A 112,030-nucleotide genomic window follows, 5' to 3' on the forward strand; every position below is an offset into this window, starting at 1 on the left:
AACAATAACAGTGCTGCACTGAGAAGCAAGGCTACTAGTACAACAGGAACAGGGAAACTGTTACAAATCAATGTTTTAAAGTGACTACAACAAAGGAACACAAATGTGTAACTCCATAGATTTTTATAATTCTGTCTCTTCAGTTGAAATGCCAAGTGCATGAAAGCATGTCTGGTCAGGATTTTCCACGCAGACACATTTTGAAGTGAAACACTAGCAGTTATTGTTATTATATTTAGACAAGGTTTTTTTTGTTTAGTTTTTTTGTACAAAGATGTGGTGGACACATTTTTATACCCAAATCAGGCTGAGAAAATAGCTGCTCCACCTTTTCTATACATGTTGTGTGGATAGACATGCATACTTGTTTAATAGAGGCCAGCTGGTAAGAGCTGTGCGAAGCAGTTTTACAAACAGATGATTCAGTTATTAAATAAGTGTTAAAAAAAAATATCTACCACAAACGATACATGTATGAATAAAACATCCAGAACATTCTTACATGGAAATATTCTTGCCCCACTTTTCGTTTTCCAAGAAGTTTTAAGGTTTCTGGCTGCATGACATATTTGTGATCATGTCTATTGGGGGATTCAGAAGGATCTGGGTGTATAAATGTACTCTGCAGTCCAAATCACTAACAAAATATCCATATGTTCATAATGAGAGTAATCCAAAACAGGGGTCCGTTATTTGTACGTCGCTAACTCGGTTAGCTGGATTTGATTGTTGACGATTTGTCATTATCTTGGATTGTCTGGTTCTTAGAAGCTCGACTCCTCGCTGTCCGTAAACTCAACCCTTCTGAGAAGCAGGCTTATTTCATGTAAACAAGAATAGATTGCATCTTGAGGTGATACTTAAAATCTGTCCCAGCCAATGCTACTTTATTCATTCATTACTGTTACAGGGGCAATCATAATTTTAAATAATAATAATATAAACATTTATTTGAAAATAATATTATAATGTTGTGTATATTACTAGTGACCGCCATTTGAATGATATATTTATTTGTAATGTAATAATTATTATATATTTTTTCTTTTTTAAGTTTCACACACGTTTTACAGTTAATTTGAGTCATGATGGATATTATGGGATGGCTTCATGCAGTGCAGAAGAAGCAGATCACTTCATCTTGACCCTTAAGAAACTTTAATAGTCACATAACAAATCTGCTTTAAATTGAATTAAACATTAAATGAATACCTAATTACATCATTGAAATAAAAAAAATCGGAGTATACTAAATTGGTAATATAAATAATTGGGAATCATGTTTAAAAAAATAAAATAATCTTTTTCCACTTAACATCTGGTACCATTTTTGGGATTTCTGCCTGGATTTGGCCTACCAAAATTGAAAAGCTTCCCACACACACAGGTCTAAGTTCAAAATGTTGGTGTCATTTTACAGGAAACCCTTTGAAGTTACATAAAACTGCTAAAAGTCATAAACATGTAAGTATATGTTGTCTAAGCTGTAATAACCCCTCCAAAAATTAGGGGGGCTATATATATATATATATATATATATATATATATATATATATATATATATATATATATATATATATATATATATATATATATATATATATATATATATATATATATATATATATATATATATATAGTACAGGCCAAAAGTTTGGACACATTACTAATTGTAATGTTTTTGAAAGAAGTTTCTTCTGCTCATCAAGACTGCATTTATTTGAGCAAAAATACAGTTTTTTTTATATATATATATTGTGATATATTATTACAATTTTAAATATTTGGTTTTCAATTTATTATACTTTAAATGATAATTTATTCCTGTGATGCAAAGCTAAACTTTCAGGATCAGTGTCACATGATCCTTCAGAGATCATTCTAATATTCTGATTTATTATGAGTGTTGGAAACAGTTCTGCTGCCTAAAACGTTTGATGAATAAAATGTTCAAAAGAACTGCATTTATTCAAAATAAAAACATATTTACTTCTACTATCGATTTTTTTAAAATCAATTTAACAAATCCTCGCTGAATAAAATTATTATCAAAAAAAGAAAAGAAAGAAAAAACATTTTCTGACCCCAAATGACTGACCAGTAGTGTGTATTGTTGTTAGAAAAGATTTCTATTTTTTAAAACATTTGCTTTTTTTATTTATTTATTTTTTTACTTTTTATTCATCAAAGTATTATAAAAAAGTATCACGGGTTATGATAAAATATTAAGCAGAAGAACTGTTTCCAACTTTGAAAATGAATCCTCATATTAGAATGATTTCTGAAGGATCATGTGACACTGAAGACTGGAGGAATGATCCTGAAAATTCAGCTTTGATCACAGAAATAAATGATCATTCAAAGTATAATAAATTGAAAACCAATTTACAATATTTATAAAAAAAATCTGTATTTTTGCTCAAATAAATGCAGGCTTGATGAGCAGAAGAAACTTCTTTCAAAAACATTACAAATAGTAATGTGTCCAAACTTTTGGCCTGTACTGTATGTATATATATGTATTATATATATATATATATATATATATATATATATATATATATATATATATATATATATATATATATATATATATATATATATATATATATATATATATGGTGGACGTTTCACCCAAAAAGTCCAGGTAAAACGTACCTGGAGGTAAATATTTCAGGTGTTGCAAAAATGTAGGCCGAGTCTTTTCCCATCGTATTTATAATCGTATTCCAACGTATTTCCAATGAGGTTGGTTTGGTTTCCACTAAATTCCAGAACATAGTGGAAAAATGAATTTTGTCTGTGTCATGTTGTATGCAATATTTACTCAAATGGATCTGAAGGGATGACCCCCCCCCCCCCCTTCGACCACCATATACAGTGGTATAAATGCAATATTCCAGTGTCATTCAATTAATTGAATATGCTGGAAACAGCCCAAACTGTCTGCAGGATGCTAGAGCACACAGGGCCTGAGTTACACACTTTCAAAAAATCCTATATTTACATGCTTATCACTTTTAGCAGTGCTTTACATAACTTCAAAGGGTTTCCTGTAAAATGACACCAAAACTGGATGTGTGTATAGAAAGCTTTTTAATTTGGGTAGGCCAAATCTAGGTGGAAATATACCAGAGTAAATTAGTGTTAATACATTACATACCAAAGTGATGCATATCTCCAGAAAGTAGAGACTCTAAGATTTCAAATGGTATGAGCTATACATATGAGGTCACAGCTCCTCCACAGACATTTAAAATTGAAAGTATATATATGACAATGTCTTTCTGGACCCTCTACAGGGTCCGTGGATTTTGAGTGGTTGAGTTGGTTTGGTCATTTTGCTGTTTCCTTTTAAAGGTACAAATGATTATTATTATTATTATTTATTTGTTCTCAAGTTTTATGCCAGGCGTCTATTTAATTATATGATGTCACTACGTTGCTGTCTTGCCGCCAGCCATTCGCTGATTATTGATCGTGGTTTCGAGTATTGATACATCTGCCCTCTTTATTTAACTTAAACCAGATATTTTAATCCAATCCGTAAATTTGTTTGAAGAACCAAATTAGTCAGAATTCAGTTATTAGAAGATCTGGGATCTGTCAAATTGTCTCCGATGTATTAAGCAACTTAAGGACCCTGGAGTCAAATATCTGGGTAATGTAGAACATGTATGTAAACAAGATTGTGACATTGCATCATTGGCTACTATAGTCTAGTGTGAGTTTGACACATGTGTTCTATAAAAACTCTATTAAACAAATATTTCATATCAAAAAAACATATTTCAGTCGAGTCATTAAAAGTGTTTGTACTCCAAATCATTTTCTGGCTCCAAGCAGTTTGGATTAATCCAAAATAAACACAACAGGTCTTCTGTTCTTATTACTGACTAAGAACAAACAGACATTTTGAAGAAAGTGCCCGGTATTTGCTGTTGTTTTCCTGGCTTTCTTTTAATTTATTTAAAGGGTTACTTCAGCGGTTTAGCATTAATGGAGTTCTTGGCATGGTCCTCCAGAACTGTGCTTTTCGGGACTGTCAGTTGCTGATCCACTCCAACACGCTCCATGACTCCTCATGAACCCCAATTCAGAACTGAAGAGCGATACAAACAGTTTAATAGGACAAAATGTTCCCCTATTCTTCCAAGACACGTCTTTTTTCTCAGTAAGATTATGGAATGTTTATAATAATCCACAACTAGGCTTTGTTCCAAAGGGAGTAAGAGGCAAATGCATCAGTTATTTGGTACCTTGGTCTCCTGAGTATGTCTCTTTCCACTTCATTATATTCCTGTTCTGTTAAAAAGTCTCCCGTCTCTTTGTTTGGCTCCTTTTGGATTCTATGCATGCCACTGTGTGGGGTTAAACAGGAAAAAGTCAAAAAAACAAAAAAAATAGTCTTCATTTAGCTATAATCTTAAAGGGTTGGTTCACTCAAAAATTACAATATTTTTTATGAAATCTGAGAGCTGTCTGACACTCACATAGATAGCAAGACAAGGAACACTTTCAAGGCCAAGAAAGATAAAGACCAAACACACCATGTGATTCCAGTGGTTCAACCTGGAAACATGATTTCTGCAAGTCTAGCTCGATTCTTTTCCACCGGCTGTAAGGTGAAGACCACATGTCCAAAGATTCTGAGCTCAAACCTGGCGTCATCAAACTACACTTGTTTTGAATAGGCGTCCTCTAGTCTAGTGAATGGAAAAATTACATATAGTGCAGGTTTAAGTATAATTGGGTCCCTGGTGCATCTACCAACCCAGAAAACGTAAAAAAGGACAAGCCACTAACTTTGTTTTGGTAAGCGTTTTCCTTCTTATCTTAACTCATCTTGTTAACCTCACCCCAGTGTTTCAGTTGTTGGTTGTCGGTTGTTGTTCATGCATGTGTGTTCCTGTCATTTGTTCAAGCCTGCCTGCTGCAGATACTCTGACTTCTGGATTATCTATTTTTATGCTTTTAATAAGTGTTTGTGCTGCATTTGGATTCTCACTGCAATATACCCCTGCTCACATCACAGCTGTAGTCAGAAGTTGGTATTTACAACATGGATTTATAAATGATATGTGAGGTATTTTTATGTTGAAACTTCAGACACATTTTGGGGACACCTGAGACTTCAATTACATCTTTTAAAAAGGGCGTAATAGTTCCCCTTTAATGTTATGAAGCGACGGGAATATTTTTTGTGTGCAAAAAACTAAAATAACGACTTAATTCAACAATCTCTTCTCTTTCTGTTCTTCATTTAGCATCTCTTTCTAAAGTTGAACCCCGAAGTACTGCAGTTTTTAATATTTGAGTAGCACAGGAGAATGACGTTGAACAGAAGAGACTGTTGAATAAAGTCATTATTTTTATTTTTATTTATTTTTTCACTAAATATCCCCGCAAAATATAACCACTGTAGTCACATGGACTATTTTAACAATGTCTTTACCACCTTTATGGGCCTTGAAAGTTGCAATGATGTTGCTGCCTATGGCTGGTTCAGAAACCTCTGATTTTATCAAAAATATCTGAATTTGTGTTCTGAAGATGAATGAAGGTCTTGTGTGTTTGGAACGACATGAGAGTGAGACATCATTTTAATTTTTGGTGAACTAACCCTTTAAAAACCTGGGTTTAAATTCTGAATATACAGTCTTGTTCAAAATAATAGCAGTACAATGTGCCTAACCAGAATATTCAAGGTTTTTAGTATATTTTTTATTGCTACGTGGCAAACAAGTTACCAGTAGGTTCAGTAGATTCTCAGAAAACAAATGAGACCCAGCATTCATGATATGCACGCTCTTAAGGCTGTGCAATTGGGCAATTAGTTGAATTAGTTGAAAGGGGTGTGTTCAAAAAAATAGCAGTGTGGCATTCAATCACTGAGGTCATCAATTTTGTGAAGAAACAGGTGTGAATCAGGTGGCCCCTATTTAAGGATGAAGCCAACACTTGTTGAACATGCATTTGAAAGCTGAGGAAAATGGGTCGTTCAAGACATTGTTCAGAAGAACAGCGTACTTTGATTAAAAAGTTGATTAGAGAGGGGAAAACCTATAAAGAGGTGCAAAAAATGATAGGCTGTTCAGCTAAAATGATCTCCAATGCCTTAAAATGGAGAGCAAAACCAGAGAGACGTGGAAGAAAACGGAAGACAACCATCAAAATGGATAGAAGAATAACCAGAATGGCAAAGGCTCAGCCAATGATCACCTCCAGGATGATCAAAGACAGTCTGGAGTTACCTGTAAGTACTGTGACAGTTAGAAGACGTCTGTGTGAAGCTAATGTATTTTCAAGAATCCCCCGCAAAGTCCCTCTGTTAAAAAAAAGGCATGTGCAGAAGAGGTTACAATTTGCCAAAGAACACATCAACTGGCCTAAAGAGAAATGGAGGAACATTTTGTGGACTGATGAGAGTAAAATTGTTCTTTTTGGGTCCAAGGGCCACAGGCAGTTTGTGAGACGACCCCCAAACTCTGAATTCAAGCCACAGTACACAGTGAAGACAGTGAAGCATGAAGGTGCAAGCATCATGATATGGGCATGTTTCTCCTACTATGGTGTTGGGCCTATTTATCGCATACCAGGGATCATGGATCAGTTTGCATATGTTAAAATACTTGAAGAGGTCATGTTGCCCTATGCTGAAGAGGACATGCCCTTGAAACGGTTGTTTCAACAAGACAATGACCCAAAACACACTAGTAAACGGGCAAAGTCTTGGTTCCAAACCAACAAAATTAATGTTATGGAGTGGCCAGCCCAATCTCCAGACCTTAATCCAATTGAGAACTTGTGGGGTGATATCAAAAATGCTGTTTCTGAAGCAAAACCAAGAAATGTGAATGAATTGTGGAATGTTGTTAAAGAATCATGGAGTGGAATAACAGCTGAGAGGTGCCACAAGTTGGTTGACTCCATGCCACACAGATGTCAAGCAGTTTTAAAAAACTGTGGTCATACAACTAAATATTAGTTTAGTGATTCACAGGATTGCTAAATCCCAGAAGAAAAAAAAATGTTTGTACAAAATAGTTTTGAGTTTGTACAGTCAAAGGTAGACACTGCTATTTTTTGAACACACCCCTTTCAACTAATTGCCCAATTGCACAGCCTTAAGAGCGTGCATATCATGAATGCTGGGTCTTGTTTGTTTTCTGACAATCTACTGAACCTACTGGTAATTTGTTTGCCACGTAGCAATAAAAAATATACTAAAAACCTTGATTATTCTGGTTAGTCACATTGTACTGCTATTATTTTGAACAAGACTGTATATGATCGCCAAGCTTTTACATAGACTGGAGTGGCATAAAAGTGCATTTCACCTAATCATACAACTCATTTAATCCTATAAATCCTACTGTATCATATTTTATATGCAAATCTAAAGCCTCTAAAATATTCACATGAGCAAACCTACATAAAACTTATTGTACAGAATCTGCTATGTCTTCTGCCATCTGATTGGTAGTTTTGTTTTTGGTCAGATTATTATTTCATGTCAGGCTTTAAAGGGTAAAAAAAAAAAATACCATTCTGAACTTGGTATTAAAGATCTAATGCAAATAAAATGTAATGAGCATGACATCTTCTGGTCACCATGATTATGACAAGTACGACATGTGCTTGGATCGAAAATGTATTGATCCTGGAACAACATTTGTCTGAAAATTTGGTCCTGACCCTATCCCTACCCCTAAACCTAACTCTACCCATAAGTTATCCCTAAATGGGAGGAATAAAAGTTGAATAAAACTGATTTAGAAGAACCTTACCCTGGTTGTTAGCCTAAACTTGACATAAACGGGTTACTTTTCCCTTAAACCTTAATTGAAATGTTGTTTCAGGATCAACAAAGATTTTGATCCAGGAACATGTACTTGGTGAAATCATGTGCATGACACTTCTGTATTGCTAAAAGCAATTCGTGTTACTGATACAGGCTGTGGGCTCAGAGGATTTAGTATTGCACTTAATCAAATTAGATTTAATTTCCTTGAGCATAATAATCTTTTTTTTTTTTGTCATTCAGCCAGAAGACAAAATCAACCTGCTTGTCCCTGTTTCCTAAGCAACCTCAAAATAGATCATGTTGCGACATTACTTTTTTCTTCTCTCAGGCTGGCTAATTTGGAGTTCTTTGTGCAGCAGAACATTTCTCAGGGACTCAGTCTCTCTCCCGTTGTCCATTAAATCTCTCTGAAGGCAACAGTTGGTCTCTTCCAGTGTCTCACAGAAGGCCTTCAGTTGGAACAGTGGGAGAAATTGATTCGTTAATTTTGTCTTTTGATTATTGTACGTGCTCAGGGATGTGTCCAGATAGCTGGTGTCTGGATGCATCAAATTTGGCTGAATGCAAAAGTATTACATTACAATAACTGAGCGGGCTTACCCATTTCTCTCTGATATCGCCAAAAGCATCAGGTGGGTCATCCAGACATAAGAATTCTCTGACAGGCTCGCTTTAGAGAGAAAAAAAACAATACCACATGATTTTCTCAAAGTGTTACATTGTGACAGCAAATCATCGCTTTATAGTGTTTGTCAAGCTTTTTGTCATTTTAATACATATATCTATGTAGACCCTAAGCAAGACATGGGGATGGAAAAAAATAACATGGGAGGAAAAAATATACTTCAATAATCTTGCGAAACTGTTACAATAATTTTATTTTCTATAGCGCCTTGAAAAAGGCCTCTCAAAGTGCTTTACATAAAAGTTGAATCACACAATATATGTGAACAACATACAAATTTATTAATGTTCATAAAAAGCCATCCTAAAGAAATATTTCAATGTATGATGTAAAAGAGTGTAAAGGAATAGTTCACCCCAAAAATGAAAATGATCATATAATTTACTCACCCTCAAGCGTATATATCACCCTCTAGGTGTATATGACTTTCTTATTTCAGCTAAACCAGATTGGAATTATTTAGTGTGTAATGTTGAATACACACACACACACACACACACACACACACACACACACACACACACACACACACACACACACACACACACACACACACACACACACACACACACACACACACACACACACACACACACACACACACACACACACACACACACACACACACACACACACAGGTCCTCTAAAAAAATTAGCATATTGTGATAAAGTTCACTATTTTCCATAATCTAATGATAAAAATTAAACTTTCATATATTTTTGATTCATTGCACACCATCTGAAATATTTCAGGTCTTTCTATTGTCTTTTTATTCATCCGACCAATAAAAGAAAAGTGTTTTTAATACAAAAAAGTCAACCTTCAAATAATTATGTTCAGTTATGCATGGCTACATTTATTTTAAACACTGTTCCTGAACATTATAACCCCAATTCTTATCTGTGTGCTGCACATTTTACAAATTACAGCAACTACCGTACAACACAGGCTACGCACAAAAGCTTCTTCTGAAATGGAGCAGTTCCCACTTTGTTGGGACAATCTGTTGTTTGTGGATCACAACTTGTGTCTTATTATTTCTAGTTACAAGTTGTATGTTGTTGCTATGATGTAAACAAAGGACAAAGATTTGCCTCCGATTGCCTCATAGCAAACAGTGTAAATATGCTGTTTACTGTAGCTTTTGTAAGCTCTTTTGAAAGGCTGTTCACCGCCTCTTAGGAAAATGAACCATGGTTTCCTTTTCAGTCGATCAAGTTTGACATACGTCAAATTGTGTACTGACAATTTGGGATATTGCATAATAGTGTGTACTAAACGAGTCAATGAACATTGGTCTGCAAGATGTGCATGTCACACTCCGCCCCGCAGCACAGGTATAAATTAGGAAGTGCAGACAAGCGCACCTTTGTCTTTTGTTTCGGAGCCAAGCAGTGTTAAAGGGTCATGAAACCCCAAAACACTTTTTTTGAGATGTAAACAGATATGTATAGGCTGCACATCATTGAAAACACTAAAGGTACTCATTAATGGTATTCATATGTGAAAATAGTTATTTTTGCATTTTTCAGAGCGATTTCTGTCTTCCGGTTTGAAAAGCTTAGTCGGAGCAACGTCACAAATGCTGACGTCGGAGCGGCCTTTTCGGCCCAAGTATGGGCTGCTGGGCACATGCTGACGTCGACCGCTCCGAGCGATTCTCGATATATATTCATGACATAAAGCTCATTCAGTCCAATCCCTGCGCTGTAGTATGCATACAAGATAATTTTGTTAATATGCATGAGACAGTCACTTCTGTCAGGGTCGTCTTCCATCATTATTGTAGAGATATGGTGGGGAAGTTTTGGAAGCAGCGTGCGGAAAAGTCACGGAGGAAAGCTAGGCGTTGTGCTGATACGAAATAACGTAAAGGGCGCCGAGCGAGCTGTAACCGGCGCCGTCTTTGGAAACATGTGCTACTAAGGCTCGGTAAAGTAAAATTCACCTGAGGAATCGCACGCCGAACCTGCAAGCGTTGACTATCTATGTCAGGAGTGCAAAATAACCAATCTGTAATCTGTAGGCTAATGAACAAAAGCCACGTCCTATCCGTTTTATTTGTCGTCACAGCCATGCACTAAACCGCATGTGTTCGGGCTCTTAGTGAAACAGTGTGCATATTTGGACAAATATAGATTTAGCTGCCGAGTGATAGACAGCGCGGATCATCACGGCAACCCAGCGCGCGTCGCTCTGCTTCAGATGCGCGGTCGAGACTAGCCTCAAACCCCTTCGCTTTTACCCCGATCTAGAATTACACATCTCTATCACATCGCATGTTGGGTGGTTCACGTTCTCTTATCACGTCGGCGCGTTGTTCATCTTGCCAAACAGCGTACATATTTGGACAAATATAGTTTTATCACGTTTGCAAAATATTTCGTCATGCAGAATAACATTTATTTTCATTTCTCACTGAATTATGCTGGTTTGAATATGAAGAGCTGAATGATTTGCGATCTCTGCTGCACGCCACATAGCTCTCTTATTCGCTGTACTCATCCCTCATTTAATCCTACTGTGGTAAACAATGCCAACGTGAACCAAGAACATGTCTCAGAACCGCTGTAACTGCTGCTATTGGTATCGCTAATCTTAATGTACCTAATGACACTCCCCTATTTATGCAAACATTCCCTCTTTCCACACAATACCATCCCACCTTTTCACAGTCGACCACTCTCCTTTTAACAAGCTTTTTCAAATCGAAGGTGTGAAAAAACACCGCTGCAGCAGGGGGGTTTCATGACCCTTTAACTGGTTTTCTCTGGAGAGTGTGACAATATAAAGAGCAGAAGAGGTCCTTGACATAGTGTTGGAGAGAAGGCACTTCAGCGGCGGCTGCGGGCTCAAGTGATCTATGTTCTGATTCATCAGCTGGTTGCATCGCCGAGCGACTAAGGGGATGGAATGCTCGGTTGGTCAGGCGATGGCCACACTTGTGATCCACCTATGGCTCCACCTGGCCGACATGACGGTCACAAACAAGTATCGGTTACCTATTCCTCCGGGTCCCACGCGGGCACGTCTGGCTGTGTGCAACACTATGCCTTGCCACCCTCAGCCTCCTCTCATAAAACACGCCATCTAAACATGCCGTCTCACACACCACCTGCCTCACTGTGGAAACGCTGCTCCCAGCACGCAGACCTCACTTCGGGGTGTTGGAGTAAGATCCCTGTGTTACACCTCATTGACCCCCTACGGGTGCATCTGTTGTGCCGTTGGTCCCGCTGAGGTGGAGTCTGGGAGCCTGGCTAGCACTTCCCAGCCCGTTTTGTTGGCCCATCTGCACTATCGGACTCTGCTACACGATTCAGTTCGTCCGACGTCCCCCAGTCTTCAGGGGCATTCTGTCCACCCACGTGCTGACGGAGAATGCTCCTGTGCTTTAGGAGGAGCTCGAAGTCGTACTGGCAAAGGATGCGATCGAACCAGTCCCTCCAGCCGAGATGAGGTTGGGCTTTTACAGCCCTTACTTCATCGTACCCAAGAAAAAAAGTGGGTTACAGCCAATCTTGGACCTGCAAGTCTTGAGACCTACAGTCATTCAAGATGTTGTTGCAGTAATTGATTTTCAAATTCAAGAGGCGGGCATATCTGTACAAGGTCCTACCCTTGGGCTATCCCCATCAGCCCTCGTCTTCATGAAAGATGAAGATGCGGCAATTGCTCCCATGAGAGAGTGTGGTCATGGTGCTCAGTCACCTCAACTAGTTGGGTCTTCGAGCACTGGCTTCATGGCCGGGTCCCGAGATGGGCATGGCAACGCGGCACGTTCCGTGTGGCTGTCACGCTGAGCTGCAGTCGTACCCTCACTTGGTGGTCGGACCCATCATTCCTGAGGGTGGGTGTTCCCATAGAAAAAGTGTCCAGGTATATTGTGGTCTCCAAGGATGCCTCCACCACTGGGTGAGGGGTTCATGTACAACGGCATGCATTTTCGGGTCTGTGGACAGGGCCTCAACTGCAGTGGCACATTAACTGCCTCAAGCTTGCAGTATGTCTTGCACTCAGAGGGCTGTCAAGAGGCAAGTACGTACAGGTCTGTATGAACAGCACTGATGTCAACCATCAGGATGGTCTACGCTCCTGTCTCATGTCGCAACTCGGCCGCCATGTCCTTCTTATGGAATCAGAAGCATCTACGGTCACTTTGTGCCATTCATATACCAGTTATGCTCAACCATGCAGCCGACGAGCTCTCACGGCCGCCTCAACTCAACCCATTGCCAGTGGTTTTACTCCCTGACTTTGGGCACCCTCGGCACGGATGCACTGGCTTACATCTGGCCCCAGGGCCTACGTAAGTATGCGTTTCCCCCAGTGAGCCTTCTTGCACAAACATGGTCTTGTTGGTTGCACCATATTGGCCCAACTGGACCTAGTTTCCGGAACTGATGCTCCTCGCGACAGCTCCTCCTTGGCCCATTCCCCTAAGGAAGGGCCTTCTGACTCAGAGACGGGGGACCCTCTGGCACCCACTTCAGGGCATGGTAGACACCATCACTTCCGCTAGAGCTCCCTCTACGAGGCACCTCTATGCATTGAAGTGGAACCTATTTGTAGACTGGTGCTCTTCTTGACAAGAGAACCCACAAACTTGCTCGATTAAGTCAGTGCTTTGCTTCCTGCAAGAAGGGTTGGAGAGAAGGCTGTCCCCCTCCACCCTTAAAGTATATGTTGCCTCTATCGCTGCACATCACGATGCAGTTGATGGTCCTTGGGGAAGCATGATCTAGTCATCAGGTTCCTGAGGGAAAGACTAGAACCCTAAATCTGCCTTGTCCTCACTCTATACCCTCTTGGGATTTGCCTCTGGTACAAAAAAAATCTGTTTTGCTGAAGAAAGAAGGGTTTGGAACGGCATGAGGGTGAGTAAATGATGGCAATTATTTTGGAGGCTGTTTCTAAACAGAGAAATGTCACGTAAGTACCTATTTATCATGTCTTTTTGAGCAACCAGGTGCTGTAGAAAGTCTTGTAGGCCCAGTTGTCTCTCTTCTAGAAATTCAGCATTGAAGTTTTTGAACCAACGCTTGGGTGGTAAGACGACGTTAAACACAGGAAATGTCTCCTTCAGCTGAAGACGCATACATAAAAACATAAAGGTACTCACATCTAAAAGAAGGAAATACAGAGGAACAAGTGAACCAGTCTCTGTTACTGCACTGTCAGCTGACATGAGTCACCTGAGCCTGACCTTATCATGTAGTCGAGAGAAGTCTGTGTATCGTCTAAAAATGTGCCAGCTCTCGTCAGGTGCTCGCCTCACTAAGATCTTGTAGACCTAAAATGTGCAGGAAGAGAACAACATGTCCTCTTTATCACTGCATTTGAATCATAACAGATACAGTGACATTTTTAAACTGTTTCCATATAAGATTCAATGTATCATATTCAACCTTACATGACTATAATTAAAGGGATAGTTCACCTAGAAAATGAAAATTCTGTCTTTATTTACCCTCGTGTCGTTTCACTCTCATTAGACTTCTTTCCTCTTCAGTAACACTTAAATGCATTTCAGATATCTGTACCTCAATTCAAAGTCCATGAAACCAAAATCATGTCAATCAATGACTTGATTCATAAGGATTATGTTTACAATGTTTAAAAAAAATTTTTTTATTGTTATTGTTTGGATTATTCAGTGAAGTTTCAATGGAGCGACAGAAATGAGGTTTCATAATAAAAAATATATATATCTTCATCAAAATATCTTTATGGGTTTGTAACAACTTGTGAGTAAACGATGCCAGGATTCTGTCTGTTTTCACATAAAGGCACTGTGTGGATTTAGGAAAAAAACTTTGTCTTTTGTCCGTCTTTTGTAGATGTCTGTACATCTCCAGTCAACATTCTTTTAAAATGCATGCAAAAAATAGCACATTATTCATAATTTCTAATTTTGTGTTCCAAGAAAGAAACAAAGTCATACACTGTTTGGAACAACATGACGGTGAGTAATAGATAACAGAATGTTCATTTTGAGGTATCCCTTTAAAAGTTAGCAGACTATCTGTTAAACAGACTATCTAATATAAATTGAACAGAGTGAAAAGAGCATGCATAAGCAACTCCTTACGGTGAACTTTGTCTTTTCCTCCATAACCTTATAGCCAAGCAGGGTGACCTTGAGCGTCTTCTCTTCACTTCTCCCTCTACAAAATCCATCACTGTAATACTCCATCCCATTTCCTCTTCTTATAACTTCTGGACTGTGGTTCTGGTAAAACATGCTGCAATATTGGATCCAATGTTCTTAGAAAAGAATGAGGACTGAAATGAAGGATTGTTTAAAAAAACAGCAATTTCTTAAATGATTGTTTAAATCAATGGTTATAAGAAACCATTCAAAGTATTATTTCACTAGTTAATCTAAAAGATTAAGTCACAGCATTAGTAGACTTATTTCAAGTATGACCACAAGCATCTAACAGCACATGATAAATAAGTTGTTCGATATGATAAAGAAGTTGTTTTCTCTCTTACCCAAAGTAGCTTGATAATCTGTTTGAGTGTTTTACTGGTTTGGGAGCTGGTACAAAAAAGAAAAAAAAGAAAAACCTAAATCTAATGTTAGCAGAAGTTAAATAAATGTCATCTTCTCTATTCATCACTATTAAGAGAAGTGAATCAGTATGTTAGTCATAAATGAGAACAACCAAACCACACCTTCTTCTTCTATGATCAAATTTCAGGTCATTTTTGTTTGTATGGTATGGTCTTCCATAAAAAAAATTAAATTACCTTGGCACAAATAATGAAATCATAAACCTATAAAAGAGGTTTTTCGTGAACCTTTGTTTATTTGAACGGCCATTTTACATAGATGTTTTGAGATGCATTCTCTTTCTTTTACACTGCAAAAAAAGAAAGAAAAAAGTAGTATATAAATAGTAATAATGACAACTTGTAATGAAATATGTTAAACCAAAAAACTAAGCTGAGTTATAGGAACTTAATTATTTAAAGCATAAACATTTTAACACATTTTTACATTGATTTCTCAAAATGTTGTTCCTAATAACCATCCACACACAATAGTAACCTGCAAAATGTAACAGAAACATAACAACATAGCAGAAACTCCTTTAAATGTCAAATACAGCATAATACAAATACAATTTAATTTAATTCATTAATTTAATTTATTCACTTAATTTTAACATGTTCTCTTTATCCGTTCCACTGTAAAATCCAATAGTTCTTCTTACTTAGACTTTTTAATTAACTTTACTTAAAAGTGGGGTAAGTGATATCTGGTAACCCGTTGTTGATATTTCAAATCACCAAAACAAACACGCCCCTACCCCCAAAATAATGAAAGAATGAAAAAGTCTTCCCTTCCATCACAAAAACACACAAACTGTTCTCATGAACAACTCGATAGAACACGAGCTCGACAGTCCAACTAACGAACATATTACAATTATGACAAGATTATAGTTATAGCGATCACAAAACACAAACTGTTCTCATGAACAACTCGATAGTACACAAGCACACAGTCCAGCTAACGACATATTACAATTATGAGAAGATTAGAGTTATAACCATCACAAAAACACAAATCGTTCTCATGAACAACTCGAGAGTTCAACAAAAAAAATATTACAATTATGACTGTATTAGGATTACTGTAGATCATGAAAAGAGGAAACAAACGTATATTAGGAGTATAGGATCTTACTTGTCGGAGACATTGTGTGAGCTGATGCTTGAAGCACACAGTGATGAGATTTAGATGCTGCATACGGTGTGGAAATTAACGGGTCTTTATTAGCGCTGAAGTGAAAGACGATACGATCGTGACTCGTGTGTTTTGAATAGTGCACTGAGCCTCTCTTCTCACCATCAATAGTAGACACGCCCCTTACCTGCTGAAGTCCTTTTTCTAAAACGGTTTTGAAATAACACTTTAATGTCCAATAATTTGTTGAACTTACTTTAAAAAAAAATGAATCTGAACTATTTGCATGCTAATGCATTTGTTACTCAGAAACCCCAAGTAAACATTACTTGACTGGTTTGAGTACCATTTTGCCAAAACCCCCCCCACAAAAACACAAAAAAAAAAAAAAAAAAAAAAAACAGGTGGTCGGGCAAAAGGTTGAGGTGGGGCCAGTCTTAATAGACTTTTCACAAATTTCCTCCATTTCTGCTGTCATCGTTCTTCTTAGTTGCATTCACTCCTTTTCCAGTCATGAATGTTATTGAAAATAAAACTAAATACTTTGGGAGAGCATCACTGACTTCATAAATTTATGTTGATTTCCTAAAATTTCTCACCATTATGGTGATCAGTGTTCACTTTGGTTGCGCGCGCACACGTATATAAATACATCTACACACACACACACACACACGCGCACACACACACACACACACACACACACACACACACACATATATATATATATATATATATATATATATATATATATATATAATATATAAATGTATATATATAATATATAAATGTAATGCCATTAATTATATTTTAATATTTTATTAACACTTATGACAAACTTTTAATTGTGTTGATATAATGCCTCTATATTTGTGACAATATCCAACAATTGACTATGCTTGAGTCACACACAGACTTCAACATTGAGCATACAAAACACAACAATGGTAAAAAAAAAAAAAAAAAAAAAGTTTTACACTTAATAAGACCTTTACACGTTCATTTGCTGTCATTATTGGGGTTATACTGACAAAAGACAGCTAATAAAAAGCTAAAACAAAGCCAAAAATAATAAAACAGAGTTACGATTGCCCTGTGATTAGTTTATTTGTGCTGCAATGCATTCTGGGAGTACACTTCATGAAATTCCTCAGCTCAGATAGAATTATGTCGACACAACTTGAATGATTTAAGAAAGAACAACTTGATGCAATTAAGCTTACTTAATTGAGTGTTAAGTGCATTCATTGGTGAACTACGTTCACTTTACTTGAAGAAAATGGGGAAACCAATTAAGTAATAACTAAGTGTTGAATTGAGTTCAGTTGTTGCTTTTTGTCTTCACTTATTTTTTTAAGTTCAGTTCAGTTCTTACTTGAGAATTTTACGGCAATCTGTGTCCTAATATTTTCCTAGTAATGTGAGCACTAATAACAAGTTAACACAACTAATAATTTTGAGTTTTCAGTTTTCTGTACAGTAAGTGTTGTTTGGTTTAACTTAAAAAAGTAAGTAACCTGGTTGCCTTAATTTTGAGTTTATTGAAATTAAAAATTTGATTTGATACAATGAAGGAAATTGTTTAATAAATAGAAACTCAAAATATTATTGTATCTGAACCACATAATTTTTTTTTGATAAATCATGAAAATAGCATTATTTGGCATGTTTCACTGCGTCATCAGAAATAAAACACACAATTACCCAATATGCTTACAAAATATTTTAATAATATTTTAATAAAGGTTGTCAAATCTCAAAAAAATTTCATTGTATTAACTCAATTTTTATTTCAATGAACTCAAAATTTTAAGGCAGAAAAATACATTTTAAAATAAATAAATTTTACAGTGTATGCAGGGCATTGTGGATACCAGAAATCTACTTTTTTCTAAGTTTAATTTAAATTTCATTAAGAAATTATACTATCAATTTAGAGTTCAGAGCTTTCATATTTAATGATATGCTAAAGCCCCTCCGCATGTTGACATGATTGCTTACAAGGTAGTTGAGTACAAGTTACATTTTTGAGACTGTCTTTAGATCACTGGAGTTTTAAAGAGAAAATACAGCAGTGGTGTTGACTTATGAATTTGCACATGGTTTTTCTTAAAGCATATTAAAAACACCACATAGACAAATAAACAATATAAAAAACGTTATTTTTAAGCACAGTTGCACAGTTTCCTTTTTCTTTTTGAATATTGGTCTAAGAAAAACATTAACATAAACTATCAAATGTATGCTTTGCGACAGTTAGTCTTTTAATAAATGTTGAATAAAACCCATATTTTTCCTCCCAGCGGTGTAATGATGTTTGCACTAATTTCACAACAACTGGAAAGTCAAGTTTTTCCCAAATGGCCGTGTTTTTAATTTGCATTTTGCTGATGGATGTTTTAGGGGTGGAAAAAACAGACAATCATACTCTAACGCTGCTGTTATCATTAGAGGGTGCCATTAGAACTTGAGGTGGTTATTAAATTCACCAGCAGATGGCAGTGTTCTTTTTTTAATGTACAGGTGAAGGTCATATAATTAGAATAGCATCAAAAAGTGAATTTATTTCACTAATTCCATTCAAAAAGTGAAATGTGTACATTATATTCATTCATTACACACAGACTGATATGTTTAAAATGTTCATTTCTTTTAATTTTGATTATTATAACTGACAACTAACAAAAACAAATGTAGTATCTCAGAAAATTAGAATATTACTTAAGACCAATACAAAGAAAAGATTTTTAGAAATGTTGGCCAACTGAAAAGTACGAAAATGAAAAGTATGAGCATGTACTGCACTCAATACTTAGTTGGGGTTCCTTTTGCCTGAATAACTGCAGCAATGCGCCGTGGCATGAAGTCGATTAGTCTGTGGCACTGCTCAGGTGTTATGAGAGAAGAGATAAGCTGCAAGAGGGAGGGCAAGTTATTTAAATACATAAATAATGATGTGCACGGGGGGAGGGGCATTTATAATAAATCGATTAAATAGAATAAATACAGCAACATTTTTACAGAATGAGAATGTTCTTCAGGACACTTCCAGTGCCAAGAGGAAAACACTTCAAGTTACCAAGGCAACCAGCTCCATCCTCCGCATGACAATTTATTTTCATTACTAAAACCCAGAACCACAGGCAAATATGTAAATGTATTGCATGTCAGCATGCATTTCTTTAAGGTTTCGTTTTTGTTTAATAGACTGGATGCAGCAGCAGGGCAATACTGGTTGTAAGAAAAACTCCCTTGTTGGGAATCCCCTCCTTTCCTTACATCATAATGAAATCACCCTGGAAGCGCTTGTGAATCAAAACATACACTACACGACGTTTTTGGCCCTTCGTTAAGGTTTAAAAAGTGGACCCCATACCATTATTGTTTATTATTTTAATTATTACATTTAATGATTAATTGTTTATTATAATTACTAATAAATAAATAAATAAATAAATAAATACAAAAGCAAGTGCCAGGAGAAAATGTGCACAACATTTTTAGCATTCTGAAAAGTTATGTTAAAAAGTTAATATACGCTTAAAATTTATACAAAAAATACTAATTCACTGCTCACACTGTTCAGGTCTAGTAAATGTGCCAAAAAAAATAATAAAATCAGAATGAACGTGAATCCCCCTAACACCCGGAAGCTGAAGTCACAGTCGTGTGATCGACTGTGATCGGCGTTGATTTTTTCCTTTTTTCCCCCACCTGTATTCCGAGAAGCCCCGCCCTCTGTAACAGGATTGGCTGTAAGCATTTATACGATGTCTGCGATTGGACAGTTAACATGTCATTCATGAATCAGCAGCAAACAGTGATCAGGTCAAGGGCGGGACTAGACGGGTGGTTACAAAAAAAAAAAAAAAAAAAAAAACATAACGTCGCGGTTTTACTTCAGCCCAATCATTCACACATACACATCTGCGAAACATTTGAGGAGCGCATACTCACCACTATAACCACGTTTCGTCATAGTGAAATATTAAACTCTACTGATTTAATTTTGTTTGCAGTTTGTTTTTATGGCGTGGTGTAAAATGCGTTGTTCGGACCGGGGGCGTGTCTCCAAGCGCGAGCTGTAGTACTCAATTCTTTCCATCTTATTCAGTGACATTATTGACAAGGACATTTTTGCCTACACAATTTAGTCAAACACCAATTTCTGGGTAATATAGTCCGCGTTCAGAACATGTAGTTTCATGCGCGATCTGAGGGTTTTCAGCAGTAGCTGTGCGTTTTCGGTTCCCCTTTCTGCTGAAACTGAACGGGCCCGTTTCATCTTAATAATATCCTGAAACATGGAGCACACCGGCTGCGTCAACATCTGCAGTCTCACCAGCACCTTACCGGTGATCCCGTATCGGAAACTAACAGACCTGCACTATATCAGTAAAGGAGGCTTCGGGACGGTGTTCAGGGCGCAACACAGCGACTGGCGCACCACCGTGGCGATCAAGTGCTTGAAACTGGATTCTCCGGTTGGTGAGAGGTGAGTTTACTTAGTAACGTTACACTTGTGATCTCTGCTTCCTTGCTACCTCAAATGCACTGTCCCTAAAGAACCGTCAAAGTCTAATTTGCTACTGATAATTGATTTTTGGGGCTTGTTCTGTGTGCCTGGATGGATTCAGTTTGCTATAACCATCAATGTTGATTGTTGTAGGTGTTTGGAAAAGAATACTGTGCACATCAGGTCACTGATCTATCTAATTATCCAGCACTTGCGTGCATAGGTTAAGCATGTAGTCAGACAGCATTGTTCTGCAGGACTACATGTTTATGAATTTTATTCTGGTGTCAGCATTCATTGTCCCATGCATTTGGGATACAAGCACCAAGTCCAAGCCTAAATATGTAGTATTTTAACCAGCAGTATTATACTTTTTTTTTAATTATTATTATTATTATTTTTTTTACCATAGAGTATGTCTTGGAGCGGTGGTTCTCAAACCTGTCTTGGAGTACCACCAGCCCTGCGCTTTTTGTATGTCTCCCTCATCTATCACACCTGATTCAACTCATGAGCTCATTAGTAGAGACTGCAAGACCTAAAATGGGTGTGTCAGATTATATAGCGAGACATACAAAATGTGCAGGGCTGGTGGTACTCCAGGACAAGTTTGAGAACCACTGTCTTGGAGTATCTCAATAATATCATATTGTGAGTTCAGTACAGTGATATGTATTGAATCGTAACATGAGGGCATCATAACACCCCTTATTCTAAATCATAAACATCTTAAATATGTTTTCTAAATGTCTGTTTTAAATTTGACAGGAAATGTCATAGGAGACGTGTTGCATGAGCAAACATTCTTTAAAAAAATGTGCAGAAGAAAACATGCACATCAGACATCGCCGAGATGCACGTGCTATCTGGGGCTCTTTTGGGACAAACACTGACTGATTGTTTTGGGCTAATAAGCACTGAGTTACAGCTTGAATGTCTTTGTCCATAGTTCAATGTTTATACGATCATTTGTCATGGAATGTAATTTCCTGGCCTGGACTAGAAAAAAAGGAGGAATGAAAGAAATGGAAACACTTAGCATAAAAAAAGGAATAGTCCACATAGAATTAAAGTTCTGCAATTTACTCACCGTCATGTTTTTCCTTCTTTTGAACACAATCTGAACAATTTGCTGGTCTGTTCTTGGGATGCAAGATATCTGTTTTATATTGTTTTATCAATTTATTTTAGAGATTTTTTTTTTTTATCAGTGTCAGCCAATATTGGTATTAATAATTAATTGTAAAAAAATAAAAAGTTGTCATCATTTACTCATCCTTATGTTTTTCCAAGCCCATAAGATATTAAATTAATCTTCAAAACACAAATGAAGACATATTTGAATGAAACCTGACTTCATTTAAAGCGTTTATGTCTCTTCAGAATACTTGGATTTAACAGCTCAATACTTATTGATTACTTTTACGACCTTAAAAGATCGAAAATGAAATTTGGGACTACATGATGGTGAGTAATTGATGAAAGAACTAACTGCGGTTCCCACAAGGGAAATGGATTAATAAACATACTAAATTATTAATATATTTTTTTACATTTTTTTTAGAAGGTTTGGGTTAGACATTAAAGCACACTACTATGATAAACCGTTTTATTTTAATATTTTATTGAATATGAACAAAATGATCCACAAATACTGCTTTTTTTCATTGATGTACATAAACTCAGATCAAAGAGTCCCAAAAAAGAAATACAAAACCAGTCCCAATTGAAAGCAAAAACAAGTTGACAAAAAGACTGAATCCAATATTTAGTGATACTATAGCATGTAAGATTTAGCCAATAAGCAATTGTTTGTAGGATGCTCATTTTTGACCGGGAACTGCAACAAGGTGGGGAAAGAATCCCCAAAAAGTACAAAAGAAATGAAACCCTGTTTGAGCAATGTCAGTACGGTTTAGTCCAATGCGATTTAAAAGAAATGGAAAAAAGAAAATCGTCTCCAGATTTATATATATATATATATATATATATATATATATATATATATATATATATATATATATATATATATATATATATATATATATATATATATATATATATATATATATATATGGACAAAAAATGATAATCTACATTTTTTTTTAGCTGGGGACCTCTGGATTAGTTGAGTTGACTTGGAATGACCCTTTAGGAAATTTGAGTCATCATTCACATCCATTTGTTAAAGTGCCTTTTCTTTTCATTGCAACTGGAAAATGGAAAAAGAAATTCCAGTATAATTTATTTTTTCCCCCACAAAACAAAATGAATGTAGTGCTATGACTCATTTTTAAAGTTGCACCCATACCAAAAAGCCAAGATGGTCATGGTTTTCATTGAATAATGTCCATGGAAGAATGAAAGTTAGCTATACAAGTTTAGAACAAATCATAAATAATGGTCAAAATCTGTGGGAACCCTCACAGTCACTATCTTGACACAATATTGTCTAATGGTAGAGAAACCCTATTACCCCTTGCATAATCATTACGTTTTTTCTTTCTTTCTTTCTCTCGCTCTAGGGAAAGGAATTGTTTATTGAAGGAAGCTGAGGTTCTTCACAAAGCTCGCTTTAACCACATCATCCAGATCTTCGGGGTGTGTAATGAGCCTGAGTTCTTCTGCATTGTGACGGAGTACATGACCAACGGTTCACTGGATGAGATCCTACATGAGGTACAACTGTACAAACAATATTCCTTCACATAACATGCTTCCCGTTTAGTCTTGAATATTAGCGTAATGCTTTCGGGTTTGCGTAATGCATAGTTTCACTTTCCACTTTGTGACACACAGGTTCTTGAATGTTCTTGTCTGTATTTTCTTATTGCGTTACAGAAGGATATGTACCCAGTGGTGGCCTGGCCATTGAGGCTTCGTATTCTTTATGAGATTGCACTAGGGGTCAACTTCCTCCACAATATGACTCCACCCCTTCTACATCATGATCTCAAAACTCAGAACATCTTGATGGATGGCGAGTACCACGCTAAGGTTTGTGCGATTGGATAATAAGATTAGATCGAGGATGTTTCCACACACATTTTTCCGTCTGTGCATTCCGATGCATGTATAGATTTTTGTCCTGGGACTTGGATTTCATGAAATTCATAGCTGAGCTATTTGAACGTCAAAGTGCTCAGCTGTTGATCTTTTTGCATGTAATCCTTGTTGGAATGCGAGTCATTGTTATAATGTGCTAAAAATCCATATTTGTCTGAATATTATCAGTGTCAGTATCTTGTAACTTCGCCCTTCTTTCACATCTATCTTTTAAAAAAATGCTTTTTCATATGCTATTTCTTCCCCAGCTTGAAAGTCTTACTACTACTCTTTTGAAGATCATAAGTGAATATTTACCTTTGAAATCATAACTTATTAACATATCTTGTTATTTATGTGGATTTGAAAAATACTGTAAAGTAACACAAACTTTTATACTACTTTATAAAGAGACAGTGCAACCAAAAATTGTTCTCTCATAATTTACTCGCTCTTATATCATTTCAGACCTTTATGTATTTCTTTTTTCTGTGGAAGTTATAAGGAAATAATTTGAATAATGTGCTGCTCACTCTTTTATTTGTGTTTACGCCGACATGTCAAAAAGGACACAAAACACCATAAGAGTATCATGAGAGCGTAGCCTTTGTTTTTTTTGCACTTTATGTTAAGTCTTCTGAAGGCATATAATAGCTTTGCACAAGAGTCATTCTGTGTCAAATTGAGATTGGTAGGTCTATCAGTTAAATCTGTTGACTTTAGCAATCTTTTTTCCATTATATGCCAAGACTGAAAGTTCAAAAATGGGGAAAAGAACACTTCTTGTTGGAGGAATGTTGTATGCAATTATTTCGAGAGGGAAACGGGATACATTTCTAGTTTCAGTATTTGTTCTTCAGACAGTCTCCTTTTTAGACACAATGGCCCTCATTTATCAAAAGTGCGTACACCAAATTTCCAGCGTACACCTTGCGTACACCCAAACCCACGGTTACTTTGAGATTTATCAATATGGACGTTGGCGTACGGCACGCTCAAATCCTACGCCAGCTCAGGAGGTGGTGTACGCACGTTTGAGTTAGTGGGAAAATGCGCAGAAAAACACCACAAAACGCACTGGCAAGATATGCTATATGGCCCACTGTTAAAAACCACAACAACAACATTCAGTGTTTACTTTTGTGCAACATGAACGTCAATGTTTAATTTGTGTGACTTTACCAAAGCGTTTGATCTGTAGGCATATGTATTCCTCCAGTCGCGAGCCTGTGCGCTTTATCTGACGTTTCAGGCCCGTCTGGCCCGGCAGCTGCGCACGGACTGGGACTAAAATAATTCAGACTGACAAAATAATAAAAATGACCTTCTTCTTTTAAATAATAATAAAATCAATAAAAACGACATTCTTCTTCTAAATAACAAGCGTCATTAAGAATAATAATCATAATAATAAAAAGAAGAATCTTACAAATTGTCATGTAATTATTAATGTGAATGAATCTTACCCCACATCACATCATCATCATCACTGTCGTACACATGTGCCATGATACGAAATTAAATGCTAATTTTTTCAAAACGTGCTGTAAATTGTAAATTAATGCATTGTGATGGTAATTTATCATCCAAACAGCTATTTAAACTGCTGGAGTGCGCTTCTCAACCTCCACACTATTGACAGTACTCGTAATTTGTGTCCATATTTTGTTTTTGTAGGTGCCTTTAATTCCACTCTTTAAACTCCCAAATAAAACAATTTCGTTTTTTTTCCACTTCCCTGCATGGTGATGGTCTTGATGGGCGCGTGCGTCTCAATCATCTCACTAGTTCAGTAGTCAGAGCACTGATCAGGGAGTCAGCCCATTGACTTCTGTCCTAATCAGTGCCCTGACTAGTGGATTAGTGAGATGATTGAGCGCGCCCGATCTCCACGTCGGAGAAGTTTCGCTTCTTTGCCGTCTTCCGTGTGTCCATGGCGTAAAATGAGGGCGTGGAGGAGGCGGAGACTTGAATCTATAGGGGCGTGTTATTCTAATGACGATCGTTTTCAGCCGCCGCATTTATCAAGGGCAGGTATTGCGTACACCTGGATTGCAGAGGTGCGCACAGTTTCATAAATCAGGCGGTGAGAGGAGTGTAAGCATAATCTTACGCCAACATATACACCAGTTTCTACGCAAGATTGATAAATGAGGGCCAATAAGTATCAGTCGCTTGAAAAGTTAGCTACTTAAAGTTAGTTTTTTGGCCTTTTGAAAATGGGTAAATGCCAACCATTTAAAACATGTAGTCGTATTGGGATCTCCATATCTATGGGAGGGAACCATATAGGACATAAAAAAATTAAAATCTAGACTCTGGAAAAATAATATGTATTGCACTCAGACAGATATGATCTATTTAATGTGTTAATTGAGGGGGGGGGGGGGATCAGATGGCTTTCTAGTTTCAACATGATTTGCTCTTCAGATGTTCCTTTTTAAAGGGATAGTTCACACAAAAATGAATATTTGACATTTATCTGCTTGCCCCCAGGCCATCCAAGGTGTAGGAGTCTTTGTTTCTTCAGTAGAACACAAATGGAGATTTTTTTTTTAACTCCAGCCGTTGCTTTGTGTCAGTCATATAAACATGTCAATGGTGTCAATGATTATTATTATCTTTGATAATTATTTACAGGCATGCAAACTTTGGACAAAACATAGTCATTTTATGTTTTAAAAAACATTTTTCAAAACTAAAGTCATAAGAAAATATTGAATTTAAATATACATCCATGACATTTCATATTGTGGCTTTCTATTTTAATGCATTTTAATGCATCGTTCACTGGACAAAAAATGATCTGAATTAAAAAATTTAGCCGGAGACCTCTGGTTGAGTTGACATGGAATGACCCATTAGGAAATTCAAGTTATTATTCACATCCAGCCATTAAAGTCACAGTTTATTTTCATTGTAACTGGAAAATGAAAAGGAAATGCCAGTACATCATTCATTTTTCCCCCACAGAAGTTTGTAACAAAACAAGAACAAGCGCAATGACAGACACCATTCTTACACTGGTCTTTTGATATCTAGAGAGGCTGTTGAAAACCCCATATTGGTTATTTTAACTCAACCATTAATCAGTACGAATTGTTTAAGTATACAGTGTATTTTGTTGTAACTGCACATTTAAGTTATTGATATTAAGTGTGTCTTGTATGTCTGTGTTTGTGAATAGATAGCTGATTTTGGCTTGTCGAAATGGCGTCAGCTCTCTATCACTAAAGGATCCGGCTCCAAACCTGCCGAAATGGGAGGCACAGTCATCTATATGCCACCGGAGGAGTACGAACCTTCCAAGAACCGCAGAACAGATGTCAAATATGACATGTACAGGTCAGTTTCTGTAGATTCTATAAAGCTTCCAGTTTTGCCTGGATGAGTTAACTTCCTTCTGAGTTTCAACTGATTTCTACTACAGTATTTTTAACTACTGCTCTCCCAGTTCCCATATTTTTGGGGCAGCCCCTTAAAATGATCAACTGTTCTTAATGCACCATAGCACCAGTCTGTTGCTGATAAGGCAAAATTCCTGTCGGGTTAGGGACAGGTGTCACCCCCAATCCTGTGGTCAGCCTGGAAATATCAGGGAATTTTAAAATTGAACAACTTTTTTTTTTAAGCAGGTGTGCCAGGCATCAAAACAATAAATGTTTAATACATCTTTAAATTGAACTTTTCCCCTGTACATTAGAATGTTCTGTTCAATTTTATATTTTTCTTACATATAATATTTTTTTCATACATTTTATTTACCATGATTTACAGAAGACAAACCCACTAAAATGTCATAACACTATGTATGTATCAGAAAATCCTATTAAGCATATTTAAAACAGGAATCTATTGATGACATATTGCGAGAATCTATTTAAGGATCACAGTGCAGCCCTCAAATAATAATTCATTGTAATTTTTGAATCTTTATACTTTGCCACTAACCTTCAACCACTGGCTTTTACCCATTTGTATGCAAGTTTTTGTAAGGAAGTGAAAATCATTTAAAATATAATTAAAATGAATATGATTGCACATTCTTTATATATTTAAAATATATATATTTAAAATATATATATTTTAATAATTACAGAGCAGAATCTTCTTCTTTTTCTTTCCGCTGTTCTTTGCCTCCATCTAGTCCTAAATTACAGGGGAAAATAAGTTTTTTTTTTTTTTACATATCTGTTACACTGAATGACTACGGTTTGTTAATCTGGCATTTTGCCAAAAATGAGATAATATTGTCATTGTTCCAATACTTGTATTGTTTTTAGTATTAGTCTGTATCATTAAATTATTAAAGTTTTAAAGGGGTGTTGAATTGAGAAATCAACTTTCACTTGAGCTTTTGATATATAAAAGTTCATGGTAATATAAGAATATCCTGTAAGTTTCAGAGCTGAAAACTTCATTTGTTAGTCAAAGAAAAGCTTTTATAGACACCAGGCCCAGCAAACGATCGTGTGCGCATCTTGACAGGGTTTCCGCAGGGTCATAAAAAGTCATTAAAAAAGTCATAAATTTAACAATAAGAATTTAAGGCCATAAAAAGTCATTAAAAATGTCCGGAAAAGGTGAAAAAACATAAAAACAAATGTAAGACCAAAAAAGTCTTAAATTCGCTGAAGCATTGCGTTCTAGGTCTTAAATAATGTTAAACAGGTCTTAATTTCCCTACATCCATGTAATGCTACCTCATTTGCTCCCGCCTCCCGCAGCGCGCGTGTGTTTATTCCGTGGTGTTGTATTTCTTTCTTTTGCTAGTCCAACTATTGTTCGCTGTATTACAACTACAAATTAGACCAGTATACATCTTGTATTGCAGCCAATCAGCTTTCGTGTTATTGGCACGAGTCTCTTTCAGGTTGTACCCCACAGACGCATTAAACAGATTTTATTCTTCAGCTGACGATTCGTTCAGTTCTGCGATCGTGAACGCGAATGCGAATCTTTCTCACCATCTTGCATAATGACCAAATAAAAGTATTATATACCCGATTGCACTAAAAAGAGTTAATAACTGTGATGTCAGACATGTGTGTTTGCTGCCTGTCAGCGCTCGTGCGAGTGTATTGAATGTGTTATTTCTAGGCTCATTAGCCTACACTTGAACGATCAAATATACACATTATGCATATGTCCATATCCTGACTTGAGAAAAAAAAGTTTGGGACGTGTCAATAAGTACTGGATCTGCACATTAGTAAGTTCTCAAATTTAAAGCAAACTAATATAGCTTAAAGGAGTCGGGAAGATGAATCTGTATTTAAACTGGGTCATTAATGTAGTAGAAATGTAAAATTATTTTTTAATTTGGTGCTTTCTAGAATGAGAAAAGACAGAAAATGTATTTTTGTCTCATGGGGATGAAAGACAACAATTCCCAGAATGCTTCGCTGCCCTACGAGGCCATTCCAAAAGCCACCACTACAAGATTACTGGATCACTGATCATTTTCCCACCGCGACCGTGATCATCATCATAAAATCAGTTCAGTTAGAGAACAGACACTACAATTAAAAACTGAAAGTGTCTGTTCAATATGTGATTTAGCCGCTGAAGGAGTGTCACAGCCCAAAACATCAGGAGTCACATTGACAGTCATGGATGAGCTCGTGATGAGAGCTGAGGTAAATGCGACAGCACTCGCGGCATAGATTCACAGCGCATGTTCAGTCTGGCGCGTTTTCAGTTCATGCCTTTGAAAGCTTAACTTTCATAGGAATTAGTTTGAGAAGTTGAAAGACTTACTTTGTTCTGCTGGCCGCACCGTTTTCATGAATGCCTGAGGCTGCAGCTGCGAGCTGAGTGCTGTGAGTGTGATCTCCCATCCCCCACGCACAAGTTGAAAACATGCAGAAATTACTCCCTCTGCTGGCAGTAGTCTTTAGCCTCTGGACAACAATTCCTCCGATGGCGCAAATTGACGATATTTGCTTGTAAGATTTTAGTCATATTTCCCACCCCAAAGTGATCGTGTTAATAAAGATAGATAGCACACCACTGGACCAGCGTTTTTTTTTCATTCATGCATTTTGTTTGTTTTATTGCCATGTGTGACTATTGTTATCGCTAACGTGGCATCCTAATTATGAAAAAAATAAAAATGGTAGCAAATTTATGGAAGTGACTACCATAAAATAAAATAAAAATTTGATCAAATTTTTTTTAATATATATGAATAATAAGATTACTAATACTTTGTTCAATTTAAATAAATTAGTTCGCTTTGCAAGTAATTTAGTGATTCTGCATTTCCTTTGCATGTTTTTTTTATTGCGCATTCTTAAATTTAATTCATAATGGTCTTAAAAAGTCTGACTTGGTGAAACCTGCAGATACCCTGCTTGAAGTTACCAAGTGGCGAAACACCCACTCTACAGAATAATAAACACATCTAATTTAGTAGCCCTGCCCGCCGACTCATGCTGTTCGGATCACGCTAGTCAGCAGCAAGATATTGCGCTTTTCCTGGTTGTGGATGAACACAGTCGCTGCATAAGCTTCCTTCGGCTCATAATATTAGGAATGTGTGATACTTCATTTATTTTTAATGAAGTTCCAGCTCACGTGAATAAGACAAGTACGTTGGTTCGCTACATTTAACTGCGGAATCGTTTGTAAACAAGTCTCAGGTTGAGCTGGATTTGCAGACATATTGAGATTAAAACATAAAAATGTGCCTTCTATATTGGATCCGACAGGAATGGTGCAACACACTTATGTGAGTAAAATGTATTTTTTATGTAATAGTAGTCCCAGGGATATGTGTTTTCCAGACAGGCTACCAAAATGAAAATCGAGAGAATCATTCCAGTTGCAGCTTTCAAAACAATCCCTCCTTCATGTGAACTGAACTGACAGGGGAGATGAAACTCATTAAATATGCAAATCTTATCCAATCCTAGCCATGGGCTTTTACTTCCAAGCCTCCAGTGCAGCACACCCATTAAAACCCAGCGTTCAAGAGAGAGCCTCAAAACCAGTGTAGAAAATAGCCTATTACTTATTAGTTATGCTGTTTTTGAATGTAAAAACCTCACAAACGTCGTTAGTTGACCTCAGTTAGTTGACCAACAGTATAAAAAATAAAAACACAAGTTCATGATAACTTTTGGTAAATGGCAGCAGAAGCAGATAATAATTTTATGATGTTTAAACGTTATTTGAAATATTAAAATAAACTCGTTACTTGCCTTTAACATGTTTTTTATGTATATAAAATTACTGTAAAATGACTGTAAATGTAAATTGATGTGGACATCTTTGACCCTAAAACATCTTAAACTAAAGGGTCATGAACCCCATAATTTTTTTTAGACATTAACAGAAATGTACTGGTGGCACATATCTGAAAATAATCATAGCACTCATGTTTCTTATTAATGGGGAAGGTTATTTTTTTTCCAAATTATTTTCAGAGCTACTTCTGCTTTAAAAAACAAAGATGAACCAACACATTGGGCCCTATTTTAAGGATCTGAGCACATGGTCTGAAGCACATGGCGCAGGTGCACTTAGAGCGTGTCAGAATCCACTTTTGCTAGTTTAACGGTGGAAAAAACAGTCGGCATGCCCGGCGCGTGGTCCAAAAAGGTTGTACCTAATCTCTTAATGAGCCATGGGTGTGTCTTGGGCATAACATGCAATAAACCAATCAAAAGTCTCATCTCCCATTCCCTTTAAATACCAGTTGAATGACAGATTCGCTATTTACATGGTGGAATATAGACACCCTCAACCTGACGAGATGTGTATTTGGCCTTTTTGTGTGCTGCTGCTCCTGTGTGTGTAATAAGCAGAGTGCCTCAAAATGGCAGCACGCCAACCATGCGCCTGAACACAGACCAGCACAGCCATGGGCAAACAGATGGCTGTGAATGCATTTGCTCTTTAGCGTGGGTGCTGGATGTGAGAATGATAACTGCGTCGGGCTGAAACTAGCTTAAAATGCAACGTGGCAGGTTTCGCATTGCACTGGGTGTATGACAGGGCCGCGAAATGTGTAGGGCCGTAATAAACAAAAGAAATACTTGGTCGACTGACTGGTCCTGAAATTTTTGACTAAATATTGAATAAAAAGAATGTTTGGGGAATAAAAAGTTAAATGAATTTGCTGCGCACTATGCACAGTACATGCCTTGTTGTCTGCCTAAATGAATTATAAGTAAACATAAAAAACTAGTAGGTTATTTGCAGTATATTAAATCGTTTTTGACCTGATTATTTTGCACTGAGATTAGTCTGACACACGAGTCTGTCTGCTTTGATAGCGTTGCAATATGTGCACCTGCACAATATCATAGCCTATCTATGATTTCCGAAAATATAGTTCTATGTTGTCAACTAGTGATATCATCACAAGAACTTTTGAGGAATATACAACATAATTTAGACGATTGTTTTTGTCATATGTATTATAATAACGTGACAGACACTATTATTTCAGCTGCGCTGTGCAGCTCGAACATATGAGCTCAGCTCAGCTTTAAGGCGACACGAATAGATAACTTAAAGTTTTTACTCTTAAACACAAAAGAGTATGTATTTTTTTTTAATATAACTCATTCGTTTACATTATATAAAGCCTTAATGTTCTGCATGATTAAGGGCGTGGTCACTTTGAGTGACAGGTGGATACTCATTTATCCGCTGTCTGTTTGTCATTGGGTCACCTAAGCTAAGCCCACATCCTGCCTCTTCAAAACTGATTTTTTTTTATCATATGGGTGATGTCACATAACCTATGTCCATATTTTTTTTACAGTCAATGTGCAAAACTGATGAAATTAACATGTATATGCGATTTTCTGAAGTGTATAGCCTACATGAACATTCTGTGTGTAACGGGCAGTTTGTGCAAACAGGAGTTCAGCTTTACTGGAGACACACAATCGGCAAACTTTAAACCCTTGATTTTAAACTATGCTGAACTATATTCCATTGCCCACTGTGTCGTATTCAAGCCATTTTTACTGTATGCTGCATGTAAAAGTTACATTTGTCTTTATTTTGAAAAAAAAAAATATGATTCCCAGTTTATTTTGATCTGAAATCAAAATAATGAGAACTAATAGATACTAGTATTTGTGGTATACAGCCGCTGATCAGCTGCGCTTGGAAAATGTATTATGTTTAAGTATATTGAGCCCATGCTGCAAATAGATCATGTGTAAAACAGGTGATATCTAGACTGGAGGCTTGTTTCAATTTCTATAGACATATTTCATATGCTCCAAACATGAACACTCAATCGTGTCTTCTTTGCCATTGATATAGTGGTATGTCTGATCATGAATGCAATGACACGATTGATTATTCAAATACAGAAGCCAACGATGTAAATTAGAAATTTAATGAAAAATCACTATGCCTTTTATTCTATTTGTGTTAAACTTACATGTCATTTGTTCTGAGACTCTAGTGCTTGTAAATGTAATGAAAATATTTTTTATATAGACCAGTAGCTCTGGAAAGTGTGTAGATATTTCTAAGAATGGTCAAAACGTATTTTATTTATTCATAAGTTGTTTGTAGTTTTACATAAGATTTTTTTTCTGTGTTGGCTTGCATGTTTAAAAAGCTATCAAAGTGCCCCCAATTATCTAATTTTAATCTTTTTTTCTACATTCATGTTTATTCCACAAAGGCTGTTTTTTTTATTGGTTTTCTCTCCTTTACACTCCCGTTTTTTTTCATGGTTCATGACACATTTTTTTCTAGTTATCTCTAAATAATTTAATAAGCTAGGAATCTTTATCCAAGTCGCAAGTAATAGAAAAAAAGAAACTTAATTGGTCATCATCATTGGGAGGGAAGCATGTAGAAGCCAGTATAGGATATTGGAAATGATGGGTGTATTTGTTTACAATTTCTCCAGTCCAAAACAAAGATAGATATTGGAAAATTAACCATAAACCAGTTTCTGGGGTTACTCATAGTTCACCAAAACTCCTTGCAAAAGAGGTCTTTATTTTATACATGTACTATGCTGGTCAAAAGAAGGAAGTGATTTAGGAGCTAAATGTCAACCAGCCAACAGGCCTGAGGTTTTGTGATTAGTCATAGGGCATGTTGAAATCACTGGGCTGATTGGACACTGTTTTATCTCCAAAGGGGATTGCCAGAAGTGGTTTTGAGGCTGCATAGCAACAGACAAACCATTCACTCATCTGTTCTATGATTCCTCTTTCAGTTACGCCATCATCATGTGGGAAGTGCTTTCAAGACGGATACCATTTGAAGGTAGGTTGTTGAGTGACCATGTGTGATAGTGTACCAGTGAATTCCACAACAGGTTTTTTTAGACTACATTTCCCACACACTTGAATGTGACTTTAATCCGGTTTGGTTTTTTGAACATCAAAAACCATTCATATTTACTAAACCATTCACGCATGTGACTAAATTGGTTTTAACGGTTCTTGGGTTATTACGCTCACACAAGGAGTCACACAACGAGTGTTTCTTTATAAAGCACACTGGAAACATCATTTTATTACATTTTTATCAAGTCAAATGAAAAAGAGTTTTTTAATAGCAATAATTTATTAACTTGTGCCAAGAGATGTGATTTAGATGTATTAATTCAAATTATATTTGAGTTTGACATGACATTATAATGAGCTGAATTGGTTAAGTTCTGAGTAGTTACAGTAATTTATTCTCTTTGTGTGTTTAAAGGGGTACTTCATTGGGAAGATGAATGTGTATTTAAATTGGGTCATTTATGTAGTAGAAATGTGAAATAATTTTAGAGAAAAGTGCAAAAAGACACTGAAGACAACTGTTCAGTATTGCACACTATTCGGTATGAGCGGCGGCTTTCTATGCGCTCATTTTGAATCAAAAAACTTCATGCTGTTCTTCTTGCACTTCAGTTAGTATTTAAGTTATATTAAACTGCACACAAAGGAATCAATAAAAGGAATTGAAATTTTAATTGTATTGCACATGTCCGATTTCAGATTTTTAATCTATTTTCAATTCCCAACCCTAGAAGCAACAAACAAATTAGTACTGGAACCCATTAGACTGCAGTAACCATCCTTATCATCTTTGAAGAAAAGGGCGAAATAAACAGCTGTGTGTGTGTGTGTGTGTGTGTGTGTGTGTGTGTGTGTGTGTGTGTGTGTGTGTGTGTGTGTGTGTGTGTGTGTGTGTGTGTGTGTGTGTGTGTGTGTGTGTGTGTGTGTGTGTGTGTGTGTGTGTGTGTGTGTGTGTGTGTGTGTGTGTGTGTTTTACATATGGTGTTATTCGACTGTTTGACACTGTTAATATAGTCTATATTATGCCATACTTTAACGAGTCAAAGAAACAGTATCTCTAATAATAAATGTCAATCAGACTGCTTAAAACCTGTCAGACTAGCAACGGTCATTGCTGGTAGGCCTATAGACTAATTTAAAGTAAACTCCTAAATTCACCGTTGCATTCATGCATAAAATGGGCACGTCTGTTGTAGGGCCATGTTCACACAGCAGCAGAATATTGTTATCAGTTCTGTATACGAGTCCTTAATATGGCTACGTTCACCCATAGTTCAGTTATTTATGGGAGTGACAACGGCATTCGATAACCGAATTCATACCTGAGAAATTCTCAAGAATCTCAAACCAGCCTGGACAAGTAGTTGTCTGTCATATCAAAGTGTGAGAGCCACCGGTTTCGCTTTCAAAATTACAGCGCTTTTGTAAATTAGAGTGACATGAACTGTTTCATCTGAAGGTTTTTGATCCGGTCACTGTTCTCCACCGGATAAGCTCCCGTTAGTCTTTTGTGTTCTACGCAAATTCAAAATATTGATAAATTATAATGGTATCAATCAAATTCTAATTTATTGTAAAGCCCTACGCAATACCAAGCGGGTTTTGCTGTGTCATGTTTGGGATGCAAAGAATATCATGACACAGATTTCCCCTCATGATTACTTCCTCCTCCATTTCATAAACTGCAGCAGTCATCAATCCTGATAACATTCAACCATCGTCTGACGTTGTCCTTTTCTTCTCTTTGTGAGCAGAGGCCACCAATCCCATGCAGATCATGTTCAGTGTCCTCAGAGGATCTCGACCCGACACAGGCCTGGACAGTCTGCCTGCAGACATTCCCAGTCGAGAGACCCTCATTAACCTCATGACCTGCGGCTGGACCGCCAACCCAGATGAACGGCCCTCCTTTCTCAGTGAGTGTCTGCCTGCGCCTCACCGTTGACCTTTCCTCTGCTTTTCACAATCCCTGTTTAACTCATGCTTTCACAATCCAGTAGGGTGACCTGTTCTTGTGGTTTGTTAAATATTTTAAATGTCTAACAACAATTCTGTCATGTGTCTTTACTGGCAATTTTGTCAGTTCATGATAAAATTTGGCATTACACACAAGTATAAGTTAAATATACAGTTAAGTTCTCTCTTTTGCAAACCCTGCTACAGATCAGAGGAATGAGGAAATGACTGTGACAGACGAAGAGAGCAGTGGGGTCATCTTCATGTGTCATTTATCCAAATAGAATTATCATTTGACTAGATACACCTTAAAAACACGGTAATTAAATCGAACAGTGTGAAGGTCTAACTCTAATATCTAGATTTAGGCATAGATGTTTTAGTTCTCAACATGCCCCTTTAACAACAGACATTTTGCTTCCTAGTAAACTCCAGGCAATGTTGAGTAGGAGCTTTCTAGCCATGAATATAACCAGGGAGCAGGCATGGTGTTAAACTATAAACAAACAAACAAACAAACAAACAAACAATATGTCCCTGACAACCTCTGTCATCATTTTTGCTTGTTAGCAACTAACCTTTTCAAGTCAAGTAAAAGCTTAAAAAAAATAAAATAAAAAAACACACAAAGACGTATTACTGATTTTATGTTGTAAATAAATTGTGAAAATATACTATATTGCCAAAAGGTTTGGGATGTCTGACATTACATGCACATGAACTTTAATGACATCCCATTCTTAATCCGTAGGGTTTTATATGGAGTTGGCCCACCCAACTTGCAGTTTGCAGGAAGGCTTTCCACAAGGCTTAGGAGTGTGTGTATGGGAATTTTTGACCATTCTTCTAGAAGCACATTTGTGAGGTCAGGCATTGATGTTGGGCGAGAAGGCCTGGCTCAGTCTCCGGTCTTATTCAGCCCAAATGTGTTCTATCAGGTTGAGGTCAGGACTCGTGCCGGACAGTCAAGTTTCTCCACACCAAACTCGCTCATCCATGTCTTTATGGACCTTGCTTTGCGTACTGGTGTGCATTTATGTCAGAACAGGAAGGGGCCATCTCCAAACTGTTCCTACAAAGTTGGGAGCATGGAATTGTTCAAAATGTCTTGGTATGCTGAAGCATTGAGTTCCTTTCACTGCAACTAAGGGGCCAAGCCCCCTGAAAAACAACCCTGCACCATAATCAACCCCAAGCATTACACTTGGCACAATGCAGTCAGGCAAGTACTGTTCTCCTGGAAACTGTCAAACCCAGACTCGTCCATCAGATTGCCAGACAGAGAAGTGTGATTCGTCACTCAAGCGGTGTGCTTTACACCACTGTATCTGCTTTGCATTGAACTTAGTGACGTAAGGCTTGGATGCAGCTGCTTGGCCATGGAAACTCATTCCATCAAGCTCTCTATGTGCTGTTCTTGAGCTAATCTGAAGGCCACACAAAGTTTGGAGGTCTGTAGCTATTTACTCTACAGAAAGTTGTTGTCGTCTTTGCACTGCACCTCAGCATGTGCTGACCCTGCTCTGTGATTTTAAGTGGCCTACCTCTTCGTGGCTGAGTTGCTGTTGTTTCCAATTGCTTTCACTTTGTTATAATACCACTAACAGTTGACCGTGGAATATTTAATAGTGAGGAAATTTCACAAATAAGTTGCACTTATTGCACAGGTGGCAAACTATCACAGTACGATGCTCCTGAGCGACCCATTCTTTTACAAATATTTGTCTATATTTCCTAGGTGCTTGATTTTATACACCTGTAGCCATGGAAGTGATTGGAACACCTTAATTCAACTATTTGGAGTGGTGTCCCAATACTTTTGTCAGTATAGTGTATCTTGAAACCCATTCAAAAAACCTTCATGATGATGGAATCGGTGTTGATAAAATGCAGACTCGTTTTTGGGTCTCTGGGTCACAAAACTCTACGGTTGTAAATGCAAGTGCAAGTGAACCACTGTTGATAGTCAGAGAACCATGAGCATAGTTATATTATAGAAAACTAAAATCTCCTTAAAATCTCAGTGGGTGAAAAATTTTGGTCAAATGAGGTTCAGCTAACAAAAATGTTTGGGAATGCTTGGTGTAAAAATTCACACTTATTAAAGTTTAATGAGACTCGCTATCTCCCATTTAAATTGCTTTCAGAGCAGCTCACATTTTTGTGCATATGTTGTAATTAATTGACAGCAGACAAATACATGTGGAGCTCCTTGCAGTTAAGTTTTGAGGGTACGCCCAAAGGGACAATTAAAACGGTGAAACTAGTGTCATTACCTAGCAATGGTGATAGCCAGATGCTGCTAGTACTAATGATTGTACTTGAGCTGATTTGAACTTTTTATTGTTCAAAATGTACATATATAATGAGCGCGTAGATTAGGAAAACATCTTCCAAACCATGTTTTTGTCTTATCCTAAATCACTGTGTTATGCTTATAATATGTGTCTTATATTTAGGCTATTTTAGACCGGGCTGGATGCCAACAGCTGTGGAGTAGTTCAGGTTATCTTTTTTTTCCCCCAAGAGCAAAAGTTGCAGCATACAATTATAAGACAAATGTATATTTAAATATAAACACACAATCTTCACACACAAAAAATGACCTAAAATTAAATCAATGTCTAAACTGATTTGTTTTGTTATTAAGAGATCTAAAACGAATGTCAGAGAGGTGAAACTTGGGGTGCAAGGTGTGGGAATCATCTAATAATATACTCTAGGCTTTTGATGCATCTGGGCCATACTCATCTTCTGATTCCCAGTTATTTTACTTCCCTGACTTACAATCAGCTCGAGGCAGTTCTTATTTTTCATGTTTATGGAATTAAACCAGCAGAACGATGAAAAAGATAAAAGCGACTCTATATAAGATCTGTAAAACATACACCTCAATGTTTTATTCACACTAAGTTACCTTGGTTTCCTCAAGCAGCAATCTCTGCAGCCCCATCTTACGCAGAGCTTATTTGGAGAAAAGACAATTTATTATATAAAATATTACCCAAAAACTTGAACTGTTCAACACTCTCAACACCCATCCATTGTTAGTGGTTTGTTTTCGCTTTATAGATTGCTTACTAGCGATAATCATCACTTTGATTTTAAGAACATTGGGTCTGATTCACTAACCATGCATACGCACAGATGTATAAAGACTGTATGTCTTTATAATTGTGTTAAGAAGTTATTTCATCCTAACATGACTACAATTGCGTTGAACTATAATTGCATTAATTATGTTATATAACCCACATATAAAATTATATAATGAAATTATTAATATAATTTAATTTCATCTTAAATACATTTGTTCATATACAGTTAAAGAGTAGGAAAAGCTGCGTTATAACTTCAGCTGCGAGGTTTCGCTGAATAACGCCGATATACGTATAGCTGACTAATGCAAGGTCTGTAATCTGGATCTTTGTAAAAGGTATTTATTGTGAGAGCTGGTGAGAATGGCACACTTGGCATTGCTCGAGAATCCAGGCGAAAGCGCATCTGCAAACAGCGGCAAGAGGAAGAGAGTGATGAAAGGCTGTAAGGAAAGCCCATATATGGAGATGTTTGGGCGTGTTTTATGCAAATTGCTAACCTCGTGCACGCTGCCACTTGTCACATTCACTAACATCAGAAGGAGGTTAAGAACATGTATGCATGTACAAACGTTTTGTGAATCGGGTGGAGATTCTCCTGTGCGTACAAATAATCCACAAAATTATTAGTGAATGACACCCAATCATTTTTTTAAAAGTCTTATTTTGTAGCTTAACACTAGCTTTTTTTTCTGTACCTTAAAGATTGTCTTATTGAACTGGAGCCCATGTTGAGAAGATTTGATGAGATTGATGTGTTGGAAGCGGTGTTGGAAGTCAAACGAACAAAGGTGAGCCTTTAACACTGACCATCCATGGATGTATTTTCCTGTCTGTATTCGTCTGGATTTAATTAGTGGAAGTAATTTGATTGGTAGCTTCAGGTTCATGGTAATTTTTATTTCCTTCCATCAGTATATGAGGCCATCAAGTGGTTTCTCATCAACTCACACAAATGGTAAAAGAATTGAGGAAAAGAGTATGAAGGAGCAAAATGTCCCTTGGCCAGTGAGTTTCTATTCTTTGTATTTATATGTACATGTATACAAGTCCTATTTAGTTGATTCAGAATTTAACCAGTGATTAGAGCAGTCTGGGAAGCATCTTAATTTTCTTCTTCGTGTTGTATGACAGGACTACATTTCCACATCTGGATCAGGCTCCTGCTCTTCCCAGGAAGCAGATATGTCCCACCCAGGCTTCCTTACCATATCAAATCCCTCTCAAGGCAAGACTCATTTCTTCTAAAAACAATTAAACTAATCTGCCATCAATTACTCTGCTATCAATTACACCCCATTTCTTCAATGGAATACAGAATTGTTTGAAATGTTAAATGGAAAAGTGTCACAATGGGGTTTTTCACACTTGAAATGGTTAAAGGAAGTGTATGTAAGATTGGCTGTTGGTTGCTAAGCCTAGCCGTAACATTCTAACACCATGTTGTTGAGCTCTACACACATTTGGCACCACAATAACCCAGCAAAAGTGGTGCTCTAACCCTGGGTAAACCTGCTAACCCTGCCTCACAAATTATAAGTGGTGTTTAGAACAGCGATAGCCCAGGGTTAAGCACAGTGTGAAAAACCCTAAGTAAATGATGACAAAATAATTAGGTGATGCTTTTTGTATTTTTTTTTTTAATTAGCTAATTTATTGTAACTTTACATCATCATCATCATCAGGTGTGTCAAGTGCTCAGGCTGGTCCACAGTCATCATTAATGTCCCTTCCACTTGATGCTCCAAAGCCACTTATGGACAACTGCTCTCGAAACAACCTCAGCACTGAAGTCCAGACGGCACAGCCCATGTCCGACCTCAACATACCTTTTAAACCACATGTGCCTCAGTGTGAAAGTGATCTGGTTAATGCTATACAACCTCTCACTCTGCAGTCACACCCACAAGGTAACAACACCTGTTAGCCACACCCTGAACAGGGCTGGACATCTGCATCTGCAGTTGTTACACTCTCAGCGGAAAAAAAAAATAGAACAGCTGTCACTGGGGCAGTGCACCCCAAACGGCACACCTTTGTAAATAGTGCATATTAGTACCTTAAAGGTACATAGGGATATCAAAAGTATACATATTAGTACCTAAAGAGTATATATTAGAACCTTTTTAAAGGGTATTGTCCCACTGACAACTTTTGTACCATTTTTTTTCTGAGAGTGTATTAACTTGGTTCAGAGTAGGGCTGGGTGATAAATGTGAGTTAACTGTTTTTAGGGTGTTCATTTTGTTGTTCAAATAAAAAAAAATAAAGCTGGGTTGTGTATAAATCTGGAATTGGAAGTGGAATTTCTCTCATCTTAAAGGGATAGTTCACCCAAAAATGATAAATGCCATTTAATTACTCCAAAAAGTAAATAGCTTGGGTATATTTATCATCATTATTATCATTATTTTTTCTTTTATGCCAAAAATCATTAGGATATTAAATAAAGATCATGTTCCATTAAGATATTTTTTAAATTTTCCTTCGTAAATATGTTTGTAAGTAAATATGCATTGCAAAGGACTGCTTGTGTGTCTCGCTTTAAGAGCCAATAGTAACTGAAACCAAGTGGTTGGCACAATAATTCTTTTTGCATAGAAAATCAGAGCCCTGATACATTCAGATCACGCCTCCAACATGCTTCTGTTGCGTTATTTTCACTCTCTAATGAGTCTGCACAAATTGAGTTTACAACAAATATGGTGCACATGCGATGACAACTGAAAACAAATGTAAATTTAACGTGACATTTTTTTGCTCATAACTTTGACAATTGCACAGATCATAGATCATGACACGTTATTATTTACAGCAGATTCTTATGATTAAAAAAAGTTACAAAATCCATTGTGTCCATCACAAGATATTACTTACGGAATGATGTAACACATTTGGCAAAAATATTCCTTTCGTCTTACTGGGACGCAATATGTTCCCTGAACTGTCCATGCCTGATTCCAACATGGAATAACACAAAATAGGTATCATTTTAAAGCTTAGAAACTCTGCTTTTAATCAATTTAACCATTTTGATCAACTCTTAAAGGGATAGTTCACTTTAAAATGAAAATTCTGTCATCTTTTACTCACCCTCAAGTTGTTTCAAACCTGTATGAATTTCTTTCTTCAGCTGAAAGGGAAGATATTTTGAAGAATGTCAGTAACCAAACAGTTAACTGGAGCCATTGACTTCCATAGTATTTTTTCCCTACTATGTAAGTCAATGGCTCCAGTTAACTGGTTACTGACATTCTTCAAAATATCTTTCCTTGTGTTCAGCTGAAGAAAGAAATTCATACAGGTTGAAGCAACTTGAGGGTGAATAAATAATGACAGAATTTTCATTTTAAAGCGAACTATCTCTTTAACGAACAACTCCGGTGAGAAATTAACCTAGGTAACTAACACATGGTTACCGAATAGATCGTTCTCTGATATGCGTTTTCATGAAAGTCGAATGTAAAGAGTTTTATCTCTAAACACAGATTAGCTTATAACGAATAAGTAAAATTATATCGCTAGTTAATACCACTAACAAGGTTCAAAATAGCCTCACACTACTAACACGGTAGCATAATGAAGGTCCCTACATGCAAACCGAAGCATTGAGAACTTTGTAAGTGTACAAACAGTTTAATAAAAATATACTTTATAAAGACAGTACATTATGTGTATACAGACAGGAGCCATCTTGGAAAACAGTCGCGCCACGAACGCTGTGCTAAGCTGATCAATAGGAATTAAAGCGATTAGCATATGGCTTTGCATCATTAGAAACCCTGGAGTATATTCGAATGATTGTGCCCCCCCTCATATCCCCCTTAGACAAGAGATTTATGCATTTTATTTCTGGAAAAATTCCTCCCATGACGCAAATATCGTCAATTTGCCTCATCGGAGGAATTGTTGTCCAAAGGCTAAAGACTACTACCAGCAGAGGGAGTAATTTCCGCATGTTTTCAACTCGCGCGTGGGGAATGGGAGATCGCACTCAGCTGCAGCCTCAGGCATTCATGAAAACGGTGCGGCCAGCAGAGCAAAGTAAGTCTTTCAACTTCTCAAACTAATTCCTATGAAAGTTAAGCTTCCAAAGGCATGAACTGAAAATGCGCCAGACTGAACATGCGCTGTGAATCTACGCCGCGAGCGTTACCTCAGCTCTCATCACGAGCTCATCCATGACTGTCAATATATCTGACTCCTGCAGTGTTTTGGGCTGTGAGACTCCTTCAGCAGCTAAATCACATATTGAACAGACACGTTCAGTTTTTAATTGTAGTGTCTGTTCTCTAACTGAACTGATTTCATGAAAACAATCGCGGTCGCGGTGGCAAAGTGATCAGTGATTCAGTAATCTAGTAGCGGTGACATTGGGAGTGGCTTTGTAGGGCAGCGAAGCATTCTGGGAATTGTTGTCTTTCATCCCCTTGAGACAAAAATACATTTTCTGTCTTTTCTCAGTCTAGAAAGCACCAAATTAAAAAATAATTTCACATATCTACTACATTAATGACCCAGTTTAAATACAGATTCATCTTCCCAGCGCTGAAGTACTCCTTTAAGTTTGTGAAATCTAATTACATGGAAATGCATGAATTATATCTGTTTATTAAAATATATGGTTGACTAACTACAATGGAAGAAGGTGTCCCATATGAGATTCCAAGTCACAGTTCATTACTAAAGCACAGCGTTCGTGGCTCGACTGGTCGAGACTGTTTTCCAGTCCGATTCCTTTATTTCAATCTGCAGTTTATTAAAAAAAAATTGTCATAGATAAATGGAATGGTACCCAATGCCTGCTGTTTATGAATATTTATTGATTTAAGCACCATCTGAGTTTCCACTGTTGGCAGCTCCGTTAAATAGCATGTTGGGAGCGTTGTACTTAACTAGACTAATACAATTTTAAAATGTCTTCTGTTTCTGAATCAATAAAGCAGTATTTTTATTTTGTTCTTACCAGTAACCTTTTGAAAGGAAACCCTCTGGAACAAGAATGAAAAAATAACTTACTGTTTTTGCTCCAAGCAAACCAAGTCATTTTTAATCCCTGAAATATCGTATATTGCAATATTTTTGTATGGTGATTTATTGATTAAATTTGTATGTATCGCCCAGCTCTACTACAGAGTACCAGTAATTTTGACATCCCTTGACTCGGGTTCTTCTTAATGTCCGCCTCCTGCTCCTGAATGTCTTTGCAGATCTTCTCCCAGCATTGGACTATCAGGGACCGGCGGCTCGCTGGATCGCTGCCCGAAGGGAGGAAGTCGTGCGGCAAATGACTGAGGCGTGCCTCAATCAGAGTTTAGATGCTCTGTTGTCTCGTGAGCTGCTGATGCGCGAGGACTACGAACTGGTCGTGAACCAACCCACACGTACCGCCAAAGTGCGAAAGCTTCTGGACACTTGTGAGCGTCACAGCGAGGAGTTCTGCCGTGTGGTGGTGCGGAAGCTCCAGGACAATAAACAGATGGGCCTACAGCCCTTTCCTGAATTCAGCACCACCAGCCCCCCTCCGCCACCGTATACCGCCCCCAGCGCCCCGTTCATCACCAACTCCTTCAACACCACACGAAACTTCTGACCTTCTCCCAACTCCTAATCGCTGCTCTTGAACTGCAGCTCTGTGAGTCTTTCTTTTGCTTAAGGATGGTTCCTGTTCAAACACTCTTGCATTTGTTTGTGCTGCTTGGCCGATAGTTTGTGTGCCTGGACAAGTGCTTTTGCCTCGGTGGTTAAGGTGTTGGTACTTATGACACACTTTGTTTGGTATCAGCTCAAACAGTTGTTTTACACACATTGTACAAGACTGACTTTGGTGAAATAACTACTTGGCTCATATTGACTATATTCTGACATAAAGTGGTTGTTGAATGACTGGTTCAATGCCTAAATTCTTGAAAAGGTTGTGAAGCGAAGCAGTACAGTGGTTTCACAATATCATTTATAAACTTATTCCAGCCATCAAAAGCAGTGTAACATCCAAGCAATCGGTCCTATCTTGTCATATGCACTTTCCATACCAGAAAATTTAGTTGAACAGGAGGTTTAAATGAAGTTGTAAAGAAAGACACACCCTCAACTCATGCTATGTTACGTCAATCTCGCTGCACAATTACACGTCCGAACTTGATAAAAAATTGTGAATCAGCAGTTTCGGTCTTCCTTTTTGTAAACCAATGCTTGTTTTTCCCACAGTGGCACTCAAAGTGAGGTCTGATGGTTGTTTCGCCATGCGCTTAATGCTGTGTCAGGGTTAGTCTGCCATGCGGTGGACATTTTGCGTATCTGGACTTTAGTCAGGGTAGGCGCAATATCACAGGGTTGAGGTTGCGGGGAATGGATGGTGCTGTATGTTCAAAGGGTTGTAGATTGAAATTGAATCTTGAGAATTAGATACGACCTTGAACCTTACGACAATACAACTTTTTCATCAGATCAGAAAAGTTCTGTCATCATTTACTCGTTAAACATGTTTTTTCCTTTTCGAGTAATGTTCAAAAACCATTTGTCCTTGCAGTGCAAGTCAATTGGGTCAAAAACAAAACCACTCATTGAAATTCATTGTATGAACAAAAAATTTGAGATTCTTTAAAATATCTTCTTTTAGAAGAAAAAAAGTCATAATGGTAGCCTATGAGGGCGAGTAAATAATGAATTTTCATTTTTGAGTGAACTGTTTTTTATAATGATACAGAGTGCCAATAAGTTAGCTTTTTTTTTTTTTTTTTTTTTATAGATTTTTTTTTTTTTTTTTTTTTTTTTTTTATAGATTTTTTTTTTTTTTTTTTTTTTTATAATTAAGTTCATATGCCAGTGACAGAACAAACAAACCAAGCTCCTTAAATGGATAGTTCCCATATAAATGAAAATTCTGTAATCATTTACTCACCCTCAAGTTGTTCCAACCCTGTAGGAGTTTCTTAATTCTGTTGACACAAAAGAAGATATTTTGAAGAATGTTTGTAACCAAGCAGAGAGAGCAAGCATTGACTACCATAGTAATCCCCCCCTACTATGGTAGTTAATTGGTTGCTCTATCTGCTTGGTTACAAACGTTCTTCAAAATATTTCCTTTTGTGTTCAGCAGAATAAAGAAACTCCTACAGTTTGGAACAACTTGAGGATGAGTAAATGATGACAGCATTTTCCTTTTTGGGTGAACTATCCCTTTAACAGACAGTGTTTTCCATTGATCCATGTTGTCCTTTCATTGCCTTTACTTTTGTATAGTGAGTATTTTAGCATCCTGTTCACAAGCAATATTAGACAAAGACAAATCAACCCAGGCAGAATAGTGTGGTACACTGGAGTCTATAATGATGGAGTTCATACAAACTGGCCATGGTCAACTTCTGTTACATTTTTTTTTCTTCTTGTTCACAAATGACATGTCAGTCAAGAGCATGAACTCAGTAATAAACAGTATAATCAGTGGCCTGACCTGATTGTGCTTCTCAAACGGCCCATAATATGTGGCCCAAAGTGTCAAGGATAAGTATGTAGCCTAGGTTGCAGTGGTTAGTATTTTCTCCAGATGTAGCAGGGAAAGCTACTGGTTACATGTTTTATCAAGTGACCATTTTCCACTGTTTTTACAAACATTGCCGGTTTAGATCTGCAGTTTTCCTGCATGTCAATTGAAAATTGTATTTCATTTGCAGTGTTATGTTTTACCGATAAGTTTGAAGTTATTTAGAAACTAAACCAAAGGGAAAGCCAAGAGTTAGCACTGTAAATATGGGCTCTACTGATCTTCAAGCAGAACACAAATAGAAATTCTTGATGCTGAATTAAATTTGTGGCAATGCTTTGATCATTTCTTTTTTGCGTGACCCATGAGCTTGATGATATATGAAGCATTTTATAAATGTTTTGTTATTCCACTCTTCTCTCTTTTTTTAGTTTAGTTTTAAGGCATTGATTTCCTGAGCTGTTGGGTTTTGCACGTGTCCTCGCTGTAGACTTCCCCTCTGAAAATAGACGTTGTTTTGGAGGCCTTGTCATTGCAGAGGGGATGTATTGATTACATCGTTTGTCCCCTGGAATGTTCTGAAATCGTTTTTTTTTTTTTTTTAATTCCCTTATGCGTTTAGTTTTGGACTTTTAATTGTTATTTAAAATTTTAAAAATTTAAAATTCCAGTCTTGATAAGTTGTTTGATGTTACTGACTCCTCTTTAGTGCAAGATTTCTTTCAAGAATCTTTTTTTTGTGTCACCTTTGAAATTGTATGTTGACTGTCCAGGGTCTGGGACCATTTAAAAATATAATGAGTATGTATGGCCTGCTATTGTTTTGTATTTATTTATAGTCACCTTTAGTCTTAAGTGATATTTTACATCATTTGTAATTGGTTGTTAGTTAGTTTTGAAAATAGTGTTGTGCCAATCCAGTGATGCTACAAGGCTGAATGCATCTTTAGATTATGCTGAATACTTTAGCACACATCTCAGCAATATGTCAGCCAAATACTGTACTGCCTAATGGCATGTTTTGGACATTATTGTTTTTGCATCTTCCTTCAAATTACATTTAAAATTGTTATTTAAACCACACAGGCCATGGATTTATTTGAAATTACTACTACTGATATCTGTCAATGTTCCTTTTTGCCTCGGAGACTAAAGAACCTAAATGTCTTGTCATCAAATGTAAAATGACAATAATGTATAGGCGTATGTAGCAGTGTACATGTAGCATACATCTGTGCTATAGTACTATAGGAGGAACTTCCATAAAAAGTGGGACATTATAAAGTATTATTAAAATGTGTAGAATTTCCTTAATGTGTGTTTTCTTGAATGTGTGTTTCCTGAAAGAACATTCTGAGACCCCTCTATGCCAGATCTGTGTGTACACAGAAGCTGGTACTAATCTGACCTCTCAACAACATTGTAAGACCATTCACATTCACAGACGGCTATATTACACACTGCGTGAAAAGGTAATATTTGAAAAAGCATAATTTCTCAGAACGATTACTAAGCCGTTGGTTTAGGATTTACTTTTAGCTTTGAAATGATCCATAAACTCCCCTTAAACAAAAATATGTTAGTCTTAAAATAAGCAGTGAAACTCTTTTTAAAGAATTGGTAGACGCCTTAATTTCACAGGTTCACAATTGATATTTCAACATTTTGTGAATGTAACCCCAGATATCATTTAAACCAGGTGTGCTTTTTAATGCAATAACATCCTAGAAAAAAATTAGATAACGTTTAAATAATGCAGATGCAGGAAACCCAGTGAGGAAGTGCTTTTGTAGGTAATATCTACTGGCATTTAATCCTGCTATCTAATATTTAGGTAATTGAGGTGAATCACAAACAAACAGTCAACCCATCACAATGAAGTTGATTTTCGCCATGTAAAAAACTACCTGATTACTTTTTGAGAGCGTGATATACAGCACGCGCCTTCAATACTGAAGAGTGTGCGCCACGCGCCGCTCACACCAGGCTTTTATGTTGACGACAGGAAAGAAAAATGTATTTCGTAAGAAGTTATGAAGATAATGTTGGAATAATGACAGACATAGCCTGGCTACACTCTCTCATCTTGACAGCGTTTGTCCAAGGCACTTTTTATTTCAACTCTGCCTGACAGATTAATTTATTTTTCTGAAATGATTATTACACTTTACAACAAATAAATAACTTTTATAAAACCTTATAAGTCCTGGTGGCTATTGAGAGTTGCTATGGCAACCGGTTACTCATTCCAGCTGCCGGGGAGGACAGCGTCAACATTTCTGATGCGCCAGACAAACTGTCACAACATGTCACAAAATGATTCAGACTGAAAGTCAGCGGTCTATGATCAGCACACGTAAACCCCAGATCGGTTTAGATAACATCTCATGTAAACAGTCCACTGAATCTTTCAATTGGAATGACAAAAAAACTGTGCGTTTAGGCGGTATTCGAGACTGGAAGAACTCCTACAGTAAACTAATTCTGCATTGCTCAAGGTGCAAACAACTTTAGTCTTGTCAAGGGGAAGCTTCTTAAAAATAAATTTTCCCTGATGCAAACACGGCAACTTCATAGCTGCATCCATGTTAGCACGTCATGTTTGATGTGCTAATTTGACAGTAGGCACTGGCAATGGTAACCCACTGTAATTTAAATTGTCTATAATAATTCCAACAAAATGTAATATTAAACACTATTAAACACAATCAAGTCTCCCCATTTCTCATCTTGCTCAAAAATACATCAGATAAAACTTTTACATATAAAATAACATTTATACTCTCTCTTGATATATGTAAAGCCAGTTTCCCATCCAGTTTCAAGTAACGCTACACAAATCATTCATGAAATCTCAACACAAATGGATTAAGTAAACTGGAATTTGACTTATACAGGTCCTTCTCAAAAAATTAGCATATATGATAAAAGTTTATTATTTTCCATAATGTAATGATAAATTAAACTTTCATATATTTTAGATTCATTGCACACCAACTGAAATATTTCAGGTCTTTTATTGTTTTAATACTGATGATTTCTCTGATTTGATATGTCAAAAAATTTGCATATTTCATCCGACCAATCAAATAAGTTTTTTTAATACAAAAAAGTCAACCTTCAAATAATTATGTTCAGTTATGCACTCAATACTTGGTCGGGAATCCTTTTGCAGAAATGACTGCTTCAATGCGGCGTGGCATGGAGGCAATCAGCCTGTGGCACTGCCGAGGGGTTATGGAGGCCCAGGATGCTTCCATAGCGGCCTTAAGCTCATCCAGAGTGTTGGGTCTTGCGTCTCTCAACTTTCTCTTCACAATATCCCACAGATTCTCTATGGGGTTCAGGTCAGGAGAGTTGGCAGGCCAATTGAGCACAGTAATACCATGGTCAGTAAACCATTTACCAGTGGTTTTGGCACTGTGAGCAGGTGCCAGGTCATGCCAAAAAAGGAAATCTTCATCTCCATAAAGCTTTTCAGCAGATGGAAGCATGAAGTGCTCCAAAATCTCCTGATAGCTAGCTGCATTGACCCTGCCCTTGATAAAACACAGTTGACCAACACCAGCAGCTGACATGGCACCCCAGACCATCACTGACTGGGTACTTGACACTGGACTTCAGGCATTTTGGCATTTCCTTCTCCCAAGTCTTCCTCCAGACTCTGGCACCTTGATTTCCGAATGACAGTCTAGTGCTGCTTCTCTGTAGCCCAAAAGTGGCTTGACCTGGGGAATGCGGCACCTGTAGCCCATTTCCTGCACACGCCTGTGCACGGTGGCTCTGGATGTTTCTACTCCAGACTCAGTCCACTGCTTCCGCAGGTCCCCCAATGTCTGGAATCGGTCCTTCTCCACAATCTTCCTCAGGGTCCGGTCACCTCTTCTCGTTGTGCAGCATTTTTTGCCACACTTTTTCCTTCCCACAGACTTCCCACTGAGGTGCCTTGATACAACACTCTGGGAACAGCCTATTTGTTAAGAAATTTGTTTCTGTGTCTTACCCTCTTGCTTGAGGGTGTCAATGATGGCCTTCTGGACAGGGTCGGGTCGGCAGTCTTACTCATGATTGCGGTTTTGAGTAATGAACCAGGCTGGGAGTTTTTAAAAGCCTCAGGAATCTTTTTCAGGTGTTTAGAGTTAATTAGTTCATTCAGATGATTAGGTTAATAGCTCGTTTAGAGAAACTTTTCATGATATGCTAATTTTTTGAGATAGGAATTTTGGGTTTTCATGAGCTGTATGCCAAAATCATCAGTATTAAAACAATAAAAGACCTGAAATATTTCAGTTGGTGTGCAATGAATCTAAAATATATGAAAGTAAAATTTGTATCATTACATTATGGAAAATAATGAACTTTTATCACAATATGCTAATTGAGAAGGAGAATTGTATTTAACCTGTATTTAAGTGGATTGAACACAATTAAATTAAGTTAGGACAAAATGTATAGCAATTGCATTGCTTTAACTCATTTTAATTAAGCATTTGAACATGCAGTAAAAAATAAATTAAAAAAAACCTGCCAGAACTAGATCAAGGCATAAGTGCGCTCCTGGACAGCTTGTGGTGTTACTTAGAGCATTGTTTCCCAAACCTGTCCTGGAGGACCCTTAGCACTGCACATTTTGCATGTTTCCTTCATCAGAACCACCTGATCCAACTCAGCTCATTAGTAGAGATGACAAGACCTAAAGTGGGTGTGTCTGATGAGGGAGACATACAAAATGTGCAGTCCTGGGATTTAGATCTGGGCCAGTCAATGGCATCATGCCAGCATCTATAACTGTCTACACTAGCGACATGAGCTCGGCATTATCATGCACTAGGATGAGCCCAGAGCCCAGAGCCCAGGGCTTGCTGCCCCAGCATAAGGTCTTACAATGGCTTTGAAGATTTCATTCCAGTCCCTAACAGCAGTAATGGCTCGCTTCCACTTAGCAGCACAGTTCAATACGGTATGCAATTTTTGCCATTTCCATTGTTAGAAGTGAATGGTCCCCTAATTCCAAACCATACCGCCCCACTTTTTGGGGTACCTACCACAGTCCGGTACTGAAGGGTGGGGCTACGTTCACTGCAGAACATTAGTTGATAGAGATTGTCACTTCCAACACAATTTCGGGACAACCCATAAGGTGCAGGCCTTCCTGGGTATCACACTGTACCATGGTCAACCCACAAGGTGCAGGCCTTCCTGGGTATCATCGGTGAAGAACGAGTGCAAAGGGAACTCTTGCATGGTGAGACATTTTTTCAACATGTTTCTGAGAGGATGGCTGCCGAGTTCCAGCGGACATCCAAGCAGTGCGACGTTAAATGCAAAAAGCCGTGGAGCTACTAATGTTAGGTGAAAGACCATAACAGCCGGGGTGGTGTAAACTGAAAGAATTAAAAGTTGTTCGATATGATGGACGCCATCTACGCACGGTGACCGGCGAGTTTGAGAAGAGAAGGAGGCATTGATGCGGACACCTCTCTGCTGGAGTCGATGATGGAGTCTTACAGTAAGTTCTTATAGTTGTACAAAATAAAGCTTACAAAGAGAACGGGAAAGCTCACTTTCCGTGTCCAAATTTAGAAAAATCCTGTTGTTTTGCTGGTTGTTTGCTAACTAGTGAAGTTGCACCCAATTATTTTTAAGCTGGCAAGAAGTTAGTTTATTAGCCTGTGGTGGACAAAGTACAAATCTAGTACTTGAGTAAAGTACAACTACCTAATGAAATTTTACTCCAGTAAAAATAGAAGCTTTGGCAAGCATGTGGAGGTCTGTACGACCCTCCAAGGATATTCCTCCCCACTGACACTCCACAAAACCGTTCATGCTAGAAGATGCTGCACACAGCATAATGTTCCCTAGGGCATCTCCAGACTCGTTCACGTCTGTCACATGTGCTCAGTGTGAACCTGCTCTCATCAATGAAGAGAATGGTGTGCCAATGGCAGACTCATTCTGGTGTTCTCTGGCAAATGCCAATCGAGTTGCACAATGCTGAGCTGTGAGCACAGGTCCCACAAGAGGACGTCAGGCCCTCATGCTACACTCTTGAAGTCTGTTTCTGATATTTTGGTCAGAAACATACAATCCAGTAGCTTGCTGGAGGTCTTTTTGTTGGGCTCTGGCAGTGCTCCTCCTGTTCCTTCTCACACAAAGGAGCAGATACCGATCCTGCTGTTGGGTTGTTGCCCTTCTACGGCCCTGTCAGTCAGGAAGAATAAGGAGAGAACAACTGTCTATGGCCACCACCTCCAAAATCATTCCCTTTTTGGGGGTTGTCTTGCTGTGGGTTTTTACTTTCTGCCTCCAATATCTTACAATATTCCCGTTTTCCTTAGTAAAACTTCAAGTAAAAATCAGCGTTGTGAACAGATTTTAAGTCCTCTTCTTAGAACTAATAATAATGAGGTTGATAAATCATTTTGAATACAGGCCCTTGTCACTTAAAGCTACACTGTGTAACTTTTTTAGTTTATTCTTAGCTAAAAACACTTAGTTATTTCAAAAATATATGTGCTCATTAATGTATATTTACTTTTTTGAAGTAGTAAAGTATTTTCGTAAGTTTATAATATGCAATTGAAAATACATACGGGTGAGGGGTTCGAATGCTGATCACCATGTTGCAAATCCATCTTGAAAGTACATTAGCCAAAGAGGGACATACCCGTAAATTCAAGCTTCGCTTTTCGCGTTATTACCCTCAAAGGCAAGCAATGAACGAGGTTGAACTGGAAGCCATGTTAATCTTTGACTAAATAGGCCACCGTATGAGTTAAAACTAAATCGGAATTGAGAGGAACAGAAACTTATATTCACTGGATTGTCATATACCTTTTCACCGCTAGATGGGGAAAAATATCACACAGTGTAGCTTTAATATGTCTCCTGCATTTTACATTTATGGGATTTTTATCATCAGTCAGAGAAAAATTTCCCTTGTGGGTTTGTTGAATAAATATGAATAAAAAAGATGCATAAGTTGAGGTGTCATTACATGAACCAAAGAACGAGTTGCGCAAGTTAAACACTCGAGGTCAGAGTGTTCAAAATGAGCAGTAGAAATAGTGCTGCTTGCCTTAGCAAACACCTAGTAAAGGGGAAGCAGACTGTCTTTAAACGGAATTCTAGAGCCAGAGCTCAAACGGATCCGATAACAAAGACATTTCTTTGGTTCAGCAGGGTTTTGCTGAGCTACTTTTACTATCAATAGGAGAGGACTGGCATTCTCTCTCTCTCTCTCTCTCTCTCTCTCTCTCTCTCTCTCTCTCTCTCTCTCTCTCTCTCTCTCTCTCTCTCTCTCTCTCTCTCTCTCTCTCTCTCTCTCTCTCAGTAAAGACCTCTTAAAATAGACAGGGCAACTCAAGAACCCATTTTGCCTCCGGTGGAAAAACACATCAGGGTCTCTCCCTCTCTCTCTCTCTCTTTTTCTCTGCGGTCTGGGATTGCGACAGCACTCATCCTGTTGACCCTGATAGACTAGTTTTCTTCATTCTGACCAGGATCACCACCACTCTGGAAACTTGCATAACTCATCTGTACGCTCTTCCTCTCCACAATCCAATTATATGATTTTTTCCCCCACCGCATTCCTTCAAACATGATTAAAGGTAAAGTACACCAGCTTGTTTTTGGCACTAGATTTAAAATGCTAAATAGGACCCCAAACTATTGGCCCCACGGTGGCTGTTTTGTTGATCATTTCCAAGGGTTAGTAAGGCCATTGCCTGTGAAATATTTCAATCTTTATTATGATTGTTAATATTATTGGCTCATTTGAACAAACTATTTACAAAATGGAATTTACTTCAAGCTGTCTACTACGAACTATCTTACGCAACTCATTTCTAATGCTGAATGCTCAGACAACAATAAGTCAAAACAGTGTAATTCAATCATTTTCTTTGTTAACTAACGTTAACAAAGAAAATGATTGAATTACACTGTTTTGACTTGAGATTTTAAGAGTATTTTTATTAACTAGCATTAACAAAGATAAATGAATACCACAACAAATGTATTTCTCTTTGTTAGATAATGCTAGTTCATGTTAAAACTAATGTTAACTAATGGAATCTTATTGTGAAGTGTCACCAGAATATTTTGCATGTGATATTATATTTTATACCAATCACAATTTACATGACAACAATGTGACACTTTACATAGACGGATATTTGCCATTGTGTATGAAATGTGCTATATAAATAAATAAAACTGTAGTTTGATAATTTCCTAGTCCTAGTACAATTGCAAGTCAGTCAAAACAAGATATCAAATGAACTGGCATGTTAAATCCAAATAAAACCACCACCACAATCATCATAATTGTGTTTTACTAGTGATTCCAGCTGTAATACTTGTTGAATTTGTTTCCTCCAGCATGAAGAAACTAATGGAACTCTGTCCGGGGTCTCGGGGAGACATGGACGTGAAGAAGCCAGCTGGAGCCTGCAATGGTCCAGACCTACAGGAGGAGAAGATGATCATGAGGAGGGAGATCTCTCTCACCAATGGCATCTGCTTAATTGTGGGCAACATGATTGGCTCGGGCATTTTCGTGTCACCGAAGGGTGTGTTGATGTACAGCGCCTCCTACGGCCTTTCGCTGGTCATCTGGGCTCTCGGTGGCATATTTTCCGTGTTTGGCGCACTGTGTTACGCAGAACTTGGAACCACTATCACCAAGTCTGGTGCTAGTTACGCGTACATCCTGGAGGCCTTTGGGGGTTTCCTTGCTTTCATCCGCCTGTGGACGTCCATCCTGCTGGTGGAGCCAGCCAGTCAGGCTATCATCTCGCTGACGTTTGCCAACTACCTGGTGGAAGCGCTCTACCCCACCTGTCAGCCTCCGTACGACTCTGTGAGACTGATAGCAGCGGCTTGTCTCTGTGAGTCCTCATTTCGATTGCTCTCAGCTTGTCAAGTCTTGTTTGCTTTCTCAATATTTGTAGTTGTTCTAAAGTAAAAAATATTGTTTTTGTAATCTGTAATTGAAATGTAATACCTTGTGCTACCTCTGAAACGGCATTCCTTTTCAGTTGATTCTAGTTAGCCCCTTGTTGGGAGAGATCCTGTGCCCTTTGAGATTTAAACTTATGTCTGAACGCCACTGGCCGAAAGATCCAGGCTCCTCTCTCACGGAGCATATAACATATTGTAACTTTCATATGTTATATCAAACGGAAATGTTTAATTTACAAACTTTTATTTTGAAATGTAAGTCAATTGGCTGAAGCCAGAGCCAATGGTCGCGTGGAGACCCAGCCCCCTTTTTAAGGTTCTGCCAACTTTTGGAGTTCACGCCCAATTATGGTGACCTCAGGTCTGTAGCTCGCTATGTACCCAATTCAGTGCCTGATTAGAATTTACATAAAATCAATTTATGGTTTATTTTTCCTTATTCATGAAAAAATGCATTTGTCATTTAAATGTACATTTAAAAAAAGCTTTTTTTTTGCTTATAACGCTAACTCTACAAAAAAAAAGCTCTTTTGAATAAGTGATCCAAATATGAAGTCTAGCATGTTGCTCTAAAATTATGTAAAACATGATGTTGGTTAGTTTCTAGCTTTCTCCAAAATATCTTCTATTATGTTCCACAGAAGAAAGAAAGTCATACAGGTTTGGAAGAACACGGGTAAATGATGACAGAACTTTCCCTTTAGTTAAAGGTGCACTGTGTACATTTTAGCGCAAATTACAACTGCCCACTGCTCACCCCTCCCTTTCGAAGCACATAGAGAAGGTATGGTGGCTGACACAGGACAAAGATGTTGTCATCTGAGACGGCAGAGAGTAGCTACCTCTCTGTAGAGCAGTTTGTCCATTTAGGGCTACTGTAGAAACATGGTGCCGCAAAATGGCGACTTTAGGCCCAATCCCATTTCTACCCCTTAGCCCTTTCCCAACCCCTTCGTTTTGTGCGTTCATGTGAATAGGGTATGGGTGTCTCGATTCTCTTTTGGCTGAATTGGTAGGGGTCAGGAGAAGGGCCAGATAGCCCTTCAAATTAAGATATTTCGGGTATGATGAATTTCCCTCAATAACACAAACTACCGGCTGCTAGAATGCGTGTATTGATGTTGCCACTCAGGTTCGATCACTAATGTGTTGCCTGGATGCTAGTTTCTCTGGAGACAACCATTTGGGTGATGTGATAATACATAAATATTTAATAAACAAATAATACACTGGTCATCCTTCATAACACAGTCAATATTTATCTAATGTATCTAAGTCTCCAAGGCAACAACTGACTCGTTTGTATTACATTGCAAAGAGCTCCATTATCACAGCAGAAAACGAAACCATATCCATACGGGCCGGCTCGGATCGGCACGAAATGGAACGGTTAACAAACAGGGAGAGCAGTTTGGCCTGATGGAAAAGCGGCTTCACCATATGTTCTGTATCATTCTGTATTGTCTTATGAAACTCAATAGCTAATATGTTTTTTTAGCTAAAAACAAGCGCAAAGTGCCATATATTTTAGATTCATTGCACACCAACTGAAATATTTCAGGTCTTTTATTGGTTTAATACTGATGATTTTGGCATACAGCTCATGAAAACCCAAAATTCCTTCCTCAAAAAATTATGGAGCTGAAATATGACAAAATGATCTGAATTTGAATTGTATAAATCTGAATTATTGACAAGTGTAATCTAACAAAATTGAACATTATGTTGCATTTTACACAGAACAGAACTGAATTTGATTTTTTTTTAAATGTTAAATATAGAACCTTTGAAATTGAACACATCTGAAATTTTTTCATGTCGAAATAGACATGTATTTTCAAACAGCAGATATTTTGTTCTGAATTAATAGACTGTAAATATTCAGTTTTTGAAAATACAGATTCAAGATTTCAGATGAAGAAATTCAGATCATCAAATTCAATGTTCTAAAATTCAGATCATCAAATTCAATGTTCTAAAATTCAGATAATCAAATTCAAAATTCTAAAATTCAGATCATCAAATTAAAAATTCTAAAATTCAGATCATCAAATTAAAAATTCTAAAATTCAGATCATCAAATTCAATGTTCTAAAATTCAGATCATCAAATTCTAAAATTCAGATCATCAAATTCAAAATTCTAAAATTCAGATCATCAAATTCAATGTTCTAAAATTCAGATGGCAGACATTCAGATCATACAGAAAGTAGGCCAGAGGTCATCATCAGGGAAGAGTAAAGGATGTCAGAAAAATCCAACAGAGCACCATCTGATCATTTCATTTCCTATTTGTAATGGAATAAAGAGACAAGATCAAACAGCCCTTTTATACTTTTTTGTTTATTTTAGATTAATGCACGGAAAAAGAGATTTTGACTAGATTTCTCATTTTTCGTGCATGATTTACAAATCGCTGATTAGTGAAGAAAATCTCAGCATTTGACGTCATCTGTCGTTCTCCAGGGTTGAATCCAACTTCGCTCCCTAAACCCTCACTATTCCCTACTTTAGTCCACTAATAAAGTTAACTTGAAGGAGTGAATGAATGTAGATCCGATGAGTTTTCTTTCGGGGGTGGGGGGTGAAGTTGTTAACAATAATAATGGGAAATGCTCTAATGTGGCATGACCTATTTTTAACAGTCTATGGTGTGACATTCACAGATCACTGTAGCCCTCAGTTCAAGCAAACGGCGGCGCTCACGACATGAACCAATCACCTCCGCTTTACAGCACGAGAGAAATCATGAATGAACACAGGGCTGTCTGTAAGGGCTCAACCCTATCCCGATCCCGAAACCTAACCTAAGTTATTGCTAAAATCAGAAGGAAAATGATGGTGAGTAACACTGATGTGGAACCACTATAACCCTGGTTCTAAGCATAAACTCTAAACCTGTCCCTCGAATCTGATTGGTTGATTGGAATATTGTTCCAGAATCAACAAATATGTTGTTCCAGGAACATTGTTACATTGAATTAAATCACGTTCACTATGTTTTTGTTCACGATAAAGGAGCAGTAAGTGATTTCTGAGAAACACTGTTGAAAGTGAATTGAACCGAGCATCACAACAAACTTCTAGCCTGTCAGAAGTAGAGGGTGTGTCCAATAATGATGGAGAGGAGAGAAAGTAAGCAAGAGGGAGATAAAAAAAAAAATACTGTGGAATAAGAGATGGCTGAGAGAATTAAGAGAAAAGCTTAGAGGAATATCACTAGGAAAAGAAGGGTTATGATCAGACAAGACCTTTTAGGACCTATGTTCACCCAAAAATGAAAATTAGTCCATGATTAACTCACCCTCAAGTCATCAATGCATTTGTGTAAGAAAAATATCCATATTTAAAACTTTATAAGTTAAAGTTTTGGCCAATTGCCTTCCGTATTCAATTTATGGAAAAAGTGTTGAAAGTGCCTCTGCAGTTCAAAAGGCTTACACTACCAGGTACACTTGTCAGATGTAGAGTAAGCATCTTGAACTGCGAGAAGGCACTTTCAAAACTTTTCCACAGAAGGCGATCGGCCAGAAGTTTACTTCATAAAGTTTTAAATATGGATATTTTCCCTACACAAAAGCATTGATTTGCTTCAGAAGGCCATTATAAACCCCCCAGAGCCGCGTGGAGCTCATTATTTGATGAACAGATGCATTTTTTATGGACTTCAAAAACAGAACACCAATTACTGCCATTATAAAGTTTGGACTTTTTTAATATAACGATTTTTTTTTTTCCGTCTGAAAGGAGAATGTCATTAGCCTGACAAGCCAGACCCACATCAAGATGTTTGGTCTGGAAACTCACCATTGACAGGGCTCAATCCGAGGGGCGGGATAAACGGTTGTCTTTCAAACTCCCTCTGCACGCGATAGGATAGCGCTACAACCAATTAGAGCAATGAAAAAGGTGAAGCTTTTTGACAGACGGAGCTAGTTGACAGATTAAACGTTCGCGGTATCCGGTCGGCAAAACTCAGAACACATCTTCCCTTTTTAAGAAAGACTTCAGTGTCGTTCTTTAAGCTTCTCTGAGAAACTAAAAAAATGCAGACTTAGAAACATTGATCCAGTCTTCCGTTGAGTGTGCAATTTGGAGCAGAGCAAATAAATGGAGGTGTTTGTTTGGGTTGATTCAAAATACCAACATTGTTCAATAACAATTCTCAGAAATCGCTTACTGCACCTTTAAGGAAGGGTGTCTCGGACAACACTGTTATTACATATTATATAAGTGTAATTATATATACATTACAAACATTTAGCTTATTGTAGACGTTTTGTCAGAATTGTTTATGCAGTGTGTGAACATTTTTTTTCCCTTTCTGCTGTCTTTCACATCACTACTCACAAAACCCTTCCTTTCTTTACTTCACTAAATTCTCCTGAGAAACATACAGCATGTCCTTCTGTTAGTCAACATAAAACAGCATTCGTAATCCATTGTACTTCCCAAATGTGATACGAAAAACAAAATCAGTTTGTGAAAAGGCTTCGTTCCATGCGAGAATGAACCAATAAACCTGTATTACCTCATATAGTATCATTCTCAAAAAAATAAAAATGTTCCCTAGGTGATTCAAACAAGTAAAAATTATGAAGAAATAAATGTGCACTCATGAATCGTCTACCACTATACTAATTCCGGTTGCACTTTTTTTTAACGTGTTCCTGTTAGTGTAATTATACTTTTAAGTATTGAGTAATATTGTTTAAGTACTTACTATAGGGTTAGGGTTAGTTATAGTAAATACATGTAATGAGTAACAGGTACATTAAAATATGATCTGCAACAACACAGGTGTTGCGTAATAACAACCTAAACGCAGCACATATTTGAGCAGATCCTAGTCTAGACTGTATCTGTATCTATTATTTTAATACTGGTGAATGCTGGCACTATTCTTATGGAGCATGTGAACCAGACCAAACTATATTAGTAGTCTATTTTGTGAATCAGCTGGCTTGACTGTTAGAGACACTGGTATGTGGGTGAAAGATCAACAACACGTCCCAGGGTACATCATACAAGTAATACAGTGGTATTCAATGATTACCATCTTCACACACCATTATATTTTACATGATATTCCAGTGTACTTCAAAGAATACCATGGTAATACCACTAAGACAAGTCCAAAAAGCCATGAGAGTACTTTTTTTCGTTGATGCTCATGTTATCTAAACCTGAGTGCACTCGGTATTTGTAATTGTGTTACATAGATAACAGTCGTCCAAAACAAATCTATAGACATGTGTCTTTTGGTTCTAGAATTCTAATCTAATCTAGTTTGAGCAAAGTGAAACCCGAAGCAGGGTTGAATGTGGCACTCTTCTCGGTTTTGCCCAGTTGTCACTGCTCTAACACGCGACAAACAGGAGATGTTTTTCTTTCTCTTTCCTTCTTAGCAGCTGTTGCCTTCACACAGTTTCCAGTCAGAGCTAAATGTGTTCTCAGAAAGCAGGGACACGACCCACTCAGTGCATGAGGACAGACTGTAACAACTCGCACAATTGATAGCTGAGATCAGGCCTGGCACTTTCCAAGAATAGGGTACAGAAAGAAAATAAAATCTACAGACACAAAGCCATTCGTTTGTTTATGGCAAATGTTTGATTATTACTCAACCTGCAGAATACAATATAAAAGGAAGGAGCTGGTTTTAAATGACTTTAGGGGAGAGCTGGGCACAAACGCTTTGTGACTTTCTCAGTTTGTGTAAATCCACTTGGAGTTCAGAGTATTTATTTGTTCCCATTAATTTCCCACATCTAGTACATTTATGTAATTTTGTTTAATTAATGCAGACAGTGTATACATTTTTCTTCTTTTACCCTGAAAGAATGAGAGAGAAATGTGACAACATGCCCCGTAAGTGAGGTGCATTGTAACATGTGAGGGGGCACAATGTAACATGACCATGACAGCTTAAAATGTTATCTGATATAATAAAAAATATCCAAAACAAACTGAAATATTTTGTCAATAAAATACAATTATTAACTTTTTGAAATAAAATAATGGCTTTTTTATCATTACAAATACAAATTTTGAGTTTGACAACAAACACATCACTAAATACAGCTATACAGCATAGTTAAAAACATAATAATAATAAATCATTTCTGAACTCTCAGTCATTATTCACCCTTTTCTCGTGGTTTCTCAAAATAAAGCATATATGAACTGAAGTATAGAATTTTAATAGCTTAGTTCTAATAGGGGCAGTACAACGCACCTTGCACCTTGTAATGCTGTTAGATCAGCATTAAAGAATGATCTGTTAAAGATCTGTTAGATCCCTAGATCTGTTGTTTGTTAAACAAATGATATAAGATTACAATAATATCAGATTTGTCTTATTTTAAATAAACACAAAAAACTGAGATGAAAAACAAACTTAAGAAAAACATTTTTTTGCTATGGTTAAATACATGTTCAGTAATATCTTCCAAAGCAACTAGTAAAAAAAACACCAAGTTTCGTCATCCTGGCATATGTGGAAAGTTTTAAACCATGTGTAACTGTGTAAGGTAGCACCCCCCCACCCCAAACACACACACACACACACACACACACACACACACACACACACACACGCACGCACACACACACACACACATTAAGATAAAGTTGCTGTATAAAATTAAGTATAAACTTGGATGTTAAACTGACTACAAAAAATATAGTTGAATATACCTTAATAAAGTTATATATTAAAAAGTTATATATAATAAGATATATCATTATATGAAAGTGTATGCATCTAAACTTATTTTAAGTTGAGTTAAAGCAATGTAAAAACATATGTTGTCATAACTTATTGATCATATATGTGTGTGATATGTATGTGTGTGTAATATTATTAATAACAAATGGTTTAGATTCATTAATGCAGATTAGGACAGGATTATATATATATATATATATATATATATATATATATATATATATATATATATATATATATATATATATATATATATATATATATATATATATATATATATATATATATATATATATATTACATTTCGGTTCATTGAAATTAAGCTGACATAAAATAAAATCTAAATATTATTTATAATAAATAGTAAAGTTTACATGCTGCCTTGGCAATAACTCAATGGTTCAATAATTCAGTAGTAAAATTCCATTAAGTTCAGTTTAGTTGAAGCACTAAAATTATTAACTGGAAATAAATAAACTAAAACTAATATAAACATATTTTAATCCTACAAAATAGAAACAGAAAAAATGAATAAAATTACAAAAGCACATGGCAAAATTACTAAAAGTTTAATTAAAATTAACACTAATTAAAATATTAATACAACTAAAATAAAATAATGCTATACTATGCAACAGGGTTACACAAAAAAATGTGTGACAGCTAAATATAAATTTTTAAATCTCAAAATGAAGTACTATTTTAGTAGTTGTATTTAGTTGTGGGACAGGCCAAAACCAACATTTGATATGACCAAATTTGATTTGTTTGGGGTGGCCTACATCTTATGTTTTATAAAAGTTTATTTATAGTTCTCATTTAAAAAGCATGAAACGGCAAGTTGATGGAAACTATTCAGACTGTATTCACGGAAAGTGTCTGCTGTGATTTCTGAGAAGTATAGACTAAAACAAAGAAACAGCCTCTTGTGTATTATCTTGTGAGTCCTTGATTTAAACATTAAATGTAAGTGTTCTGATTTCATCAATAATTTGTATTTCATAATTGCATTTTAATGTGTTGTTCCTCTTTCCTCAGGTATTCTGATCTTCATAAACTGTGCTTATGTCAAGTGGGGCACTTTGGTTCAAGATATTTTTACCTACACCAAGATCATGTCTCTGCTCCTTGTCATCACAATGGGCCTCATCAAGATAATTAATGGTAAAAATGCGTTTTGAGGGGATACTCATGTTTTTAGTTGGATTTGTCAGCATAAATAGGAGAAATTGAGATTGCATGAACATAGAAGCATGCAGCTCTTAATCAGCGATAGTCTTATTATTAGGAGATGAGAGAGTCCGTGGCTATTATCATTGGAAAAAGTGGAATAGCTAACTTGGCTAACTTCATGTGAGTTTTATGAGTCACCTAGAGTTTACGTTACACACAGTTTCTTGTGGATTAGTGCATTCGTCTTGAATAATGTTGTATATTTGGTGTTGTATTGTTAGTATAGCCTACAGTACAGCATTTAAGATTAGAGAGCCACATTTAAGATTAGATTTGAATCTGTTCATTAAAAAACAGATTTATTAGGCATAAATAGCAGTGATAGGCCTACTAATTGTTAAAATCTGTAAGCCAAGAATACATTTATATATTTACATTTTTATCAAATATCACAAAAATTGTTTATCAGCGTAGTGAAGCCTCTCCTCCATTGATATCCATTCCAACAAACGACCTCTTGTGTTAGCATTAGTGTTAGCCGCTATGCTTTTTTTGGCTAAAGATTGCTGGCTTGCCTTCCAGTAGCTTTTTCTTCAGGTTGCACCTATACACAGGTTTTGTTGCTTGACTCATGGTGTCTCATGTACTGCTCAATCTTATCATTTTCTTTTACTGTTCCTCATGCTTCACCACAGGAGAAACAAAGAACTTTGATCGTCCATTTGAGGGCTCCTCCACAGAGGCGGGCAGCATTGCTCTTGCTCTTTATTCAGCTCTGTTCTCCTACTCTGGCTGGGACACGCTTAACTTTGTTACTGAGGAGATCAAGAACCCCGAGAGGTGCAGCATTTCTCTTTTCATGTTTTTCATATGAAGTGCATTTATCTGGATATTGCGTAACATTAGGTCTTATCCATTAACTGTGCATTTGGGCCTATATACACTCACCGGCCACTTTATTAGGTACACCGCTGTAAAAATTGTTGCGTTGACTTAACTTGGAACAAATTTAGTTACGTAAGACAATTCCACATAACTTTTCAATTGCGTATAAAGTTTATTTAAAGCTGCAGTCCGTAAGTTTTTGTGCTCTAGCTATTAATAAAAAAAGAACATCATGCGTCTTGTGGAGGAACATTAGCCGGAGCTACTTCTGTCTAATGTACTTATGTCTATGGCAGGTCAGGCAGGGACTGTGCTCCCCCGCAGTAGTTCCTACCAGACCGGTCTGAAATTTTCCCAGTGTAAACACTTATTATAAGTGTACCATAACGGGTCAGGGCAAGCCAAAACACGGTATGGTATTTTCCATACCGTGTTTTGGCTTGCCCTGACCCGTTATGGTCCATGTTGTACTTTTTTTTTGTAACTCTTGAACACAAATAAAGTTGCGGACAGCAGCTTTAATTAATTTTAAGGCAACAGGTTTCCTCACTTTTTAAGTTGTAGTAAATTGTAATACCGGATTTGAACCCCTTTTGGCCTCAGAACTGCTTCAATTCTCCATAGCATAGATTCAACAAGGTGCTGGAAACATTCCTCTGAGATTTTGGTCCATATTGACATGATCGCATTACGCAGTTGCTGCAGACTTGTTGGCTGCGCATCCATGATGAGAATCTCCCGTTCCAGCACATCCCAAAAAGATCTGGTGACTGTGGAGGGCATTTGAGTTTAGTGAACTTGTCATGTTCAAGAAACCAGTTTGAGATGATTCAAAGCCCTTCTACGTTCAGAGATGCTCTTCTGCAGAGAGCATTGTAACAAGTTATAACGGTTATTTAAGTTATTGTTGCCTTTTTAGCAGCTTAACAACCTGACCTCTGACATTAACAAGGCATTTGAATATTTTTTATTTTCCAGACCATTCTCTATAAACCCTATTGATGGTTGTGTGTGAAAATCCCAGTCAATCTGCAGTTTTTGAAATACTCAGACCTGCCTGTCTGACACCAACAACCATGCCACATTCAAAGTCATTTAAATCGCTTTTCTACCCCATTCTGATGCTCAGTTTGAATTTCAGCAGATCATTTATACCATGTCTACATGTTGAGTTGATGTCATGTGATTGGCTGATTAGATATTTGCTTTAACCAGCAGTTGAATGTGTACCTAATAATGGGGCCAGTGACATTATTAATAGTGCTTTAGCTGGTTTTGACATTGGCATACTTCACACTAAAGATCTTTCAGCACATGCTCTCAGACGAGATGGTCCTTATATGGAATTGGTTTGGGTGTGTTTTATGCAAATTACAGCTGTGGGTATGTGAATAATTTGGATTCATGAACATCAAATGAAATGATAATAGGAACAATGTATCTGGTGGATATTCTGGTGGACATCAGAACTCTTTTGGTGCACATAAATACACAAATCTTACCAAATTTATGGTAATTTCACTTAAATTTAAAAGTTTTCCGTTAACCTGTTGGGATTAGATCATGAAAGGCAGCGGAGGACAGTTGTCCGATGAACAGGAATAATGGATGTATGTTTATAAATATTACATTTTAGAAGTAACACTGTTCTATACAGCTCTATTCAGGTATAACATGCTAACAACAAGCTAAAACATGTTAACAATGCACTTGAATGTGTTTACAACATTGTATTGACTTCTTTGAGTAAAATTGTTAAACTTCAAGCTTTTAAAAAGATTTTTCAAACTTTCAGAAAAGGCTGTGTCAAGCCAACATCAAATTTTGTCATCAAACTCTACAGTATGCGTCTCCATTATTTTGGCTAAAGTTTAGCTCTCAGGTTCTTTTAAAATATTTTACAAAATTTAAATCAGAATATTGTTGATGAGTTACTTCAGGACCAGTGAACTCATTATAAGATTAGACATTAGGTGTGTATCTTTCTACATTTTCATTATCATTTATTTATTTAGCAGACACAAATCTACATAAAAATGAATGCTCCTGTTCCTAATACATTCATCCTAAGTGTTTAATCTTCCTCCTTGATCATTTATAGGAACCTTCCCATCGCTATAGCCATCTCCATGCCAATAGTGACAATCATCTACTTGCTGACCAACGTGGCCTACTATGTAGTTCTGGACATGCCTTCTTTCATGGGTAGTGATGCAGTGGCTGTAGTAAGGATCTTTCAAAGTATAAAAGATATGCCCTTTATGAATTTATTGTATTAATAATACCATCATTTGATTAAACCGTCTAGTTTGTGTCCCCATCTGTAGACGTTTGGAAATCAGGTGCTAGGTCCCATGAGCTGGATCGTTCCCATCGCTGTGGCAATGTCTTGCTATGGCGGTCTCAATGCCTCCATCATTGCTGCCTCAAGGTAAAACGTTCTGGTTCCAGTTAAAACAAGGACTTTTAAGTCTTGCTATATGCATATAATACATGTCGTGTTCCTTGTTGATAGGTTGTTTTTTGTGGGGGCGAGAGAAGGCCACCTTCCTATCAGCTTAAGTCTGATCCACGCTGAGCGCTACACTCCTGTACCTGCACTCCTCTTTAATGTAAGTCTCTATCCTTTTTCTCTAAGTACCCGTATGTACATTATCTAGACCAGATTATCCATGATAATACGATACTACAATACAATCAGTTGGTAGAGTCAACATGAAATGGTGTTTATGACCCACTGTGTTTATGTATTTCTGAGACGGGAGCATGTTGTCTTTATCTATTGGAAATTGGTTCTTTGATCGTGGTCTCTATGTGACAGGTGCTTTGAAGGAAAGGGTGTAAGAATAAGAGGGTCTAGTGATTGGGAATGGGTGCTTTCAAAGCACTGCTTCATGAAACTTAGAAAACTTTGTTTTAAAAAATGTCAATGGTTTACCACTAGGGGGCCTTATTTTTGAACCCATGAAGCAGTGTTTGGATGGATTTTACCTGATGTTTTGTATCCACATCCATGGACAATCAGTAAGAATAGCTTTATCACTTAAAATTGTATCGTACTTTTTTATCTTTAAACAGCATTATGGCCAAAATGGAACACTATGGCAACAGCTTTCTTCAGAGGGTTGAGTAGAAGACGCTCCCCCTTCCTCTTCTTCCAAATATTATGCTATTTTAAAGGTTCCTACATTTGTTTTGGCCGTATCGTGGTTTGCATGCATCAAAGGTCAAAAAGCACTTTATTTTCTTATAATACATATTTTTTAATTATTCTCAAAAAAATCCCTCCTTTTCACAAGCTACTCTGCTCTGATTGGCCAGAAGACCCCGTTGTGATTAGTCTACTGCTTACATCGCATGTCGGAAGTCCATTACCATAACTGAACTTTAGCTCAGGAGGCTTCCTCAGTCCTCAATAATTGTACAATAACATAACAATAACAGTCACAATAACATTGATTTTACCATATCAATCCGAGCACGAGTCTGATGATAAAATGTTCGAAGAACTAGTTAAGCTCAACCTCCATCGAAAGGACAACTTCAGCAGGATAACTTAACATAACATGACGGCCGAGTTGTGCTTGCGTGTAACTAGTAAACACAGAAACTGGCGAACGGCGGCCTTTCGAATCGGCGGCCTTTCGAATCCTTAATCTTCACATGTTTACTAGCCTCAATTAGCTCCGCTTCACGTTGCTCTGGTTGGTTGTAGCGCTATCCTATCGCGTGCAGAGGGAGTTTGAAAGACAGCCGTTTATCCCGCCCCTCGGATTGAGCTGTCAATGGTGAGTTTCCAGACCAAACATCTTGATGTGGGTCTGGCTTGTCAGGCTATAACTCATCACCATCAGCATTAACAACTGTATGTCCATCAACAAACCGATGTGTATATTTAAAATGTATTGATGTGTTTTCCAGTTTGATCATCCAGTTTGAATTGTAGAAATAATGAGTTTTTTTCAGATTTTCTGTAGTGGTGTTCTCTCTTCCCCATATTTACGATTGCCTAAAACGCACTAGATCCTTCACTGGAAATTGTAAATAATTCACTACCGCTAAACGTTTACTCTTTGAATTCTTGCACCCGGAAAGTTGACACATTGTCATTGGATCTTTTTTTATTTTATCACACTTAAATCCACATAGACAATATCAAAAAAGTCATAATTAAGTTTCACATTACCTGTTTAATGTTTTTTATTTTGGATTGACCAATATGTCAGTCGTTTAGCTGAATAGTCACTGTTTTGGATTTGTGTGTGTTTGTAGGGTGTGATGGGGCTGATCTTCCTGTGTGTGGAGGATGTATTTCAACTCATCAACTACTTCAGCTTCAGTTACTGGCTGTACGTGGGTCTGTCTGTGGCCGGACTCATTTACCTGCGCATCACTCAGCCTGACAGACACAGACCTGTTAAGGTAGCTATACATGGTCCAGCATTCACATCTGCTTATTTGTTTGAATATAACCGATGTCTTGTTCTGCGTGTTTGTTGACTCAGCTGTCTTCTGACTTTTTCTTTATTAGCTCTCATTGTTCTTTCCTTTCATCTACTGCCTGTGCAGTGTGTTCCTTGTGATCGTGCCTCTGTACAGCGACACCATTAACTCCCTCATAGGAGTTTCCATCGCTCTGTCTGGAGTGCCTGTTTATTACTTGTGTATCTACTTGCCTAAAGAGAAAAGGCCAAAATGGATCGGTAAACTCAATGGTGAGGATAATCATATTACACATGAATTCACATGAGGGGATAAAAAAAATCATTTTTTTTTAAGGTGTCCTTGTTACAGTGTATTTATACAGTTAAGTACTGAGTAATACCATTTAACTTCATACCATAGGCTAAGAATTATGTTTAGAGTTAGTTGTATGTAATTATGCATAATTTACTATTATGAATACAGTGAATAAGTACATGTAACTTATTTAACTGTAAAATAAAATGTTAGCCAAAACATTTTATTAAAACTAAGCTGCAAAATTCCTAAAGTCAGACTGATGAATGCATTTAAATAATTTAAATGAATTACCTCACACATTTATAATAATAATAATAATAATTATTATTATTATAATACATTTGATTTTTTTATGCGCTTTTCTAGAACACAAAGCGATACAAATGTATTCAGAAATATTCACCAGTTTATTCTTGTCTGTGCCAGCGTCCTATGCAGTTTACGTTGTAAATACAGTACAGAGGTTTTAAAACGCTTCGGGGGAAGTAGTAAGTGCAGACAATTGGAACATGTATACTGTAGTAATAAGTTACCTGGTTGCCTTAAAATGTTGAGTTCACTGAAATAAAAAATTTGAGTTAATACAATAAACATTTTTGAGATTCAAAATCCTTTATTGGAATATTATTAAAATATTTTGTAAGCATATTGGGTAATTGGTTCTTATTTGTGATGACACAGTGAAACATGCCAAATTGTGCTATTTTCATGATTTATCACATTTTTTATGTGGTTCAGATACAATAATATTTTGAGTTTCTATTTATTAAATCAGTTTCCTTAATTGTATCAACTCACATTTTTTATTTCAATAAAATCAATATTTTACGGAACCAGGTTACTTTAAAAAGTTAAACCAACATTTGTTTTACAGTGTTAATATAAATATATATATATATATATATATATATATATATATATATATATATATATATATATATATATATATATATATATATATATATATATATATTAGTTTAGTTAATTGGAATATAAAGAAGCAGTGAAAGGAAACAAGTCAGCTCTTTTGACAGTGTTGTCCTGTTTTCCTGGTTTATTTAGTTCATATAGTCATGTGGTAAAATAATTACAACCATAGCAGCCACCACTTCACCATGACAAACATGTGACTATTGTTCATGCAAGTTCACAGTTCTGCTTTATTAATAAATTAATAATTAATTAAATGTATAAATTAAGCAGAACTGTGAACTTGCATTAATCAAGTGAAAGCCAAGGAGAGGTTAGATGATTTGTTTTGGACTGAAGATACGCCTCAAATACAGACACAGAAATGTTATGAGGTAGGACCATCACAAAATGTGACATGTTTACAGCTCTAGTCTCTCAAATACTCTTCTTATTTCAGCCTTACCCCATATTCTAACATAATTTAAATAAATAAGTCTTATGCTTATAAAAAGATATTTGCCATTGGGACAGGGCAGATAAAATATGATGAATTTTTATATTATTACTATTTTTTATCTTTTGTTTCAAAGTTTTTTTGGACATGTGTGTCCATAGATCTTTTATGCCCCCCTAACTTGCCCCCTCCCTTTCCTCCGTGACAGATTCTTTCACCAAATATGCTCAGATCATGTGCTACTGCTGCTTAACTGACTTGGATATGGACCCAGAGAAGTTGGCAGAACCAAAGACTCAATAACTATATCTCAAGAGGATGTGCCTGGAGCATGGATTCCATCTCAGCATCACAGGGGGAAAAAATATATTTGTCAAAAGCAAATACCTCATGGATTTATAAAACATCTCATAGAGATCAAATTCCATCGATATCTCAGAGATATCTCTTTTGCTCAGTGTAACTGAAAAGCACAATTCTGTGTGATTTATTCTATTGGACTGAAGGATCACTAATAACTGCGAATCAAACTGAATTATGTCTGCCGTTCTGTCAAGGTCTCAGTGAAGCTCTTTGTACGCCGCTGACTGAAGAGGATTGTAAAGATACTGGGACACATTGGAACTGAACAGAAAATAGGGCAGAGGAGACGGAATATACAGACAAAATGGACAACTGGAGAGTTTGAGACTATGATATAGACTTTCTTTTTTTTAAACTCACATTTCTTTGTGTACTGTTTGTCAGATGCAGTAAAGAATTTGCAAATGATTTTGTCCAGTTGATTTAAGTGTGATTGTTCCTGTATGAAAAAGACACTTATTTGTGTCTGTATTTGATGTCCCTTGACACTGAAAACAGGAAGTATCACTTAGACACGTCTGAACATTTCCGGAGGGTTTGCGTAAAAACTGCTTTTCTGCCTTGCAGGTCTTATTTGAAACCGAGAATGTTGTAATACGTAATGGCAGGATGATTTTAAAGACGCTGTGCTTGACGTGCCATGACTTGGTGATTTTTCCAGATGGCTAAAGCTAAAAATAGAGAAAACTATGGCAGTCTAGGAGCTCCAGTGTCAGATGTCCGAGTGATGATTGTGAGAGATGCGTTTAGCCTCTGACGCACAATGCAGAACTGCATGAGACAATCCAAAACTTTTTAGGAAATTGCCCCATTTCCATCTGTCTCACACCTCTGTCAGTGGATGTGCGACCTTTAACCATTTGACTTATCCATGCTTTTCAGTTATGCTTTATATATATCTCTGATTCTTGAGATAAGAGCCAAAACATGCCACAAACACAAAAGGTGCTCTATTTATGTTAAAGTAAGAATATACACACACACACACACACACACACACACACACACACACACACACACACACACACACACACACACACACACACACACACACACACACACACACACACACACACACACACACACACACACACACACACACACACACACACACACACAAATGCTTAAAAAGTTACATCTATGGGAAATTTGTTTACTCATGACATTTATTGCTTATACTTTTAATTTCTTTAGTATTATTTTAAAAGTACACTCTATTCTTGGAAAAACATGTAATCTAACCTGTCCTCAGCATTAGATCACAATGTAAAAGTGTTTAAAAATGCAACAAAATAAAAAATACACAGTTCCATTAAAAGGTGGCGAAAGTAAACATATAATTCTGAATAAATCAGGCAGTGTCAGAGCACTTACTATTTCCTCATTGTGGATCACAGAAAAGGTCTCACAAAGTCCTAGAAGTTATATATATTTTTAACAAACATTATTGAAGTCTGCGGTCAATAAATATACATTTTTCAAAAAAGAAAAGAAAATTAAGAATAAGCCTGTTCCCTTACATGGTTCATTATCTGAGACCTTTGTTCACCATTTTTTTTAATTCACTATATATATATATATATATATATATATATATATATATATATATATATATATATATATATATATATATATATATATATATATATATATATATATATATATATATATATATATATATATATACATACAGGTCCTTCTCAAAAAAATTCCTTGTGATAAAAGTTCATTATTTTCCATAATGTAATGATAAAAATTAAACTTTCACATATTTTAGATTCATTGCACACCAACTGAAATATTTCTAGCTGCAATGACCCTGCCCTTGATAAAACACATTGGACCAACACCAGCAGCTGACATGGCACCCCAGACCATCACTGACTGTGGGTACTTGACACTGGACTTCAGGCATTTTGGCATTTCCTTCTCCCCAGTCTTCCTCCAGACTCTGGCACCTTGATTTCCGAATGACATGCAAAATTTGCTTTCATCTGAAAAAAGTACTTTGGACCACTGAGCAACAGTCCAGTGCTGCTTCTCTGTAGCCCAAAAGTGGCTTGACCTGGGGAATGCGGCACCTGTAGCCCATTTCCTGCACACGCCTGTGCACGGTGGCTCTGGATGTTTCTACTCCAGACTCAGTCCACTGCTTCCGCAGGTCCCCCAAAGTCTGGAATCGGTCCTTCTCCACAGTCTTCCTCAGGGTCTGGTCACCTCTTCTCGTTGTGCAGCGTTTTTGCCACACTTTTGCCACAGACTTCCCACTGAGGTGCCTTGATACAGCACTCTGGGAACAGCCTATTCGTTCAGAAATTTCTTTCTGTGTCTTACCCTCTCGCTTGAGGGTGTCAATGATGGCCTTCTGGACAGGGTCGGGTCAGCAGTCTTACTCATGATTGCGGTTTTGAGTAATGAACCTGGCTGGATTTTTTAAAAGCCTCAGGAATCTTTTGCAGGTGTTTAGAGTTAATTAGTTGATTCAGATGATTAGGTTAATAGCTCGTTTAGAGAACCTTTTCATGATATGCTAATTTTTTGAGATAGGAATTTTGAGCTGTATGCCAAAATGATCAGTATTAAAACAATAAAAGACCAGAAATATTTCAGTTGGCGTGCAATGAATCTAAAATATATGAAAGTTTGATATTAAAGTTTAATTTGTATCATTACATTATGGAAAATAATGAACTTTTATCACATATGCTAATTCTTTGAGAAGTACCTGTATGTGTGTATATATATATATATATATATATATATATATATATAAAATATCTTGATTTTGTTTCTGTTTTAAAGCACAACTAACTGATTTGTATTGGACATTTAATTTGTATTCTAATTGTGACCTGTTTGTTTATGACCAGTTTTATTTTGTGGTCTTTGGTGGTTGAAATAAAGTTTCATACATTGATCAAGAATTAAAAGCAAACCAGAGGATGTTCATGGAAAGAAAAACAGGCTCACATAACCTCATGCTGCCCTGTGACTCATTTGATTAAAATGAAGTCCTCACCTCAAGATCATTTCAAACAATTTTGTCATTTTAATCACAGATGTGATAATGTATGAAATATCCCCCTCACAGTGACTGGGAAATAACATTTATTATATTGTTAAAGTAGCACCTGTCAAGGTGTGGGATATTTTAGGCAGCAAGTAAACAGTCGGTGCTTGAATTTCATGTTGCAAGCAGGAAAATGGGCAAGAAAAAAGATCTGAAGGACTATGACAAGGGCGAAATAGTGATGGCTAGACCAGTGGGTTCAATTTCTGGTCCTGGTGACCCACCTCTCTTCAAATTTTGTATGTTTTCTCTTCTTCAACACACTTGCTTATGTCATCATGAGAGCTCTATGTGTTCGTCGGATAAGGGCAAGCTCATTCTACAGAACTATGAGACTACATGCATCACCATGGTGTTCACACTACACAAAACATTTTCTTGTCACCTGTCGTCTTCTTGCCTTGGCAGCGCTTATACTACTCAACACAACACTGATATGGTTCACAAAGGTGGGTCCCCAGGACTGAAAACCATTAAGCTAGCGTAACAAGCCAGCTAGTAGTCACTGTGCTAGTAAACCTCACTCCTTTGACCTCAAGAGATGCTCTAGCGACTGACGCTAGAGGTTGTTCCCTTTAATGCTGCGTTCACACCGCACGCGAATGACGCGAATAAATCACGCTATTCGCGTGAAGTTGGACGCGTAAACAATTTGAATCCATTCGCTTCATGCGCGCGTGAAATTCGCTTCATTCGCGTGTGACATTCACTACACAACAGATGCGAATTTGCGTCATGGGAGGGGGTTCTGCCAGGCAGCGGCAGTCGGCAGAAAGACTATCCGAGTTAAGGCTGCTCTCACCGGGGTTGATGAGCGCTGAGCTCCGGTGATCGCCTGGGTCTCACACCTCCGAAAACACCAGATCAAATTTTCAAATAGGAGCTCTCTTAATAAATAAATCACATATTTGAGCTTTAAACAACTACATTCTCGCCTGAAAAACTATTAAAAGTACATTTTGTGACACAATACAGTAGTATTTTTAAATTACTCTGGCCTCGGGGTTCCCCTATGGGTTTCCCATCCGTCACTTCACCACGTGACAGCAGTAAGCAGGCTCCTCATTGGTTAACGCGGCGCGGATATCCGCCAAAGTTCAGATTTTTCAACTTGAGCGGTTCGCGCGAATCACGCGTTCAAAACGCTCAGTTCGCGTGATCATTGCCGCTTCATTCGCGCGAACCGCGCCGCAGAATGCCTATTCACGTCTCTGCATTGACTTAACATGTAAATCACTCGTGCGAATCGCGTCATTCGCGTGAGGTGTGAACGCAGCATAAGGCTACATCATACTCCACCAGAACAGAGAAAAATGTTCTCGCTCCCAGGGCTGCGAGAACAAAATTACGTCATTTTGTTCTCACAGCCCTGGTTTGGGAGTTCTCGCAGCTTGTTCTCGACACATCGCCTGAGCAGAACTTTTTTCTTGCGGGTGTTCGAGAGCTATTGTGTGATTGGTCATACATTTAAAGTGGGCGTGGTTAATGCGGAGAAACGCAGATGATCAGCACCTGCTTTTCTCGTGAAGTATGGAATGTACTGTCAGAACAAACTTTGTTCTTGCCACCTCAAGAAAATGAACATATTTCTTTGTTCTTGCAGAGTATGTTCCAAGCTTTAGCCTCCTTGTTAGAGCATCCCACTCTCATGCCGGTGGACCCGGGTTCGAGTCCCGCTTGGAGCGTGCGGTTCAAACAGGAGGGGTGACATTGGTGCCGTGACCCGGATGGGAGTGAAGTTTAGGGGAGTGAGTGTAACAGAGGCCAGCTAGTAGTCACTTTGTGAGTAACCCTCAGCCTTCTGACGTCAAAAGATGCAATAGCGACTGACGCTAGAGGTTGCAGCCTTAAGCCTCGTTCTTAGAGCATCCAACTCTCATGCCGGCAGACCCAGGTTTGAGTCCTGCTTGAAGCGGGCGGTTCAAACAGGAGGGGTTACACTAGACAACTGCAAAGCATCTCCAAAATAGCAGGTCTTGTGGGGTGTTCCCGGCACACTAAAAAGTTCTAGGTTGTTTGGGTCCAATATATGAAAAAACACAACTGTTGGGCTTAAATTTTAACCAACAGTTGGGTTGATCCATATTTGACCCAGACATGGTTTGAAAAAACCCAATATTTTTTAGACAGTATGTAGTGGTTAGTACTTACCAAAAGTGGTGCAAGGAAGAACAACCGCTGAAATGGTATCGTTAAACAGGGTCATGGGCGGCCGAGGCTCACTGATGCTCGTGGGGAGCGAAGGCTAGCCATCTGGTCTGATCACTCTAAAGAGCTACTCTAGCTTTGTCTGGCTATCATTAGACCAAGCTCAATCTTTTAAGATCTGGGGAGTCTGCTCTGTATTTTGTGAGGTGTGATCAACGGCCATAGTTCAAATGACTCTGTATGAAAATTGATCCAGGATCGCACGATCCAGGTGACGTACTTTGCAGAGCAGTCGGTAGAAAAGCAAACACATCCTTCTTTTGTAGGAATTGTTCCAGGGCAAGCTTCTGTTCTGTTTTCAGAGAAAACTTGCCTTTGAAATCTTTTAAAACAGCAGCGACAGCGGCATCAACGGGTTGCTGTGCTTCAATGGCCACCATGTTGAATGTAAACAAAAAGCTGCTTGCTGTCGCTTCTCTATTGTCATCGCCAATAAAGCTCCAGGTGGATAAGCCAGTTTGTGATTGGTCCCTGCAGATTTGCAACGGAAGATAGAAAAATGTTCAGGTTTCCAGCCTGAGCTGCAGGGCAAAATCAAATCGCCGGCTGCTTTTACCCAGTCTAACTCTAGTTTAGAATGCTAAAAAAAAAACAATGCTGCCCATGATAGAAAGGTGTCAGAACGAAAGCGCCTACATTGGACACGTGAGCGTCAGAACTGGACAATGGAGCAATGGAAGAAGGTCTGATCATGAATCACTTTTAGTCAATATAACTGCAACATGAAATCATTGCAACATGGCGCTAAACCTTAAAACTGCTTACCTCAAGCTCTAGCAGCAGTCAGTTCTCACCACAGTTTTGAAAAATAATATCAAAGTGGTCGTGGTTTAGCAACGGAGTGGAGGGGGTGAGGAGACTGACAGTTGACGGCACAGCAACGGCCTTTTCTGATTCAGACAGTTTTATTTAGCTCTCATTAAAATCATCAAAGCTTCCCACAAATGCACACTGCAAATGACACGGAACACAATACACACATGGATTTGTAAGCTCACCATTACACAAATCTCAAAAAGATCTGGTTTAGGGTTTCATGATCCTTTAAAATAACTCTAAAACGAGCATGCCTTCCTGTAGTGTAAAAACTGGAAAATGGTAATGCCGCAAAAGGTCAAATACATGACATTCAATCAAATTATCACATTTTTGCAGTCAAAATATCATCCACACAAGCTGCTGCCTTCTTGACAATGTAATTTGTATGTAACAATGTCATCCCCCCCCCCCCCCACCCAATTCAAAAGTTTGGGTTTGGTAAGATTGTTCAATAGTAAAAGTAGATTGTAGCAACACTTTTGCTGATATTGAGGTGGGATACGGATAGAGTTAGGGACAGGTGTGGTGATATGGGTCAGTTTAAGGGTAGGGTTAGGTGTAAGGGAAGTGCCAACTGTGTAATTACAAAAGTAACTACAGAAATTAATTACAGATGTAATTACATGCAGGTATTTTTAAAAATGTAAGTATAATGTAAAAACATGTATGTATACAATAAGTGCATTGTATCAAATTATTAATTAAAATGTTAGTACATAGTAGTTAAGACCACCTAATATAAAGTGGGTTTGTTATATTTGAAATATGTTTTCGTATATTAGTTTTATATTTGATATTGTACCGTAATTTATTCAATTTTCAGCATCATTACTCTTCTTCAGTGTCATGTGATCCTTCAGAAATGCTTCTATGATGATTTGCTGCTCAAGAAACATTCATATCAATGTTGCCATCAATTGTGCCGCTTAATGTAGACCATGATTTAAAAAATGTCAGCGTTGATTTGTGAACAGAAAATGAAAAAAGAACATAATTTACAAAGAAATCAAACATTATAAATGTGTTTACTGTCATTTTAGATCATTTTTGTGTTTTTTTTTATTTATCTTACCAACCACAAACTTTTGAACAGTACACTAAATACAGTTACAGCTCATATTTAATACAAATACATTTGTCCAGTTGTTGCTGTCTACACCAAACTTGTGAATCTTTTTGAAGTGACTATGAATATCTCACTGTTTTGTTTCAAATAGACACATTCATAGATATGAAAGGCTGTTTGTTTCTGTCTTTGTACAGCATAAATAACAGGCATATCATCCCTCAAAAGTTACACATATTACTAAACAGCCTTTTTCAAACAGCACACAAATCTGTTTCAAATACAGATCAGCTGACTTGCAACAAATTAACACATTTATCAGGCATTTCTAATTAGACAAAGGGGCACGCATTTAATGGCCAAACACTTCAGTTTCTAGAGCTCCCGTCACGTGATGTGGCCTTTGCTAATCGATGCTGTGGCTCCACTTCCCATCTGAGCACACATGACAGCTCTGATCAGACCCCACTATAAAACTCCATCTCTGTCGGTACATTGACAGGACGCACCGACCTCCAAGAGATCTTCACCATGCAAACAAGAACGTTGCTTCTGGCTCTCACCCTGACACTGGGGCTAAGTCTGATGGCAACTGGAGAACCGCTCCACGCTCAGTGCAGAGTCATATGGTAAGATGCTGTTTGAATTTTATTTCATTTATTTATTTATTGTGCACATATATTGGAAATATTGTTGCTTCTCAGTGTGTTTAAACTCATAGAGGTGGGTAACTTTTCAGTCACATGGTAAAGGTCCGTTCACACCAAGAGTGATAACTGTAACGATAACGATAACTGTAATAGCGTCCACACCAGCAGACAGTCACATTCTGTTTTATTCTAAGTGTGCACTTTTCTCTTCGTTTTCAAGTCGGGTGGATTCCTATTGGCTCTCAAAGTACGTATTTATTGTTCATGTGGAAAATATCTCTGAAAGTTTCTCTGTGCCATTTGCACTATAGTTATAGTGTGGACTCTGCTATTCTTTTATTTAGAACTATATTTTTATTGTTACAGGTAAATTCCTTGGTGTGAACAGGCCTTAATATTTTTATGTGTGGTTATCAGTATAAATATAGCCTAAAAGCCGGTCCACACTAAGGACATTAACAATAAAGATATAGTTCTCTCAATATTAAAGAGAGAGAGAGTTCACGCCACAGCTATAAAGATAACGACACAGAAAAGATGGAATTGCTTTCAGAGTGATTTTATCCAGCTGATGAATGATAAAAAGACTGAGAGCCAATCAGAATCCATCCTGCTGCAACGAGCACGAGGATTTAAAGTGGCAGACAAGTACACGCTTAGAATAAACAGATATCATCACTAAATTATAGATATCTTTATAGTTATCTTTCTTGGTGTGAACGGGCCTTAAGACTTAATAAATGTGACATCAGTATAACTTAATGCACAATATCATCACAATAGGCAAATCTATTAAGTAAAATATTTAATATAAATGTCTCAAACTAAAATTGAAACAAAAATAAATGTAAAATATATAGACATTTTTTAAAAGACAACAACACTAGGCCTATTTCAGTGTCCTTGCTACACGTTATAATAACACTAAATTATAACTAACCCTAAACCAAATCTCAATCCTAATAAGTAGGTCTACATGCTGTTGATTAATATTGGTCAACACTTAATTGTATATGTACACTGTAACAACGACATCTTCCAAAAAAAAAAAAAAACGAATACATATTACAACAAAATTACTAAGCCTTAAAATAAATAAATAAATAAATAAACAAACAAACAAATAAATAAAAGCTCATTCAAATTATTAATCGACATAATATATTAAAATATCACTGGATATTTTGTCCTTGCAGTTTTAAGACTGTGATTCACATCACACATATAATAGTAATCTCTTTCAAAAGGTGTGTTTTATGATAATTTCAGTCAACATAGTAAGAATTTTGCAGGGGAAAACACTTTCCAAAATGTTTTACAAAGAAAAGCACCTTTTACTCATGTTGTTTTGTTTTGAAAACTAACCCTGGGGTCTAATGGTACTTCATAATCTGATTTTTTATTTATTTTGACTAACAATAGCACACACACACTGCAGATGCAAGTTGGAATTTTTCAAAATAAATATTTTTTTTATATAAAAACAAGTTAAAAACAAGTTTCATTGCACTCTTACTAAGATAAATCAACACTCTTAAGATGATTGAGCTGCATGCATAAAAACCCAGACGAATCGTAAACGCATGACTAGCATCACAGGGCTTTGATCGTTTATCTCTATCATCCACCATGATAGACTGACTGACCCTGCACATACTGTACACTTTCATAAAACTCATTTGATATGCATGATGCAAATATGTCAATGTTCTGAATTCTGTCCTTTTAGTCTCACACCAGATCCACAATCCAATTTGCAAATATCACACAAACGATAATCACATGACATTACATTGAAAGTGCTCTTATATTTGTTAGGCTCTTTGGGATCCCGTGCCAGGATGTTTTTGTGAGTCTGGTGAACCAGATCAAGGCCTGGAAGGGCATGTCTGGCTGTATGACTGTCGGACAGAGATGCCTGTATGAGGTAAGAGCATGTTTGCTACCTTTAATCCTAAGTATTGACATGTGCAGGTACAGTACCATGCAAAAGTTTTAGGCACAAAAGTGTTTAGTGTTAGTGTTTTCACAAAAACATAAAGTTGTTTTTTGAACTTTTTTCCATTTATTGTAATAATCCAGCAAGGTTTATGTATGCACAAGGAGTCTGACAAGAGTATATTTGCCTAGAAATATAAAAAAAATTAGTGAACTGTTGTCTTCTTTAGCTGGTTTCTGCCACACCGTTCCACATTGTGGCCAAACACACCTCCAGACAGTGGACCAGCAAGCAGGACCTGACCTTTCACCTAGTGGCGACCGAAGAATCTGTCTGTAGAGTGACGGTAAAATGTTCTACTGCCAATATTTTTTTTCATAACATCAAGAATAATTACACTGTAAACATGGCCAGCACAAGTTCGACACACTCACAATCAAAGACGATCTTTGAGATGCATGTGCCAAAAATAAATCGGGGAAACATTTAACATCACAAATGCATTCAGATATGCTCAATGCAGCCTACGTCCAGTCAACTTTACTATTTTTTTTTTCTTTTTTGTAGGGTTACGATCATGGTGACGAGTGGAGCATGAGCTTAGTTTGAGAACATATGTTAAATGCCTATTATATTGCTGTCCTCATTTAGAAAGTGCTACCAAAGCATTATATAACCAAATAGCAAGGTGGCATTTATTAAAGGGGTGATGAATTGATAAATCAACTTTCCCTTGAGCTTTTGATACATAAAAGGTCATGGTAATATAAGAATATCCTCTAAGTTTCAAAGCTGAAAACTTCCTTGTTAGTCAAAGAAAAGCTTTTATAGACACCAGGCTCAGAAAACAATCGTGTGTCTCATTCTGAGGCAAAACACCGCCTCTACAGACTCATGGCGCTGTTCGAATCACGCTAGCCAGCAGCAATAAACATGCCGAAGAAGATAGCGAGATATTGTGGAAGAACATAGTTGCTGTATAAGCTTTCTTCGGATCCTAATATTATGAATGTGTGATACTTCATTTATTTTTAATGAAGTTCCAGCTCACGTGGGGAAGACATTGTACGCGAGTTTGCTGTGGAATTGTTTGTAAATAAGTCTCAGGTCGAGCTGGATTTGCAGACATAGTGAGATTAAAACACAATGCGGTACCTTCTATATTGAATCCGACAGGAATGGTGCAACACACTTATGTGAGTAAAATTAATTTTTTATAAGTAATAGTAATGATATTATTACCTGATAGATCGTTGGCAATATTTTCGGAAGATGAGCATGTCAGAGTTAAGAATAATTAATGCACGCCGAAGTGACGAGCGATGCGCTGTGTTTGCAGTGCATTAGAACATTGTTTTCAAGTCGCATCCGCGCTTCATTATAGAAATGTATTGTTTGCATACTGTGGTAAATACACACAGTGTAGTAGATTATGGCCAGGGACAAAACTATCTTGCGCAGTCGTCTCTTCATAGTGTTATTACAGTTTGCTGGCTTTACCTCTTCTGTTGGAATTTTCCCACACGTAAATTCTGACCAATCGAAAAGCAGTTTAGGAAATATGCCATGGCCAATGAGTGATGTGGATGTTGTCACGTGCCTGCGTTTTGGTTCGTGTCAACTGGTTCGGACCAGTGTGGTGTGAAAAGGAACCAAAAAAGTTGAAAAATGCAACTTGTTTGCCCTTGGTTCAGACCAAATGAACCGAACTAGAGATGTGAAAGCACCACATGTCGTTATTACTGCAAATAAGAGATTACAACAAGTGACACTGTCCTTGGAGCTGTTCAGGTCCTCAGATTTGGACTTTGTCAGCAGTGGTTTGCGGTCAAGTGGTCAAGTCAATGCTCTCAGTAAATTACAAGTCTAAAGTTGTAATTACGAGTTCTACAATCAGGTGAATGTTTTTAACAAGTCATAATAATTACGTGAAAAAGCATTTTCATAGAATTTAGAATCATATCAACCAGACAGATCCTCCGCACGGACCCTATGGACAGCTTCAAATCCGATCTTCAAGCAAAAGGAACTGGATGAATTTTGAAACCATCTATATTGTATAAAGTGCTATATAAATAAATACAGTGTTGCTGTAATTCCAAATCAGAGGATGCAAAGAGCTCAGATTAGAATGTCATCTATTGCCATCTCTTAATTACGGTAATTACCACATGTTGTAAATGCAGCAATGTAGATTTTTGCTGTAGTAAAGTTCCAAACGTTAGCGTAGTTAAAGAAATAATAGTGAAAAAATATAGAGATTTACATATAAAAAGATCTAAATAAGGGCTAAATTACCTAAAATCCCAAATTAAGACCATAATGTTAGGCCTACTACTTAAGGAAAATGTTTAAAAAAAGTTACATTTTTATTGTTCCCAGACCCTTATAAAAGGCTTGGGGTGAGGATAAAAAAAACTATCTTTTGAATATGTTTTTACCAACGCTATCTCACAACCAAATATGTGTAATTTACCAGGGGGCAGTGATGGGTAGGTTTAGGGGTGGGGTTAGGGGTATGTCATTCGAAAGAATTCATGCAAATTGGGCAACTCGTAAAATACGCATAAATTGCTGTGAGATCGGGTTGGTTTTTAAATGAAACTCCTGATTGTTTTCCTCACATTCAGCTAGAAATAGACACATTCTACTTATATAATCACATGACCAAAATACAGTTGCCTATAAAGGGTGTGTGTCATGTTCATCTCACCCCATGCTCCCCTACTGAATCTATATTCTATTTTACGTAAAATGTTGATGTCATCTCTTTTCTCTCTTTTGAAAACTGCTGAAGCACAAAGGAGTAGCTAACTACTCATTTTTAAGGATTTATTCACCCTTTTGCCACTGTCACAGGGATATGCCATCTCAAAAGCATGGGCCAAGCTGGAAGACAACGGCACAACTTACTGCACCCTCTACAACCTCGTCGAGGGTGAGACTGTTTAACATGTGCCATGTGACTCTGCAACATGCTATGATGACTTTGATAATATATAGCACTATCTTGTCCAGTCATGCAGAGAAACCATTGAATCGTCTTTTATGTGCATTTGCAGGCAGCGGGCTGGTGGATGCTGCAGGCTTTAAGCAGTACACAAATGAATGGATCTGTCTGGAGTACTCGACTGCCAACTGCACCATCTACTGATGAGATCTGTCGGTCTTTGATATGATTTAATACACTGACAAGACCACAAAACATTTATGAATTGCTTTTTATTCCCCAAGTGTGGCTTTTAGTATTTCTGCAATCTCTCATATACAGTTCTGTTACTAATGCTTGACAGTATCACAATGTTTGAGAGCAAAATGCATTATTGTTTTAAAGGCAAATAAAACATACAGAACAGTTGTGTTGAACTGCACCATTTTAAAGTATTGTTTTTGTTCAAAATGTTCAAAAACAGAGAACCAAGTGGAACAGTGAGGTTACAGGGAGAAGAGATAAAGAAGGTGCAGGATTTTAAGTACTTAGGGTCAGGGGATTGTGGAAAAGAGGTGAAGAAGCGTGTGCAGGCAGGTTAGAATGGGTGGAGAAAAGTGTCAGGTCTGCTGTGTGATAAAAGAGTACCAAGGTAGAATTTCCTTTCAAGAATGAAAGGAAAGGTGTAGAGGACAGTAGTGAGACCAGCGATGTTGTATGGTTTGGAGACAGTTGCACTGAGGAAAAGACTGGAGGAAGAGCTAGAGGTAGCAGAGCTGAAGATGTTGAGGTTCTCTTTGGGAGTGATGAGGATGGATACGATCAGGAATGAGTGCATCAGAGGGACAGGACATGTGGGATTTTTTGGAGACAAAGTTAGAGAGGCCAGGTTGAGATGGTTTGGACAGGTTCAGAGGAGGGAAAGTGAATATATCGGTAAAAGGATGCTGAGGAGAGAGCTGCCAGGCAGGAGGTCAAGAGGAAGACCAAAGAGGAGGTTTATGGATGTAGTGAAGGAGGACATGAAGGCAGTCAGTCTGAGAGAAGAGGATACAGAGGATAGGACTAGATGGAGGCAAATGATTCGCTGTGGCGACCAATGAAGGGATCAGCCGAAAGAAAAAGACGTTTTTGTTTAAAATGTCTTCATTGCAATTTAATTTTTATAAGAGTTTAAAAGAGTGTATATAGTTTATAATACACTTGCAGGTTGGCTTTTGATTTGGCCTGTGAACAACCCCCAAGCAACTCCCTAGTTACCACCCGCAACACCCTGGCCATCGAAATTTGCCTAGCAACCACAGAGCAACACTAAAATCCACAAAGGATGGCATTTTAATTTTTATTTCTGTAAAAGAAAAAAAAATCTTGTTGCTGATAGTAACTGAGAAATACATAGTCCAACATTTGATCAAATAAGACAGATCTAGTAAAGAAACACATACTTATAAAAAAAGACTGTTTATTTGCTATGCAGAGCTGAATGGCATTTGATTCACAACAGCATATCTTGGATTGAGATAAAAATAAAAAAAAAATGATTAGGCTGAAAATATATATATATATATATAAAAAAAAAAAAAAAAAAAACCTTGTCATCATTTACTTGACATTGCTAATAATAGGAATACTCGCTGACAATATTAATAGGATTTCTAGGACATTGTGGAGCCTCTCTGGATTTTTCTTAGTGTGATAGAGGTCGTTGCTCTGTATTCATAAGGAATGTAACTTTCGATCTGAAAGGAAAGAGAGCATTATACAATTTTATTTAGGCCTAATTTGATGTATACATAGGCTATTCATAACAGTGCACACATGTAAAACAATGAAACGTTACACAGTAAAATGATTTATACGCTATTTAATTTAAAGATCCATTCAAAAGTTACTTTTAATAACTGGTGCCAAAGTGTTAGTTATTGCTCCCAATGGAGGGTCACAAAACTCTCACATTTCATCAAAAAGTGTGTTCCAAAGATAAAAGACATGCATATGGGTTTAGAACGACGTGAGGGTGAGTAATTAATGGCATAATATTTAGTCACTATGAGACCAAAATTGACACAATGTAATATTGTAGTATCTATTAAAAATTATTTATCCTTGCACATACTTTTTTTTTTAAATACATGTGTTCTCATAATCTTTCATCTAAGTAACTTCCCCTCTCTCTTGCAGCTCACATCTTCTCTTCTCTAATGATGTGTTTACTTGCGCAAAAACATGAATGACAATAACAGAATCGCAGTTTAACTACAAAATAAATGTAACTGTAATCCGTTACTGAGAAACAAAATGTGTAATTAAATTGGTTACTTATGAAAATGTTAATGATTACAAAGGGGGTTACATTTGAATATAAGCTAGGATGTGTTGAATAATATTCATTTGTTGCTTGATGTGCACTATGACTATTTTCAGTTGAGTATAAAGACCTCACCGTTATGTTTTATTACTTTAAAATGAGCAATTTCAATCTACAACGCGGGTCCCCTTACAGTGAAATCGTCATTTTGTCCAGGTTCTACAGTAGCCCTAAAAGGACAAACGTTTCTACAGAACGCTGGTCACTCTCTGCTCTCTCTGACAATACGTTTAATACATTTTAAATAGTGTAACTTGAAATCTTTAACCTATTACATTTCCAAAAGTCCCCCCGCCCCACACACACACACACTGCATGTACATAATAGTGAATAAGTATTGCAACTGCTGACTTCATGTGTAGAAATAATTGTGGGACACTGGACTGTATGAACTATAAAAGTATATCTTATAGCAAATAAAAGGTGAAAAGACAAAACAAATTACCTTACGCAGAAGGAGCTCCATCTCTACTGAATTAGGGTTACTGGACAGATCCACCACAGACCTGACAGCTAACCTCAAGCCAGTAATTACTGAAGGGCCTATGAGAAAATTGACATCTTATATTAAAACTACTAATCTCCAAAAGTTTATCATCATTTACTCAATCTCATGTCATTCCAAATCTGTATGACTTTGTTTCAAATTCAGTCTACTATTGTTTAGGATCGCATTGACTTTCATTAAACGGTTATTCATTTTTATTAATTTCTTTTGTTTTCCACAGTCATACAGGACTGCAACAATATGTGGGTGAGTGAATGACAGAAATGTCAAGTTTGGTTGTTTGGAAATCCACAGCTAAGTTTGGAAATCCACAGCTAAGTCGACTGCCACAATGTAGGCTGATTAAAATTGATTTGTTTTGTTATACCAACTAGCAAAATATGTCATACCAGGCTGCTGTGTTGATGGCGCAGTCCAGATTTCTGATGTTGTTTCTGTTCTCATGTCTGTGGTTGTAGGACCATCTGTGAGTTACACAATAACCAACGTTAACCGAAAAGGTTTTTGAGTGAAATGAAAAGGTCAATATTTAATTTATCATAAAAACACTCTTTCATAAACTGAACAAGTAAGCCTGTTGAAAGGGTAAAGGCGTTGCCAGCTAAATGTTCATCCTTGACTTCAATGTATGATTACTTTTTCATTTTTTTTAGTCAATTTGATTAGCAGTAAGAGTTTGATTAATCACTCACCAGCAGTGCTCGTCTGTCCCACAGAAAAACCCAGAAATCCAACAAACAGGATGATGTGGAACATTTTCTCCTTGCTTTTGCAAATGATCCTTTTGGAGGAGTGCGTAGGGATACGGTCACTGACTCTTCAGGTTTTTAGGTTGTATGAGGGTGTGTCTCATGGGTTTCCATATATACAGAGACTGAACACACCCATCGCAGTACAAACAATGGGTTATAAACAGAAGTTACTCTCTTTTTTCACTTGATACTTTTGATTTATCATGGGCCAAAAAATTTGATGAACGTAGGGATTTTTAGGTTATTTTATTGTTATGCTGCCACATAACACAATTTTACTGAAATGAAATGAAGACCTGGGGTTGTAATTCTAAAGAAAGCTGTTCAGTGAAAAACGGTCTCGGTCAAATGTTTGTAATGATTTTTAATGTTTTTAAAAGTTATTCTTATGCTCACAAAGGCCACATTTAATAAAAATGACAGTACAAATAGTAATATGAATGCAATTTATTCCAGTGATGCAAAGCAGCATCACAGCTATAAATGTCATTTAGAAAACAGTTCTTTAAAATTTTAATTATATTTCATAATAATGCCGTTTTTACTGTATATTTTTTATAAGTTTCAAATAAATGCATCCTTGGTGAACATAACAGATTTCTTTTAAAAACATTAAAAAGTCTTAATCATTTCAAACCTTTGACAGGTAGTATATAATCAAACTATGTTTACAGTAAAGTCTTAAGTAATAACACATTTCTAGGAAATTAAAACACTCAATGGACACAATTAACACAATGGAAAGGGTTAAAATTAAACAACCAAAGTCATTTTAAAGATAATATTGAAATTAATAAATTAAACATTGAGATAAAACTGGAATAACAAGAACGGTGGTATAATAAAAACAATTGCTTCCTGGTTGGTAGGCACACACTGTTCCACAGATTGAGCTCTGGACCTGTCTATGGGCTCTTGCACTTGCTGCTCCTGCTGCTGCTGCAGGCGCTGGGCGGCAGAGATCCCTGCGGGGACGTGACCGAGAGACCCAATCCCAGATCCACCGTCTTCACTGGGGGGGACTGGACAGATTGGCTTCTAGCACTGCTGCTGGCCGATGGATTTGAGGATCTGCTGATGCGTATGTAGGGAACATAAGATAACAATCAGGACTTTCCACATGTCATGCATATTTGTCTGGTTTAAACAGTCACACTTGACTGGCATCAAAAAGCAGCAGACGTACTTTTGGGAATATAAATGGCAATAGCTCATGGTTGAAAGCATGATTATGTGAATACCGATGGAATGAAGCAGAACTGCGGGCTGAGTTGATCTTTGAGCTCAGACGGCTGGATGGAGTGGAAGCAGGAGAGGGCAGCGACAGACCAGCCTGCAATGAGGAACATAACCATTACAGTTCATTAGTAGCTTCATTTATATGCAACAAAGCAAGTGATGATGGCTAAAATAATCACACAAGAATTCCTCTGATAATTGACACGGTAAAAATGTGAAAATACACTACCGTTCCAATGTCTGGGGTTGGTAACATTTATTAAATGTTTCTGAAAGGCTGCCTTTATTTGATCAAATATACAGTAAAAACTTTAATATTTTGACAATTATTACAATTGCAATTATTACCATTACAATTACAATATTACAATTTAAAATACATGTTTTGTATTAATATATGGAAAAGGTTGTTTATTTAAAAAATCCATCAGAAATTATTAATATATTAATTTAAAGAAACATTTCTTATTATTATCGATGTTGAAAATAGTTGTGCAGCTTCGAAACCATTATCATTCTTTAAAAAAATGGCTGACTCCATTTGAACGGTAGTGTATTTGCTTTTAACTTATCACAATAATTTCAGAAATGTATATGTCAAATTATTTGACAAGTGCAATTAACCTATCCTTGCTTGAACTTACTGCCACTTTGAATCACTTTTTTCAATATTTTCAATGACTACATGTTTCTTAAAGATTATGGTGGATAATTTTTACAGTCAACCTGTACCTGCATAAAACGTATCTGTAATGTAGATGCCAGATCAGGATTCTCCTCCATGGCTTCCAGGAGCATCTTATTAAGGCTTTTATTTAAGTCTCTGAGTTCTCGTAGCTCAATGTCACGTTCCTCAAATGTCTTCTCTTTGGTGTTCTTTGCAGACCGAATTTCCCTGGTATATTTGGCACACTGTAAGACAAGAAAAGGACGAGATCAGGAGCTTTTTAGATGGAAAATCTGTCTTATATTGGATAATCACAATAATATGGGTATAATAGGTCATTACTAGCCATATTTACATAAATCTTATAGCATTTGACATGGTAGTGAATATGACAATGTTAATATGTTTGGTCAAATTACGTTAATATGTTAATAGATCTACTCTTCTTCTGCTGCAGAGCAAGTACGGTACTTGCTACTGAAAATACACACACAACACGCTGTTGTGAGCAAATAAGACATGCTGCTGCTGTACAATATAACATATAGGAATTTCTATACAGCTCTATGCAGGTGGAGCTGGGGAAGGTGGAGGGATTCTGAAAGTGTGCAGCAAACTGCTATAACAAACACCGATCAAGTATTTGAAAGTTGAATAGCGAGCTCATTGTGCTGCTGATGCAACAGGAACCAATCAGCTGTGCCCTACAGAAAAGATGTAGGCCTCATTTGTAAAATGTGACAAGAATTGCTTAGATTTTTTATACTAATACAAATAATTTCGTTCAGTTAAAGAACTGACACTACAATTAAAAGCTGAACATGTCTGCAAAATGCAGCGTGAGCTGAACGAGAGTCGAAGCACAGACCAGCAGCAGGAGTAGGATTTAATTTATCACAAGAGTGAGTAGCTGAATAACAAGATAATGGCAGAAGATTTGGTTTTAAAGTGAAATGTAAAAGAACCTATTTAAGTGACTTTGTCATTGTACTGTTTTGTTGTTGTGTTTTTCATTAAGAATAACACCTACTATTCAAGCAACTGCCGCCGCTGAACTAGTGCTAGTTCTAAAGCAAAAGTATAATATGCATGGCCATTCATAATGGTGCGTGTCCAGTGGCTTGAAGCAAAGCAAGAGATTTCAGCTCATTCCTATGGAAGCTCAACTTCCAAAGGAATTCTTTGAAAACACTTGTTTTGCTGCGCACCGTTATGAATGGCTGTACGCAATTCATTTTCTTTTAAAAGTGCCCTAGAATGAAATATTGAATTAACCTTGCCATAGTGAAATAATAAGAGTTCAGTACATGGGCATCGCATACTGTGAGTCTCAAACACCATTGCCTCCTACTTCTTATGTAAATCTTGTGCATGAAAAAAAAACACAGAAAAATAAGTGTTTCTCAACATAACGCCATCCGTGACGCAATCACTGGGGATCATTTATATGCACGCCCCCAACATTTGCATATGTCCAAACATGTTCATTGTCAGGCTGAACTGACGGAGGCAAATCATCTGGACTGCAGGTAAACATGTGTCACACCAGGATAGCGAAAACAGCAGCTCTCATGGACACACGTCATGCTCCCGGCTGTGCAGGAGACATGAGGATTTTTCTACCCTTCTCACAGATAAAAAATGTCAACAGTCATGGTTGATGTTTATAATCGGATACCACAATAATTTAATTCAAAATCCTTCGTTTGCTCAGCCCATTTCAAGCAAGCTTCGCTCAGCGTCTTAAACTGAAGAAAGTGGCAATTACCATAAAAACTGTATTCCTGCAAGCAGTTTCTGATTAAACTGAAAGTTTCTTAGAGAGACCGCATTGTCTAGATGACGCAAGATGCTAGTACAGTAACAATAGGAAACACCAAGTACCATACACAACTAAATAGTGTGTCTAATGACAATGGGTAATATTATTTTGTATTACAAAATACAACCGTAGATACGTTGCTTACAGATCGTTCACTCGATCCTTCTAACAAACATCACCTTTTCCACCATATAGGTTAAAACGATAGTCATTTGACAAGGCTATTCATTTTGTAAAAATATATATTTATATTTTTGAGAAATTAAGGAGGGGGGGGGGGGGGGGGGGGGGGTTGAGGTGAAATGCTGTTTCATGCATACTGAGCTTTTTACACTGTTAAAGACTTGGATTCCCTTCCTAAACACAGACAAAATTTCAAAAACTAAGTTGGACGTTTGATAGAGTATTTCTGTGTCAAAAATACTCCTTCCGGTTTCTCACAAGTTTCAGAGAGTTTTTTTCGAGTATGGGTCCGCTTGACGTCGACAGAGCGGAATGTCCTTGTATGGGCGGTACGGCCTCTTCTCTCGAAAGGGTGCGCGCGCGTGACTAGATGCACACTGCCCATAAACACTGCTCTCAGGTGCAGCAGATCCACTCGTTCGTGCAACAAGTCTGTCCCACCGCGCTCCACTTTATTCCTATGGGTGACATCAAGCGACTTCAACGCTTCAGCACAGCATTCCGGGAAGGCAGCGCTGCATTTGAACCGATTTGAGCGCAGAAATGACGGGAAGCGTCACAACATACGCTTCAGTCGTGTTGCAAAAGTGGATCTCCACGGTCACTGCTGTAACAGGACATCACGGAATCAACAGTTACCAAAGAAGTGTGTTTTTGACGGAGCGGTCCAAACGATAAAGGCTCGCGGTCGTGCTTTGGAAATAGGCGGTGAGTAAAACTGCTTCAAATATCTTTGTTGGCTATCGTCGCATAAGTAAACATAAGTAAACAACACGATCGTGTATAACGTTAGTTAATTTATCAATGGAGCATGCGATCTATGGTGTGTGTTTAAATACATTTGTTTAGCTGACAACTATAGGTGTCAGTTTGTTTATTGGAAAACCACCCAAACATAAACCTAGCGTTCTCACAAAGCATGCTTCATCATTCAAATGCGCTAACGGTTTTTATTGTCAGCTAATTGTTGTTCTATGTATAACGTTACACTAGTCTGACGTGCAAAACTGTTTTGCTTGTTACTGCTAAGGTTTAGTCGCATACATTAGTCCATAAACCGAATCATGTCCTCATAAACTGCGAGTAAACCCACACAAATGTTGACAGGCCACTAAATACAGTACATACCACAGAACGGACGTAATGCTGTTGTTGCTTCTCCTGTTCAATCTATAGGTACTCAAGATTGACATGAGGGAGTGTTTCACCCACCTTTAAGTATGATGTTTTTGCATGCTTGTATTTCAGAGTACATCACAGTCACTGCGTAGCCTACATTGTGACTAACGTTATATAAACATGCAATATTGTTGACGGAAAAAGACGCGTCTAAAATTACTGGTTTTGGTTTTGTCTGAGGGGAAGGAAGAGCGTTCTTGCTTGCGGTTGCCAAATTTCAGTAATTTAAAATCCCCCAATCAGAGCTTTTCTGTGAAAAGAACACATATACTATAAAGTGTTTTACCTAAACATGTATAATCTGGCAACCATATGCACGCAAGCTCTCTCTCGTGCGCGGATGATCTAAAAACACCAATAAAAAAAGTAGGCTGCATTTTAGCAATCTCCATTTGAGATGTTCTGCTTAAAGTGTCATTCAGTCAGTCTGTGTTCTGTCAGGACGGTCAGGACTCACAAGCCACTTTACTGAACAAATTAACTGCTGTGTGCTGTTTCCGCAAAAGTCTCCGCAACAGCAATCGATTGAAGCGCTTGTCTGTGCGTGAGCCACCAATACTGAAAACATTGGCCCGAGCACTCTGCATGACTTCAAAAACCCATTCCAGCGCCACATTGCCTTTTATTTAACTCTACCAAATCAACTAGAGATGCTTAATTTGTATGTGATACAACATTTCAAGCTGCAAGAAAAGTCACTATCTATTTCCCTCCATCACAGCTGCTGTTACTCCGACAATCTGCAAAACAAGCTACTACTTCTTCTGCTTTTGTCTTGATACTGTAGGTTACACCATCCACATGCCCGTGAACACAGCCTACTTGCGGTCTGCATGTGTAATTGCAAATTGACATGGACAACAAAAAGTACAACAAGTCTAAATAAAAACCGACACGTAACTTGCGGCGTAGAGGATACGACGTTAGTCCGACACAGAAGTATAAATCAGCCTTTAGTTGTCACACTGTATGGAGTAAATTTTTATAATGAAACCTTGCCTTTGAAGCTTCCATTGAAGCTGATCTGAAGCATTCTGTATTGTAAATGCTAAAGGTGACTTGACTATTATAAACTTAATTGCTAAAGAAAAGTCATTCTGTAATGTAAGATGAATCTCAAAAGATAAAGCTGGATAATTGTAGAGTAATGTGAGGGCGTATGCCGGACCTGTTTGACGGCTCTATTGAGTTTCTCCTCCTGAGAGAGGATGTCTTTGTTGAGAGAGATCACTTGAGCTTGGGTCCTCTCAATGCTCTCATTGTGAACGGCTTCCTCTTGAAGAAGACCCTCCAATGTCCCGGACATGCTCTGAAATGTAAAAAAATACACATTTTATTTAACATTACTGAATCAAGTTGACATAGCTAATTAATGTTTTCACTTTTTACAGAGCAGGTTAACAGAAACTTGGCCTGTTGTAAATTATGTTTTTCAAACATTGTTTATAACTCTTTGTTACCTAGTGACATAAATATTAAAGTGAATGTACACATTTGAATTATAGGATATACAAACACTCCGTATTTTCAGTTCTGGTAAAACTTCACAGAAACCCTTTTCACAAGGTTTGTGTTACACAATACACATATTATTACACATCACTGTGATTAATTACTATAACAAGAACTATGTGTAACTATAGCTTCAGTAAATAATGACACGCCAACCTGCAGGAAAATCTAACGTTGCTGGTCACCAGCATGCTGATATCAACATGGGATCATGGTTACTGGTGCTGGACCAGGACAGCAGCTCAGTTTTTGCTTGAGAACAGCATGACTATGCTGCTCCATAGCTAGACTAGGCAAGCACTAAACCAGTATTATTCAGCAGGGCAAGTACATGTAGTTAATAAGAATTAGTTTGTAATTATTTATGTAAGTACAGAGAACCATGAACAGTGTAAAAGAAAGTGTGAGTCACTACAATATACAGTTTAAATGTTAATATTAATTAATTAGGCATCATGAACTAACAATGAACCCAATTAACATATTTTATCAATCTATTTAATATTTATATTTTATTAATCTATTCAAATTATTAATTATTATTATTCTTCTGCCAGCATGTTGTTCTTTCCTAGCTAGTAATGGGCTTTGTAAACTTAATATGGCCACCCTGTTACACATTGCATTGCAAAAAATGACAAATGTCCTATACCACGTGAAATATTTGGTTAGGATTATTAGGTTTTATTAGGTTTTACTTGAGCTTGACCAGTTGATTTTCTAGACCTATTAAGATCAAAATCCACCAAAATAACAACAAGAATGACCCAATTATAATAAAAACAAAACAATATATTTTTTAAATAAAACATGTTCATTGTCAGTTCATGATAGCTAATAGAATAAAGACTAATGTTAGGAATAACATTTCTGTATCATGAGAGATTATATATTTATATTTATTATATATTTATATTCATTTAGTTTTTGTTTGCATTGTCTGGACAAATGTTTACGGCAGCACATTTATTTACTTCAACATCCTCCTGCAGTTCTCGGATTTGCCGTTTCTTAAATTTGTATTTGTCCTCGGCTGCTCGTCTCTGCTCCTCCAGCTTAAGTTTCTCCTGGTGTGCGGGACCTACAGCGAGATGGTGCACTACTCAGATCATAACAAAATCCTGTTCGATTACAATATAAACCCTGCAACATTCCAGATATTGTTTACATGCCAGATGAAATCTGTACAGTATCAAGGTATGTAGGTATGGCTCAAAATTAATATATTTAATCTGATAACATGTACATAAGTAACATACAATGGTGGCCAAAATTGTTGGTACCCCTGGTAAATATGATCAAATATGACTGTAAAAAATAAATCTGCATTGTTTATCCATTTTATGTTTTATTAAAAAAATTCTAACCTTTAATTAAAGTAAAAGAATTGAAAATGGGGGGTAAATCAAAATCACATTATGAAATAAATGCTTTTCTCCAAAATATGTTGGCCACAATTGTTGGCACCCTTTTATTAAATACTTTTTGCAACCTCCTTTTCCCAACCTTTCCCTTTTCCCAAGCTCTGAGTCTACTTCTATAATGCCTGATGAGTTTGGAGAACACCTGACAAAAGATCAGAGACCGTTCCTCATTATTGAATCTCTCTCCATTTTATCTTTTGGTTTTTGCTAGAATCCATGATACCCTGTCTCTGAACAAGATGTCCAGGACCTCCAGCAAAAAACAAATAAATAAAAAATAGGCCCACAAAATTAACGATCCAGTGGTATTTTAGCTGTGGGCATGGTGTACTTTTTATCCCTGTTTGCACTAAACCCTGTGAAATAAATCTGGTAGATTTGCTCCCAAAAAGCTCTTTTTGTAGTTTCATCTGACCACAAAACCAGGTCCCTTTTGAAGTTCCAGTTGTGTATATGTAACTGAATATGCTGGAGTTTGTTTCCAGATGAGCGAGGAGGATTTTGGTGGTGATGAAGGGGTTATTAGAATTTTTTTTAGGCTTTCTGACCCTAAGACTCAACTAATCTCTGCGATTCTCCATCTGTGATCCTTGGAGAATCTTTGTGCACTCAAACGTTCCTCCACACCATGCATTAGGACAAAATACACACATTTCCTCTTTCAGGCCGATTTGTAACATCTTTAGTTGATTGGAGCTTATTAATTATTGCCCTGATGGTGGAAATGGGAATATTCAATGCTTTAGCTATTGAAAATACAGCCACTTTCTATTTTATGATGCTCAAAAAACTTTTGCTGCACATCAGAACTATATTCTGTGGTTTTACTTATTGTAATAATGATTAAGGGAATTTGACTTTTGTGCTTCCTTATATTTATACTCCTGTGAAACAAGACATCATAGCTGGACAATTTCATGTTCCTTGTCACCCTGTTGTGCTAAAAAAATGTAAATATTAATGTAAATATAAATAAAAAATTCTAGCTGTACAAACAATTTTGGCCAACATGTTTTGGAGAAAAGTATTTATTGTATAATGTGATTTAACTCCTTTTTTCAATTATTTAACTTCAATGAAAGGTTGGATTTTTGCAAAAAAAAAATAATAAAAGATCAAAAGGATAAATAATGCAGATACATTTTTTTACAGCCATATTTTATCATAGTTACCAGGGGTACCAACAATTTTGCAGGGGTACCACTGTACATTAATGTCAGTGATGCTTGTGCATAGTTACAGCTGTTATCTTCATACTTCAGGAAACCAAACAAACAGGCCACTTTAAAATTAGAACCGCATAACAATGCATTCTGGGAATGTGGTGACATTAGTGATGAAGAATGTTTTAAAAAGCTGGCAATGAGTTAAGTGTTTGAGTTTGACTCAGAAACACTTGTTTTGGAATAAACTATGAATTTAATATACAAATACTCACTGGATTCCGTGACTTTGGTCAGGCCTTTGCGGTAGGTTGTATTGCAGTTGTTGACAACTTGCAGGGTGTTCTCCAAAGCGTGGATCTCTTTCTCAGTCTTGCGGATTTTGGCATCCAAATCATCTCCCTGACGCTGGAGTTCTTCTTTCTCTTGAGCTGCCTTTCGGAAAAAGTCCAGAATTTATTAGATATTGTGACATATATGGAGTTGTAATTTCTGGAATCTGTAATTCTGCTTCACAGAAACTTAGTCTGGAGTTAGGAATGCTTTGAATGTAAGCATTGTATGTACCCAAGCTGTACTTTTGAAAGAAATATCACCAAAGCTGCATTTATTTAATCAACAATATACCGATAATATCGATAATATTTTTAGACGAAAAAATACAAACAGAGGTTGCAAAGCAAGTTTTGTTGCATGAACAAAGGCACTCATCATGCGTTCGAGGCCTCCTGGGATTTTTGTATTTATGAGATGAGAAGTTGTGTTTACAACATCTCGTGCGTTCAAGTCTCTTTGTTCGGAGTAAGATGACGGTGTACCTTATTTGAATGAATTTCATGAATATACAGCAAAGTTTGTTAACTCTGCTTATAGAAAATTAAGAACAAAGAATGTGCATCAGTTTTTAATCTTTTAAGTTTTTAAAGCCACTGTAAACTGTATCATTATATATATTAGACTAATTGTTATATTACAATGCTTGCTTACTTTTTTGTAAATGACAAAGCCTGACAGTGTCACTGCTAAAAACCTGTTATATTCAACTACAGCCGTTGCATCAATTGATTCTGCCATGTTTCTCACTGACACGCCTCCAACTCGTACAGATCGGGGCTTAAAGAAAATCCTGAACCTGGTATTTATGACTTAGTAGTGGCGTTATGTGCGTTCAACTCGTGAATATACGATTTATACGACATGATTTGAACACACCATCACTCTCGGAGTGACACGCTAACAGCCAATCATGTACAGTGTCTTGCGAAAGTATTCGCCCCCCTTGAACTTTGCGACCTTTTGCCACATTTCAGGCTTCAAACATAAAGATATAAAACTGTATTTTTTTGTGAAGAATCAACAACAAGTGGGACACAATCATGAAGTGGAATGAAATTTATTGGATATTTCAAACTTTTTTAACAAATCAAAAACTGAAAAATTAGGCGTGCAAAATTATTCGGCCCCTTTACTTTCAGTGCAGCAAACTCTCTCCAGAAGTTCAGTGAGGATCTCTGAATGATCCAATGTTGACCTAAATGACTAATGATGATAAATAGAATCCACCTGTGTGTAATCAAGTCTCCGTATAAATGCACCTGCACTGTGATAGTCTCAGAGGGCCGTTTAAAGCGCAGAGAGCATCATAAAGAACAAGTAACACACCAGGCAGGTCCGAGATACTGTTGTGGAGAAGTTTTAAGCCGGATTTGGATACAAAAAGATTTCCCAAGCTTTAAACATCCCAAAGAGCAATATGCAAGCGATAATATTGAAATGGAAGGAGTATCAGACCACTGCAAATCTACCAAGACCTGGCCGTCCCTCTAAACTTTCAGCTCATACAAGGAGAAGACTGATCAGAGATGCAGCCAAGAGGCCCATGATCACTCTGGATGAGCTGCAGAGATCTACAGCTGAGGTGGGAGACTCTGTCCATAGGACAACAATCAGTCGTATACTGCACAATTCTGGCCTTTATGGAAGAGTGGCAAGAAGAAAGCCATTTCTTAAAGATACCCATAAAAAGTGTCGTTTAAAGTTTGCCACAAGCCAGCTGGGAGACACAACAAACATGTGGAAGAAGGTGCTCTGGTCAGATGAAACCAAAATTGAACTTTTTGGCAACAATGCAAAAGGTTAAAAAAGGTAAAAGCAACCCAGCTCATCACCCTGAACACACCATCCCCACTGTCAAACATGGTGGTGGCAGCATCACGGTTTGGGCCTGCTTTTCTTCAGCAGGAACAGGGAAGATGGTTAAAATTGATGGGAAGATGGATGGAGCCAAATACTGGACCATTCTGGAAGAAAACCTGATGGAGTCTGCAAAAGACCTGAGACTGGGACGGAGATTTGTCTTCCAACAAGACAATGATCCAAAACATAAAGCAAAATCTACAATGGAATGGTTCAAAAATAAACATATCCAGGTGTTAGAATGGCCAAGTCAAAGTCCAGACCTGAATCCAATCAGGAATCTGTGGAAAGAACAGAAAACTGCTGTTCACAAACGCTCTCCATCCAACCTCACTGAGCTTGAGCTGTTCTGCAAGGAGAAATTGGCAAAAATTTCAGTCTCTCGATGTGCAAAACTGATAGAGACATACCCCAAGCGACTTACAGCTGTATCTTATCGCAGCAAAAGGTGCGCTACAAAGTATTAACTTAAGGGGGCCGAATAATTTTGCACGCCCAATTTTTCAGTTTTTGATTTATTAAAAAAGTTTGAAATATCCAATAAATTTCGTTTCTACTTAATGAATGTGTCCCACTTGTCGTTGATTCTTCACAAAAAATTACAGTTTTATATCTTTATGTTTGAAGCCTGAAATGTGGCAAAAGGTCGCAAAGTTCAAGGGGGCCGAATACTTTCGCAAGGCACTGTAACAGTATCAAGTTTGGAGGAAAACAAGTCAGCTTGCCAGTATGGCAGTTTTTTGGATATTATAAGTCTGACCGTAGTCAGTCCAATGTCGTCTGCAAATTATGCAAGACCGTCGTCCCCACCAAGACTGATAATACCACAAACTTGTTTTACCACCTTAGGCCTTGTTTATACTTTCGTCTGACTCCGCTGCATGAGCCTCTGCTGACTGCGCACGTGCCTCGTCCGTTTGGCCTTTATACTCGATGCACTCCTGTTCTCAAACTTTTGACTGGTAGTGTACATTCCTTTATAAAAAAAAAAATCTAAAATCTTATTGACTCCTAACTTTTAAAGGGTAGTGTACTGGTTGTTTTATGAAATAACACTACATAAAAATAAAGCATTAAAGAGTGTCCTTTATTTTTCAAAAAGAGGAATATCCTTCATTTAGCATGACATCACATGTTTCTGATTGCTGATAAAGACTGTTTTGGAAAAGTCTTGGAAAATAATCAATGTTATTAAAATTAGTGGTATGTTACTACCTTTATGATGAAGTAAGCCTGGGATTTATCCTCCTCTCCCTCTGGTGCAGCCATGGAAACAGTTAGGATCTCATACCTCTTCCTCATCTTGTCGATTTTGAACATTCTCTCATTCACCGCAGTACTGTGGTCATTTGTCAAAACCGACGGAGTGCAGAAAAATGCTGAATCATATACTGTATATCAGTGCAGATCTATCTTCTGTTGTCTTAAACATAGTAATTTTTGTAGCAAACAAATGACACAATCACAATCTGAATTTTAAAACTAATAATGAACTTATCATATTATTTGTTTAATTTAATATTTATATATGTATAAATGTATCTTCTAAGCCACACTAAATAATGAAATCATATAGATTTACCAATGGCTTTCCCTGCAAAAAAATGCTCTTTTTGTCTTGTTTCCAGTCTAAATATCTAAAAAATCTTTATTCAAGATGCTTTTACTATATAAATAAAAAGACAAGATATTTTTTCTTGTTTTCTGGAAAATAAAATCAAAATGAAGTGAGTTTTTGCTCTAAACAAGCTAAATTATCTGCCAGTGGGGTAAGAAAAATTATTTTGTCTCTGTCCCAAAAATATTAATTTCCTCAGCCCATTGGCAGATAATTTAGCCTGTTTTAAGCAATAATTCACTTTATTTTAATTATATTTTCCAGAAAACAAGAAAAAATATCTAATGTCATATTACTTATCTAGCAAAAGCATCTTGATTTAAGAATGTGAGATTCTGGACTAGAAACAAAACAAAAATACTAAAAAAGAAAGGCATTTTTGCAGTGTTTACCTTAGCCCTTGTCTCTCCTGTTCGGTGAGCTTGACCTGTTTAATGAGCATCTCTCGGTGCACACGTATCTCCTCTTCTCTCTCTTTCATGGCTGCTTGCAGTTGCAGACGTCTCTTCTCCAGAGACAGCACTCCATCTGCTCTGTCATACAACAGGCCTCTTAGTCGCTGCACCTCCATCTTCAGGAGACCCTTATCCACCATGCTGTCCTAATGGAAGGAGACAACATCCACACGAGTGCAACAGAAAAAATGAGTTATGTTTTCTACCATTGTTTACTGCTGATATTTTATACAATTCTTTGATAGATTAAGTCATCCAAATAGATCAATAATACATTTAAATTTTGATCAGTTGTGCTGATAGCAAGTGCTGATGGTAGGGGGAAAATTGTTGAATAGAAATTCCATTAAATGCGTAAAATAAGAAATATTTAATAAACAAACAGAATGTGTGGATATTTATCAACATTGAGTATTTGAATTTAGTGAAATTCTGTGGTTTATCAGTGATGGACAATCAAGTTAGTGACCTGTTTTTTGAGCCTGAGTTTTTTCTGGTCTTTCTCAGAGGTGTCGATGAAGAGTTCCAGCTCCTGGATCTTGGAGGTCAGATCTCTCTTCTCTGCTTCGCTCTTCTCTGTGTCTTTCCTAATGCAGCGGATATCATCCTGAGAGTATGCATAAAATATATATTTTTTAAAACATTCATGCACAGGTCCAAAAACAGGTCATGTTCCACCCCAAAATCAAAGAATTTTGTAGAATTTCTATGCTACCGTTCAAATGTTTTTGGTTGGTTAGATTTTTGGAATTTTAGGTTTTTGGAATAAGTCTCTTATGCTCAACAAGGATGCATTTTCTTATTGTTCAAAACAACAACATTTATTTGAAATATAAATCTTTTGTAACACTACACAGCCAAAAAATGCTCTTCTTGTTTAGGCTTTTCTCTTGTTTCCAGTCCAAATACCTAAAAATTCTTAAATAAAAGATTAATTTACTAGATAGGTAAAATGACATAAGATTTTTTTTATTTTTTTTCTGGGGAAAAAAAATCAAAATGAAGTGAGTTTTTCCTTTAAACAAGCAATTTTTTCACTTATCTAGTAAATGGATCTTGATTTAAGAATATTTAGATATTTAGACTAGAAACAAGACAAAAATACTAAGTAAGAAGAGCTTTTTTGCAGAGTATAAATGTCTTTGCTGTCACTTTTGTCACTGAAATAAAAACAGTCACTGAAAAAAAAACATACTGTAGCAAGTCTAGAGGTTGTTTATGTTATATTATTGTTTAGAGATGTGTGTTCTAGGTGCATGTATGTTCTTTGATGTGTTATGTGTTCTAGGTGGTGTTCTGGGTGGTTGCAAAAGGTTCTGGGTGGTTACAATACTGACCCCAAAGAACTTAAAAATATAACCTATAACCATATACTTGATATAGTCTGGCTATGAGTAACCCCCTTCCATGAATTTGGTTACATGTTTTTTTTTTGGTCAAAATATCTTGTGAAATGTATGATATTCATGTAAGCAGGGTAGGTATGTAGGTAGGTAGGTAGATAGGACCTCTACAGTTTCATGACTGAACTAGATATTTATTGATATGTCACCTGTCAATTAGACTTGTGTGCCTACTGAAAACAGCTGTTCTCTAAGAAATCAATCTCACAACAAAGACACAAACTCTCACCTGGAGTTTCTTTAGTTGTGTGTTGAGAGTAGCAGTCGTCCTCTTCTTCTCCTCTAGAGCTTCAGCCAGATCAGAGGCCTTCTTCTCCAGAGCTTCCTTCTCCTCTGTGTTCACCTTCCCCTGCAAGTGTAAAGCCTTCCTCTCCAGCATCTGGATCTGAAAGTCCTAGACCAAACAAAAAAATCTGTCGGCTTCTAAGAAACAACCATCCTGCTTGTGCACTGACAAATTTAACTAGATGATTACTATTTTATGACGGAGACTCAGATTATCTTGCCTGGTTGGAGACGATCATCTGCTGTTTGAGAAAGTTCTGGTCCAGTTTGCTGAGTCTGCTCTCCAGGTTGGATAGAGCGGCCTGGGTGGAGCAGATTTCAGCTGTGATGTTCTTCTCCTTTTCACGCAGCCCTTGCAGCTCCTGACTCTTCCTAAACATGAGTTCTCTCTGCCGGAGTAGTTGAGCATCGATCTCCTAAACACACATCGAAAGACATGCATGAATGCTTTATTAATCCAAATACAGACACATTATAATAACTTTCTTTCATTAACAATCACAAATAGGCTTAATAATATTGGTAATAATAATAATTTGTTACATTTTATATAGCACTTTTCTAGGCACTCAAAGCACTTTGCATATAAGGGGGGAATCTCCTCCACCACCACTGTGCAGAATCCACCTGGATGATGCAACGGCATCCATATTGCAGCAGAATTTCCACCACACACTCTTATTGGTGGAGAGGAGACAGATTGATGAAGCCAATCGTGCATATTTTCAGAGAAAAGTTTAACTCCAAGTCTTCCAAAGTTGCGGTCAAAGCTCATTCAAAAGACCGCCGTTCGCCAGCTTCTGTGTTTACTAGTAGCACTCAGCCATCATTATGTTAAGCCCCGCCCACCGACTCTATACACGATGTGATTGGCCTAACCAGAGTTTGGTTACAGCTCAGAAGTGTATTGAGAGTTGCTAGACGACACTCGCGGCAAATTAGATTTGCTGCCGCTACATTTACATTTAACACTCATTTTAAGTTATTTTAAAAACATTAATAATTTAATAGCACTGTTAAATGTAATCTTTAGTAATTCTCTAAATGAAAATCCATTTTCCATACTGTGCATTATAATCAGTGTTGGGTAAGTTACTCTAAAAAAGTAATTAATTTCTAGTTACTAATTACATCTTCAATAGTGTAATTAGATAACTGTACAAATTACTCCCTCCAAAAAGTATTGAATTACTTATTACTAATTACTTTTTAATTACTTTCTAAATCCTATATTTACCTCGAGTTAAGCAATTCAAGGTTAGACATAAAACGGCTCTTTTAATTCATTCAAATACATAATATAAAACTACATAAATTATTCTTATTAACTGTCCAAATTATTACAAATGTGTGAAGGATACATAAAAACATACATTTTAAAGTTAGACATTAACTGTTGATGTGAAGTCCACTATTGAATTATGTATAATTATATTTAGTATTTAGTTCAATTACATCAGAAGTAACTGTAAATAATTTACAGAAAAAATAAGAGTAATCCCTTACTTTATTTTATCAAGGGAAAAGTAATTCAATTACAGTAACTAATTACTTAGTAACTAATTACACCCAACACTGATTATAATGTTGTAATGCCTAAATTAATTTTAGTTTTTGTTTTATTTAATTACTGAAGAAATAGTACATTATTTTAATATCTGGAATTTAAAACTCCTAAAGAGGGATACTACTGCCAACTAAAACTATTAAAAGAACAGTTGTATTCATTAAAATAAAGGTGAAATTAAATATAAACATGGGCTGAAATACTTAAACTAAACAAAGTTTAAGCTGATACACTAAAATTATTTACGGTAAATAAAAAAAATAAAAATAAAATAAAACCTAAATATTTTAAAAATTATAGAAATTACAAAAGCACAAAAATGACAAAAAAATGTAATACAAAATATAAATAATACTAAAATAATACTTCTGTAGACTGTAGAATAAGATAATTGCCGAGAGACAATATGGCATCCAGCCCCCTCTAGCGAAACAAAAAAGAGACTGATTGCCATATTGGCAGTGAATTGCTATGAAGTCAAAAAGCGATAAAAGAGTCAAACTCACTTTGATGCTCTGTTCCTGTTCTTTGCGCAGTTGCTCCATCTGTGCTGCTTGCTCTTCACCATCCAGCACCGCCTCCATTGTCACTAGCAGCTTCTCCTTCAGAGCAGCATTATGCAGCTTCACCTCTTCAACCCTGCAACAAAACAACGGTATATTTTACTACAGTGAATGCTATTTGCCATTTGAATTCGCAATAAAACTGAGCAGTCGTCTAAGAAAAGAGAAATCATTACTTTGCTGTTTTGTCTTGAATGTTCTTCTTCATGCTGGTTAACTGAGATCTGGTGGTCTCCATATCTGTGGCTGTTCGGTCTAAAGTTCCCTTCAGAACCTCCACCTGAGAGCAAAACACCACATTTGATTAGTTTAGCCAAATTCATGTATTTATTTGCATTTGATGAACAAGAAAAAATCACTACCCTTGCAAAGATATACCATGGAAGCAGTGCTTTGTAAGAAAAATATCTATATTTAAAACTTTATAAAGTAAAATATCTAGCTTTCGCCAGACCACCTGCTCAATTCAACTTAAAAAGTATAGGAAAAAAGTATAATGGACGCGACGTACAACTAGAACAACTAATGGCAAGAGGCATTACATTTTCTCCATAAGTTGAATACAGAAGGCGGTCTGGCGGAGCTAGATATTTTACTTTAAAAAGTTTTAGATATTAATATTTTTCTTACAAAACCCCATCGATTCGCTTCAAACCGGAGCTGTGTGGAGTACATTTATGATGGATGTATGCACTTTTTTGAGCTTCAAACTCACAGGCCCTGTCACTACCATTATAAAGCTTGGAAGAGTCAGGATATTTATTAATATAACTCTGTGTTCATCAGAAAGAAGAAAGTCAAAGACACCTAGGATGGCTTGAGGGTAAAATTTCATTTTAAAGTGAAATAATCCTTTAAGGGCATCCATTGTTCACAAAAATATTTAAAGCCCCCCTAAATATACTTAAAAAAAAAAAGAAAAAAAAAAAAAAAGCAAATACTATGAAATATCTTGCTGTTTTAGCTTATTGTAATGTTTGTTTTAAATATTTTAAAGGAGTCATTAATTGGCAAATCAGCTTTCCCTTGAGCTTTTGATATATAAAAGGTCATGCTGATATAAGAATATCATGTAAGTTTCAGAGCTAAAAACTTTCCTTGTTAGTTAAAGAAAAGCTTTTATAGACACCAGGCTCAGGAAACGAGAGAACTCAGCACCCAGCGTCTGGCAACAGCATCTCAGAACCCGGGGCTATGTCTGTGTGTACGGTTTACGGGTATATCCACCGATCGAGCGGTCCAAGTAATGCAAAAATAACATTCCAATCGTGGGTGGATGAGAGATAAATAACTGTGTTTGTTTGATAAAGATGTTTTGTAGGTGATTCAGGTTGCCATTTCTCCACTTTCAAAACAATCCCTCCCTCATAAACTTACAGGGGAGCTGAAGTTCTTTAAATATGCAAATCTTATCCAATCCTAGCCGTGGGCGTTTACTCCAGAGTCTTCAGTGTGGCACACCCATACTTACTCATTATGATGTTTTTGAGTGTAAAAACCATGTGAAAATCCTAAGTTGACCTCAGAGAACAGTATAAAAAATACAAAATGGCAGTTCATGACACTTTTAAGTTCTAAAACAGTAAAGCCCCCATGGAAGTTTGTTGATGGCCTTGGCACCTATGTTGAGAACCACTGCACTAGATCCTTGTCACTTAACAGTGGATTGTAACAATTGATGCACCTTTCATCATGGTGGACTGATCCGTCTCTGGGTCACAGGCTTGAGAATAGAGATGTGAAGAAACATGAGTCACCCCAATGTTGGGAAGCCGCTGTGAACTCACCTCATCCTGCAGACGCCTGTGGTTCCTCTCCTCTTCCTGAAGCTGCTGTCTGAGTCGAAGCGCCTGACGTTCAGCTGTGCCTATATTCCTCTCCAGCTCTTTATTGTTCTCGATCTCACGCTCCATGAAGACCTTCCTCTCCTTGATCAAATCATTCTTCTCTCTTATCACTTGGTTCACCTCTGCTTGCAACTAGAAAATTAGAGATTTCTAATCAAAGAATTACAATTCAAATTATATGATAGATATATACGTAGATAGTTATTTTATTTACAAAAATTGCAATGTATGTCTGCATCTACAGAAACCCTGTGAATTTAAAGAAGTCTTATAAGTATTAAAAGTGTGCCATCTTCAGGTTACCATGGCACACTGCTGTATCTCCTGGTCTCTTTTCTTCATTTGCTCAATGGTGTTCTCCCACTGGTTGATCATCTCTTGCCTCTCAATGTGAGCCTGACGAAAGCTCTCGGCTGTCTTGTCCAAAGCAATCTGGATCCCAAAATACAAGTGCATTTGCTAAGACCAAAGCCTTAGAATGATGGCAAGCTCAATGCTTATGATGTCTTAAAATGTCCTCTGACAACTGAGAAATGTGAGGGAAACAGAAAAACATCCATCACCTGTGCTGTAACTGACTCAGTGATTTCACTGTTCAAGCTCTTTCTCTTCTGGTTGGCTTCAAGAGTCAACTTCTCGATGTTCATTGTCAGCTCCTGAATCAAAAGACAGCAGATATTATCGCAGCCCAGGCATGGCAGTTATGTTGCCATACTCTTTACTATGGCATATACATACAACATAAATTAATATTATTCAAATTAGTTAAAGGGTTAGTTGTCAAACTGTCGCGTGATCGCGTGTCAAACTGTCAAACTGCTGACATCACGTGACATTGGCGATCCGAATCATGAATCAATCCGCTGATTCATGACCGTTTGAATCTTTATTTGAGGTTTGAAAACAAACGCGGAAGAGAAGACAATGCTGAATAAAGTCGTAGTTTTGGTTATTTTTGGACCAAAATGTATTTTCGATGCTTCAAGAGATTCTATTTAACTAACTGATGTCACATATGGACTACTTTGATGATGTTTGTATTCCCTTTCGGGACATGGACAGTATAGTGTGCATACACTTTGATACACTCTCGGACTAAATATAAAATATCTTAAACTGTGTTTCGAAGATGAGGTCTTACGGGTGTGGAACAACATTAGGGTGAGTCATTAATCACATCAATTTCAGTTTTTGGAGAAATAACCCTTTAAATGGCATTAACTAGGTCAGCTGGAACCGGAAACACTTCCCATACCACCTGATGCACTCGTTACATTATAAGAAGAATGTCATCTACGTTAATGTTAGTCTCTCTGTTTATCCCGAGGTTTACTGCAGTCGGTCGGATCCGGGCCATATCCAGACCACATGGTGGACCTGCGCCTGGACATGACCAACGCACCCCTGAAGTGTCTGCAGAGAGCTTGTCAATTAATCTCCCCCCTGTAAATGCCGCATCGACGCGACATCCTCATTAAACCCGTCTCCGACATAACAACTCCAATCTTTCAAATAATCTTACGAATATCTATTGCTCTAATATGACTTCTGAACTGTAAGGTTGCCAGAATAATAATCATACACTGTTTGTTAGTTGGCCAGGAGAGAACTGGGACCCCGACTGAGCCTGGTTTCTCCCAAGGCTTTTTTCTCTATTCTGGCTCTGAAGGAGATTTGGTTCCTTGCCACTGTCGCCTTTGGCTTTTGGCTTGCTCAGTTGGGGACACCTAAATTTCAACTATATTACTGATCTGCCCACATTGACACAATATGATAAATGAAATTCGCTGGATAACATCACTGATTTCTCCAGAGCAGCTGTACAGGCGAATCAAATTCAGTTGCATTATTTTCCTGTTAACACTGTGAGGCTGCTTTGACACAATTGGCATTGTAAAAAGCGCTATATAAATAAAGGTGACTTGACATAATGTTTTCTCTTTTAAAATCTAAGCGAGTGTAAATGTCAGCTTTATCATATACGTACAAGAATTGAAGCCTGCCATGCAAAACAAGAGCTTATATAATGCAGGTCAGTCTGTCTGCTATATTCCAACCATTATTTCTGATCAGAGGCATGTGTAAATATTTTAAGTTTATTCCATGCGACAACCTTCCCCAGTTTCTGTTGAAGCGGCAATACAGAAGTGATTTAAACTGAAATTCATCGACTGGCCACTAGGGACAGGTCCAAGAAGGGAGCAGAATCTTATTGAGCCCCATGTTAAAATTCCCAACCAGTTTACACCCAGGTAGAAATTGTAGTTTTGGTCTATACTGCTAATTTTGCCCTTCATGACAACTGTGAGCGGGGTGTTTTTTTTGTATAACTCATTCGTTTACGTGGTTACTTTTGAGTGACAGGTGGATAGCCATTTATCCGCTGTCTTTTAGTCATTGCTATTTGTCCATTTTCTGTTATCCCGGCGGATCCCAATATTCCTTATTGGAATCCTATGGGTGACATTACAGACACAACGTCCATATTTTTTTACAGTATGGTTTATACGTACATTTAGGCTTTAACTACGTTTAATGGTGCAACACAAAAATATTTAGTAGTGAGTAAGTTGTAACTTAGTGCCCATTTACGTCAAAACTAGGCTAAGTTGTAACTTACGCACTGCTGGTGCCACCGGCCCATGGACCTTTGCAGGTTCTCAAACGTCAGTCAACTGCGGTAGTACTTGTGAGATTCACCCAGGCACTTTGTGTAACTTTTAAGTCTCACTGTTTTTGGTTTAACAGTTGAGTGTTGCAAATGCAGATTCAACTCTTGAAAATGTTATTAAACAAATGATTGAAGTGAATATATCAGTGACACTTGTGCAAGCCAACATTTACATTTTTCTCATGACAACCCAAGTATTGTTTTCCATCAGGCTTACAAAGTGACCTTACAGGCTTAAGGTCACTTTGTTAGCCAGGCTTACAGGCTTACAACTCAAACAGCCGATCCTGCCGCTGTTACTACAAACTCACTCGAATCCTGCTCTCATCTTGCTTGGCGTACTTGATGATGGCCATGGTGTCTTCATCCTTGTGCGCTGATTCCTGCAGCCAGGCCTCCAGGGTCTGCTGATCCCAGTTCAGCTGACTCTTCAGATCCTCAAGCTTCTGAGTGGCTTTAAAGATGCTGTTCTGTACACGTGATTGAAAGAATTACATTATGATTATGTTCCTTTGTAATAAAATGCAACGTTCAGTTTTTGACAAATATGCATTTATTTGAGCGATACAGTATAAACAGTAATAATCGTTTTCTTTTTAATATATTTAAAATGTATTTAATAGCTGTAATGTTAAAGCTGACTCAGCATCATTACTCCAGTCTTCAGTCACATGATCCTTTAGATTTAGAAAACATTTTCATATGCTGATTGACTGCTCACGAAACATTTCTTATCATCAATGTTGAAAACAGTTAATATTTTAGTGGAAAAAAGTGATACATTTTTCTTTAACACTGATGAACAGGAAGTTCAAAAGAACATACTTTTGTTTTAAATAGTCTGTCACGTTTGAAGAATTTAATGGGTGCTTGCTGGATATCAGTATTACTTTGTTTTACTGACCCCAGACTATTGAACTGTATAGTGTGCGTATGTTTGTATACATTTGTAGTTTGTGAGACACCAATGAAAGATGGTTTCTTTATATTGCTTTGACACTGTTTATGCATGAGCACAGGTCACATGACATGGATGAAGGGTGTGAGTCAGCTGTGCAACCTCTTGTGCATTCTTCTTCTCATTCAGTGTTTTCAGCTGATTCTCCAGCTCAGTGATCTCCTGCTTCAAGCGGCCTGTCTCTCGCTCTGCCAGCGCTCTGAAATGCTCCTCGGATTCAGTCTCCTTCTCTCTGGCTTTGCACAAAGCCTGGACACATGCAAAAAATCCCACTCAAACATTACACATCCAGTCTTACTGTTCAAAACAAGCAAATACAATTACAGTAACAGTTACCTCATACCTGAGTGTGAGAAAGCTCTTGTTTCAGATTTTTGAGATGTTCAGTCAAAGCATTTATAACATCTTTGTATTTATTCAGTTTGTTCTCAAGATTTAATTGCTCCTTTTGCTTCCTTTGAAGCTGTAGAGAAGAGAAAAATGGAGAAAATTACATTTAGGTATATACACACACACATACACACCCCTCCTAAAAAACAGATAACGTTAGTTATTCAGCTAATGTCAATTGGAAGTAGTCAAACTTCACACTCACCTCCTCTTCTAATGCTTTATTCTCTGCATTAGCTACAGGTAGAGCGAAACCCGCGTCCCAACCAACTTCAGCTAAAAACAGAGCGTTAGACATTTTGCTCTGTTTCAGAGACGTTCAGGTGCAAAACACAAACGGCTCGACAAGATTACCAGACGTTTACAAACGCCGTGGTTTATCGTTGTGTTTTCAACATTCGTTTCATAGCAACGACGCTAACATGTGCCGTATTTAACCTACAGGTGGCGCCAAACGCTCCTGTATCGAAAAGAAATACAGAGGTTTTTTTTTTAATTCTAAATTTGTGCTATATCAGGTTTAGTTTTGAAAGCTTATTTCCGCCACGGAACAAAACTAATTAAAGAGATAATTGTGACTTTTCATCTATAAACATCTATATAAAATATATAAACTCGAAATTGCGAGGAATTGGGTCATTCTGGGATTCGGTGCCTTTTGAGTCCCCACTCCACAGTAAAGATCATGATACTGCCTTAAAATGTATAACAATATCACTTTTAAAACAGTAAAAAATAAAACCATTTGAACTCTAAGCGTAAATTGAAAAAATAAAATAATGTTGAAACATTTTACAGCATTTTGAACCACCACATATCACAATTCCCAATGTCCCCATGTGTATCTAATTTTCATGATAAATACAGCACTTACTATAAATCATTTTTCGATTTTTTTTATATTGTTGGGTATGCTATATGATTCTCTCTAATGTATCAATTATTTTAACAATTAAGGGTTTTCGATTGTTCTTCAATGTTGTCCACACTGCTATTTTATTTTATTCTGTCTATATTATAACGTTCCCTTTAAATGAAAGATGAAAAAATTAAATAACATCATATCATAAAGCAATCACAACTTCTTTGGAGGTAAAAACACCTTGGGAAAGTGAGTAAAATACTTTATTTTTGCTGTCTTTTTTTTTTTTAACCAATTTTATCTTTCAGATTTGATGTGGTCAACCTTAGTAGTCTATGTCCCCCGTTAAGAAAAATGGATACATTTTTTAAATTACACATTTTAAAGACCATGCATATCTTTATTAGAAACCTTCATTCTTTTTTGCTCAGACATGGTGCAGTGGCAGACTGTATGTCCGAATTTCCACTCTGTTAGTGTCCACCCTGTTATAGGCTATCTGAAGAGTAGTGCATTTAAAGTTCGTTGGAAATGTTTTACATATTGTCTCCCATCTAAATCCAGTTAAAGTTATATAGTTATACTTGTCCACCCTGTTAAACATTTAATAAAATCATTAAAAAACATACTAATAATTTAGTGACAATAAACATTTACTAGAGTATCAGTAATAGAGCAGCCTACTTTAAAATGTAAACAAAATTGCCTTTTCTGTATCTGTCTCTAACAAGGGTGGTCATTTTTGATCTTCTTTTTAACAAATGATTACATTTATTTACCTGATCATTCACATTTTATGATGGCCAAAGGGCACCATGAATTGGATTATAAAGTCAGAATTCTGAGGATTTAAAGTTTATAGCCTCTATATTTCTTAGAGAGAAAATAATAATAATTGCGAAACAGTCGCAATTATCTTTAAAAA

General features: G+C 37.1%; 5 protein-coding genes across 6 annotated transcripts; 3 read left to right on the forward strand and 2 right to left on the reverse strand.

The window, feature by feature from the left end:
- Positions 1–3,072: 3,072 nt before the first annotated feature.
- On the reverse strand, positions 3,073–15,016 carry LOC137089571 (sorting nexin-16-like). The gene is made up of 8 exons (XM_067453164.1): positions 14,992–15,016; positions 14,585–14,760; positions 13,700–13,786; positions 13,434–13,579; positions 8,408–8,477; positions 8,120–8,256; positions 4,260–4,361; positions 3,073–4,102 (listed from the first exon to the last, which is right to left on the reverse strand). Exons 2-8 carry the CDS (start codon positions 14,735–14,737, stop codon positions 3,997–3,999), a joined length of 801 nt encoding a protein of 266 aa, XP_067309265.1. The 5' UTR covers positions 14,738–14,760; positions 14,992–15,016; the 3' UTR covers positions 3,073–3,996.
- A 5,070-nt stretch (positions 15,017–20,086) lies between these two features.
- ripk2 (receptor-interacting serine-threonine kinase 2) lies at positions 20,087–45,246 on the forward strand. The gene is made up of 11 exons (XM_067453165.1): positions 20,087–20,687; positions 23,234–23,387; positions 23,550–23,705; positions 26,941–27,098; positions 33,958–34,007; positions 35,785–35,946; positions 39,790–39,875; positions 40,000–40,092; positions 40,219–40,312; positions 40,770–40,994; positions 44,295–45,246. The coding sequence occupies exons 1-11, from the start codon at positions 20,497–20,499 to the stop codon at positions 44,675–44,677; spliced, it is 1,752 nt and encodes a 583-aa protein (XP_067309266.1). The 5' UTR covers positions 20,087–20,496; the 3' UTR covers positions 44,678–45,246.
- Positions 45,247–53,961: 8,715 nt separating this feature from the next.
- LOC137089573 (Y+L amino acid transporter 2) lies at positions 53,962–71,199 on the forward strand. Of its 2 annotated transcripts, none has more exons than XR_010907711.1 (10): positions 53,962–54,177; positions 54,950–55,458; positions 63,300–63,425; positions 64,130–64,274; positions 66,421–66,544; positions 66,647–66,750; positions 66,835–66,931; positions 68,592–68,741; positions 68,889–69,034; positions 70,637–71,199. XR_010907711.1 is itself a non-coding variant. In XM_067453166.1 (10 exons), the coding sequence occupies exons 2-10, from the start codon at positions 54,951–54,953 to the stop codon at positions 70,729–70,731; spliced, it is 1,533 nt and encodes a 510-aa protein (XP_067309267.1). In that variant the 5' UTR covers positions 53,962–54,177; position 54,950; the 3' UTR covers positions 70,732–71,199. The 2 variants fall into 2 exon arrangements, 1 of the variants encoding a protein (XP_067309267.1); XM_067453166.1 differs by having other exon boundaries at positions 68,851–69,034.
- A 7,250-nt stretch (positions 71,200–78,449) lies between these two features.
- On the forward strand, positions 78,450–84,136 carry wu:fc46h12 (uncharacterized protein LOC568958 homolog). The gene is made up of 5 exons (XM_067453167.1): positions 78,450–78,583; positions 80,423–80,531; positions 80,773–80,889; positions 83,403–83,481; positions 83,606–84,136. The coding sequence occupies exons 1-5, from the start codon at positions 78,486–78,488 to the stop codon at positions 83,695–83,697; spliced, it is 495 nt and encodes a 164-aa protein (XP_067309268.1). The 5' UTR covers positions 78,450–78,485; the 3' UTR covers positions 83,698–84,136.
- Positions 84,137–87,839: 3,703 nt separating this feature from the next.
- ccdc39 (coiled-coil domain 39 molecular ruler complex subunit) lies at positions 87,840–110,735 on the reverse strand. Its single transcript, XM_067453168.1, has 20 exons — positions 110,449–110,735; positions 110,197–110,316; positions 109,956–110,102; positions 109,207–109,365; positions 106,788–106,880; positions 106,528–106,656; positions 106,165–106,356; positions 104,554–104,657; positions 104,321–104,453; positions 102,469–102,663; positions 102,192–102,356; positions 101,029–101,166; positions 100,497–100,705; positions 99,702–99,825; positions 96,566–96,725; positions 94,678–94,784; positions 93,360–93,500; positions 89,073–89,252; positions 88,343–88,434; positions 87,840–88,172 (listed from the first exon to the last, which is right to left on the reverse strand). Exons 1-20 carry the CDS (start codon positions 110,539–110,541, stop codon positions 88,007–88,009), a joined length of 2,847 nt encoding a protein of 948 aa, XP_067309269.1. The 5' UTR covers positions 110,542–110,735; the 3' UTR covers positions 87,840–88,006.
- Positions 110,736–112,030: the final 1,295 nt, after the last annotated feature.

This window comes from Pseudorasbora parva, chromosome 9 (assembly GCF_024679245.1).
Source record: "Pseudorasbora parva isolate DD20220531a chromosome 9, ASM2467924v1, whole genome shotgun sequence".
Taxonomy (NCBI): domain Eukaryota; kingdom Metazoa; phylum Chordata; class Actinopteri; order Cypriniformes; family Gobionidae; genus Pseudorasbora; species Pseudorasbora parva.

Bases quoted from the DNA above. Each gene is read 5' to 3' on its own strand.
- LOC137089571 (XM_067453164.1), bottom strand. From the start codon at position 14,737: ATGTTTTACCAGAACCACAGTCCAGAAGTTATAAGAAGAGGAAATGGG. The intron at 13,787-14,584 runs GTAAGGAGTTGC...TGCACATTTTAG, and splicing joins AGGAAAAGACAAAGTTCACC to GTCTACAAGATCTTAGTGAG. The intron at 8,478-13,433 runs GTACTTACGTGA...TTCTCTCTAAAG, and splicing joins CAAAAAGACATGATAAATAG to CGAGCCTGTCAGAGAATTCT.
- LOC137089573 (XM_067453166.1), top strand. From the start codon at position 54,951: ATGAAGAAACTAATGGAACTCTGTCCGGGGTCTCGGGGAGACATGGAC. The intron at 55,459-63,299 runs GTGAGTCCTCAT...CTCTTTCCTCAG, and splicing joins GATAGCAGCGGCTTGTCTCT to GTATTCTGATCTTCATAAAC. The intron at 64,275-66,420 runs GTGCAGCATTTC...GATCATTTATAG, and splicing joins GAGATCAAGAACCCCGAGAG to GAACCTTCCCATCGCTATAG.
- wu:fc46h12 (XM_067453167.1), top strand. From the start codon at position 78,486: ATGCAAACAAGAACGTTGCTTCTGGCTCTCACCCTGACACTGGGGCTA. The intron at 78,584-80,422 runs GTAAGATGCTGT...TATATTTGTTAG, and splicing joins GCTCAGTGCAGAGTCATATG to GCTCTTTGGGATCCCGTGCC. The intron at 80,890-83,402 runs GTAAAATGTTCT...CCACTGTCACAG, and splicing joins AATCTGTCTGTAGAGTGACG to GGATATGCCATCTCAAAAGC.
- ccdc39 (XM_067453168.1), bottom strand. From the start codon at position 110,541: ATGTCTAACGCTCTGTTTTTAGCTGAAGTTGGTTGGGACGCGGGTTTC. The intron at 110,103-110,196 runs GTATGAGGTAAC...GCATGTGTCCAG, and splicing joins AAGAGCTTTCTCACACTCAG to GCTTTGTGCAAAGCCAGAGA. The intron at 88,173-88,342 runs GTATTCACATAA...ACGCATCAGCAG, and splicing joins AGTTCTGCTTCATTCCATCG to ATCCTCAAATCCATCGGCCA.
- ripk2 (XM_067453165.1), top strand. From the start codon at position 20,497: ATGGAGCACACCGGCTGCGTCAACATCTGCAGTCTCACCAGCACCTTA. The intron at 20,688-23,233 runs GTGAGTTTACTT...CTCTCGCTCTAG, and splicing joins GATTCTCCGGTTGGTGAGAG to GGAAAGGAATTGTTTATTGA. The intron at 34,008-35,784 runs GTAGGTTGTTGA...CTTTGTGAGCAG, and splicing joins AAGACGGATACCATTTGAAG to AGGCCACCAATCCCATGCAG.